Source organism: Ranitomeya imitator, chromosome 1 (genome assembly GCF_032444005.1).
Source record: "Ranitomeya imitator isolate aRanImi1 chromosome 1, aRanImi1.pri, whole genome shotgun sequence".
NCBI lineage: Eukaryota > Metazoa > Chordata > Amphibia > Anura > Dendrobatidae > Ranitomeya > Ranitomeya imitator.
Window position 1 is genome coordinate 398683800 of NC_091282.1, and position 144179 is coordinate 398827978.

The following is a 144179-nucleotide window of genomic DNA, read 5'->3' on the forward strand; positions in this document are numbered from 1 at the left end:
GCACTACCTAGACTCCAGAGGTCTCTAGTTCCTATAATGCAAGGTCAGTCTACAGTGTTGTCAACTTCTCCACCTGATCTGCTGGTTAAGTCATGGTGTGCTGACACCTCTGAAGAAAAGGAAGCAGTGGCGCCCTATCTGCATACCTTCAGTGAAAATACCAGTGACCAGTTCCCAGGAACATGAAAGTTTTTCTCTGAACTATGGGCAGAAGATGCTTCCTGTAAAGATGCCTTCGGATTCCATGTGGAAGGTGGATGAAGAAGTTGAAGCAGAAGCTCTTGTATCTCTGTTCTTCACCAATCCGGAGGAAGAGGTGGTCCGGTTTTGTCAGAGTAACAGGCTGGTGGGGCTGGAGCTTCCTAAATGTATGCATTCTGCTTCCAAGTGGGTACTTGGTGATAATACCAAGACAGAGACTTACTCATCTTCTAATCCAGAACAGGAGGTCCAGTTTTCTCAGGGTACCAGGCTGAAGATGCTTCCTGTATGTATGCCTCCAGCTTCCATGTGGCCATTGGTTGAAGATCCCAAGACAGAAATGGGCTCATCTCTACTTTCTGCCAGTCTAAAGGAGGAGGTTCAATTTTTCTGTGGTGGTGGTCTTAAGTTGGATCCAGTGAAGGTGTGTTCAGTTTCCAGAGGATCGGTTTATGTTGAGGTCAAAACAGAAGCTTCCAAGTCCCTGCTTTCTGTCAACCAGGTGAAAGAAGTCCTGGCCCTTGTATCTTCAGTGTGGGAAGCTGATCTTGCTGGACTCAAAGAGACTGGGCAACCTGAGATCTCTAATGTTACACCTTCCTCATCTTACCTGAGGAATATCATGATGGCTCTGACTATGTGTGCTCCTATCCTTCTTCTACAAGTAATTCTGACGGGCTTGAAGAAGAAGGACCATAAAGGGGGGGTACTGTAACAACTCTGCTGGCATCACTACATGGCCTCCCATCCCTCACACACCATCTTACTCACTGCTCCATGTCATGTTGTGTTCTGTCTGTTGCCAGCTCCATATTCTGTGCCTCTGCTCTCTGCATGCTTCCTGGCTGTGTGCATAGGGGGGCAGCGCCAGAACTCTCTGGTTCTTATGGAATCAGGGTGCACCTGTCTAATCTGTTCCTGACCAATTACCAAGAGGCCCCCAGTATTTAGGGCAGCTCCACCCAGTGGACTGGGCCTGTGCAATGTGTTAACTCAGTTAGTGTTTTGCTACTGAGCTGCCAGGCCTTGCCATGTGTCTTGCCTTCTTTGAAGGCTCTTCTCTTTGCTTTGCCTTGTACCTGTCTGTCTGCCCTCCAGGAGGCTGTATATCCTGGTCCCTGTGTCTTTTTTCCAGTACCTTGTCTCGTTCCATTACCTTGTCTCAACTCTGTCCTACCACTGTCTCCTTGTCTGTAATACTTTCCCTACTGTGTCCTTACTTGTGTTCACTCTGAACCACTTTTCTCCCTCTGCTCTGCACTCCTGCGATTCTGCTCCGTTCCACTCTACTGCTGCAGAATCTCTTGCTGCAGTTCCTCTCCGCGTACCTTGCGGTTCTGCTCTGCTCTTGCTGCTGCAGAATCTCTTGCTACAGCTCCTCTCTGCATACCTTGCGGTTTCGCTCTGCTCTTGCTGCTGCAGAATCTCTTGCTGCAGCTCCTCTCTGCATACCTTGTGGTTTCGCTCTGCTCTGCTCTTGCTGCTGCAGAATCTCTTGCTGCAGCTCCTCTCTGCATACATTGCGGTTTCGCTCTGCTCTTGCTGCTGCAGAATCTCTTGCTGCAGCTCCTCTCTGCATAACTTGCGGTTTCGCTCTGCTCTGCTCTTGCTGCTGCAGAATCTCTTGCTGCAGCTCCTCTCCGCATACCTTGCGGTTTGGTCTGCTCTTGCTGCAGCTCCTCTCTGCATACCTTACGGTTTCGCTCTGCTCTTGCTGCTGCAGAATCTCTTGCTGCAGCTCCTCTCTGCATACCTTGCGGTTTCGCTTTGCTCTTGCTGCTGCAGAATCTCTTGCTGCAGCTCCTCTCCGCATACCTTGCGGATCACCCCCTGTGTGAACAGGTCCCAACCTGTTCCTTCATACTCCTTTCCTTCCTGCTTGTTTCCTTACCTGCATCTCCTGTGTGAACAGGTCCCTACCTGTTTCTTCATACACCACACCAACCTGCCGTGTCTCTGCCGTTCCTGCCAGCCCTGTATCTCTGCCATTCCTGCCAGCCCTGAGTCTCTGCCGTTCCTGCCAGCCCTGTGTCTCTGTCGTTCCTGCCAGCCCTATGTCTCTGCCAGCCCTGTGTCCCTACCTGATCCTTCATACACCACACCAACCTGCTGTGTCTCTGCCGTTCCTGCCAGCCCTGTATCTCTGCCGTTCCTGTCAGCCCTGTGTCTTTGCCGTTCCTGCCAGCCCTGTGTCTCTGTCGTTCCTGCCAGCCCTGTGTCTCTGCCAGCCCTGTGTCTCAGCCATGCCAGCCTACTCATCTGAGTTTCATCTGTGGTCATCTGCCCGCACCTGTTCCAGTGTTTCTGTTCTCCAAGTGGGATCAGCAGCCACAGTCAGACACCACCCTGGAGGAGCACCTGGCAGCTGCCTGCCGCACAAGTCTGACCTCACCATCAGAGGCTCCAGAGAAGACCAGGGCAGCTGTCATTGTCACGCCGCTTCCAGGGTAGTTTGGTTCGTGGCACAGTGGGGCCACAAACTCCCTGGCTCATGCCCACCAATCACGGTGTGAATGTGACACATTATTCTGTGGTCTGTGGTACATTTATGTGATATCTAACACTCCAAAAAAGCATTTAAAAATGTGTTGGATTATATTTCTTACTCATACAATATTTGTGGTCTGGGATACATTTTTTAGGATATCTAACACCCCAAAAAAGCATTAAAATAATTGGCTGGATTACATTTCTCACCAATACACAATTAAAGGGAACCTGTCTGCAAGATTGTGCTGAGTAACCTGCAGACAGTGTCAGGTTAAGTCACAAAGTCAGAAGGACCAAGGTTCGGGGTAAAAAGAGATGGTGGGTGACGAAGACTTTGATCCAACCTGGGAAGCTGGCCTGCAGAGCGAGACCAGCAGCACTGAGGGGGAATGATCGGCAGCATCAAAACAGATGGGAAGAGGGAGCTGGGTGACCAGAGGGAGAAGGCAGAAACTGTTCCACACAGCACCAACACTTGTGAATTTTTCCATCAAAGAGTTAGGTGATCCTCAGGCACAAGTCATCTAAACACCCAACTTGGTGTGCTGAACACCTAGGTCCAAAATTCATGCAAGCAGGTGACAACACTGCCTCTTCCCCTATGGAACGTGATTCCCAATTCCCTGTCCATGACACTGGCACAGATGCCGCTCACTCTGCACCTGTCCGTGCACATTCTGAGGGACCATCATCAGACACTTTCAAATCCTTGTCCCAGCACAGCATTCAGCTGTCCCTACCCTGGGCCTTGGAATGAAAGAGAAAATTTTCAGCCAACCAGCCACAGGCCCAAAGGCTAAACGGACACATTTCCAGGCTGCTTGCCATAGAAATGTTGCTGTTTTGACTTGTTGACACGGAAGATTTCCACCAACAAGGCAGCAGTCTTCCATTATTACTCGGTCCCTAGCCGCAACTTTTTCTCTCACTGTGACATCCTTGTCTTGTACTAGCACGTGTCCAGGAACATCACTCACTTACTGGCATTGTCCACTTAACTACTGACACATGGATAAGAGCTTTTGGCCAGGGATGCTACATTTTCCTGATGGCACACTCGGTAAACATTGTGGAGGCAGGGTCCAAGTTCCACCCTGGCATGGCACATGTGTTTCCGATGCCAAGGATTGCTGGCCATACTTTGATCATGGTTTCTGCCACCTCCTACACAAGTTTCTGCAATCCCCCTGGCCCACCTCATCCTCTCTTTTTGTCCACATCAGCTGGAAGCCCTGCAGCAGTGCCTCAGCGAAGCAGTAACAGGTTCTGCTGAAAGTAATTTGTCTAGGAGACAAACTGAACACTGCTGCAGAGTTACTTAAAGGAATGACAAACCAGGCAAATCTGTAATTTTTGCCACTGTACCTCCAACGAAGCTTGGTCATGTGTAATAATGGGCGTAACCTGGTGGCGGCTGTGAAGCTTGGCAACCTCACACAAGTACAATGCTTGGCACATGTGCTCAAATTTGTAGTTCAGCAGTTTCTGAAAACCTAGACAGATTTATCAGAGTTTCTGGTCAAGACACGCCACGCCGGTGCCCATTTTGGAATTCTGCAGCATTGCCATTTTTGTCACTCTGGCAGTGCTGCAGCAGCGCATGCAAGTGCCATCTCATTGTCTGGTGTCCGAGGTGACAACGCACTGAAACTCCCCACTGCATAGGCTGGCAATGCTATTTGAGCAGCAGATGCCAGTTGTTTAGTAACAGCTCCAACATGTCCGTCTGTATTCTGGTCAGCCTCAGGACATAACAACTGAAGAATGCGCATGGATGTGTGATATTTGAGGACTCCACAAAGATGGTGAGCGGTGATGATGCCATAGTCTGCACAATGATCCCACTTCTGTGCCTACATAAACAGTCGCTGCTCACAATTAAATATTAAGCTTTGCATGCGTACTAGATGGAGATTGAGGAACACATAAGACAGAGAGATTCTACCCGGCACAACCTCATTTCTTCTGCTCAGCACAGATAGTACGTAAAACTTCAAAAAGAGTTAAAAAACTTGACTGGGTTAAATTTCTCACAAATACACTATTCCGTGATCTCGGGTAAAAAACTTCAAAAATGTATCTGGATTGAATTAGTCATCCATAGAGTGTAATGTGTTCTGGGCTACATTTTGTTGATATCTAAGTGTCCCAAAAATTATTTTAAAAAGTATTGGAATTATATTACTCATTTACATGGTATTACGTGTTTTTAGGTACATTTCTGTGGTATTTATTAGTGATGAGCGAATATACTCGTTACTCGAGGACCCGTGCTCGGGGGTCGTCCGAGTATTTTTTAGTGCTCGGAGATTTAGTTTTTCTTGCCGCAGCTGAATGATTTACATCTGTTAGCCAGCATAAGTACATATGGGGGTTGCATGGTTGCTAGGGAATCCCCACATGTACTTATGCTGGCTAACAGATGTAAATCATTCAACTGCGGGAAGAAAAACTAAATCTCTGAGCACTAAAAAATACTCGGAGGACCCCCGCGCATGCTTGAGAAATCTCGATTAACGAGTATATTCGCTCATCACTGGTATTCAACTCTCCAAAAATTTGTAAAATAAAATGTATTGGTATTATATTGATCATCCACACAGTGATCAGGTGTTCTTGGATACATTTTGGTGGTATATTGTATAAACTTCAAGAAAATTGTTGAAAAAAGTGTCGGTATTATTTTGCTCACCCATACGATATTACATCTTCTTGGGTACATTTTGTTGGTAAATAACCCTCAAAAAACTTGTTAGAAAATGTAGTGATATTATGTTGCTCTTCCGTAGAGTTTTACATAGTCTTGGGTAGATTTCAGTGGTAAATAGGCTTCAAAAAACTTGTTATAAAAATGTATCATAGTAACATAGTAACATAGTAACATAGTTAGTAAGGCCGAAAAAAGACATTTGTCCATCCAGTTCAGCCTATATTCCATCATAATAAATCCCCAGATCTACGTCCTTCTACAGAACCTAATTGTATGATACAATATTGTTCTGCTCCAGGAAGACATCCAGGCCTCTCTTGAACCCCTCGACTGAGTTCGCCATCACCACCTCCTCAGGCAAGCAATTCCAGATTCTCACTGCCCTAACAGTAAAGAATCCTCTTCTATGTTGGTGGAAAAACCTTCTCTCCTCCAGACGCAAAGAATGCCCCCTTGTGCCCGTCACCTTCCTTGGTATAAACAGATCCTCAGCGAGATATTTGTATTGTCCCCTTATATACTTATACATGGTTATTAGATCGCCCCTCAGTCGTCTTTTTTCTAGACTAAATAATCCTAATTTCGCTAATCTATCTGGGTATTGTAGTTCTCCCATCCCCTTTATTAATTTTGTTGCCCTCCTTTGTACTCTCTCTAGTTCCATTATATCCTTCCTGAGCACCGGTGCCCAAAACTGGACACAGTACTCCATGTGCGGTCTAACTAGGGATTTGTACAGAGCCAGTATAATGCTCTCATCATGTGTATCCAGACCTCTTTGAATGCACCCCATGATCCTGTTTGCCTTGGCAGCTGCTGCCTGGCACTGGCTGCTCCAGGTAAGTTTATCATTAACTAGGATCCCCAAGTCCTTCTCCCTGTCAGATTTACCCAGTGGTTTCCCATTCAGTGTGTAATGGTGATATTGATTCCTTCTTCCCATGTGTATAACCTTACATTTATCATTGTTAAACCTCATCTGCCACCGTTCAGCCCAAGTTTCCAACTTATCCAGATCCATCTGTAGCAGAATACTATCTACTCTTGTATTAACTGCTTTACATAGTTTTGTATCATCTGCAAATATCGATATTTTACTGTGTAAACCTTCTACCAGATCATTAACCCTCCGTCACATACAACTGATCTGACAGGCGCTTCTCTTTTACTTTCATTTCTCATTCCTCACCAGATTGTGAGGAAACCCCCTCCCTCCAGGTAGTCTCCTGTCTCTTGAAGGTCTGTGAAACCTGATATCACAGTTGGATTTCAGAGCTTCAGGGGAGAGGATATAGCTGCACAGATCTCTCAGGCTCATTGTATGTGCATACGTCACATTCAGTAAGGTTGGTATTTTATGTTTTTATTCATCACAATAGTTTATTTAGCTTGTTTTATGAATGTATAGCACAAAATGTGAGGATATTTCATAGAAATAAGGGAGATTTTATAAAAGAAAGTGTGCTGCTCAGGCATATACAGTAGTTCCCTAACATATTCCTTCTCTTGCTTCAGATTATCTGCTGAAATGGAGAGGAAAAGGTACAATTTATCCAAACAACTTGATGTTGAGGAAGTAACAAACATGCTGTTAGATGATAGAGACCTCACACTGAATGAGGATTTAGGAGAGGAAAGTGAGATTCATTCTCATGATGAGGTGGAAGAATGTGTCCTGGATTCTGAAACAGAGCAAGATGGTGACAGTGGTGAGGATGAAGAAGTTGGATCATATTATATTGGAAAAGATAAAAATACTAAATGGAACAAGAAGCCATTCCAGAAAAAACGTAGGGAACCTTTAAACATTATTACTCACCTTCCTGCAGTAATAGGAACTGCACGTAATGCAAAAACTGCAGTTGAATGCTGGAACAGTATATTTACAGATGACATTCTGGACTCTATTGTCACATATACCAACCAATATATAGACATTATAAAGGACAAGTACATCTGCAACAGAACCATCAAGCCCACAGATGAAATAGAACTGCGTGCTTTTTTGGGATTACTGTACGTTGCAGGAGCTTATAGGGCAAATAGACAAAGTTTGGAGGAACTTTCAGGTAAAGATGGGGATGGAGTTGAAAAATTTAGCCTTGTTATGTCCATAAACAGATTCAAGATTCTAATTCGTTGCCTTCGGTTTGACGACAGAACTACCCGAACCGAACGCAAAACACATGACCGACTTGCTCCAATTCGTGATATATTTCAAAGATGTGTTGTAAACTGTAAACAAAGTTATTACCCTGGAGAGAATCTCACTATTGACGAAATGCTCCCTGGTTTTCGTGGTAGATGTGCCTTTCGTCAATATATTCCATCAAAGCCAAACAAATATGGAATAAAAATTTATGCCCTTGTTGATGCCAGTAAGACCTACACTTACAACCTGGAAGTTTATGCAGGAAAACAACCAGAAGGTCCTTACTGTGTGAGCAACAAACCCATTGATGTTGTAAAAAGACTGGCTGAACCCTTATTTGGATCGGGTCGCAATATTACAGCTGACAATTGGTTTACAAGTTGTGATCTGATTGATTATCTGAAAATTCAGAAGCTGTCATATGTGGGAACTGTAAGAAAAAACAAAAGGGAATTGCCGCCACAGTTTGTAAGTGTGAAAGAGAGTCGAACTGGGGACTATTTGGCGGGAGTTTTGAAAAGTTTGTATTTCATAGTTACCGTATTAGTTTTATGTTAAGTAAATGGTTTTTTTTGCAACTGATTATGTGTAGTCTCTTTTATTACATCCCTATGAAGGTCACTGATCACTTTTAGAGCACTGAAATTGCAAACATTAGATATTATAGGTATTTTTCCAGCAGGCGCCTGACAGGCACATTGTATGTGAACTCGTTAGTCCGAATATTGTATGTGACGGAGGGTTAATGAATATGTTGAAGAGAACAGGTCCCAATACCGACCCCTGCGGTACCCCACTGGTCACAGCGACCCAGTTAGAGACTATACCATTTATAACCACCCTCTGCTTTCTATCACTAAGCCAGTTACTAACCCATTTACACACATTTTCCCCCAGACCAAGCATTCTCATTTTGTGTACCAACCTCTTGTGCGGCACGGTATCAAACGCTTTGGAAAAATCGAGATATACCACGTCCAATGACTCACCGTGGTCCAGCCTATAGCTTGCCTCTTCATAAAAACTGATTAGATTGGTTTGACAGGAGCGATTTCTCATAAACCCATGCTGATATGGAGTTAAACAGTTATTCTCATTGAGATAATCCAGAATAACATCCCTCAGAAACCCTTCAAATATTTTACCAACAATAGAGGTTAGACTTACTGGCCTATAATTTCCAGGTTCACTTTTAGAGCCCTTTTTGAATATTGGCACCACATTTGCTATGCGCCAATCCTGCGGAACAGACCCTGTCGCTATAGAGTCCCTAAAAATAAGAAATAATGGTTTATCTATTACATTACTTAGTTCTCTTAGTACTCGTGGGTGTATGCCATCCGGACCCGGAGATTTATCTATTTTAATCTTATTTAGCCGGTTTCGCACCTCTTCTTGGGTTAGATTGGTGACCCTTAATATAGGGTTTTCATTGTTTCTTGGGATTTCACCTAGCATTTCATTTTCCACCGTGAATACCGTGGAGAAGAAGTTGTTTAAAATGTTAGCTTTTTCCTCGTCATCTACAACCATTCTTTCCTCACTATTTTTTAAGGGGCCTACATTTTCAGTTTTTATACTTTTACTATTGATATAGTTGAAGAACAGTTTGGGATTAATTTTACTCTCCTTAGCAATGTGCTTCTCTGTTTCGTTTTTGGCAGCTTTAATTAGTTTTTTAGACAAAGTATTTTTCTCCCTATAGTTTTTTAGAGCTTCAATGGTGCCATCCTGCTTTAGTAGTGCAAATGCTTTCTTTTTACTGTTAATTGCCTGTCTTACTTCTTTGTTTAGACACATTGGGTTTTTCCTATTTCTAGCCCTTTTATTCCCACAAGGTATAAACCGCTTACACTGCCTATTTAGGATGTTCTTAAACATTTCCCATTTATTATCTGTATTCTTATTTCTGAGGATATTGTCCCAGTCTACCAGATTAAGGACATCTCTAAGCTGGTCAAACTTTGCCTTCCTAAAGTTCAGTGTTTTTGTGACTCCCTGACAAGTCCCCCTAGTGAAAGACAGGTGAAACTGTATAATATTGTGGTCGCTATTTCCTAGATGCCCAACCACCTGCAGATTTGTTATTCTGTCAGGTCTATTAGATAGTATTAGGTCTAAAAGTGCTGCTCCTCTGGTTGGATTCTGCACCAATTGTGAAATATATCAATATTATAATGCTCATCCATAGAGTTTTACATATTCATGAGAAGACTTCAATGGTAAAAAATCCATAAAAAACGTGTTAAAAAATGTATCGATATTATATTTCTCTTCTGTACAGTATAACGACTTCTTGGGTAAATTTCATTGCTATATAACCCTCAAAAGACTTGTTAAAAAATGTATCAGTATTATTTTGCTCAACCGTACGATACTACGTGTTCTTGGGTACATATCGCTGTTACATAACCATCAAAAAACTTGTTAAAAATGTATTGGTTTTATATTGCTCATCCATAGAGTTTCACATATTCTTGGGTAGATTTCGGAGGTAAATGGGCCTTAAAACACTTGTTAAAAATGTATTGGTTTAATATTGCTTATCCAGAGAGTTTTACATATTTTTAGGTAGATTTCGGTGGTATATAAGCCTCAAAAAGCTTGTTGAAAAATGTATCTCTATTTTATTGCTCATTCATACAGTATAATGCAGGGGTGTCAAACTGCATTCCTCGAGGGCTGCAAACAGGTCATGTTTTCAGGATTTCCTTGCATTGCACAGGTGATAATTTAATCACCTGCAGAGAATGATTCCAGCACCTTGTGCAATGCTAAGGAAATCCTGAAAACTTGACCTGTTTGCAGCCCTCGAGGAATGCAGTTTGACACCCCTGGTATAATGTGACCTTGCATACATTTCGTTGCTATTAATGATGAGCGAGCATGCTCGCCAATACTCGGTACTCGTCCGAGCATGTCACTGCTCAGAGCTCGCCGAGTATTTCCGGAGTTAATCAGCAGGAACTTGGGTCCCCACCCTGCATGTTTGGTGCTCTTTAAAGAGCCAATGAACATGCAGGGATTGTCTGCCACACACTGTAATGCAGCAGTCCTGGCACCGCCATGCTCGTCACAGTCTACTCCGTAATCAGGCAGTGTAGGGAGAGTTGCTGCTGAGCTAGGGAGAGATTTGCTTGTGACTTAGTTAGTGTAGGTATACCACAATATATTAGACACATATCCTTCTCAACTAACAGTCCTTCTGAGGACTAATCCAGCTGCATAGATATCAGTGCTGTGCAGGCAGGCAGTGTATGTGTATAAACGGAGAAGCAAGGAGTCATCAGATACGTTTAGATAAAAAGATAAATATTTCATTAAGAGTCCAATAATAGGAAAAAAGTCACCATGAAACAATAGTCATAAAAAATAACACATACACAGGAAAAGAGACACCGAAGCCCCAGGAACACCCATTGCAACCGCCCGATCATTAATGGTAATATGAAAGTGCTTGTGCAATAATATCACTTGTGGTAAGAAGGCCTCCTATATAAAATCAGGTAGGCAGGTAGCTAGATGCAATAATATAAACTCCTCCAGTATAGGGAGGACACTTACCATGGGCAGGAGAAAGAGTAGGAAGTCCCTGTGCGTGTGATAGATAACCCCGATGCGCGTTTCGCATGTTTAATCCGCTGCTTTATCAAGGAAAATGTGAAATAACAGCAGCAAGGACCTTTTATGGTTACATGGGGAGTCACATGGTGTGATGATGGCCAATCAGCGTGGTCAAAAGCGGTGCATGCGCAGCGCATCTCACAGGTCCTGGAAGGCATATCTCCGCGTCATTTATCACTGTGCAGGTGCGGGGAGAAAGAAGTCCCCGCTCCTGCGAGCAAGACAGGAGAGACGCGTCGACATCCACCAGGAGGCCGGAGCAGCGGTGCCATGCGCACTACCACTTCACCACCAATGTGAAAGGGAGTAACCGTTTCAGTGCCAGAGTGTTGCGGTCAAATAGTTCTAAGGGCAATATACATCATTCAGTTTATACAATTATAAGAGTATCGCAAGTCGCAACCATTTCACCACCAATAACATATATAGTAAATGTTACGGTACCAACATATTATAATTATATAGTACAGTTATACAGGCACTGGACATCAAATAAAATTGCAAGAGTATCTCTCCCATATATCCAAAGGGTGGATTGTAGCAACACATTCTATAGTTCACTTGTCCAAATGTGAAAGTATTATGAGCGCAATCGGCCAGTTGTAAAGATGGTATAAAAGATGATGTGTCCAAGAGCCATGCGAAGCACCACATCAGTCCTGCTGCAAACATACAAAGAAAAATAAGAAAAAGAAAAAAATTAAAAACAATTAAGATAAATAAAACCTAACTAACACCATACATAGGGGGTGTGGGAAGGCTAAATCTCAGGGTACTCAGGAGCATAGAGACGTATTGGGGGTTAGATCGCACAAAAGATCACAAAAATGAAGCGAATGATAGTGACTCATTTAGGCCCCTAGGGGTCATTGTATCCAATAGCACAATCCATTTTGCTTCCACCTGTGCAAGAGTTTTTTTGTAATCTCCCCCCTGATCCCTAAGTGAATGGCATCGATCCCCCTCACCTTAAATGAGGATGGATCGCTGTTGTGGAACTGCCTAAAGTGATGGGGGATCATCTTCAGGAGGGTAGTGTCGGTCACTGTCTTGGCCGCACAAATGTCCCACACATGCTCCCTTATCCGTACTCTCAGTTCTCTCGATGTAAGTCCGATATAAATTTTTGAGCAGCCACAAATGGCATAATAGATGACATTCATGCTACTGCATGATATTCGATGTCTAATCTCAAATTGTTTCTTACCGTTTGATGACCTGAACGTTGTGCAGCGCAGGACATTTGGGCAGGCAAGACAGCGACCGCATGATATGGAGCCAAGTATTGGGCCCCTAGAGCCGAATGTATGATTAGAGGTGACAGTATAGTGGCTCCTTACCAGGAGATCTTTAAGGTTTTTTGATCTCCTCGCAGTCATGGAGGGACACTCACTGAGAAATGTTCCCAGGGAGGGTTCAGTACTCAAGATCGGCCAGTGTTTTTTAAGAATCTGTCTCATATCCTCCCATTCATGGTTGAATGTGGATATAAACCTTATTGGCCAATTATTAGCTTGACGAGGTCTAGCTCCGGAGGATTTAAGAAGATCGCATCGTGGAGTAGCTTTGGCTCTCTGATATCCCTGCTTGATTCACCGGTTGGAGTAGCCACGTGCCGCAAAACGGGATCTTAGGTCAGAGGCCTGTCTTTCAAATTTGGCATCCGATGAGAAAATCCGCCTCACCCTGCACCACGTTCAGCTCATCAGACGGTAAGAAACAATTTGAGATTAGACATCGAATATCATGCAGTAGCATGAATGTCATCTATTATGCCACTTGTGGCTGCTCAAACATTTATATGGGACTTACATTGAGAGAACTGAGAGTACGGATAAGGGAGCATGTGCGGGACATTTGTGCGGCCAAGACAGCGACCTACACTACCCTCCTGAAGACGATCCCCCATCACTTTAGGCAGTACCACAACAGCGATCCATCCTCATTTAAGGTGAGGGGGATCGATGCCATTCACTTAGGGATCAGGGGGGAGATTACAAAAAAACTCTTGCACAGGTGGAAGTGAAATGGATCGTGCTATTGGATACAATGACCCCTAGGGGCCTAAATGAGTCACTATCATTTGCTTCATTTTTGTGATCTGTTGTGCTATCTAACCCCCAATACGTCTCTATGCTCCTGAGTACCCTGAGATTTATCCTTCCCACACCCCCTATGTATGGTGTTAGTTAGGTTTTATTTATCTTAATTGTTTTTAATTTTTTTTCTTTTTCTAATTTTTCTTTGTATGTTTGCAGCAGGACTGATGTGGTGCTTCTCATGGCTCTTGGACACATCATCTTTCATACCATCTTTACAACTGGCCGATTGCGCTCATAATACTTTCACACTTGGACAAGTGAACTATAGAATGTGTTGCTACAATCCACCCTTTGGATATATGGGAGAGCTATTCTTGCAATTTTATTTGATGTTCACTGCCTGCATAGCTGTACTATATAATTATAATATGTTGGTACCGTAACCTTTACTATATATGTTATTGGTGGTGAAATGGTTGCGATACTCTTATAAGTGTATAAACTGAATGATGTATATTGCCCTTAGAACTATTTGACCGCAACACTCTGACACTGAAACGGTTACTCCCTTTCACATTGGTGGTGAAGTGGTAGTGCGCATGGCACCGCTGCTCCGGCCTCCTGGTGGATGTTGATGCGTCTCTCCGGTCTTGCTCGCAGGAGCGGGGACTTCCTTCTCCTCGCGCCTGCGCAGTGATACATGACGCCGAGATATGCCTTCCAGGACCTGTGAGACGCGCTGCGCATGCCTGCCTACCTGATATTATATAGGAGGCCTTCTTACCACAAATAATATTTTTGCACAAGCACTTTCATATTACCCCTAATGATCGGGCGGTTGCAATGGGTGTTCCTGGGGCTTTGCTGTCTCTTTTCCTGTGTATGTGTTATTTTTTATGACTATTGTTTCATGGTGACTTTTTTCCTATTATTGGACTCTTAATAAAATATATATCTTTTTAGCTAAACGTATCTGATGACTCCTTGCTTCTCCGGTTATATTTATGCATTCTTGGAGTGGGTACCTACTTAATGGGTTATTCTTAGCCCAGGTGTTGGCATTAAAATGTCACTGAGGTTTTTGTGTTTGCAGGCAGTGTATGTGGCAGATTGCAGTGCAACTAGCAAGAGGGTCCATTCCAGTTCTGTCTACTGCTGTTTTTAAATATATTTCTAGACATAATTGCTCCAGGTATCTGGGGCCAGGAATATTTTTTTTAGCTTAATCCTGATTATTTGCTTAAAAAGCAAGCCAGAGAACACAGTTTTTCTGCTCCATTTGCTTGTTGGCACTGCAGCCAGTTCCTTTCCATATCACAGCGCTAAAAATCAATCTATTTAAAACTGTGGTTTGTCGATCACACGGATCACATAGTGCGCTCAAAATTCTGCTATCTCTGGCCTCCATTGAAATTTTGTTGCAGTGTGTAAGCAAAGTTATTGACACCAGTTTTCTGTTAAAAATAGTTACCTACAGGCCACCTATTTAAAACTGTGGTTTGTCCCTCACACGGATCACATATAAGTGCACTTAAATTCAGCCATTTGTAGTGAACATGGAAAATATTGTCCTCCATTTAAAATGGGCAAGGTGCGTGGCAAGGGACGGGGTACTGGATATGATGGTGATTAGTGATGAGCGAGCGAGCGTGCTCGCCACTACTCGTTACTCACCCAAGTATCACTATGCTCGGTGTACTCGGCGAGCACCGAGTTTTTCTGGGATTATTTGGCGGGAGCTCGGGTCTCCGCCCTGCAATTTTGGTCCTCTTTAGAGAGCCAATGACAATGCAGGGATTGTCAGCCATGTAATGCTGCAGCCATCTTTGTTGTGGTATTACAGTGGTTGGCTGACCGCACAGTGTCATCAGGTCTATAAGAGACCTGATGCCGCCCTGCTCAGCGCATTCTGCTCCGGACTTAGTGAGTGTAAGGAGAGCTGCTGCTGAGATAGGGTCAGAATCGCGCTTTTAGGAGTTAGTGTAGGTCTGCAACTGTTCAGTCCACAACTCCTGAGAAACCAACAATCCTTATTAGGGCTAATTCGGAGGTCCCGAGATTGCAGCACTTGGTAGGCAAGGGAGTCTATGTGCGCATATCCACATTAGTGCAAGGCCTGCATGCACTATAGGTAAGTACATAGATCTCACTGCATACCTCCAAAAGCTCCATTACTGTCTGCTGCTGCTGCTTATTTAATATATATATCTAGCTGCAGGGTTATTTTTTCTTCACCTGATACCTGCTCCTTTTATTTTAAAGCAATCCATAGCCCTTTATTTTAACATTTATTTGCTTGTTCATGCTGCCTACTACAGCCAGGTTATTGAAATCTAAGAACGTGCAACTCTCCCTTTTTTTTTTGTCCCAGACACCAGATGTGAGTGCGCCAAAAAGTTTTTTTTTGTGTGTCATAGTCAACTTGTTGACACAATTTAGTTGTGCCCAAAGAAATCAAGGCCACATTTACATCAGTCTGTTATGTCAGGCTGAGGCCTGTTGTACCTGTGGTGGAAAAATCATAGCTTCGCAGGCATAAGTTTCATAATTCTGTCTGCTAGCGTTGTTGTACTCAATTTTTATTTTTTGCCAAATTTCACATAGAAGAGAAAAAAAATTAGACAGTCTGTCATCTGTGGCTGCGGACTGATGTATCGGTGGTGGAAAAATCATAGCTTCACAGGCATAAGTTTCATTTTTCTGTCTGCTACCCTTCTTCCACTCTTTTTTTGTTATTGTAAAATTCTCCAAACCCCCCCCCAAAAAAATTATACAGCTCGTTATGTCAGGCTGAGGCCTGTATCTGCAGTGGAAAAATCTTAGTTTCGCAGGCATACGCATCATAGTTCTGTGTGCTAGACTTGATCTCCTTTTTTTTTTTTAATTCACCCAAAATATATATATTTTATACAGTCTTTTATGTCAGGCTGAGGCCTGGTGTATCTGGGGTGGAAAAATCGTAGCTTTAAAGGCACACTGATCAGATATAATTTTGCTCCAAATAAATACATTTGTGTTGAGCTTTTGAAATAGTTCAGTAGTCCATTTAAAATGGGCAAGGCAAGTGGCAAGGGACAGGGAAGTGGACGTGATGCTGATGGTGCATGCAAAAGAATGAGGCCGTGGCCAAGCTGAAAGTGGGTCACAACAAAGACCCACATCTTCTCGTTCGACCTTCCTGTCCCAGTTTCTAGGGGATTGCAGCACATCACTATTGAAGCCAGAGCAGTGTGAAATGGTTGTTGGTTGGATAGCGGATAATCCTTCCAGTCACTTAGCCACCACGACCACCACCACCATGTCTTCCACACGGTAAAGTCTGAGTAGCCGTGAGTGTGGACTGGATATTTCTCACCCTGATCCTTCTTCCTCCCACCATACCGAGTGCCCTGAGACAACTGATCCCACACTTGGACACTCTGAAGAGCTGTTCAGTTTTCCCTTTCAAGATTCCATACTCTCGGCCAGTCAACTTGAGGTGGGGCCAGATGAGATTGCATGTAGTGATGCCCAAAGCTTTGACCAGCCACGGTTACACAAATGTGATGGTGGGAAAGTGTCACAAGAAGTGGACGATGATGAGACACAATTGCCAGAAAGTCAGGAGGAGGAGCAGGGTGCGGATGTGGAAGACGAGGTGGTGGATGACAGTGACTGACCCAACCTGGCAGGAGGACATGCAGAGCGTGGAGAGCAGCACATATGGAGAAGAAGGCATATCACCCCAACAGGCAGGAAGAAGCAGTGTGGTGGCCACAGACAGAAGGCGTGTATCCATTCCCTGTAACACCAACATGAGTGAAGTTGCCATTCCACCTGTGAGATCTTCCCGAGTCTGGCTATTTTTTAAAGACTCTGCCGATAACCCCAAACAGGCAATTTGCAGCACCCGCCATGCCCGCATTAGCAGGTGTAGCAAAACTACCAGCCTGACCACCAACAGCATGATCATGATCATGGCAACAAAGCAACCAACTTTGTGGGCCGACCCCCAGGCTCCAGGAATGCTGTCTGCAGGGGACACCACTGCTTCTTCCACTGTTTTGCATATAAACCTATCACCAGTTCACCGTGCACGTGAAGATGCCTCTAGCATTGCACCTGTTGTTGCCCACAGTCAAGCAGCACCATCATCAAGCCCATCCACGTCTTTGTCCCAGCACAGCCTTCAGTTGTCTATACCGCAGTCAATGGAATGCAAGTGGAAATACCCAGCCAACGCCCCACCGGCCACTCTAACTTTTCTCTTCTGCTTGCGCTCAAAATGTTGACTTTTAGACTCGTTGAGACGGAAGCTTTTCGCAACCTGATGGCGGCGTCCATCCCAGGGTACTCGGTCCCCAGTCACCACTATTTCTCCCAGTGTGCCGTACCAGCATTACACCAGCATGTGTCCCACAACATTACCCGTGCCCTCAACAATACTGTTACTGGGAAAGTCCACCTAACCAAAGAGACATGGACAAGTGCTTGTGGGCAGAGACAGTGCATGTCACTGACGACACACTGGGTTAACATAGTGGAAGCCGCGACCCAGTCGGACCTTGGGATGGAACACATCCTCCCCACGCCGAGGATTGCTGGCCCTACGTCAATCAGGTTTGCCCCTACAGTCTACAGCTCCTGCACCTCCTCCTCCTCTTCTTCAGCCTCCATCTCTGAAATCAACACATCAGTCAGAAGCTGGAAGCACTGCAGCACTGCCTCAGCCAAGTGGCATCAGGCTGTGCTGAAACTAATCTGCATAGGTGACAAACCGCACAATGCAGAAGAGTTGTGGACAGCTCTGAAAGAGCAGTCAGATATTTGGATTACACCACTGAACCTACAGCCAGGCATGGTCATGTGTGACAATGGCCGGAACCTGGTGGCAGCTCTGAGGCAAGGTGAGCTCACACACGTACCTTGCTTGGCCCATGTGCTTAACCTTGTGGTCGAACGTTTTCTGAAAAGCTACCCGGAGCTGCCAGATCTGCTAGTGAAAGTACGCTGTCTGTCTGCCCATTTTAGAAAGTCAGCTACAACTTCAGTCACCCTTGCCGTGCTTCAGCAGTGTTTGCAGCTTCCGGCTCACTGACTGGTGTGTGATGTCCCCACGCACTGGAACTCTATGCTGCATATGTTGGAAAGGATTTGTGAGTAGAAGAGGACAGTTGTTGACTACTAACATCAGCAAGGCCATCGATATTCAGTTCAGACTCTACACATAAGACCTCAGGAGTGGATATTGATGTCAGACATATGTACTTCCTAATAATGTTTCTGCCATCACAAAAATGCTCGAGTTTCCCATAGACATATATTGGGCTCATTGCTCGGATCGAGCACCCAAGCATTTCAATCTGCTCTACCCAAGCAACGAGCACCTGAACATTTTAGTGCTCACCCATTACTACCAATGAACTGTTTAATGTCCTTTTTATAGCCCAGCTCTTGATACCTCTATATGTTTCTGCTTTCAAAAAATGTGCTCCTTTTGTCCTCTGGTTATTGACTCAGTCTACCTAAATCTGATTTTTACCTTCTATCTGCTGCTTCATCCATGGCTGTTAGAGGTAGATCCTGGCTTTGTCACAGCCATTATCTGCCAGGTATTGGGCAGGTTCACGTTTCGAGACCACTCTGTACACCAGCTCCTGACTTGTTATCAGGTTTTGCATCTTAATTTAGATGTGTATAATTTAATGTTTTAAAAATATTCTCCAAACAGTACTTTATACTTAAAACTTTATTTTCTCATGATTAATTATAATCATAACAGCACTGGAAACATAGAAACATGTAGGCACAGATGATTTCTGTATTTGTATACTGAGTAAAGTAGATGACGGTTCAACAAGAAATACAGCCTGAGTGCTACACTGTGTCATATAATAAATATCATGCTGTTGAGTTAAAATTAGCCATTCATCGTACATGTTCAATATATCCAATGTACAATTTGTTTTCATTTGCATACATAAAAAAAGAAAATGTATTAAAGCTGTTTATTATTTTATATATTCTACAATTTATTGTTTTTACTACTAAAATAAGCATTTTGTACCAATTATAGCATAACAATCATTGAAACCAGCATACGCTATGCAAAAAGTACTGAAAAAGTACAATACTCAAGGGCTAAGGGTTAAAAAATGTAAAAACAATTACTGGTTCAAATCTAATATTGCTTACTGGCCTTGCTTGAATTCATGCAAGACTCTAACATACATCATGGCTTTAATAATTTGGAGATTGTGAATTAATAAAAATGTAAAAAGAAAGAAATGACATTGTAAAATAATAAATAAATGTATAAAAATATAGAAAATCATTATGAGACTTTTTTGCTTGAATGCTTTGATGATTTTTTGCTTTTGAAGTTCTACTCTTCATCTTTTCTCATTTTTCTATTTACATATTCAGTGCTTTAAAGCATTAAAACTATGCAGATAATACATACAGTAATCATGTAAACGCTTTTTTTGTTATATGGAAACAATACTACAAGTCAACTGACAGTAAATGCTAATAGTTTTTCATCAAAACACAAAAATATCACAATAAATAGACAAGAAAATATATTTTCATGCCAGCCTATAATAAGATAACGTCAAGATAAATATAGTGAAATCATTGTGTTCTGCAATTGTTATATGTTCTGGGTGAAGTGCGTAAAAAAAATGTCAAAGTAAAATTGAGAAGTGGCATCAAGTATTTACAAATCAAATTCAAGGGCTCCACAACACTCATGGCTTGGTATTTTTACCAACTAATGACTACTAAAGTCATGATATTGGCATATGAAGATTAACCTATTATTGCATGCTAGACTGTCAAACAGGTGGCTTAACTGTAGGTTTAGCCGTCCAAAGCCATCTGTTTCCTTTGACTAAACTTCTTAAGATAATATCTGAGCTTTATTAATATATATATTCTATAAATACAGAATACCTCATGGATACAAAGCTATAATATGGTAGTGTTTTCAAAAAAGTGCTGATTATGGTACTCCAATGTGTTTTTTTCTTTGGTTGTGATCGAACAGAAATTGTAATTGTAATTATCAAATTTTTAACACCAGAAAACTATACACAATGCACCAATAGGTTCAGACTTGAAGCCACCTTTTGTGCTCTATAATACTGTGCCATAATTGCTCTTTAAAGTCACGACTTATGTAGCACTGTATTATCACATAGCTATACAGATATGGAACACAACAATTTTTGGGGCATTGTATTAAATATCCCAATTGTGCTTATCTATAATGTTGGATGTTTTTAATATTTGTAGTTGTTAGTATATTGTGCCATCAGTACCATCTATACAACCGTGTTCATGTTCAAAGACAAAGCTTGGATTTTCTTAACCCAAGGCAAAGAATTAAATGTATTGTCAACTACTTGGACTATACCTTCTAAAATGCTTAAGTTAAATGAGAAAAATAAGAAAACATGCACCTTCCACATTGGAGGTGAGTATAAGCTTTTATTTTAGTTATGAGACTTGGGCATTTAAGAAAATGTTCTACAAGTAGTGACCCGGTTGGACTTTCTACACAAAGTAATTCATGCACGCACCTTCCATGAAGGTGAGTATAAGCTTTTTTTTACTCGATGGACTCAGTCATTTAAGAAAGGGTTGCACAAGTAGCGACCTTGCTGGACTTTACACACAAAGTATTTCATACAAAATCTTGCAAGCTAAAATGTATCAAGGGTTTTTAGCTCAGAGAACTTCTACTACTGTTGGGTGGTTACACTTCACTTCTCACCTCGAATCCAAGTCAATTTACTGCCAAAAAATATTGTATGTCCATTACTTGTTAACACAAGTGCAAACCTTTGCACCACTTACAGCAACGGGTGTACTGAATATGTCTCTCTAGACTTTGGTGTTGTTCATCGTTTAAAAAAACATTTGGATTCTAGAACTATAGCACTAATAACTAATATTAATTATCAGTTCTTAAAAGCAGTTTAGATAGTAAGCACAGTATAATGTCATGCAATGCTAATTATAGAGATCAAGTCAATTAAAAAACATTTCAGATCTTAGAATTTAGGATCTCAGCTAAGGTTTAATTGTAAATATTGGCAGAATAATTACATCCCAATTATAATATGAGCAATTAATTTAATGGATCTGATTAGCGTTGCAGGAAAGGACGCTCTTGCATTTCTAACCAGTGAATAACAGTACATGACATCTAGTATCTTACAGTATATTCTTGTATGCACATATTGTGTTTTCAGACATGCAGTGATTAACAATGGTGCCTTTTATCTACCACAATCAGGCTCAATGGGCAGCTGCCACCTCGGTATACTGTGTCTGCATCTGAAATATTTATCATTCACATGGTGCTACTTTAAGTCAAGGAAAAGCAACTTTTATTGCTAGCTATTTGGAAACACAAAATATATAATGATGCCTTTAATGACAATTCCTTACCTATGTTTTATATTAAATCTCTACATATTAAGGAAAAAGTACTTACTTTACTGAATGACACATTTTATGAAACAGAAACACAATAAAGAGGGCGATTATTATTGTAGTTGGTGGTTTGTCAAAGGAATGTAATTCGCAAGCACAGCATCACAGGTAGTGGCATTAGCCCAATGTTCTTATGTGACCATAATAAAGTATTGTGACAAAGGAAGAAATAATATCACTGATATTTAGCTATGCTAGAAACAACCTGCCTAGATTTTATTTTGAACAGTATGTCCATATGATAGGCACAGGGCAATTTATGGTACTTAGCCTGCCAGCATCAGAATGGTTTAGGGCCGATAGGCAAGAACATAGTAACGCATAATAGGTCATTGTACAATAAAATGTTCATATTCACAAGAGTACAGTGAATATTGATATTGTAAAGGTATAATGAATACATGCAAAATAGATTTTTCCTCACCTAGTAGATATCTGAATGATCAAAATCTTCTTATATTGTAAAGATATGAATGATTCTTGTATCTAATTTCCTGCCAAAAATGAAGTAAAGAGAATGTCCATCTTGAATTACAAATATTTAGGAATATTTATAATAAAAAGATTTACAACATACTAATAGAGCTGAATTAAGAAAAGTACCCAGATCAAAAGATATCAGCACTGGTCCTGGGTGTCAAGAATTTCTCTTTTGTGTTGCGCTTGAAACAAAAGAGTTTCCTGTATCGACATATGACCAGTGAATGGCTGACTGGCAGAACCACCTTCCTGGACCTCCTATACTAGCATACAGTGGGGCAAAAAAAGTATTTAGTCAGTCAGCAATAGTGCAAGTTCCACCACTTAAAAAGATGAGAGGCGTCTGTAATTTACATCATAGGTAGACCTCAACTATGGGAGACAAACTGAGAAAAAAAAATCCAGAAAATCACATTGTCTGTTTAACAATTTGTTTGCATATTATGGTGGAAAATAAGTATTTGGTCAGAAACAAACAATCAAGATTTCTGGCTCTCACAGACCTGTAACTTCTTCTTTAAGAGTCTCCTCTTTCCTCCACTCATTACCTGTAGTAATGGCACCTGTTTAAACTTGTTATCAGTATAAAAAGACACCTGTGCACACCCTCAAACAGTCTGACTCCAAACTCCACTATGGTGAAGACCAAAGAGCTGTCAAAGGACACGAGAAACAAAATTGTAGCCCTGCACCAGGCTGGGAAAACTGAATCTGCAATAGCCAACCAGCTTGGAGTGAAGAAATCAACAGTGGGAGCAATAATTAGAAAATGGAAGACATACAAGACCACTGATAATCTCCCTCGATCTGGTGCTCCACGCAAAATCCCACCCCGTGGGGTCAGAATAATCACAAGAACGGTGAGCAAAAATCCCAGAACCACGCGGGGGGACCTAGTGAATGAACTGCAGAGAGCTGGGACCAATGTAACAAGGCCTACCATAAGTAACACACTACGCCACCATGGACTCAGATCCTGCAGTGCCAGACGTGTCCCACTGCTTAAGCCAGTACATGTCCGGGCCCGTCTGAAGTTTGCTAGAGAGCATTTGGATGATCCAGAGGAGTTTTGGGAGAATGTCCTATGGTCTGATGAAACCAAACTGGAACGGTTTGGTAGAAACACAACTTGTCGTGTTTGGAGGAAAAAGAATACTGAGTTACATCCATCAAACACCATACCTACTGTAAAGCATGGTGGTGGAAACATCATGCTTTGGGGCTGTTTCTCTGCAAAGGAGCCAGGACGACTGATCCGGGTACATGAAAGAATGAATGGGGCCATGTATCGTGAGATTTTGAGTGCAAACCTCCTTCCATCAGCAAGGGCACTGAAGATGAAACGTGGCTGGGTCTTTCAACATGACAATGATCCAAAGCACACCGCCAGGGCAACGAAGGAGTGGCTTCGTAAGAAGCATTTCAAGGTCCTGGAGTGGCCTAGCCAGTCTCCAGATCTCACCCTATAGAAAACCTTTGGAGGGAGTTGAAAGTCCGTGTTGCCAAGCGAAAAGCCAAAAACATCACTGCTCTAGAGGAGATCTGCATGGAGGAATGGGCCAACATACCAACAACAGTGTGTGGCAACCTTGTGAAGACTTACAGAAAACATTTGACCTCTGTCATTGCCAACAAAGGATATATTACAAAGTATTGAGATGAAATTTTGTTTCTGACCAAATACTTATTTTCCACCATAATATGCAAATAAATTGTTAAAAAAACAGACAATGTGATTTTCTGGATTTTTTTTTCTCAGTTTGTCTCCCATAGTTGAGGTCTACGTATGATGTAAATTACAGACGCCTCATCTTTTTAAGTGGTGGAACTTGCACTATTGCTGACTGACTAAATACTTTTTTGCCCCACTGTATGTCTTAAGCTACAATGATCATAGTAATAACAACAAACAAGTCAATAACAAATTAGATCAAACACATTGAATAAATCCTGAATCTGCCCCATAAAAAATGGGTTGTCCAGATATAAAAAAATAAACTTTAAATTTGCTTAAAAATAAAAACCTAATTCTCTGTTCATGCATCAGCCATGATGAAGAATGGGACTGGTTTATCCATTTTGATCAAATCTAAAGATTTAGTTTTAAGCTAGACAAACCCATTGTTCATGAAGCACATGCAGGATTTATTTAAACGCAACTTATCACCAGGTTTTTCCTATAAAAGCTAAACTCACCATCTTTAAAGGGAACCTGTCACCCACCCAGACCTCGTTTGTAACTAAAAGAGCCACCTTGTGCAGCACTAATGCTGCATTCTGTCAAGGTGGCTCTTTTATTTGGGGTTCCTTCCACCGCTGAAAGAATCATTTTTATAATTTGCCCTCCATACCTGTAGTTTATCAGGGGGTCATGTCTTTCCTCCCAGGACACAAATGCCTCTCAGCCATCAGTCATTTCCTCCTTTCCCCTGGGCGCCACCTCCTCAGCATTCAGTTATGTCCCAAGTGCCTGCGCTGTAATTTTTTTCTTGGGCATGCACAGTTAGCACTGCCCTTCCACTGACATCACATGATGTCTTCATTCTCGTGCGTGATGTCTTCATTCTCATGCCTGCGTGGACGCGCAGCCGAAGATTCCCAGCCCCGCAGTGTGAATAAATCAGAATTGACTGCGGGGCGGGATCTCAGGCCGCACATACATGCAGGCGCGAGAATGAAGACATCAAGTGATGTCAGTGGAAGGGCAGAGGTAACTGCGCATGCCCGAGAAAAAAAATTACAGCGCAGGCGCCGGGGACATAACTGAATGCAGAGGAGGCGGCGCACAGAGGAAAGGAGGAAATGACTGATGGCTGAGAGGCTTTTGTGTCCTGGGAGGAAAGACATGCCCCCCCTGACAAACTACAGGTATGGAGAGCAAATTATAAAAATGATTCTTTCGGCGGTAGAAGGGACCCCAAATAAAAGAGTCACCTTGACAGAATGCAGCATTAGTGCTGCAAAAGGAGGCTCTTTTAGTTACAAATGCCTGGGGGGGTGACAGGTTCCCTTTAAGTTGTCTTGAATGGCACTCCAGCAACCTGTTCCCCCTCTTATCTCAGAAAATACCTTCTATAATCCAACTGGACTATATGCTATTTGGTGAGGTCCGGTCAGTTAGGTATTGCAGGTTTGCACTCGTGCCTCCTTTGTCTCCGCAATCCATGGGCCCTTTGCCTTGATTGATGTGGCTGACCTCATCCACAGTCTGCTCAACTCTCGTATACGCACAGATGCACAGGTACAACAGACTCTGTGGATGACGCAGAAGATGTCAGCCACGTTAATTAAGGCAGGAGGGCCAGCGACTACGGCAGATAAAGGAGGCACCAACAACAGACCAGCAACACCTCTTGGACCAGAACTGATTAGCATACTACTTGGGAGGACAAAGAAAGGTATTTTCTGAGATATGTGGGGGATCTGATCAATTATAAGCAGGTTAGTACTGTTGAAGACAACTTGGTGGATTTAGCTTATATAGTAAAAATCTGGTGACAGGTTTGCTCTAATGTGTTTAATATATTATTGTTTGTATTACCATGATCATAGCAGTTTAACACAACTACAAATATAGAAGGTCCAGGAAGATAGCAAAACAACATTTTACTGTTCACGGTGAAAACATTTTCTACATTGGCTTTCTATGTTGTATGCCATTTCATGTCACAAACCTGTATTGTTTTGAAATACACAACTATACGTATGTGATTTTATTTAATTTTTCACTTTCAAGTCTCGGATTATCATTATATTTCAAAATACCATGTGAGCTACAACATACTCATCTTATTATTGATGACTAGTGTTTGAAGATGACTGCTAATGGCCTTTGTGTGCAGTAATAGGCAGAAGTTATTTTGGACAGCAGCCATCTACTTTGTTGAAATGTCTAAATTGGCACCTTCTAGTTTCACTTCAAACTTGAGATGTCAAACTAGATAGTAAGATTAATATTTGGGTCCCAGGATTGAATTGTTGGTGGGCTCAGTGTATTCATGTGAGTTTACAGTTGATGTGTGCACCAACTAATCCATCACATAAAATTAAATTACTTAATCTCACTTTCTTAATATTTAGGTTGACCTTTGAAGATCATTTTACGGTTGACATTTACATACACTATACATGTAATTTTGGAAGTACTTTACTTACCTTTTATGGATCCTGAGTTAAGACATCTCAGGCTGCATTTACAATTGTGCTGGCTTCCTCTTAGTTCTCACCTTATAAGTGTCCTCTTTTATCAATGTCTACACAGTGCTTGCTTTTCTCATTTCTATTCTGGGAAGTTTAGCCTTAGACCAGTATAGAATGAGAAAAATTAATAGCAAAGCTATCATACTAAAATAGCAATTGGGTCATGCAGCAAATTACTGATAACTTCAAAGTAGCAACCTGCTCTGCAAAATGATTTAACTATGAATCAAGAAAAAACAATAACATGATCTTCACAGATGAACGTACACTTAGATCTGATCAACGTGGAATGCATTAATTGTTGAAAATGCTGGTTTTACATCCAGACATTGTCCAGTCCCTTTAAAAAACAATTTGAAGGAGAAAAATTTCTTTAAGGCAATCAACAATAAGAAAAAAAAATACACAAATAAAATATGTCTGGCTATGTGTCATATATATTTTTTACAAAATATGCTCTAAAGTGAATACAGCAGTAGCATGGGTATGTCCGAACATGCAAGAAAGGTACATAGTCATTTGCTCTTAATATGTCATCAGTTATAAACCCCAAATAAACGTGTTGTGAAAGCCAAAATCCTGTGCTATTGCTATACACAGGAAAGTTTAATGCTATTTCATCCTATTATTATTATTTCTATATGCATGGTTATCACATGCAATTTTATATTTTCAGTCTCTATACATAGATAAAAAAAAAATCTAAATTTTCTTCTTAAGCATTTCTAGCAAATTGCATGCTCGAAATGACATCTTAGTCCTATTAAATGCTATTGAACAAGATGAAAATGACACTCAATTATTTTCAAGTCTAGCCATTTGTACCTCAATAATTATTTGAGGTAAAACAGGTAAAATATGTGCCATTTATTTCCAGATGATAAAATAGTGCATCGCCAAGTGTTGTGCATGCAGTTTCCCTATCATATCCAGCGCCGCAAGGCTAGAGGAGAACGAAATATGCTTTTACATGACAACACATTTGCCTTTCAGTTTTTCTTTTCTTTTCTGCTGCTTGCTCTTCTTTCCATCTATCTGAAGGCTCACAGTTCTGCGTTTCTCAAGGTTTAGAAGCTCTTGGAACAGCTCCTTGACATTGTGGTTCATCTTGGCTGATGTCTCCATAAAGGCACATTTCCATTTTTTTGCTATTGCTTCTCCATCCGAGTTTTCCAGTTCTCTGTTTTGGCTTTCATCACTTTTATTTCCAACCAACATAATTGGGATGCTCTCTACATCTCCTTTAATCTGGCAAATCTGTTCATAGATTGGCTTCAATTCTTCCAGGGACTGCCTACTGGTGACAGAGTAAACCAAAATGAAGGCATGTCCCTTTGATATAGACAGGCGCTGCATAGCTGGAAATTGGTGGCTTCCAGTGGTGTCAGTAATTTGCAAAGTGCATATACTTTTGTCACAGCTGATCACTTGTCTGTATGTGTCTTCAATAGTCGGTATATAACTTTCTCGAAATGTACCCTTTACAAAACGTAGAACTAGGGAACTTTTACCCACACCTCCAGCTCCAAACACTACTACTCTGTAATCATTACTTTGCTCGGGCATTTTCACAAACAGTTCAGATGCTTTTCTTCACGAAATACCTAAAGGAGATAAATATAACAAAAAACTTTATTAGGTGGTTGTTACTATCATCTCTAATCATCATAATTATATCACTAATTTAAAACTTAATTTAAAAGAATAAACTTAATATAACCTGAAAAATATAATCAAATCAAAGGAAACACATTTCAATAATGCCAAACTACTACACACTTGGGAAAAAAATTACCATTTACAAGCACTGAATTTATTCTAAGTGTACCGTAGATTCACTATAAAAAAAAGTCTTAATCTTCTTTAGATTAAGACCTTTTATAGACTTTGAAAAGTCACAGATTAAGACCTTTCATGGTCTATAAAAAAAGAGAAATACGTAATGTAACATTTTTCCAAATTTGCCGTTAAGCCATAGTTATAAAGTTCAATGTAAAAACAGTATGCAGTAAGCTTCTATGCTTCTTCGAGTGGCAGCTGTAGGGAGCCAGAATTTTATCTTTTAACTCTACGCCTTTGCAGGGGATTAAAGCTCTATTACAGAAACACTGAGCACCGGCCACTAGAAAGATATATTAAGAAATGAAATCATACAAAGTTCAGGATCTATTTGAACTAAGTAAAACTATTGTTTCCTCTTGTAGTTTTCTCTTAACCTCTTGGGTTTAAATTAAAAATCAGAATGGGTTTTATAGCAATGTGTAGGTAGACATTTATAATTGGGTGTCATGAGAATAATGACACTACTGAAAGCCAAATCTACTGATAGCTTGTCCATTTGGATCTGTGTAGGGACAATAAAGAAGAGAATCTAACACTAAACCCAACAGAATATGTTCGAAAAGTGCAGTCAGAAAAATATAAGAAAATGAGAGGAGATTCCTTAAAGGGAATCACTAGGTTTTTGCTTCCTAATCTGAGAGCAGCAATATGTAGAGAACTTAATTCCAACAATGTGACTGCTTTCTGTAGTTTTAATAAAATCAAAGTTTTGTCAGCATGAGATTATCAATAGAGGACTAGTTTATCCGTTGCCATGCAGTCCTCCATAATCATCAGCTGTGTAACCCGCCCCCACCACTGATCAGCAGATTGCTGCCTATGCACATTGTACCCAGAAAGCTGTTAATTAGTAGTGTGTTCCACAGAGCTCAGCATTCAGAGAACTGGTAGATCTGCAGCAAATGGAACAGAGATTTCAGAAAAAACTGCCGCAAGAACTTCAGATAGACAAATTTCCAACGACACAGATGATCTTGGTGCCATAAATTGGAACAATGTCCGGAGACATAAAAGTACACAAAGCAAATGGGACACTAGAATGCGTGACATCTGAAATATACATTTTCACATAACCCTGGCCTTTTAGGCCATTGTGCAAATCATATGAGGAACTCAAAGAAATAAACTTTTACAAGTTTATTTCAAAATTGCAAAGCAAGATATGAAAAAATGCACAACATTGTCATTATAACTGTTTGTAAAAAGTAAGCTACTGGGCCTTTTCCAGGTTACACATTCTAGGGCCTCCTGAATATAACATGTGTACAATATTTACCCTATGGGAATAAACAAGCTAGAAATAGGAGGAAACCACTATGGCTAAATAGAAGTGTAAGAGGCGCAATAAGTGACAAAATGAAAGTGTTTAGAGAATTAAAAAGGGTAATGGCGAGGTATTAAATGATAGAAAAAATAAATTATGTAAAAAATCAAATCAAGGCAGCAAAGATTCAGACAGAGAGACTCATTGCCAAAGAAAGCAAAATAATCCAAAGATATTCTTTAATTATATAAGAAACTGAAAAGTCAGTGTTGGTCCCCTCAAAAATATTTTGTGTGGAATGGTGGGAGAGGATGAGGGAAAGGTCAATCGGGCTCATCAAAAAAGACTAATACCTCTAAAAATTCTTTATTTGATATATTTTTAAAAAGCAAAAAAACTAAAAAAAAGGTGAAAAAAAACAAATGAGCAAACAAAAATCAAAACAATCAAAGAACAGTTGCTGATCTGTGACCTCCAGTTGGTGTACCTGTCGGGGTACTAATAGGCCTATATGACCCTAATTCACCCTGAGCCCCTGCCTGTCAGCGGAGGTTAGCAACCTCTTCAAACGCAAATGGCGCCCAAACTCAACGACGGCTTGCCCTAGATTCCTTGGAAATCCCTATAATAGGGAGAATCACTATAGACCAAATATCTCAATACCAATCTTAACCGCAAAAATATCTGTGCAATTATAACATTAATGGTATAATACAGGGAATGTAAACATGGGCCTAACCACCAATTAGCCACCGTACAAAAAACCCAAAGGATACCAAAACTTGAAGCCAAAACAAATATCTTATTAGTGATTCATTTTTAAATCCGCTTTTGGGTGACATAGTTAGTTGAAGTGCCATATATAGCCTATTTATAGACATTTGTTGATAAGTAACGTTGGTACTATTGTGTTAACAGATTGTCGCTATCATGGATTTAAAAGACAGGGAAACTGCCTGGCGTACTAAGGCGGTTAATATATTTAAATAAAGTGTCCCGACAGTTTCGCAGGATGTCCCATTGGAAACTAAGGATCTCATTTTTCAATATAGAAATGCGTTACAACGCAAAATAAGATTGTGGTGGAATCGAGCTACATTAGAAAATTACCATAGCCAGAAGATTGTACCTCGGGGTCTTCGGATTCAATTATATCCTACGTATGAATTGGGGGAGACAGAATTGGTAAAAAGGTGGATATTGGCAGCATCTACATGCTCATTAGAATTTATTCAGATACTGATTGACAATAATACCAACTCATTGAATGAGATTGATAAAAACTTGGAGGATCTTCAGAAATCTTTGGAAAAGGGGATGCAGAAGGATCAGTTTGATAAATGGATCAAAGAATTGGATGGTGATATTACGAAATGGGAGGAGCATGTGAGTAAGGAAAAACTGAAAAAATTTCAAAGAGATTTTGGGGATTATGATAATAAAATATTTAGATGGCAGAATCCCAGAAAAAGGTCCCAACCAACTATAAGAAAGCGGGACGAATCTACCGCTTCGAGCATATCGGATAGAGAAAGTAATGCCTCAACGAGTGTGAGTGAAGGCCCTAGGGATTTCCACCTACGTAGTGGTAACCAGAAAAAAAGATTTCCGGAGATGTTTAATAAAGCGCAAAAAGGGAGAAGGAATAAAGATAAATTTGAGGTAGTCAATTTGTCGGAACATGAATTATCACCAACACAGCTGAATGTGCTTGAACGTGGTTTAACTTTCTCTCCCTCCCGTAACCTAGATGCATTTACGTCCATAAAAGATACTCATCTCTTCGCAAGAAAACTAATCCTCAAAAAATTACATGCGAGAAGCAGAATGCTGGACCAATTCCCCACAAGAGAAGAGCAAGAAACCTTGGACATCTTAATATCATTGGAGGAAGAAAACATGACATCTGAGGTCAGTGCCATTCCGCCTAATTTGTTTTCCAAATCTACAAAATTTCCCCCATTGGGATTATGTCCAGCCATAGACATTTTTACTAAACTAGTTACAGAGGACATTGAAATGCTAGCCCAATCCCAGAAGGGATTTTCAAATCTCACAGTGTTGGAAAGACGGGCAATAGAAGAATTGAAATCCTGGGATGATATTCTGTATAAACCGGCAGATAAGGGTGGCAATTTAGTTATCTGGCCGGTAGAACTATATGAGAAACAAGCAAAGATTCTACTAGACAACGCAGAATGTTATCACAAATTGTTGCATAACCCTATATCTTTGTTCCAGGCACAGCTTATTGAGATCATGAAAAAAGCATTTGATCAAAATATATCCAAAAAACTTCTGGACAGAATCAAAGATTTCAAACCAAGACTCCCAACGTTTTATATAATACCAAAACTGCACAAAAATCCGGTGAACCCCCCAGGATGCCCTATCGTTGCAGGTAATGGGGGTCTATGTGAGATCATTTCGGATATTATCGACTACTTCTTGAGGCCTATTGTCAGTACACTCCCTTCATATATTAGGGACACCACGTCAGCACTACAACATTTGGATCAGCTGTCCCTTGAGGAAAATATGGTGATTGTTACTGCTGACGTGGAATCCTTGTACACGTCCATTAGACACAGTGATGGTCTACGAGCAGTCCGGCAGTTCCTCCTCTCTAGTAATTTGGATGGTCCCCTTGCTGAACTCATTTTGGTTTTGTTGGAGTTTTTATTACATCATAATGTTTTTATTTTTAACTCCCAAATTTTTCTTCAGTTACAAGGTACAGCAATGGGGGCCTCCTGTGCCCCGGCTTATGTTAATCTCTTTCTCGGGGCATCGGAAAGAGAGATTTTCCAAGATGGCCTCATCCAAGAAATGAACAATGTTCATTGTTGAACAATGTTCAATTTGATGAGGTACATCGATGACGTTCTATTTTTCTGGGAAGGTAACTTGGAAGGTCTTAATATGCTGATGCATAAGCTAAACGATAACAAACAAAATATTAAACTGACGTTTACTTCTGGCAGGAACATTGAATTTTTGGACATCAAAATTACGACTGACTTGGAAGGACATATCCAAACGGACATGTACAGAAAACCGACATCAACCAACTCCTTACTCAGAGCTGATTCATCGCATCTGAAATCCACTATTCGTGGCATCCCAATTGGTCAATTCTTGTGGGCTAAAAGGATCTGCTCTAAGGACTCTAATTTCGAAAAGCAAGCAGAAGATTTGACTGCAAGATTTATACAAAGAGGCTATAGTAAAAGAACCATCAAAAGGGATACCTCAGAGCAGCAAAGACATCACGTGACCAGCTGCTCTATGGCCCGTCTAACGCCGTGAGTCATCGAAAGGATGGAGAGCAGGTACGATTTATCTCTACCTTTAATAATAAATGGCAGGAGCTGACCATGATTGTTCGTAAACATTGGGATGTCCTTATGGTTGATCCGGTGCTTAAAAAGATCCTGCCTACACAACCATCCTTTGTGGCTAAAAGAGCAGCAAATCTCAAGGACATCCTAGTTCACAGTCATTTTGAACCTAGGAGGAGAGGGGGGAAAAGGATCTGCAAAGGGTGAACGTCTTGGATTCTTTCCGTGTGGACTCTGTAAAGGATGTTTAAACCACGTGAGGGCCACTTCCTTTTCGAATCATGACGGTACACGTTGTTATGAAATTCGAAAAAATCTCAACTGCACGTCAAAAGGAGTTGTATATCAAGCCACATGCACGTGTGGAAAAATATATGTGGGCCTCACGACCAGAGAGCTCAGAATAAGGACCCGTGAACATGTAAGGGACATAGAAAAGCTAAGACCATTGAAGATGTCAACACTTTAAAATCCCTCCCTAAGCATTTTAACCCCTTAATGACCGCCAATACGTCTTTTAACTGACCTGAGATATAAGAGAATAGCCTCCCCATACAGATGACAATCCAGCATCTGTTGGTTGTACACTATAGCTGACAACTTGCTGTATCAGCCACGATCAGTATTTGCGCCTTCTAAATCTGTTTAACCCCTTAGATGCTGCTGTCAATAGTGACTACATCATTATAAATGGTTAACAGAGTGTGGGGGCTTCTTCTTTATCCCAATTGGTGCCCTCAGATCATGATTTTGTTGTACTGATGTTTGCGATGGCAATTCATGACCAAATAGCGGCCTTAGAGTCTGCCGGCTATAGTAATCTGTTTAGAAGTTAGCAACATTTAGGTGGTAAAAATACACATTTTCATTTCTGTCATGCCATTTTGCATTAATTCCTGTAAAGCACCTGAAGGGTTAATAAACTACCTGACAGCAGTTTTCAATATGTTTAGGGGTGCTGTTTTTAAAATGGTATCACGTTTGGGGGTTTCCCAATATATAGGACCACTAAAGTCACTTTAAACATGGATAAGTCCCTAAAAAAATAAATGTGGTAAATTTCTGTGAAAAAATGAAAAATTGCTGCTACATTTTTAAACCTCCTAAAATGCTAACAAAATAAAATAACATTTTACAAATGGTGCTGATGTAAAGCCGACATGTGGGAAATGTTATTTATTAATGGTTCGCTGTTGTATGACTATCTGGATTAAAGGGATAATCATTCAAATTTAGAAAATTGCTAATTTTTTAACATTTTTCTCAAATTTTTTATATTTTTTATAAATAAACACAAAAAATGTTGAACTAAATTTACCATTATCATAAAGTATAATGTGTCACGAAAAAACAATCTCAAAATCACTGGGATTTGTTGAAGCGTTGCAGAGTTATTCCCACATAAAGTGACACTGGTCAGATTGAAAAAATTTGGCTCGGTCACTAAGGGGTTAAAATACATCATGGATGCTTGAGCAAAGATTTGGCTGTGAGAGGTATAGATCAGGTGAGTATGGGGATGAGAGGGGGTGATCTTAGTCAGGCTCTAGCTCAACTCGAGAGTAGGTGGATTTATCGCCTGGGAGCTATGAGTCCACAGGGCCTCAATGAAAGTTTTGGTTTTGTGGCATTTTTATAGATATATTATTTGGGATCCGTAGGTAGTCTGTTTCCATAGTGGACATCCTTTTTTAGTGTGGGTTTTAATATTTCATGTATGTTATTTGTTACTAATTTATTATTTTATTTTCTCAATAGATGATTCGGATAAGATGCGCGGTGCGATGACCATTCTCATTCTTTTATCCCCTTACAGCCTGAGGATATGTGCCCCCCTGATGAAGCATTATGGAGAAGATTGGCCAGCTTCTTATGAATAGGCACAGTGAAGAACTAAAGCTTCTAATGGGAATGGGGAGACCGTATATATTGATATATTTATAATATGTTTTTCGCTTGTATAATAGGAAAGAAGGTCTAAATGGGAGGGTCACCTCCAGTTTCGCTTCTGGGAGTAGTGCGTATATAATAGAGTATCTTTGGGAGCCATTGATTCCTTATTTACCCCATATGTTCTGATGGTATATGTGCAATAAGGTATAGACAGCGATCCATATTGGATTGCTTTATTTATTTAACACTACTAAAATATTTATATGGATTATGGAGATCTTAGTTTTGATGCTAATTTTGTCTATTTTAGGATAGCCTTGTACAATTTTCCTAAATGTATGGTAGGCACGATGGCACCTTATATGAGGTTCTCATGTACCCTAGGTGTACCCCTTTTTTAATAAAATATATATTTATATCACTCCCCTTGGCATCACTTAGTTATTATATTCACATCACTCTTCACTGTTTTCCTTCACTATGTATGTATTTGCTTTTCCCTTTGTGTGTTTTCACAGTATCTTGGTCATGATACTAATAGAGATTCTGTGTATCAACTCAATATGAGCTTTATGGCTTATATAGCCTGTTTCTTTCTACGTCACACCACACTAATTTGTCATTATACCAACTAATGTATCACTCTCTGGTCTTTTATAGTGAGCTTTAATGGCTCATATAATATTTCAGTCACTATTTCACGTGATTATCCCTCTTATTATAATAACATACACATGCACATGGTTTTTAAAGCATTTTATTTATGCGCATATCCACGTATTTTCTCCCTATTTATGCACAAATGGTTAATTTTAGCTGATCGCTGTTTGTAGGTCCCCGTATCCTCTGGTTGGAATATTCCTGTAGCGGCGCACAAGCACTTGGTGTTATAGCTCCGCATATTTCCGGGAGCTAAATGATGTAATGCCTCTCTTTGTTAGTGTGTAATGTCCCCTGGACAGTGCGCATGCGCTCCATGGCTGTGGCTCCGTGCATTCCGGGAGCGCTCTGATCTGGAGACGTTTGCGATCCAGCTTGCGTTCCAGTGAGCGCTGTCCCGGAAATGCTCTATTTCACATCCGGAGCAACCCAGGGCCGCATGCGCAGACATGTAAGGGGGACATCAGCGTCTTGTGGGAGGTCACACCCCTATTCTTCTTTCCGAATCGCTATTGGTGGTGGGTGGTTTAAAATGTCAGTCACGTCCTCACACTAATCACGCCCCCGGAAGAAGCTTGGGCGAAACGCGCATCGGGGCACATGGGGGAATTGAGGCACACCGCACCATCAGGTAATACTTCCACACCGCTGGCTTTGTGCTTGCTATATTAGTGATCAAAGGGAAGTCTGGTTATGTAGCATAGTATATGGTATGTGGACAAGGTTATTGCTTAAGCGTATGGGGGCATTAGGGCTCCCCCTTGTATTTTCCCATCCTGAACTATACCTTAGCCATTAGTATATTTTATAGCCTTCCCATCTTATGATATCTAGTGGCAGCCTTAGCAGTGGCTATATTCTTATATATGTATCTAGGATATTGATTGATTCTGTGACATATTTTGCGGCTAGTGCGGGATGTCTCTCCCCCCATAGGACACTTTGTTATTTGTATATCAGGTCTTGTCTTTTGTGTGTGTTTTTATATTGTATCATTAATAAAGATATGTTATTTTAACCCTTATGGATCTCTTTGTGTGGTGAATTGGATTTAAATCCGCTTTTGGGTGATAGAGCAGCAATATGTAGAGAACTTAATTCCAACAATGTGACTGCTTTCTGTAGTTTTAATAAAATCAAAGTTTTGTCAGCATGAGATTATCAATAGAGGACTAGTTTATCCGTTGCCATGCAGTCCTCCATATTCATCAGCTGTCTAACCCGCCCCCACCACTGATCAGCAGATTGCTGCCTATGCACATTGTACCCAGAAAGCTGTTAATTAGTAGTGTGTTACACAGAGCTCAGCATTCAGAGAACTGATAGATCTGCAGCAAATAGAACAGAGATTTCAGAAAAAACTGCCGCAAGAACTTCAGATAGACAAATTTCCAACGACACAGATGATCTTGGTGCCATAAATTGGAACAATGTCCGGAGACATAAAAGTACACAAAGCAAATGGGACACTAGAATGCGTGACATCTGAAATATACATTTTCACATAACCCTGGCCTTTTAGGCCATTGTGCAAATCATATGAGGAACTCAAAGAAATAAACTTTTACAAGTTTATTTCAAAATTGCAAAGCAAGATATGAAAAAATGCGCAACATTGTAATTATAACTGTTTGTAAAAAGTAAGCTACTGGGCCTAAAAGGCCCAGGTTACGCATTCTAGGGCCTCCTGAATATAACATGTGTACAATATTTACCCTATGGGAATAAACAAGCTAGAAATAGGAGGAAACCACTATGGCTAAATAGAAGTGTAAGAGGCGTAATAAGTGACAAAATGAAAGTGTTTAGAAAATTAAAAAGGGTAATGGTGAGGTATTAAATGATAGAAAAAATACATTATGTAAAAAATCAAATCAAGGCAGCAAAGATTCAGACAGAGAGACTCATTGCCAAAGAAAGCAAAATAATCCAAAGATATTCTTTAATTATATAAGAAACCTAAAAGTCAGTGTTGGTCCCCTCAAAAATATTTTGTGTGAAATGGTGGGAGAGGATGAGGGAAAGGTTAATCGGGCTCATCAAAAAAGACTAATACCTCTAAAAATTCTTTATTTGATATATTTTTAAAAAACAAAAAAACTAAAAAAAGGTGAAAAAAAACAAATGAGCAAACAAAAATCAAAACAATCAAAGAACAGTTGCTGATCTGTGACCTCCAGTTGGTGTACCTGTCGGGGTACTAATAGGCATATATGACCCTAATTCACCCTGAGCCCCTGCCTGTCAGCGGAGGTTAGCAACCTCTTCAAACGCAAATGGCGCCCAAACTCAACGACGGCTTGCCTTAGATTCCTTGGAAATCCCTATAATAGGGAGAATCACTATAGACCAAATATCTCAATACCAATCTTAACCGCAAAAATATCTGTGCAATTATAACATTAATGGTATAATACAGGGAATGTAAACATGGGCCTAACCACCAATTAGCCACCGTACAAAAAACCCAAAGGATACCAAAACTTGAAGCCAAAACAAATATCTTATTATTAGTGATTAATTTTTATGGGGGGGGGAGGGTATATTTACTAACCCTCCACAATCCCTATTTACAGAGTTCCCACCTGGCCGTGGATGTTGGCACCCTATATAATGCGCAATTTGGCGCCCCTGCTCAATGAAGACGCACCCTTTATTACCCTACAGCTCTCCCTTCATGTACTTCCCATAATTATGAAGTATGGAGACGGGGAAAATAATGGGTTAAAGTGAGTTTGCTCAGAATATATATCTCTTTCTGAGCTGTTTAAACAATAGCCCCTTATTATCATACGACATTATAACTTCATCTTTTACATAGGATATGGTCAAGTGCAGTAAAATTAGGTTGGATATGAACAAGCTATAGCACAATATTCATTACTCCTGCATTGCCATTCATAAATCGCAGGTAGCCAATAGCACAAAGTAATATCCTATGCACATCAAACTTCTATTGCACTATGCCCAAACAGATGAGCCGCAGTTAGCCTAATAACAAAGCATATCCTATACACATCAACCTTCTATTGCACTATGCTCAAACAGATCAGCAAACTGATAATTTTCAATATAAAACTTAGCTTGAACATGTTAGATCAGCATCACCTCGACGTGTTTCTTTCCCACGATAAGAGTTCCTCAGGAGGAGGTAGCTTTAGTGTTCATTCAGAACATCATGGATGACGCCTGGTTGCGTTGAGGCGATGCTGATCTAACATGTTCAAGCTAAGTTTGATGTATATAGGATATGCTTTGATATTAGGCTAACTGCGGCTGATCTGTTCGGGCAACGGGTCGTCGTGGAACAGTGCTTATCGGGATAGCTGATCTTGTAAGTTTACATATATTTTCACTTTACGTGACAGCTTACTAATGTTGCTTTGTGTGCTGGACAACTGCATTTGTTTATGAAGGGTGTTTGGGCTCTATTTGATTAAGCATTGTGCAGCTTTATACTATGCAGGAGTTCAGCAACACACATGCTATAATAGGTAATTTAGCATTTTATTTCTGGAACAAGCCGTGAGTAAAGATAATGAGACAAACTGGTTATGTATAAACATAGTTTAGGATGAAATTGATGGATCTTTCTATGGCTGCATGTACTTTGCATTACCCGATACTGTTTATTTACCGTTACCAACCATATGTACTGTGAGCTTTACCCTTGTTTTTGTAGTTTTGTGTATTTTATGATATGTATTGATTAAAACTGGTTTTAAAATTTTGAAAATTTAAATCTAGTCCATGCCTTTTTTTTCCCAAATATTATATAGGGTGCCAACATCCGCGGCCAGGTAGGGACTCTGTAAATAGGGACTGTGGAGGGTTAGTAATTATACCCTCCCCTCCCCCCTTAAAAATTAATCACTAATAAGATTGGTTTTGGCTTCAAGTTTTGGTTATCCTTTGAGTTTTTGTACGGCTGCTAATTGGTGGTTAAGCCCATGTTTACATTCCCTGTATTATACCATTAATGTTATAATTGCACATACATTTTTGTGGTTAAGATTGGTATTGAGATATTTGGTCTATAGTGATTCTCCCTATTATAGCGATTTCCAAGGAATCTAGGGCAAGCCGTCATTGAGTGGGTCGCCATTTGCGTTTTAAGAGGGTGTCAACCTTCGCTGACAGGCAGGGGCTCAGTTAGGGTGAATTAGGGTCAAATAGGCCTATTAGTACCCCAGCTGGTACACCAACAGGAGGTCACAGATCAGCAACTGTTGATTGTTTTGATTTTTGATTACTCGTTTGTTTGTTTTTCACATTTTTTGTGTTTTTTTTTGTTTTTTAAAAATATATCAAATAGAGAATTTTGGAGGTATTAGTCTTTTTTGATGAGACAATTTTGTAACTAATCCAAACAAATTTGGAATTATAATTTTTTGGAAAGGTCAATCTGCTAAACTCCTTTTTCTCTTCAGTATTTATACAAGAAAATCATATGACAGATGACGTGATTGGGGATACTAGAAACTTTCCACTAAATGACACTCGCTTAACCCAGCAGGAAGTACACCTCAAAAATCACTGGGCCTCAAAAGACAAATTTCTGGGCCCAGATGGCACACACCCCTGAGTACGGCAGGAATTAAATATAGTGATGGACAGACCATTATTTTTAATATTCACAGATTCCATAACAACAAGGATTCTACCACAGGACTCATGCAAAGCTAATGTACCAACATACAAAAAGGGGACACAATCAGCTTCTGCAAGGAGGTAAGTTCCAGACTGAACCAGGGAAATGCAGTGGTCAGTGGATATTGTCTACATGGAAAATATATGTGCCTTTCAAAATATGTATATTTTGAAAGGCATTGGTGCCAGACAAAATATGCAATGAGAAAAATGGGATCAGGGGAAAATTTATGTAACTGGGTTAACAACTGGCTCAGAAGTAGGATTGCTGCTTCCAACAGGTGGCGCTATAGAGTTCAATTCCTCTTTCTCTCTGAAAAGGCAATTTGCATATTAAATTTCCCAGAGGAGCATTGCACGGCGAATAAGCCTCCTTGCCTTGACATGCCAGAGCTGGTATGTCACTCTCCATAAAGAGAAACCTTACCCCTTAGACCCCAGTCCAGAGCCTCTCAGCTAGTCAAATCATTTCTCATATTTTGTACTGATGAGGGCCAATAGCCCAAAACACTGTGTCTGCAAATTGAGATTCTCATTTGGTTTTCATCCTAAGTCATATTGCAAGACTTGTTAAAGGGTTCAACAGGTGACGCTGGAGAGTTCAAGTCCCCATTCTCTCTGAAGAGGCAATTTGCACAGGAAAAGGGGTGTTTATTAATGGAACACACTAGAATTGGGTCACAATTAACAGTAGGGTACCATAGTGGTCAGTAATGGGCCTTCTTTTTAGTATATTTATTAATGACTTTGTCGGGGGGGTCATAGAAAGTAGGAATACAATATTTGCAGATGATACTCAACTCAGGATAATCAACACAGAGGAGGATAATTTAATATTATAGGATTTATGTAGGCTTGAGGCTTGGGCTGATAAATGGCAATTGAAATTTAATGTAGATAAATGTAAGCTTATGCATTTCGGAAGAGTAAACAAAATGTATAATTATTTATTACTAAATTGTATAACACTAAGTAAAACTGTCACTGAAAAAGCCTTGGATGTATGGGTGGATGGCAAATGCCACTCCAGTGATCAGTGTCAGGCAGCTGCAAGGCAAATAAATATTTGCGAGGAATTAAAAGAGGCATAGATGCTCATGAGGGGAACATAGTTTTGACTTTATACAAGTCCCTAGTGCGGCCTCACTTAGAATATTGTGTACAATTTCCAGTGTATATGAAGGACATAGCCAAACTAGAGTTGGAGCAGAGAAGGGCAACCCAGGTTTTTAAGGGAATGGGTGGACTGCAATATCAAGATAGGTTGATTGTTGGAAGACCATTGACTACCTCTTGAAGCTCATCAAGAGAATGCCAAGAGTGTGCAAAGCAGTCATCAAAGCAAAAGGTGGCTACTTTGAAAAACCTAGAATATAAGACATAATTTCAGTTGTTTCACAGTTTTTTGTGTATATAATTCCACATGGGTTAATTCATAGTTTTGATGCCTTCAGTGTGAATGTACAATTTTCATAGTCATGAAAATACAGAAAAATCTTTAAATGAGAAGGTGTGTCCAAACTTTTGGTCTGTACTGTACAAATCTAAAAAAAAGTTCAAAAATGTGTCTGGATTGAATTTGGTATACACTGAGTATTATGTGCTTTACGTTATATTTTGGTGGTACATAACACTTTAAAATAGCGTTCAAAAATTTTTCTGGATTCATCTAGTCATCCACAGGGTATTACATGGTTTGTGTTACATTTCAGTGGTACATAACATTCCAAAAATGAATTCAAACTTTTTTCTGGATTCAAATAGTCAGTGGTATTCAAAACTCCCAAAAAGAGTAACTTTTTTTCTGGATTGAACTTGGTATTATTATATAACACTTTAAAAAAAATTGGATTTAATAGTCATCCATAGAATATTAAGTGGCTGGAATTCCATTTAGGTTGTATATAACACTCCAAATAAGTGATCACATTTTTTCTGTTAATCATCCACAGAGTATTGTGTGCTTTGTGTTAAATTTCAGTGCTATGTAACACTCTTAAAAAGAATTAAAAACAATTTCTGGATTGAATTTCTTATCTATAGCATATTACCTGTCTTGTGTTACATTTCGGTGGTATATAACACTCAAAAAAGGGTTCCGACATTTTTCTGAATTCATTTAGTCATCCATAGAATATTATGTGCTTTGCTTTACATTTTGGTGGTATATAACACTCAAAAAAGCATTCAAACTTTTTTCTAGAATCAACCGTATTTTTCGGACTATAAGACGCACCGGACCACAAGACGCACCCCAAATTTGGGGTGAAAATTGCAGAAAAAAAGATTTTTTATAAGATGGGGGTCCGTCTTATTGTCCAAATTTACAGTATCTTACCTGAGGGCTGGCCGTGGCAGAGCAGTGTCCAGGAGGCATGGTGTCAGCAGAGGTGCAGTGATGCGGTGGGCGATATGGCATGCACCTGAGCAGGGTTCCTTCCTGTTTAGGTGGGCGACGCCATAGCCTGGTGTCCATGGGGGAGGGTTGCAGCAGTGCTGCGGCGGTGGCAGAGGTGCAGGGATGATGAGGCTCAGTGAGTGGTATGGCGTGAGCAGGGTCCCTTCCAAAGGTGAGGTGACACAGCAGCCCGGTATCCAAGGTAAGCAGCAGAGCTGGGTGAATCATGGCTTTATCGGTGGCGGCGGCCATCTTCCTGAGGCCGCGCGTGTGCAGATGAAATGCTCTGCTTCCCGGGGCTTCAGGAAAGTGGCCCGCGGGAGGCCACGCGTGCGTAGATGGAGACCGCGGCGGCCATTTTCCTGAAGCCGAATTTGCAGATTTAGATCTCAGCTTCAGGAAAATGGCTGCCGCGATCTCCATCTGCGCATGCGCGGCCTCCCGCGGCCATTTTCCTGAAGCCTCAGGAAGCAGAGCACTCCATCTGTGCACACGCGGCCTCAGGAAGATGGCTGCCGCCACCGATAAAGCCATGATTCACCCGGCTCTGCTGCTTACCTTGGATAGCGGGCAGCTGCATCACCTTACCTGTGGAAGGGACCCCGCTCACACCATACCGCTCACTGCGCCTCATCATCCCCGCACTTCTGCCACCGCCACACCACTGCCGGTAAGCCTGCTTTCCAACTATAAGACGCACCCCCCATTTTCCTCACATTTTTTGGGGGGGGAAAAGTGCGTTTTATAGTCCAAAAAATATGGTAGTCTTGCATAGAGTATTATGTGCTTTGAGTTACATTTCGAAGGAAATATAACACTCCAAAAAGTTATTAAAAAATGTATATGTATTGAATTTGTTATCCGTAGAGGATTACTTGCTTTGTGTTACATTTCGATATTATATAACACTCCATGAAAGAGTTAAAATTTTTTACTGGATTCTATTATTCATCCATAGAGTATTATGTGCTATATGTTACATTTTGGTGGTGTTTATGTTAGGAGTCGAGTTTCCTCTGCTGCACAGGGGGAATCTCGATCCGTGTCTGCTGCGGTCTCCCATTCTGCATCGGCCGCAGTGGAGCCTGCTCAGAGGAGACATTGCTCCCAGCGTCTCACTGAGACTGGTACTGTGCAAAGGGTTACTACTGCCTTTCCAGGCTCTGCTATGGTACCCTGCACTGATCTGCAGCGAGCAGGCTTTTCTGGGTCTAAGTCCTGCTTTGCACACACTGAGCATGCCCAGGGCAAGATCTCTCAGTGGAGATCTAGGGTCACATGCTCAGGTACTGCTGCAAATCCATTGGTCCTTCTTTGAAGGGTCCTGAACGTGCTGCAGCTATATAAGCTTCGCATGACCGCACAGCCATGCGCTAGTTATGTTATCGTGTGTGTGTTGATGAGTGCAAGTAATTCCTTAAAAAACCCATCCCATGACTGTTCGCGTAAGGTGTATGGCTGCAATCTAGCGCCCGGCTGAACTCACAGCCTTAACACATGAAGCAGCGTCTAACTGCTGTGACCGCCAGTGCAGCGCCGTGCGCTTACCTTACCCAAGTCTGGGTGGTTAGTGGCGTCCACTAGTGTGGCACAGCATACACTTCTGTGCATAATAGTTACCTCTGATACCCCTATTGTGGTGTCGATCACAAGAGGTCTACATTAACTCTAATCCTGTGTTCTGGGAAAGAGTACTGTGGTTCCTTGCTTGCGCTCTCTGTGCGGTACGGCGACCCTGTGACTTAACAGGGATCGCTTCCTTCACACAGGGTGAAGTTAACCCGTGTGTGTAATCACATTGTACCGCCATATAGTGCCGCCATTCACTTAGCAGCAGGTTCTTTCCTGCACGGTGGATCCCGGGTGGCGAACGCACCAATCTTACTTAACAAATATATTCGGTGCGTTCCGCCAACCCTAACATTATACTAGTGCCAGGATCTGGCTAAATAATGGCGGATAAACAGCGATTGCAGGGGTACATCCAGCTGCTGGAGGGCTGGTTGGCGTCTCTTGAGCGTGCAACCTCGGCGGTGGATGTTACCGCAATTGCTGTTCAGGCTGCTAGCGTGGCTGCAGCAGCTTTGCCCACTGCCACCCCTGTTCCGACTCTCTCTCACCTCCCTTTGCCTGAGAAATACTCTGGGGACAGTAAGTCCTGTAGGGGTTTCGTGAGCCAGTGTGGTATACACCTCGAGCTCCTGGCTGCACGTTTTCCCACAGAGCGGGCAAAGGTGGGATTCATAATATCTCTCTTGTCGGATAGGGCATTGGAGTGGGCTACGCCGCTGTGGGAGCGCAACGATCATGTGGTGTGGAGTGTTCCTCGTTTTCTGGTCACTCTGAAACAGGTCTTTGTAGGACCTCAAGTCACCCATTATACAGCGCTCCAACTGCTGGCTTTGACTCAGGGTTCAACCATGGTCAGCCATTTTGCTGTTCACTTCTGGACATTAGCGTCTGAGTTGGAATGGCCAGAAAAAACCCTCATTCCCGTATTTTGGAGGGGGCTGGCTGACCATGTGAAGGACGCTTTGGCCACTAGGGAGATTCCCACCACACTGGAGGAGCTCATAGCTGTATAAACTCGCATAGACCTTCGTTTTCACGAGTGAGGGTTGGAGCGAGCCCAGTGTAGGCAGAGGTTTCGGCTGGCTCCCACCTTCGCCAAACCTTTGGAATCCCCAGTCCAGGCGTCTGAGTCATATATGGTTTGTCATGCTTGCTGGCAGTCAGGACATCTTGCCTCCAAGTGTCCTCAGCGGTCGAGGAAACGTCAGCATCTTTGGCAGTAGGAGATGGTACACTAGACACGGCGACGTTTGCCTCAAAGTTGTCCTTCAAGGGGACAATTACCATAGGCCCATCCACTCTTATGGTAGAGCTATGCATGGATTCTGGGGCGGAGGGTAATTTTATGTCATCCGCTTTCAGCCAGCATCACGCAATACCCCTGGTGATGCTCACCAAGCCAGTAACCGTTTGAGTGGTAAATGGGTCGACACTACCCTCACAGATTACCCACCAAACCATTCCTATCACGCTTTCTGTGTCTCCATCACATCAGGAGATTATCTCCCTATTAGTCATTCCTGAGGGAATTGATGAGGTCCTGTTGGGGATACCATGGCTACGCTATCATTCTCCTCATATAGAGTGGTCCTCAGGGAGAATTTTGGGATGGAGTAAATCCTGCGAGGGTAGATGTCAGAGGGAGTGCGTTCAGGTTGCTACAACACAGGTACCCGCAGATCTTTCCTCTCTCCCCAAGCACTATTGGCCCTATGCAGACGTGTTCTCCAAAAAGGGCTGCAGAGACTCTTCCGCCTCACCGCTCCTATGACTGTCCTATTGACCTCTTGCCTGGTGCTGAGCCTCCCCGGGGTCGAGTTTATCCGTTATCTCTTCTGGTGACGGAGGCAATGTCTCAGTACATTCAAGAGAATCTGGCTATATGATTCATTAGGAAGTCAGTGTCACCTGCAGGGGCTGGGTTCTTCTTCGTACAGAAGAAGACTGGAGACTTATGTCCACGCATAGACTACAGGGGTCTTAACGCCATCACCGTTAAGAATAAGTACCCAATACCCCTGATATCTGAGCTTTTTGATAGGCTACGGGGGGCAAGGGTATTTACAAAATTAGATCTGCGGGGTGCCTACAACCTGATTCGCATCCGTGAGGGGGATGAATGGAAGACGGCTTTTAACACCAGGGATGGGCACTATGAATATCTGGTGATGCCCTTCGGGCTCTGTAATGCCCCAACCGTTTTCCAAGACTTTGTGAACGACATCTACCGGGATATGCTCACCACCTTGGTCGTAGTCTATCTGGATGATATTCTCGTCTACTCTCCAGATATTGACTCCCATCGGAGAGATGTTCGCAAAGTCTTCGACCTCTTACAGGCAAACTCCCTCTACGCCAAGTTGGAGAAGTGTGTGTTTGAGCAGGAGTCCTTGCCTTTCCTTGGTTATATCATCTCTGCCCAGGGTTTGGCTATGGATCCTGCCAAGCTACAGGCTGTGATGGACTGGAAGGAACCCCATTCTCTTAAAGCGGTGCAGCGCTTTATGGGGTTCATTAATTACTATCGCCAGTTCATTCCACACTTCTCAACTTTGGTGGCTCCTTTGGTTGCCCTCACCAAGAAGGGAGCAAATCCCAAGTTGTAGTCAGAGGAGGTCTCCAAAGCTTTTCTCTCGATTTAAGTCACACTTCGCTAGCGCTCCCATCCTACATCACCCCGATGTAGATAAACCATTTATCTTGGAGGTGGATGCCTCATCCGTTGGTGCTGGAGCAGTCCTTTTCCAAAAGGATGCTCAAGGTCGGAAGCATCCTTGCTTCTTCTTCTCCAAGACCTTCACACCAGCGGAGAGGAATTATTCCATCGGGGACAGGGAGTTGCTAGCCATGAAGTTGGCTTTTTCTGAGTGGAGACATCTCTTGGAGGGAGCGCGCTTTCCCTTCCAAGTGTTCACTGACCACAAGAACTTGGTATATATACAGACGGCCCAGCGGCTGAATTCTCGCCAGGCTAGATGGTCCCTATTCTTCTCCCGGTTCCATTTTACTCTCCATTTTCTCTCCGGGGAGAAGAACATTCGTGCCGACGCTCTCTCCCGCTCCGTAGTGTCATCTGAGGAGGAGGAGCCTCGGCTTATTGTCCCTTCTGAGAGCCTGAGAACTGTGGCTCCGGTTTCGCTTGTGTTCGTGCCCCTGGGCAAGACTTTTGTGCCAGCGAATTTGTGACCGGAGGTTCTCTCTTGGGCTCACTCGTCCAGAGTGGGTGGACATTTTGGGACCAAGAGGACATCTGAGCTTTTGGCGAGGACGTACTGGTGGCCGCATATGGCTCGTGACGTTGGGGACTATATTTGGGCATGTGTCTCCTGCGCCCAGAATCGGTCTCCTTGGCAATGGCCTGCTGGGTTGCTTTACCCCATGCCGGTGGCAGACGGGCCCTGGGAGATGGTCGGGATGGACTTCGTGGTGGGCTTACCCAAGTCTCGTAGCTGCACCATTATCTGGGTAGTCACCGATCATTTTTCTAAGATGGTGCATTTGGTGCCGCTTCCTCGGTTACCTTCTGCACGGGCCTTGGCGGTGTTGTTCATAAAACATATTTTCCGCTTACATGGAATGCCTGATAAAATTGTCAGCGACCGGGGTCCCCTGTTTACGTCTCGGTTTTGGAGAGAGCTCTGCCGTTTACACAGCATAGAGCTGAATCTCTCCTCTGCATATCATCCCGAGACGAATGGGTTGGTAGAGAGAACCAACCAGACTCTGGTGACATACTTGCGGCATTTTGTATCTGCTAGGCAGGATGACTGGGCATCTTTGCTACCTTGGGCGGAATTTGCATTGAACAACGCCGTAGCCAATTCCACTGGTCAGACTCCTTTTCTCCTTAATTACGGCCAGCATCCGCGTGTCCCTGTGCCCATGCCCGTGTCATCCACCGACTCTAGGGTGGCAGACTGGGCAGTGGAGGCATGTGACATCTGGGACCGCACACAGGATGCCATCCGGGCCTCCAAGGAGAGAATGAGGTTTTCGGCTGAAACACACCGGCACCCCGCTCCGGTCTTTGCTCCTAGCGACTTAGTGTGGCTCTCCGCCCGTAACATCAGGCTGCGAGTTGAGTCCACTAAGTTTGCGCCTCGCTACATTGGCCCGTTCAAGGTTCTGGAACAGGTCAACCCTGTGGTCTACCATTTGGCTATTCCTCCACGCCTTGGTATCAACGATACTTTTCACGTTTCCCTCTTAATGCCCGTTCATTTGTCCCAGTTTTCTGAGTCATCTGCCGGGACATCGGGTTCATCCACGGATGAGTTTGAGGTGAATGCTATCGTGGGGTGCAAGGTGGTATGTGGCAAGAAATTTTATCTGGTGGACTGGAAGGGTCACGGCCCAGAGGATAGAACCTGGGAGCATGTGGAGCACATTTGGGCTCGGCTGCGCATTGCAGCTTTTTAGCGTAGCGGGGCTCAAGGAGGGGGGCCCTAGGGGGGGGTAATGTTAGGAGTCGAGTTTCCTCTGCTGCACAGGGGGAATCTCGATCCGTGTCTGCTGCACTCTCCCATTCTGCATCGGCCGCAGTGGAGCCTGCTCAGCAGAGACGTCGCTCCCAGCATCTCACTGAGACTGGTACTGTGCAAAGGGTTACTACTGCCTCTCCAGGCTCTATGGTACCCTGCACTGATCTGCAGCGAGCAGGCTTTTCTGGGTCTAAGTCCTGCTTTGCACACACTGAGCATGCCCAGGGCAAGATCTCTCAGTGGAGATATAGGGTCACTTGCTCAGGAAGGTCCTGTAGGTGCTAGGACTTAAGGCCCCGTCACACTGGACGATATCGCTAGCGATCCGTGACGTTGCAGCATCCTCGCTAGCGATATCGTCCAGTGTGACAGGCAGCAGCGATCAGGCCCCTGCTGTGATATCGCTGGTCGGGGCAGAAAGGCCAGGACTTTATTTCGTCGCTGGCTTTCCCGCTGACATCGCTGAATCGGCGTGTGTGACGCCGATTCAGCGATGTCTTCGCTGGTAACCAGGGTAAACATCGGGTTACTAAGCGCAGGGCCGCGCTTAGTAACCCGATGTTTACCCTGGTTACCATCGTTAAAGTAAAAAAAACAACCACTACATACTTACCTACTGCTGTCTGTCCCCGGCGCTGTGCTTCTCTGCTCTGGCTGTGAGTGCCGGGCAGCCGGAAAGCAGAGCAGTGACGTCACCGCTCTGCTTTCCGGCCGCTGTGCTCACAGTGAGTACAGAGAAGCTGAGCGCCGGGGACAGACAGCGGTAGGCAAGTATGTAGCGTTTGTTTTTTTTACGTTTACGCTGGTAACCAGGGTAAACATCGGGTTACTAAGCGCGGCCCTGCGCTTAGTAACCTGATGTTTACCCTGGTTACCGTCATCGTTGGTCGCTGGAAAGCTGTCTGTGTGACAGCTCTCCAGCGACCAAACAGCGACGCTGCAGTGATCCGGATCGTTGTCGGTATCGCTGCAGTGTCGCTTAGTGTGACGGTACCTTTAGTCCTGCATTGCTCACACTGAGCATGCCCAGGGCAAGATCTCTCAATGGAGATCTAGGGTCACATGCTCAGGTACTGCTGCAAATCCATTGGTCCTTCTTTGAAGGGTCCTGAACGTGCTGCAGCTATATAAGCTTCGCATGACCGCACAGCCATGCGCTATTATACTATTGTTATCGTGTGTGTGTTGATGAGTGCAAGTCGTTCCTTAAAAAACCCATCCCTTGTGTATGACTGTTCGCATAAGGTGTATGGCTGCAATCTAGCGCCCGGCTGAACTCACAGCCTTAACACACGAAGCAGCGTCTAACTGCTGTGACCGCCAGTGCAGCGCCGTGCGCTATTAGTGCGCTTACCTTACCCAAGTCTGGGTATTTAGTGGCGTCCGCTAGTGTGGCACAGCATACACTTCTGTGCATAATAGTTACCTCTGATACCCCTATTGTGGTGTTGATGGCAAGAGGTCTACACTAACTCTAATCCTGTGTCCTGGGATAGAGTTCTGTGGTTCCTTGCTTGCGCTCTCTGTGCGGTACGGCGACCCTGTGACTTAACAGGGATCGCTTCCTTCACACAGGTGAAGTTAACCCGTGTGTGTAATCACATTGTACCGCCATATAGTGTCGCCATTCACTTAGCAGCAGGTTCTTTCCTGCACGGTGGATCCCGGGTGGCGAACGCACCAATCTTACTTAATAAATATATTCGGTGCTTTCCTCCAACCCTAACAGTATAACTCTTTAAATTAGGTTTCAATTAGACTTAGAAAACAGAAGGGTATATGGATACTGTTGAACTAGGCATACAATCTTCCTCATTTTGATCAAATAAAATGGTTTGAAAATAGAATAATGTTCCTAAGGCTGAGCTTACAACAGATGCCTATACCTTCGTGCCAAATCTCTGTTATCATAGTTACTGGTTGCTTTTTATAACTATATACATGCCTTTGTGTGAGGAAGCAAACTGTAAATATACTGTTGTCACAAATCTAGTGCAACATATGTTCACATTTTATAGCCAAGAGCTCATTTGCACTGTAACTAAGCAGCGAGACTGTAATTGACTGCAACTGCGTATCAAGTACTGTGTGTGGGTACATAGCATTACTGAATATGTAACTTTTATTAAATAATCAAAGTGTTTTTATTGACATGTGGTTCACAGAAGGTATAATGGGTTTAAAGGGAACCTGTCACCCCGAAAATCGCGGGTGAGGTAAGCCCACCGGCATCAGGGGCTTATCTACAGCATTTTGTAATGCTGTAGATAAGCCCCTGATGTTACCTGAAAGAGGAGAAAAAGAGGTTAGATTATACTCACCCAGGGGCGGTCCCGCTGCTGGTCAGGTCAGATGGGCGTCTCCGGTCCGCTGCGGCGCCTCCCATCTTCATTACAAGACGTCCTCTTCTGGTCTTCAGCCACGGCTCCTGTGCAGGCGTACTTTGCTCTGCCCTGTTGAGGGCAGAGGATAGTACAGCAGTGCGCAGGCGCCGGGCCTCTGACCTTTCCTCAAGAGGGCAGAGCAAAGTACGCCTGTGCCGGAGCCGTGGCTGAAGACCAGGAGAGGACGTCTTGTAATGAAGATGGGAGGTGCCGCAGCGGACCGGAGACGCCCATCCGACCTGACCAGCAGCGGGACCGCCCCTGGGTGAGTATAATCTAACGTCTTTTTCTCCTCTTTCAGGTAACATCGGGGGCTTATCTACAGCATTACAGAATGCTGTAGATAAGCCACTGATGCCGGTGGGCTTACCTCAACCGCGATTTTCGGGGTGACAGGTTCACTTTAAGAGGGCATTAAAGACAGAAACACATTACAATCTGCATACTATCCACCAATGTTATAAACCTCACCACCTCTTACATGCCTCAAATTATTACTTGGCTGAACAGAGTTTATAACAGAGAAATCAAGAAATAAAAAACAAGGCTCTCAATTAACCTCAACAATACACAAGTCAACATCTTAAAGGGAATCTGTGACAAGGATTTTGTCACCTAATCTGCGAGAAGCATAAAGTAGAGTTGATTAGATAGATAAATATTATTTATTACTTACAGCTCTGGCAAAAAATAAAAGAGACCACCGCAAAACGTTCAGTTTGTCTGACTTTTCTCTTTATAGGTATATTTTTGAGCAAAATGTAAATTGTTCTTTAAGGGTATGTGCACACATTCCAGATTATTCGCAGATTTTTCGTGTTTTTTGCGCATTTTTTCGGAGACTTTCCGCAGTAAAAATGTTTAAAAAACGCATAATTTCATCATTTTTAATGGTTTCCGCAATTTTTGTGCACATGTTGCATTTTTTTTCCGGAAAAAAAAAACGCATGCGGAAAAATACGCAGCATGTTCATTAATTTTGCGGATTTTATGTGGATTTCCCACTATATTATTGCACTACAGAAAAAAAACGCGAAAAATATGCACAAAACGCGCAAAATACGCGATAAAAACGCGTGCAGAATTCCTGCGGAAAACCTCAGGATTTTCTCAGGAAATTTCTGCATACTTTCCGGACGTGGGCACATAGCTTTAGTCTAAACACTACTGACAATATGTCTCCGAATTTCCAATCAATAAATTTAGTATTTTTTTTTTTTAAGGAGAATTGGTCAAAATTTAAAAACAAACAAACAGTGTTTTCAGACCTTAAATAATGCAAAGAAAACAAGTTCAGAATCATTTAGAAAAAAACAATACTAATGTTTTAACTCCGGAAGAGTTCACAGATAAATATTTTGTGGAATAACCATGATTTTTAATCACAGCTTTCAGGCGTCTTGGCATGCTTTCCACCAGTCTTTCACACCAGGCCGGACTGGCCATCGGGCAGTTCTGGCAAATGCCAGAAGGGCCGGTGCCAGTAGTGGGCCGCTGCACACCGACTCACCCTTCGCTCCCCCAGCGCCGCCGCCACATTCAACTATACTGACGTCCATGATGCTGGTACAGTTGAATGCAATGATGGGAGAGAGAGCATCACCTGACGCTCCCTCTCCCATCATTCTCCGCTCGGCCTCTGACACTGCATGTGCGCGCGCACTCACTGTGTGACAGGCAGTGCAGCGGCAGCCGCCGAGACAGAAGCAGGGAGCAATGGAGGCACGAGGAAAGGTGAGGAGCTTTTGTTTTTTTTTTTAGTGGACTCTGGGGCCATTCTAGGGGGGAGGAGAGATGTGGGCTCTGCTATGTGGGCTCTGCTGTATACTACTGGGTGGGCTCTGCTGTATACTACTGTGTGGGCAGTGCTGTATACTACTGTGTGGGCAGTGTTGTATACTACTTTGTGGGCAGTGCTGTATACTACTGTGTGGGCTGTGCTATAAACTAGTGTGTGGACTCTGCTGTATACTACTATGTGGGCTGTGCTATATACTACTGTGTGGGCTGTGTTGTATACTACTGTGTGGGCAGTGCTGTATACTGCTATGTGGGCAGTGCTGTATACTACTGTGTGGGCTGTGCTATATACTACTATGTGGGCTGTGCTGTATACTACTGTGTGGGCTGTGCTGTATACTACTGTGTGGGCTGTGCTGTATACTACTGTGTGGGCTGTGCTGTTTACTGCTAAGTGGGCTGTGCTGTATACTGCTACGTGGGCTGTGCTGTATACTGCTACGTGGGCTGTGTTATCTGCTATGCGGGTTGTGTTATATACTATTGTGGGGGTATATTATATTCTATGGGGGAGGTTGTGTTATATACATGGGGGCTGCATTATATTCTATGGGGCTACATTATATATTATGGGAAGGTGGGCTGTATTATATTCTATGGGGTGGCTGCATTATACTCTGGGGTGGCTGCATTATACTCTGGGGTGGCTGCACTATATTCTGTAGGGTGGTGGCTGCATTATACCATATGTGGGCTGCATTATACTGTATCGAGGACTATGGGGAATACGTTATACTATATGAAGAACTATGGGGTGCATTATACTATGGGAAGTGAATTGTACTACATGGATGACTATGGCTGTGCATTATACTAAATGGAGCACTATGAGGAGTGTATTATGCCAAATGGAGGACTATGAGAAGTGTATTATGCTTTATGGAGGACTGAGCAGTGTATTTTAATATATGGAGGACTATAGGGAGTGTATTATACTATGTGGAGGACTGTGGTGCACATTATAATATATGGAAGACTATGGGGTGTATTTTACTAAACAAGTAAAATGCTGCATATTCAGATTGTTTTTGCTGGAACAAAAATCATTGTTCTCAGCAGCACATTGCCGGTGTAAACTGTAGATGTGCTGCTGATAACATGATACTGTATGGTGATCTGTTGGTGATCATTCAGTCCCATCATTATTCCTCAGCTGGTGGAAAGAGGCCGGGAAACAAGTGTTGAACAACTTCAGTATTGTCGATCAAACTCATTTAGCGGCCTGAACTCAGTGCTTGTAAATACAACCGAAATGCTTTTGTGTAATGTGCAATATGTTAGCATTTGGGGCCCCATTTTAAACTTTGCCTAGGTGTAGGGCCCCACTTTGCCTAAAACCGGCCCTGCCTACAAGTGTACAAATATATTATACAGTCACCATGTGACAAGTGGGCCAGGACTGAATTTTAGTCCCAGTCCGGCCCTGTTTTCACACTGCTCCTTGCGCATAAATTTAAGCAGTTCTTCCTTGTTTGATGGCTTGTGAATATCCATCATCCCCTTGATTACATTCAAGAGGTTTTCAATGGGGTTCTGGAGATTGGGCTGCACATGACAGGGTTTTGATGTGGTGGTCTCTTAATTTTTGCCAGAGCTTTACATGGTGCCATCATATTGCGCAGTGATTTATATACATTATCATCACTGGCTCTATTGGGGCTCATAATCTGAATTCCCTATCATCACAGTATGTGTTTGAAGTGTAGGAATACACCGCAGCACCCAGAGAAATCCTTCGCGAACATAGGTAAAAGTAAACATACAAAACTCCTTGCAGATGTTATCCTTGGTGGGATTATTTCATTAATCAATAGTAAAAGGGAAAATGATCAACTTTGTAATAAATCTTATCAGAGCAATCTGCTTCTTTCTCTTCCAAGACTGATCTTTCACTTCAAAATTCTCAATACACAGTTAAAATCTGTATTCACTGAAGACAGGTTTTTACATAACTGAGGTAGGAGATGGCAGTTACCACTACCACTCTATACAAATAAGAGGGTGGAAGAGGAGACAGGAGCTCTGCTTCTAGTCCCTCCCTCCTAATACCCTTTACTGATAAGATTCTATTTTGGTAATTTAAAAATCCGTCTTCACTGAATACAGATCAGTCCAGGAGGAGAAATAAGCAGATTTATCTAATAAGACATTACAATGTTTCTTATTTTCCTGTCTAATGGCATAAAAATTAAAATGACGGTTACTCTTTAAAGTTTTATAATTTCTCAGATTTTACAGTTGTACTTGATACAATATTGCTGCAAGTTATTTAATGTGAAAGAAAATGTGTACCTTTTTGGAACTCTTGATAAAAAGTCTTCGTAATCCTTTACTCAGACAACAGCAAACCTTTTGTGAATCCCCAAAAAAGGGATTTTTTTTGCACTCTAAAGAAAGGGATAATTTTTTGACATTTTGTGGAAAAGCTTTTACTTCTTCATTTAGCAAAGAAAATTGCTCCTGATTCTCCCAAAACAAAGATAATTTTTGCACCATCCTATGCAAATAGCTATGGGTTCTTCATTTCCACAGCCTGTGCTTAAACACCAGCAAAGCAGGCAACTGCCTTAAAAAGGATATTTTTTTTTCTGTTTTTACAATTTAAGTAGCCTAAAAAGTCTGATACTGCAGTGTCTTGTTAAAGAAGCTGGTGGTTGCAAACAATTAGTATCCGTTTTTCTCTATTCAGAGAAGTTATGATCATTTAGACATCAGTAAGCTTATATTGGCCTTAAAGGGAATCTGGCACCCCATTTTTCGCCTATAAGCTGCAGACACCACCATCAGGGGCTTATCTACAGCATTCTGTAATGCTGTAGATAAGCCCCCCGATGTATCCTGAAAGATAAGAAAAAGAGGTTAGATTATACTCACCCAGGGGCGGTCCCGGTGCGATCTGGTCTCATGGGCGTCGCGACTCGGGTCAGGCACCTCCCATCTTCATATGATGTCGTCATCCTCCTTGCTTCGTGTCACTGCTCAGGCGCAGGCGTACTTTGTCTTCCTTGTTGAGGGCAGCGTAAAGTACTGCAGTGCGCAGGCGCTGGGCCTCTCTGACTTTTCCCAGTGCCTGTGCACTGCAGTACTTTGCTCTGCCCTCAACAGGACAGATAAAGTACACCTGCGCTGGAGCTGCGACACGAAGCAAGGAAGAGGATGTCATCGTATGAAGATGGGAGGCGCCGGATCCGTACCGCGACACCCATTGGCCCGGACCGCCCCTGGGTGAGTATAATCTAACCTCTTTTTCTCATCTTTCAGGTTACATCGGGGGCTTATCTACAGCATTACAGAATGCTGTAGATAAGCCCCTAATGGCGTTGGCCGCAGCTTATAGCGGTGAAATGAGGTGACAGAGTCCCTTTAAAGGGCTCAAAATGGGTTAAATATAGTTCTAGGAGACATCCAAGTATTATACACCAATACTCATAGCAATTAGCGGTTTTAAAGTATAATGACTCGCAGCTAATTTTTTAGAGCCAAGTCATTTTTTTTTTCAAAAGGTTCAATCTTCTCTCAGATTTAGAGATTCTGATTACAGTGATTCACCCTTTATAGGTTGTTTGCTACAGTTGTAATAAGATCAATGTTTTATTAGCAGGAGATTATCATTAGAGGTTATCAGAGGCATGGGTGGGGGTTGGTAGATTGTCAGTAGATAAAATTGTGATTTTGTCAAAGCATAAAATACAGCATAATTATGTAATCCATTATTGGGGCCAGGGTCTCCACTTCTGCACCATGCTACTCTTACGATGTGGTAGAAAAATCTTGTGATTGATTTCCTTTAAGATCAAATCCTTATTCTACACAAAAACAAATCCTATTAACGCCTACAATTTGTGAAACTGGGCACTGTTTATTGTGTGAACTGTATACTTTAATCGACAGCATACTGTATAGGAAATGGAAATTATAATAATAATTTATTGTTGTATATGCATGATTTCGCATGGCTAAATGTATGTTACGCCTTCTCACCAGCATAGTGGAGGTTTTAAGCTATCAGTTTTCCGCTGGTTTGACTGGTGTGCATAAGTTCTTTTTAATAACTTATGTTGCCTTGTTTTCTCATTTAAATTGAGTCTGTCACCGGGTTTTAGTCTGAGAGTAGCATAATGTAGAGACAGAGTCCCTAATTCTACCAATGTCTTAAAGTACCGTCACACAAAGCAACTTTTGAACGATAACGATAGCGATCCGTGACGTTGCAGCGTCCTGGATAGCGATCTCGTTGTGTTTGACACGCAGCAGCGATCAGGATCCTGCTGTGACATCGCTGGTCATAGCTAGAAGGCCAGAACTTTATTTTGTCGTCAGGTCACCCGCTGTCATCGTTGGATCGGCGTGTGTGACGCCGATCCAGTGATGAGTCCCCGGATAACCAGGGTAAACATCGGGTTACTAAGCGCAGGGCCGAGCTTAGTAACCCGATGTTTACCCTGGTTACCTTTGTAAAAGTAAAAAAAAAAACACTACTTACATTCCGGTGTCTGTCACATCCCCCACTGTCAGCTTCCCGCACTGACTGTGAGCGCCGGCCGTAAAGCACAGCGGTGACGTCACCGCTGTGCTCTGCTTTACGGCCGGCGCTCACACAGTCAGTGCGGGAAGCTGACAGTGGGGGATGTGACAGACACCGGAATGTAAGTATGTAGTGTTTTTTTTTTTTTTACTTTTACAAAGGTAACCAGGGTAAACATCGGGTTACTAAGCTCGGCCCTGCGCTTAGTAACCCGATGTTTACCCTGGTTACCCAGGGACTTCGGCATCGTTGGTTGCTGAGGAGCTGTCTGTGTGACAGCTCCCCAGCGACCACACAAGGACTTTCCAACGATCACGGCCAGGTCGTATCGCTGGTCGTGATCGTTGGAAAGTTGATCAGTGTGAAGGTACCGTTACTTACTGGACTGCATGTATTTGTTTTGATAAAATCACTGTTTTATCAGCAGGTGATTATCCATAGAAGACTAGTAAACCTGCTGCCAAGTAGTCCAATCACCCCCTTATGCCCTCATTACTGATTGACAACTTTCTGCATATGGACAGTGTATGTAGAAATCTGCCTATACAGAGGTCAGCATTTAGAGAACTGGTAGATCTAAATCAGATAAAGCAAAGATTTTATCAAATCTGCAGCAAGCAGCATCACTGAAATTATGGTTTCAGCTCCTTAATCATTTTCTCAGATAAGGTAGCAAAACCTTGTAACAGATTCCATTTAACTCAATGGGAAAAAGGCACAAAATACTTGTTAAAGTGAGTCTGACACCATGGTTTTGCAGTTCAACTGAAATCAACATAAAATAGGGGCAGAGATCCATATTCCAGAGGTGTATTACTTACAGAGCTTCTTAAAACATTGTTTTATCTGCTGCAGATTTGCTAGTACTCTCAAAAATGAACTCCTGCTATGTAATCCTCAGCATTCATGAGCTGTCGGTTAATATCACTATTGCCTGTTTACATCACTTTATGTAATCTACATTTATACTAACAGTATTGGTTATGCAGCTACTTCTCTGTCAGTCAAGAGAATGTGGAGCAGAGACATTCAATTATGATATGAGATTTCCTATTTAGACAGTGGTGCAAAGTAATGGCAGTCCTTACCTGGAGCATTACCTAGTGATGGCTTTATACTGAGGGCAAGTGAAATATTTCCGAGCAGAAACTTATAATTTCCTTTCCCTCAGAAGTATCGGGCACAGACTAATCTTTTTTTTTTTTGCTTTTAAGTAGACAAAGTCTAATTGTGTTACAGACACCAGCTGCTATGTTGTCCCGTGTGCAAATCATATTCATTACCTAGTGGTAATATATTCAGGACGTAACCATTGCAGACAAGTAGCTTAGAATCATTGCTCATGTACATTTTTTTATAGACCATATTCAAAAGGAATAGAATGAGTGCTGTAGCTATGCGATATATTAGCACAATGAATACATACTTATGCCAATAAAGTAAGATTAAGGTCAACATTTTCCAATATATAAAGGCAAACAAAAGAGAGCAGCAACAGCCTGCTTGCAAATAAAGGATAACCATATTGTGAAATGTCTCAGGTCATTATAGTTATTATATTCTTGGCAAAGTGGTGTGATAACATATGGATCTGGTTCATTGCCTAGAATCATTTTTTTTGCACTCTGTAGCACATGAGAGCTTCAGAAGGTAACACACCAGAGGGTGCAATAACGCTTTATCTATAAATACCTTGATTTTTATCTGCACCGACCTCTTTGAAAATAGCCTTAAGGCACGACTGACATATAGGATAACAATAGCACATACCATGCATCTAACAAATGTACACGTTACCCTAGTATTGGAAAGGGTTACTGTAAAGAACTATGATGAGCCATTACCACCAGCAGCTGCTAAGTAAAAAATATCTAACAGTTTTGAAATGAAAAAATTACACAATATAATTGTGTGATATAAGCTAAAACACCTCTTTTGTTCTTTCTTTCTTTAATATCTAATTTTGACTTTGGTGAAAATAGAAAGATGATATGTTCTCCACTAATTTGCCTATATCATACTATAATTAGGTTTCCGCCCCTACATTCGACAGAAACTGCACTCATCAAAGTGACCAATGACCTTCTGACAGCAAAACGTAATGGTGACCACTCTCTGCTCATTCTTCTCGATCTCTCTGCAGCTTTCGACACTGTTGACCACCCTCTCCTACTCTCTAGGCTCCAGTCACTTGGCATTAAGGACACTGCTCTCTCCTGGTTCTCCTCCTACCTTTCTGACCGCTCCTTCAGTGTTCTGTTCTCTGGCTCCACTTCATCTCCTCTTCCTCTCACTGTAGGGGTACCTCAGGGCTCAGTCCTTGGCCCCCTTCTGTTCTCTCTCTACACGGCCCCAATTGGACAGACCATCAGCAGATTTGGCTTTGAGTACCATCTTTATGCCGATGACACACAACTATATACGTCATCCCCTGACCTTACCCCCGCTGTACTACAGAACGCCACTGACTGTCTGTCCGCAGTCTCCAACATCATGTCCGCTCTCTATCTGAAACTCAACCTCTCCAAAACTGAACTTCTTCTGCTCCCACCATCTACTAACCTCCCTAAATCTGACATTTCCCTCTCCGTCGGTGGCACCATAATAACACCCCGGCAGCAGGCGCGCTGTCTGGGTGTTATGTTTGACTCCGATCTCTCCTTCACCTCCCATATACAATCTCTTGCCCGCTCGTGCCGCTTACACCTAATGAACATCTCCAGAATCCGCCCTTTTCTCACCATGGAGACAGCTAAAACCCTCACTGTCGCCCTGATCCACTCCCGCCTGGACTACTGTAACGCTCTATTAATTCGCCTCCCCCTCACTCGACTTTCCCCTCTCCAGTCCATCCTTAATGCAGCAGCCAGGGTCGTCCATCTGGCTAATCATTACTCGGACGCGTCCGCTCTTCGCCAGTCGTTACACTGGCTACCCATTCATTACAGGATACAATTCAAAGTACTTGTTCTCACCCACAAAGCTCTCCACAGTGCGGCACCCCCTTACATCTCCTCCCTCATTTCTGTCTATCAGTCTAACAGACCACTGCGCTCTGCACTAATCCGTACCTCCCACTCCCGACTCCAAGACTTCTCCCGTGCTGCGCCAATCCTCTGGAATGCTCTACCCCAAGATATTAGGACCATCCATAATTTGCATAGTTTTAGGCGCTCGCTCAAAACACATTTGTTCAGAGCGGCCTATCACGTTCACTAATCAAAGTTATGTTATGTTTGTGTGTGTGTGTGTAGCCCATTCACTATCCCCATCTATCCCCCACCCCCTGAAGATGGCTGGACCATGATTGTAAATACATCATTGTAAATACACACCTGTACTTTGCATCTCCCCCACCTCATTTTAGATTGTAAGCTCTCACGAGCAGGGTCGTCTTATTTTGCTTTAACCCCTTAATCCCATATGACGTACTATCCCGTCCAGGTGACCTGGGACTTAATTCCCAGTGACGGGATAGTACGTCATATGCGATCGGCCGGGTGTCAGCTGCCTATCGCAGCTGACATCCGGCACTATGTGCCAGGAGCGGTCACGGACCGCTCCCGGCACATTAACCCCCGGCACACCGCGATCAAAGATGATCGCGGTGTGCCGGCGGTGCAGGGAAGCATCGCGCAGGGAGGGGGCTCCCTGCGGGCTTCCCTGAGACGATCGGTACACGGTGATGTGCTCACCGTGTACCGAGCGTCTTCTCCCTGCAGTCCCCGGATCCAGAATGGCCGCCGGGCTGCATCCGGGTCCTGCAGGGAGCACTTCCGGGTCAGGATCAGGCTGCAGCTGCAGCTCTAATCCTGCCCGGCTGTATGTCAGATCACCGATCTAACAGAGTGCTGTGCACACTGTCAGATCGGTGATCTGTATTGTCCCCCCCTGGGACAAAGTGAAAAAGTAAAAAAAAAAAATCCTAAATAAAGCAGAAAAAAAAAAAATATTATTCCCATAAATACATTTCTTTACATAAAAAAAAAACAAAACAAAAAAAAAAGTACACATATTTAGTATCGCCGCGTCCGTAACGACCCGACCTATAAAACTGGCCCACTAGTTTACCCCTTCAGTGAACACCGTAAGAAAAAAAAAAAAAAACGAGCCAAAAAACAACGCTTTATTATCATAACGCTGAACAAAAAGTGGAATAACACGCGATTAAAAAGACGGATATAAATAACCATGGTACCTCTGAAAACGTCATCTTGTCCCGCAAAAAACGAGCCGCCATATAGCTTCATAACCAAAAAAATAAAAAAGTTATAGTCCTCAGAATAAAGCGATGCCAAAATAATTATTTTTTCTATAAAATAGCATTTATCGTATAAAAGCGCCAAAACATTAAAAAAAAATGATATAAATGAGGTATCGCTGAAATCGTACTGACCCGAAGAATAAAACTGCTTCATCAATTTTACCAAACGCGGAACGGTATAAACGCCTCCCCCAAAAGAAATTCATGAATAGCTGGTTTTTGGTCATTCTGCCTCACAAAAAAATCGGAATAAAAAGCGATCAAAAACTGTCACATGTCCGAAAATGTAACCGATAAAAACGTCAACTCGTCCCGCAAAAAACAAGAACTCACATGACTCTGTGGACCAAAATATGGAAAAATTATAGGTCTCAAAATGTGGAGACGCAAAAACTTTTTTGCTATAAAAAGCGTCTTTTAGTGTGTGACGGCTGCCAATCATAAAAATCCGATATAAAAAACGCTATAAAAGTAAATCAAACCCCCCTTCATCACCCCCTTAGTTAGGCTAGGTTCACATTGCGTTAATGGGTTAACGCTAACGGACAGCGTTGCATGGCGAAAATGTCACAATTAACGCCGTGCAACGGGTCCGTTAGCACAACCATTGACAGCAATGTGATTTTCGGGTGTAGCGCATCGCTAGAGCGTGCCATTTTCGGCTCGCGCTAGCAAGGTGCCATTCTTTTGTGGCGCGCCTCAGACGCTGCTTGCAGCGTCCGCGGCGCGCCCGAGGTCTGATCCCCGATCTTCCAGACCGGGGACGTTAACGCGACACCTAAAAACACATTGCGTTAGCGCAATCCGCTAGTGCTAAACGGATTTCCCTAACGCAATGTGAACCTAGCCTTTAAAATTTAAAAAAATGTATTTATTTCCATTTTCCCATTAGGGTTAGGGTTAGGGCTAGGGTTAGGGCTAGGGTTAGGGCTAGGGTTAGGGCTAGGGTTTGGATTACATTTACGGTTGGGATTAGGGTTGGGATTAGAATTAGGAGTGTGTCAGGGTTAGGTGTGTGGTTAGGGTTACAGTTGGGATTAGGGTTAGGGGTGCGTTTGGATTAGGGTTTCATTTATAATTGGGGGTTTCCACTGTTTAGACACATCAGGGGCTCTCCAAACGCGACATGGCGTCTGATCTCAATTCCAGCCAATTCTGCATTGAAAAAGTAAAACAGTGCTCCTTCACTTCCGAGCTCTCCCGTGCGCCCAAACAGGGGTTTACCCCAACATATGGGGTATCATCGTACTCGAGACAAATTGGACAACAACTTTTTGGGTCCAAGTTCTCTTGTTATCCTTGGGAAAATAAAAATTTGGGGGGCTAAAAATCATTTTTGTGGGAAAAAAAAGGATTTTTTATTTTCACGGCTCTGCGTTATAAACTGTAGTGAAACACTTAGGGGTTCAAAGTTCTCACAACACATCTAGATAAGTTCCTTGGGAGGTCTAGTTTCTAATATGGGGTCACTTGTGGGGGGTTTGTACTGTTTGGGTACATCAGGGGCTCTGCAAATGCAACGTGACTCCTGCAGACCAATCCATCTAAGTCTGCATTCCAAATGGCGCTCCTTCCCTTCCGAGCTCTGCCATGCGCCCAAACAGTGGTTCCCCCCCACATATGGGATATCAGCGTACTCAGGACAAATTGGAAAACAACTTTTGGGGTCCAATTTATTATGTTACCCTTGTGAAAATACAAAACTGGGGGCTAAAAAATAATTTTTGCGAAAAAAAATAAAAAATTATTTTTACGGCTATGCGTTATAAACTGTAGTGAAACACTTGGGGGTTCAAAGCTCTCAAAACACATCTAGATAAGTTCCTTAGGGGGTCTAGTTTCCAAAATGGTGTCACTTGTGGGGGGTTTTAATGTTTAGGCACATCAGGGGCTCTCCAAACCAACATGGCGTCCCATCTTAATTCCAGTCAATTTTGCATTGAAAAGTCAAATGGCGCTCCTTCCCTTCCGAGCTCTGCTATGCACCCAAAAAGTGGTTTACCCCCACATATGGGGTATCATCGCACTCAGGACAAATTGCACAACAACCTTTGTGGTCTAATTTCTTCTCTTACCCTTGGGAAAATAAAAAATTGGGGGCGAAAAGATCATTTTTGTGAAAAAATAAGATTTTTTATTTTTACGGCTCTGCATTATAAACTTCTGTGAAGCACTTGTTGGGTCAAAGTGCTCACCACACCTCTAGATAAGTTCCTTAAGGGGTCTACTTTCCAAAATGGTGTCACTTGTGGGGATTTCAATGTTTAGGCACATCACGGGCTCTCCAAACGCAACATGGCATCCCATCTCAATTCCAGTCAATTTTGCATTGAAAAGTAAAATGGCGCTCCTTCCCTTCCGAGCTCTGCCATACGCCCAAACAATGGTTTACACCCATATATGGGGTATCAGCGTACTCAGGACAAATTGGCCAACAATTTTTGAGGTCCAATTTCTTCTCTTACTCTTGGGAAAATAAAAAATTGGGGGCGAAAAGATCATTTTTGTGAAAAAATATGATTTTTTATTTTTACGGCTCTGCATTATAAACTTCTGTGAAGCAATTGGTGGGTCAAAGTGGTCACCACACATCTAGATAAGTTCCTTAGGGTGTCTACTTTCCAAAATGGTGTCACTTGTGGGGGGTTTCAATGTTTAGGCACATGAGGGGCTCTCCAAACGCAACATGGCGTCCCATCTCAATTCCTGTCAATTTTGCATTTAAAAGTCAAATGGCGCTCCTTTCCTTCCGAGCTCTGCCATGCGCCCAAACAGTGGTTTACCCCCACATATGGGGTATCAGCGTACTTAGTACAGATTGTACAACAATGTTTGGCATCCATTGTATCCTGTTACCCTTGGTAAAATAAAACAAATTGGAGCTGAAATAAATTTTGTGTGAAAAAAAGTTAAATATTCATTTTTATTTAAACATTCCAAAAATTCCTGTGAAACCCCTGAAGGGTTAATAAACTTCTTGAATGTGGTTTTGAGCACCTTGAGGGGTGCAGTTTTTAGAATGGTGTCACACTTGGGTATTTTCTATCATATAGACCCCTCAAAATGACATCAAATGAGATGTGGTCCCTAAAAAAAAAATGGTGTTGTAAAAATGAGAAATTGCTGGTCAACTTTTAACCCTTATAACTCCCTAACAAAAAAAAATTTTGGTTCCAAAATTGTGCTGATGTAAAGTAGACATGTGGGAAATGTTACTTATTAAGTATTTTGCGTGACATATCTCTGTGATTTAAGGGCATAAAAATTTAAAGTTGGAAAATTGCAAAATTTTCTAAATTTTCGCCAAATTTCCGTTTTTTTCACAAATAAACGCAAGTTATATCGAATAAATGTTACTACTAAAATGAAGTACAATATGTCACGAGAAAATAATGTCAGAATCGCCAAGATCCGTTGAAGCGTTCCAGAGTTATAACCTCATAAAGGGACAGTGGTCAGAATTGTAAAAATTGGCCCGGTCATTAACGTGCAAACCACCCTCGGGGCTTAAGGGGTTAATTATTGTATTGTTAACGTTGTTACTTATGACTTTTGTGTTTGAAACTGTTAAACTGTAAAGCGCTGCGGAATATGTTGGCGCTATATAAATAAAGATTATTATTATTATTATTATTATTATTATAGATAGAAAGATATGAGATAGATAGATAGATAGATAGATAGATAGATAGATAGATAGATAGATAGATAGATAGATAGATAGAAAGATATGAGATAGATAAATGAGATAGATAATAGATATGAGATAAGATAGATAATAAATAGATACATAGGAGCTACAGTAGGAGACAGGCGCAGGGCTGTCGTTAAGGTTAGGCAGACCAGGCAGCTGTCTAGGGCCCACGCTCTTCCAGGGACCCCTTGCCAGTGGCGTGCCACTAATAGCGGCACACCATTCAACTGCTATGGGGCCCTTGAGTAAGAGGGGTCTGACGCCGCCCTCCGCATCGCGCACTGCATTGAAAGCAGTGATGAAGGAGAGAGTCAAATGACACTCCTTCTCCCATCCCTCTGCTTCTGACTCAGCACGTGCCAGTAGTGGAGATGCTGAGACACTCTGCAGAAGCCAGAGCAGCAGGGAAAAAGGAGGAGAGGTAAGTATTGTATGTGTGTGCTGCACTATACTGTGTGTGGGTGGACTGCACTATACTGTGGATGTGGGGGCTACATTATACTGTGGGGGGCTACACTATACTGTGTGTTGGGGAAATGCACTATACTGTGTGTGCGCTATACTATACTGTGTGTGGGGGGCTGCATTATTCTGTGAGTGGGGGCTGGATTATACTGTGTGTGGGGGACTGCAATACACTGTGTATATAGGGGCTATGTTATACTGTGTGTGGTGGCTGCACTATACTATGTGTGGGCTGCATTATACTGTGAATGGGGGGCTGCATTATTCTGTGAGGAGGCTCCATTATACTGTATGTGGGGGACTGCACTATACTGTGTATGTGGGGGTGCTACATTATACTGTGTGTGGGGGCTGCACTATACTGTGTGTGGGGGTTGACCTATACTGTGTGTGGGAGGACTGCACTATACTGTGGGTGTGGACTTTATTATACTGTGACTGGGGGGCTGCATGGTACTATGTGTGGGGACCTGCATTATACTGTGAGGGGCTGCACTCTACTGTGTGTGAGGGGCTGCATTATAATGTGTGGGGGGCTGTATTATACTGTCTGTGTGGGAGGCTGCACTATACTGTGTGTGTGTTTGTGGGGAGGCTGAATTATACTGTATGTGGGAGGCTGCATTATACTCTAAGGGGGCTGCATTATACTGTGTGTGGGGCTATAATAATAATAATAATAATAATAATAATTTTTATTTATATAGCACCAACATATTCCGCAGCACTTTACAAATTATAGAGGGGACTTGTACAGACAATAGACATTACAGCATAACAGAAATACAGTTCAAAACAGATACCAGGAGGAATGAGGGCCCTGCTCGCAAGCTTACAAACTATGAGGAAAAGGGGAGACACGTGAGGTGGATGGTAACAATTGCTTTGGTTATTCGGACCGGCCATAGTGTAAGGCTCGGGTGTTCATGTAAAGCTGCATGAACCAGTTAACAGCCTAAGTATGTAGCAGTACAGACACAGAGGGCCATTAACTGCATAAAGTGAATGAGAACATGATGCGAGGAACCTGATTGGTTTTTTTTTTTTTTTTTTTAAATAGGCAATAGGTTTTTTTTTAAATAGGCCACACAGGGATCGTTAGGTTAATACATTGAGGCGGTAGGCCAGTCTGAACAAATGAGTTTTTAGGGTACGCTTAAAACTGTGGGGATTGGGGATTAATCGTATTAACCTAGGGCTACATTATACTTTGAGGGGGCTGCACTATACTCTGAAGGGGCTGCATTATACTGTGTGGGGCGGATGCACTATACTGTGTGTGGGGGGGCTGCATTTTATTTTGTGTATGGGCTGCATTATACGCTGAGGGGGCTGCATTATACTGTGTGTCTGGGTCTGCATTATACTCTGAGGGGGCTGCATTATACTCTGAGAGGGGCTGCATTAAGCTCTATGAAGGGATTACATTATACACTCTGATGGGGCTGCAGTATACTCTATGAGGGGGGCTGCAGCATATATGGGAAGAACATTCTATTATTTGGGGCCTGCATTATACTGTATCAAAGACTATCTGTACCCATCATTCTTCCTCATTCGGAGTAACGGTAGCACGGTCAGTAAATGGTGCACACTTGTACAGTATCCAACCCGCAGCGTCCAGATGTTACAGCATAGAGGATGGGATTTCTAGAAATCCCAAGTCCACTATGTGTTCACAGATGCTTGCGGCTCACCCGTGGAGACGGACATGCGGCGCATCTTTCCAGACTGCAGCATGTCTATTTATCCTGTGAGAAAGGGAGCCTCCACAAGATAAATTTCACCCGTACAATGTATTGGATGCAATGAATCTGCACAGTTCAATGAACACATGCGGAATCACCTGTGTTCAGCGCTTTGGATGCAGCGGAAATGTGCTGTGTCCAAAGTGCTGCTAAATACAGAAAGTGTGCACCTACCCTAAAGAGGCCGGGAAACAAGCATCAAACTACTATAATATTGTCAATCACGCTAATTTAACGGCCTGAACTCAGTGCTTGTAAAAACAACAGAAATGTTTCTGTGTGATGGTACAATATGTGAGCATTTGGGGCCCCACTTTAAACTTTTGTCCAGAGCCCCACTTTGTCTAAAACTGGCCCTGGATAGGAGATAGATCGATAGAGAGACAGATAGACAGATAGATAGATCAATCGATAGATATGGGACAGACAGATAGATAGATAGATAGATAGATAGATAGATAGATAGATAGATATGAGATAGATAGATAGATAGATAGATAGATAGATAATAAAATTATTAACCTCCAAGTAAAACATCCCTTTATTTCATATTATAAAGAGTTGCAGCAAGAGAATTGTGGGAGACTTCATGAGACCAAGAAATGTCCCACCATTCTCCCGCTGCAACATTTTATAATATAAAATAAAGGGATGTTTTACTTGGAGTGTGAGTGCCACCTATTTTCTCTTTCTAGAAAACGACCTTTTGCCTGCCTGGTTTTGGTGACCGGAGTTTTTATGCAGGCTGATGAGGTAAATTGCAGTGGCAAAAAACAAGGGATCCGTTGTCGGTATTTTCTTTTGTCTCGTGGTGTATAATATTATTAACCTCATTCCAAATTAGGGTTAATATTTACATTTACTTACTTTCTACTGTTCAATCAAGCAAACAATTTAAATGGCTCAACACAACTAATATCACAGGTGATTTCTCCAAATTCTTCACACTATGTCACTTGTAAGGACTACTGCTGTCTCAGTATTCCCTGAATAGAATCCATCATAAAAGCAGCCGTCCATCATCCCACCGGGCGCTGCCTCTTCTCTGTCTTGTGCAGTCACCCGCGCCTGCGCTCTGCAATTATCTCTCGGGCATGCGCCGTGCGCGCTGCCCTGGAACTTACATCAAGTAATGTAAGTAGATCGCGCCTGCACACAGTGCCAGATTCCCAGCCTCGCAGTGTGAATACATCATAACACACTGCGGGGCCGGATCTGGAGCCTCCGCTACACGCAGGTGCGATATCAGTACACAAGCTGATGTGAGTTCCAGGGCAGCGCGCACGGCGAATGCCCGAGAAATAATTGCAGAGCGCAGGAGCGGGTGACTGCACAAGACAGAAGTAGCGGTGCCAGGTGGGATGATGTTAGTCAACTGGATTTCATTCTTTATGAAAACGGCCATGAGCTAGTGTCTATATATTTATAACATTTGCATGATCACATCTGCTATGAGGCAAGTTCGGCATCTTGCCTCAGATGGCAGAATGCAGCAGCTTAGAAGGGGGCAGCTGTTAAAGTATTTCTTTCATCCCCCATCCTACCTCTGTGTCAGGAGAGGGAGGATGCCTGAGGATCAAGTCTGTAATATAGGCCGGGGTCACACTAGACCGCAATACGGACGAGTGCAATGCGATAAAAAAATCGCATAGCACTCGTCCCAATGTTAATCTATGGGGCAGCTCCCATCATCCGATATTTTCTCGGCCGTATTCAGGATCCGAGTGAAATCGCAGCATGCTGCGATTGTCAGCGTTTCTCGGCCGAGAATCGCCAATGAAAGTCTATGGAAGCCCCAAAAATACGGATCACACACGGACTAGCAGTGTGACTTGCGAGGAATACGCAGCGCTGTTAGAGAGAAAAGCCGGCAATTCAGTGCGGTGTACAGTAAAATCACACTGACAGCTTAGAATAGAATAGGTCGAATAAATGTGTACACATATAATAGGTATATATATATATATATATATATATATATATATATATATATATATATATATATATATATATATACATATATATTAATATTTCTTCCAGCGCTAGGCAGCTTTAAAGCCGGTAATTCAATTACCGGCTTCTGCTTTCTCCTTCCTAAAACCCGATATGATATGAGACATGGTTACATACAGTAAACCATGTCTTCTCCCCATTTTTTTTGCATATTCCACACTACTAATGTCAGTAGTGTGTCTATGCAAAATTTGGCCGTTCTAGCTATTAAATTAAGGGGTTAAGTTGCGGAAAAAATTGGCGTGGGCTCCCACACAATTTTCTCCGCCAGAGTAGTAAAGCCAGTGACTGAGGGCAGATATTAATAGCCTGGAGAGGGTCCATGGTTATTGGCCCCCCCCGGCTAAAAACATCTGCCCCCAGCCACCCCAGAAAAGGCACATCTGGAAGATGCGCCTATTCTGGCACTTGGCCACTCTCTTCCCATTCCCGTGTAGCGGTGGGATATGGGGTAATGAAGGGTTAATGCCACCTTGCTATTGTAAGGTGACATTAAGCCAAATTAATAATGGAGAGGCGTCAATTATGACACCTATCCATTATTAATCCAATACTAGTAAAGGGTTAAAAAAATACACAAACACATTGTTAAAAATTAATTTAATGAAATAAACACAAAGGTTGTTGTAGTAATTTATTCTACTCTCAATCCACTCACTGAAGACCCTCGATCTGTAAATCAAAAAAACATAATAAACCAACAATATACATACCTTCCGAGGATCTGGCACGTCTAACCCCTTCAGATGGATCTACATCGTTGGACGTGCCAGATCCTCGGAAGGTATGTATATTGTTGGTTTATTATGTTTTTTTGATTTACAGATCGAGGGTCTTCAGTGAGTGGATTGAGAGTAGAATAAATTACTACAACAACCTTTGTGTTTATTTCATTAAATTAATTTTTAATAATGTGTTTGTGTATTTTTTTAACCCTTTACTAGTATTGGATTAATAATGGATAGGTGTCATAATTGACGCCTCTCCATTATTAATTTGGCTTAATGTCACCTTACAATAGCAAGGTGGCATTAACCCTTCATTACCCCATATCCCACTGCTACACGGGAATGGGAAGAGAGTGGCCAAGTGCCAGAATAGGAGCATCTTCCAGATGTGCCTTTTCTGGGGTGGCTGGGGGCAGATGTTTTTAGCCGGGGGGGGCCAATAACCGTGGACCCTCTCCAGGCTATTAATATCTGCCCTCAGTCACTGGCTTTACTACTCTGGCGGAGAAAATTGCGCGGGAGCCCACGCCAATTTTTTCCGCAATTTAACCCCTTAATTTAATAGCTAGAACGGCCAAATTTTGCATAGACACACTACTGACATTAGTAGTGTGGAATATGCAAAAAAAAAATGGGGAGAAGACATGGTTTACTGTATGTAAACCATGTCTCAAATCATGTCGGGTTTTAGGAAGGAGAAAGCAGAAGCCGGTAATTGAATTACCGGCTTTCTGCTATATCGCGCTGGATGAAATATTAATATATATACATATATGTGTCTACTGACATATATATATATATATATATATATATATATATATATATATATATATATATATATATATATATATATATATATATATATATATATATATATATATATATATATATATACAGTATATATGTTTTTTTATTTTTGTCACATGGATCCCTTGTATTGCCGTATGTTGGTTTTGCAAGCCTGCGATAAAAACACGCAGTACGGATGCCATACGGATGTCACACGGATCATTTGATGCGAGAAAATCGCATCCTCGCACTGCACACGGATCAATGTTTTGGTAACATTTGTGCGATTCTCGTCCATCAAAAACGGTCCGTTTTTTTATACGTTGTGTGTGTCCCCGGCCATACTCAAACCCTCCTGCTAGTTTCTCCTCCTTGGACTCACACCTGCACAGTATGATAATGTTCCCTATACATTGCACAAAATGTAATATACTGAATGTATATGTGTATGTACAGCTCTGGCAAAAATTAAGAGACCACCACATCAAAACTCTGTCATGGGCAGCCCAATCTCCAGACCTGAACCCCATTGAGAACCTCTGGAAAGTAATCAAGAGGATGATGGATAGTCACAAGCCATCAAACAAAGAAGATCTGCTTACATTTTTGCACCAGGAGCAGTGTGAAAGACTGGTGGAAAGCATGCCAAGACACAGGAAAGCTGTGATTAAAAATCATGGTTATTCCACAAAATATTGATTTCTGAACTCTTCCTAAGTTAAATCGTTAGCATTGTTGTTTCTAAATGATTATGAACTTGTTTTCTTTGCATTATTTGAGGTCTGAAAGCACTGTTGTTGTTTTTTTTATTTTTACCATTTCTCCTTTTCAGAAAAAAAATACAAAATTTATTGCTTGGAAATACGGAGACATGTTGTCAGAAGTTCATAGAATAAATGAATAATTTACATTTTACTCAAAAATATACCTATAAAAAGAAAAATCAGACAAACTGAAAATTTTACAGTGGTCTCTTAACCCCTTACCGGCATCGGACGTACTATACCGTCCGATGCCGGCTCCCCTGCTTTGATGCAGGGCTCCGGCGGTGAGCCCGCATCAAAGCCGGGACATGTCAGCTGTTTTGAACAGCTGACATGTGCCCGTAATAGGTGCGGGCAGAATCGCGATCTGCCCGCACCTATTAACTAGTTAAATGCCGTTGTCAAACGCAGACAGCGGCATTTAACTACCGCTTCCGGCCGGGCGGCCGGAAATGACGTCATCGCCGACCCCCATCACATGATCAGGGGTCGGCGATGCTTGTATATTGTAACCATAGAGGTCCTTGAGACCTCTATGGTTACTGATTACCGGTGGCTGTGAGCGCCACCCTGTGGTCGGCGCTCACAGCACACCTCCATTTCTGCTACATAGCAGCGATCAGCAGATCGCTGCTATGTAGCAGAGCCGATCGAGTTGTGCCTGCTTCTAGCCTCCCATGGAGGCTATTGAAGCATGGCAAAAGTAAAAAAAAAAGTTTAAAAAAATGTGAAAAAAATAAAAAAAAACAAAAGTTTAAATCACCCCCCTTTCGCCCCAATCAAAATAAATCAATAAAAAAAATATCAAATCTACGCATATTTGGTATCGCCGCGCTCAGAATCGCCCGATCTATCAATTAAAAAAAAGTATTAACCTGATCGCTAAACAGCGTAGCGGGAAAAAAATTCGAAACGCCAGAATTACGTTTTTTTGGTCGCCGCGACATTGCATTAAAATGCAATAACGGGCGATCAAAAGAATGTATCTGCACTGAAATGCTATCATTAAAAACGTCATCTCGGCACGCAAAAAATAAGCCCTCAACCGACCCCAGATCATGAAAAATGGAGACGCTACGAGTATCGGAAAATGGCGCAATTTTTTTTTTTTTTTTTTTTTTTAGCAAAGTTTGGAATTTGTTTTCACCACTTAGATAAAAAATAACCTAGACATGTTTGGTGTCTATGAACTCGTACTGACCTGGAGAATCATAATGGCAGGTCATTTTTAGCATTTAGTGAACCTAGCAAAAAAGCCAAACAAAAAACCAATGTGGGATTGCACTTTTTTTGCAATTTCACCGCACTTGGAATTTTTTTCCCGTTTTCTAGTACACGACATGCTAAAACCAATGATGTCGTTCAAAAGTACAACTCGTCCCGCAAAAAATAAGCCCTCACATGGCCAAATTGACAGAAAAATAAAAAAGTTATGGCTCTGGGAAGGAGGGGAGCGAAACACGGAAAAACGAAAAATCCCCTGGTCATGAAGGGGTTAATTTTTGCCAGAGCTGTATATACAAGAGGTAAGGGGGCCCACTAGCACCTCCAAATCAGTACATACCTACTCACATATACAGGACTGTTGTACTGCAAAAGGCTGTTCTTGCACAAGGGCCTTTCTGGTTTGCCAACCATCAAGAAATTCAACAACAATCTATAAAGATAGGGCACTTTTTTGCCCTGTCCGTATAAAACATCTGAGGCATCCATGATTTTTTTTAAACTGAAGAAACTTGTACAGACTATTTTGGCTGTAATTATCATAATTTTACAGTTTACAGTAAATACTGCACTTATTTGGTAATAATTTTGTCTTATTACAAAAATTATGAGCTGTTTCTGTAAAAAATATTGTCTGATTTTTTTGATAAGCTGTCCAGAAAAAAATAAAACGTGAACTTTGGTAACCCTGGGTTCTTTCCTGCCTGTGTCTGTCACTGCATCAATGTACGGTACTCTCTTTTTACTCTCATCACAACCCCTTTAAGTTGAAGCTAGAGAAGGATAATTTTAGATTTTACTTTTGTGTGAATTTCTAACTTATGATTTTGTCTGGTGAGGGAGCACCATTTCTATTATTGCCTCAGGCAGCAGATAAGCTAATATCGACTCTATATAAGTGAAAGGTGTTCTATGAAATAATAAAGACGTTTGTCACGAACGAGTTGATTAATACTAAGACTGCAGAAGTCATAAAAAGTGACATTGTACTGTAAGTATAATTTGGTTGAGCTAGATGTGTTCAGATATTCAAATTGTTTTTGTTTGATTGGTTTATTGCCAATAGCAGAAAGCTTTTAAAGGGAATCTGTCACCACATTTGACTTATCTAAACTATTAATATGGGCATACAGGTATAGAATACTGAAAACAGTCCTCCCTGTGTGTCTCATATCAGCTGTGTTGTTGCTGAGAAATCCTCCTGTATCACTTTATATAAGTGACCTCTTCCAGGCTCCGGGAGGAAGGTGACTGGAAATAACTCTGCCTCCAGAACTTATCTATATATATATAATTGTCTAAGGGGTACTTCCGTCTTTTTGTCGGCAACTTCCGTAACGGAAATCCCATTTCGCTGATTGGTCTCTCCAGCTGCCTGTCATGGCTGCCGCGACCAATCAGCGACGGGCACAGTCCGATTAGTCCCTCCCCTACTCCCCTGCAGTCAGTGCCCGGGGCCCACTCCGTAATCCCCTCCAGTCACCGCTCACACAGGGTTAATGCCAGCGGTAACGGGCCGTGGGTACCGCACTCCGTTACCGCTGCTATTAAACCTGTGTGTCCGCAACTTTTTTACTATTGATGCTGCCTATGCAGCATCAATAGTAAAAAGATGTAATGTTAAAAATAATAAAAAAACAAAAAAACTGCTATTCTCACCTTCCGTCGTCCGACGATGCGCTCGCGCCGGCCGCCATCTTCCGTTCCCAGAGATGCATTGCAAAATTACCCAGAAGACTTAGCGGTCTCGCAAGACCGCTAAGTCATCTGGGTAATTTCGCAATGCATCCTAGGAACAGAAGATGGTTGCAGCCACGTGCGCATCGCCAGAGTTTCGCTGGATCCTAGGGGGTGAGTATATAACTATCTTTTATTTTAATTATTTTTTTAACAGGGATATGGTGCCCACACTGCTAAATACTGCGTGAGCTGTGTTATATACTGCGTGGCTGCTATATACTACATGGGCAGTGTTATATACTCCATGGACTGTGTGATATACTCCGTGGGCTGTGCTATATACTACATGCCCTGTGTTATATGTTATGTGGGCTGTTATATACACTGTCGCCTGTGTGATATACCGCGTGGCTGCTATATACTGCGTGGGCTGTGTTATATAGTACGTGGGCTGTGTTATATACTGCATCGCCTGTATTATATACTGTGTGGCTGCTATATACTGCATGGGCTGTTATATAGTATGTGGGCTGTGTTATATAGTATGTGGGCTGTTATATACTCCGTGGGCTGTGTGATATACTGTGTGGGCTGTGCTATATACTACGTGCCCTGTGTTATATACTGCGTGACCTGTGTTATATACTACGTCGCCTGTGTTATATACTGCGTGGCTGCTATATACTGCGTGGATTGTGTTATATAGTATGTGGGCTGTGTTATATACTGTTTGGGCTGTGTTATATACTGCGTGGCCACTGTTATATACTGCGTGGCCTGTATTAACGCATCGGGTATTCTACAATATGTATGTATTGTAAGATTGCTCTCACTAAGTGTATTGGGGGACACTCGCTTGGCATGGGATTAACGTAGTCAGGCACGATTTTTTCCTTAAACAGTCTATACGGTTTATTAATGTGTCATAAACCGGGTTGTGCACAGTTCACATTATACATTTCATCAAACACAACAGGCACCAACTGGTGATATTAACTTGCAGCTTTGTCTTCAACACTTCATTTACGGCTTTGTCTCACAGACACTAAACATGCTGGACCTCTTACTTTGCCCAGTTACCATGGGTGTCTGTACGCTGTACTCTTCACCAATGTCCCAAGTCACATACAGTGCATATGACACTGGGTCGCAGTTTCTAAACACGCCGAACCTCACTCCGTTCAGTCACCGTGGGAAACCACCCAGTTCATGGAACATCACAAGCACCAACAGTCTGTATAGGTAACTGACTAGAGCTCCTGCTCCACCTGCTGACTCCTTGTCAGTCCACTCCTCTGGGAAAGCTGCCTCACAGGGATCACCAACTTGCCTGGGCGGCATATCTTAGTCAGTCCAGACCCACCAAAGGACGGTAGCTTCCCCAACATAGACCATCCAGAACCACAGTCACTGTGCGCTATTCAGGGATCCGGTACTACTCCCAGAACCTCCCAACACCCCAGCATGTGCTCTTCAGGAAGCCTCCTCCCAGGTCTTTCAACACACGTTGCCCAGCATGCTATTCAGGATTCCTACTCCCAGAAAATCCAACACACTGGCATCTCCTCCTCACATGAACCGCACATGTGACCTGTCTAGGTGCTATTCAGGACCTCGTCCAACACCCCAGGCATATGACCTGTCCAGGTACTATTCAGGACCTCGTCCAACACCCCAGGCATATAACCTGTCCAGGTGCTATTCAAGATGACAGTCCAATACCCCAGCCATATGACCTGTCCAGGTGCTATTCAGGACGTAGTCCAACACCCCAGGCCACTAGCAAGTCCAAAGCCCCACCATGTGCTCTTCAGGACTCCTACTCCCAGGAAATCCAACACAGGTTGTTCAGTGTGCTATTCAGGGATCCGGTCCTACTCCCAGGGCCTCCCAACGCACAAGTATGTGACCTGTCCAGGTGCTATTCAGGACCTCTGTCCAATACCCCAGGCCACCAGGTCCAAAGCCACACCATGTACGCTTCAGGATTGCTACTCCCAGGAGATCCAACACATAGGCTCTCCAGGACCTTCCACTGGAACCATACAGGAACATGTGACCCACACCCTGGTCACATTATATACCCTTGACCACTCCCCTGGGTGGGAGTGTGGATGTGTGGCTAGTTTGTCCCGCCCATCTCACACAACTAGCCTAGTAAGTCTCCTTTACAACTACACCATACATATACACACTCTTGAGGGACTACAGGTCCCAGAACAACATTGCATCAGACTTACCACGCAGACTCCCTCTGCGACACATATCGGCCACTCACAATTCTGCCAATCACTGTTTCACCACCAATATAACAGAAATGCCTCCATGCACATCCCAAGGAGCACTCACAGCGCCCCCTAGCTGCCACAGGGGTCATTGCATCACAGTATGTATATAGCAGCCACATAGTATATAGCACAGGCCAAGTAGTATTTGCTATATACTACGTGGCCTCTGCTATATACTATGTGGCTGCTATATACATACATACATATTCTAGAATACCCAATGCGTCAGAATCGGGCCACCATCTAGTTTTAAATATAAGGGGGAGTTACCAGTGTGATGTGACATGGTTACCAGTGATACCAGTGTGATGTGATCCCTGGCTTCTGAATGTCTCTATATATTGCATTGATTTTCCATGGTATTCAGTAACTTTTCCCCAGCTCTCCCTGGCTTCTGAATGTCTCTATATATTGCATTGATTTTCCATGGTATGCTGTAACTTTTCCCCAGCACTCCCTGGCTTCTGAATGTCTCTATATATTGCATTGATTTTCCATGGTATGCAGTAACTTTTCCCCAGCTCTCCCTGGCTTCTGAATGTCTCTATATATTGCAATGATTTTCCATGGTATGCAGTAACTTTTCCCCAGCTCTCCCTGGCTTCTGAATGTCTCTATATATTGCATTGATTTTCCATGGTATGCAGTAACTTTTCCCCAGCTCTCCCTGGCTTCTGAATGTCTCTATATATTGCATTGATTTTCCATGGTATGCAGTAACTTTTCCCCAGCTCTCCCTGGCTTCTGAATGTCTCTATATATTGCATTGATTTTCCATGGTATGCAGTAACTTTTCCCCAGCTCTCCCTGGCTTCTGAATGTCTCTATATATTGCATTGATTTTCCATGGTATGCAGTAACTTTTCCCCAGCTCTCCCTGGCTTCTGAATGTCTCTATATATTGCAATGATTTTCCATGGTATGCAGTAACTTTTCCCCAGCTCTCCCTGGCTTCTGAATGTCTCTATATATTGCATTGATTTTCCATGGTATGCAGTAACTTTTCCCCAGCTCTCCCTGGCTTCTGAATGTCTCTATATATTGCATTGATTTTCCATGGTATGCAGTAACTTTTCCCCAGCTCTCCCTGGCTTCTGAATGTCTCTATATATTGCATTGATTTTCCATGGTATGCAGTAACTTTTCCCCAGCTCTCCCTGGCTTCTGAATGTCTCTGTATATTGCACTGACTTTTCTATGCTTCCCCTGGATCTGAGTGTCTTGGTGCAGCACATACAATCCTTTTAGTATGCTTTCTTACCTATCAGCTTGTTTTCCATGACCTGTTTTCATGTCTCTCATTGTGTGATCCTGGCATCTCTTTGAGTGGTCAGTCTTACCCCTCCCTCACTTTATGACCTTTGCTTAACTCTCTACATCTGGTCTCCCATACCCAGCCACCCCCTCATTCACACCTGATTGCCCTTAACTGGGGATATAGTCACATGCAGGAGTCTGCTATAGACTCAGTCTGCTGCAATTCATCTTTTAACTTCCATCTTTTTAATTATGATTTTGAATTAGACTGAATTGGATTGGAATTGACTGGAAGGTAACAGAACACCAACCACTACAATGTTTCGGTTTCTTTTCTCTTTCACACCCATACTACTTTCCTTCTTACAATCTCCTGCAATCCCTCCACCTAGTAAGGAACTAGTCATTTCTTCCTCCATCCTGGCCAGCCATCTCACCTTCTCCTCAGAACTGTTCCTCCACATACAATCCTTTTTCTCCAGACACACACGGCCACATCATGTCCTATCCTGCTCCCACCTTCTAATATTCTGTCTGCTACTCCTCATCGCTGGTGACATATCCCCAAATCCCGGCCCTTCCCAACTCATCCCCACACTCTTTTCTAACCCCCTGCCACGATCCTCCGCACGTTTTCCCAACCACGACAACCTCATACCCATTCATCCAGCCCCCACTCCCCCGCTCCCCCTACCTGGAGCACTATGGAACTCACGCTCCATCTGCAACAAACTGACATTTATCCATGACCTCTTCATCACCAACAAACTCTCCTTCCTCGGCCTCACTGAAACCTGGCTCACCCCCTCTGACTCTGCCTCTCCAGCTGCGCTCTCCTATGGCGGATTCCACCTTTCTCACACCCCTCGCCCCAGCAACAAACGTGGTGGAGGAGTTGGATTGCTCCTGTCCGACACCTGCTCCTTTACTCCAATCCCGCTACCACCCTCCGCTAATCTTCCCTCGTTTGAGGTGCACTCTGTCCGCATCTACTCCTCCTCCAACCTCCAGCTGGCTGTCATCTACCGCCCCCCAGAACTAGCCATCTCCACCTTTCTCGACCACTTCACCACCTGTCTACTTCATTTCCTCTCTGTCGACATCCCCACTATCATCATGGGTGATTTCAATATCCCCATTGACACTTCCACCTCAGCTGCCTCTAAACTTCTATCACTGACTGCCTCCTTTGGCCTCACTCAATGGTCCTCTGAGGCCACTCACAAAGATGGCCACACGCTGGACCTCATCTTCACCCGCCTCTGCTCCCTTACTAATCTCATTAACACACCCCTCCCCCTGTCAGACCACAACCTACTGACATTCTCTTTCCTCTCCTCTCCTAATGTGCAACCCCACTCCACAAACTCCCTTGCAGAAATCTCAAACATCTCAACTTACAATCACTCTCAGAGTCCCTTCTCCCTCTCACAGACATAGCCTCCCTTCATGACACAGATGCTGCTGCCACTTTTTATAACACCACAATAACTGCAACACTCGATTCGGTCGCCCCGCTCATGCATAGTAAAACTCGTACAATTAACAGGCAGCCCTGGCTGACCAGCCTGACCAAAGAATTAAGACGGGCTTCCAGGATTGCTGAGCGGAGATGGAAGCAATCCCGCTCTGCCGACCACTTCACTACATACAAGCAGTCCCTCGCCAGCTTCAAGTCTGCACTCACTGCCGCAAAACAAACTTACTTCTCATCTCTCATATCCTCCCTGTCTCACAACCTTAAACAGCTTTTCAACACTTTCAATTCTCTACTCCGTCCCCCAGCACCTCCTCCCTCCCCCCTCATTTCTGCTGAAGACTTTGCCTCTTTCTTTAAACAGAAGATCGATACGATCAGAGAAAGCTTTGGCCCACAGCGCCCACTTCCCCTCTTAGCTGCTCAACCCTGCTCCTCCAAAACCAGCTTCTCCACCATGACAGAAGATCAGCTCTCCACTCTCCTGTCAAGATCACACCTCACCACCTGCACACTTGACCCGCTCCCATCCCACCTCATCCCTAACCTTTCCATGGTCTTCATCCCAACCCTAACGCACCTCTTCAACCTCTCACTCACAACAGGTGTCTTCCCCTCATCCTTCAAGCATGCCAAGATCACACCCATCCTCAAAAAGCCCTCCCTCGACCCATCCTCTGTGTCTAGCTATCGCCCGATATCTCTTCCCTCTTTGATCGGTTACAATCAGGCTTCCGTTCCCATCACTCAACTGAAACTGCCCTAACTAAAGTCACCAATGACCTACTAACTGCCAGGAGCAAGCGACACTACTCTGTCCTCCTTATCCTGGACCTGTCTTCTGCCTTTGACACTGTGGACCACTCCCTTTTGCTACAAATTCTCTCATCTCTTGGCATCACAGACTTGGCCCTTTCCTGGATCTCGTCATATCTGACAGACCGAACATTCAGTGTCTCCCTCCCCTACACCACCTCCTCACTTCGCCCCTTGTCAGTCGGTGTTCCTCAAGGCTCTGTTCTAGGACCCCTACTCTTCTCCATCTACACTTTCGGCTTGGGACAGCTCATAGAATCCCACGGTATGCAGTACCATCTCTACGCTGATGACACGCAGATCTACCTATCCGGACCTGACCTCACCTCCTTACTTACCAAAATCCCGCACTGTCTGTCTGTAATTTCAGCCTTCTTTTCTGCTCGCTTTCTACAACTGAACATGGACAAAACAGAATTCATCATCTTTCCCCCATCTCACTCTACCCCTCCACCAGACCTATCCATCAATGTCAATGGCTGCTCACTTTCCCCAGTCCAACACGCCCGGTGCCTCTGGGTGATCCTCGACTCTGCCCTCTCCTTCAAGCCACATATCCAAGCCCTTACCTCCTCCTGCCATCTCAAACTCAAAAATATTTCCCGGATCCGTGCTTTTCTTGACCGCGACACCGCAAAAACGCTAGTGCATGCCCTTATCATCTCCCGCCTCGACTACTGCCACCTCCTACTCTCTGGACTCCCCTCTAGCACTCTGGCACCGCTCCAATCCATCCTACACTCTGCTGCCCGACTAATCTACCTGTCTCCCCGCTATTCCCCAGCGCCTCCTCTATGTCAAGCCCTTCACTGGCTTCCTATCGCCCAGAGACTCCAGTTCAAAACCCTCACAATGACATACAAAGCCATCCACAACCTTTCTCCTCCATACATCTGTGACATGGTCTCCCGGTACCTACCTACACGCAACCTCCGATCCTCTCAAGACCTCCTTCTCTACTCCCCTCTCATCTCTTCTTCCCACAACCGCATCCAAGACTTCTCCCGTGCTTGCCCCATACTCTGGAACTCTCTACCCCAACACATCAGACTCTCGCCTACCATAGAAACCTTCAAAAAGAACCTGAAGACCCACCTCTTCCGACAAGCCTACAGCCTGCAGTGATCCTGAAGTTACTGAACCGCCGCGCAACCTGCCCTACCCTCTCCTAGTGTTTCATCACCCCTCCCCTGCAGACTGTGAGCCCTCGCGTGCAGGGTCCTCCCTCCTTATGTACCCGTGTGCCTGTTATCTGCTCATGTTTAATGTATTTGTCTATATTTGCCTCGTATTCACATGTAAAGCGCCATGGAATAAATGGCGCTATAAAAAAAAAAAAAAAGTATAATGATAATGTGTAGAGGTTACCAGTGTTACCAGTATGATGTGTGATGTGTAATGGTTACCAGTGTGATGTGTGATGTGTAATGGTTACCAGTGTGATGTGTAATGGTTACCAGTGTGATGTGTGATGCGTAATGATTACCAGTGTGATGTGTGATGCGTAATGGTTACCAGTGTGAAGTGTGATGCGTAATGGTTACCAGTGTGATGTGTAATGGTTACCAGTGTTACCAGTGTGATGTGACATGGTTACCAGTGATAGCAGTGTGATGTGTAGAGGTTACCAGTGTGATGTGTGATGTATAATAGTTACCAGTGTGATGTGTAATGGTTACCAGGGTTACCAGTGTGATGTGTAATGGCTGCTCTCTGCTCTCCTGATAACTGACATATCTGCAGGTTCCTGTCTGCTCCAGCTTCTGGCTCACAGGCAGACAGGGCTGCAATATTGTTGCATTACATCCCAGCTGAGAGGTGTTTACAAGAAGACAAATTTCATTTCTCCTGTTCTGCATTTTAGTGAATAGTGCTCCAATAAAGTTTTTTGAGCAAGTCTGTTTTTAAATTCATTCCTTTAAATATTGGAAAGTTTAGTTTTAGTTTTGAGTCTAATTTTGCAGAATACATCTAGAAACCACTTTTAGAAAATCCAATCAAAATTGTAGTAGTCTTTTAGATATTATTAATAGGCTATAAGGTACTTGTAAATCCATCACAGAAAAATCTAGTCTAGAGTAAGGGTGGCCTTCTCCAAAAGTTGATTTTATAGGGCTGTGTAATTTGCATAACTACATTTCTACATTCACTTTGTGCACATTATCAGGATTCTGCTTTGCTGCCTGTTCAGGTGGTTGCCACTTAATCACAAGCATGGGATTGCATTCTTGCTGTCATTTGCCCACTAACTCCCCTACTGCTCTACTTAATGGAGCATTGAATCAGTAAAGATGGTAGTCAGCAAATGACAGCAGGATCCAAATTGCATAGTTGAGGACAGATGACATCCCCTCGAGCAGGCACCAGAGCAGAATCCAAGAAGTGTGCAAATAAAACGCTGTCAGGATTCATATTTAGAATTGAGAGTCCTCAGTGGTTGATAGTTGATACCTTTTAATGGCTAACTGTTAGCCATTAAAAGTTATCAACCACTGAGGACTCTCAATTCTAAATATTTTTCTATCCACTGGCTAACACGGTACCAAGATATATTTCTTTCCTGTGTCAGGATTCAGAAATCTGAAGTCATATAAAGTGACTAGAAAAATGTTACTGCAGCCTGGAAAACCCCTTAATACTTATTGAATTGGAAATATTTTGCTTAGCCCTGACTTCACATTTTCCATCACTTCCTTCTAGTTCAGAGTCTTTATAACACCATCTTGCTGTTTAAAACCACCCAGTATAATATAAGCTTTCAAATAAAATTATTTTCATAATCAGCAAAATTCCAATGAAATAAGATTCTAGTATAAAAGAGTTCCAGGCATTGACTCAATAAAACAATATTTGGGAAGATCAGATTTCTACAACACTATTTAAAGAAGCCCTTCCATTAACTTGTTTTCCTAAGTCTATGTAAATGTCAGTGATCGCTGCCTTCTCCAGTATCCAGTGTCATTCCAATCCTCTCCTGAATCACGTGACGGAAATTTTGACAGCAAGCCTAAAGCTCTATGTCAATGAGCGTCATTCGCAAAGTAAGTCTATGAAGCATCATTCTGGTGATCATTAGGTTTATATTGTAAAAGCTATTTCCATCTCCAATCTGTCCTGAATGCTGCAGCCAGGATCATATTCCTCACCAATCGTTATTCCGATGCCTCTACCTTGGGCCAGTCATTACACTGGTTACCCATCCACTCCAGAATCCAGTAAAAACTTATTATCCTCATCCACAAAGTGCTCCATGGCTCAGCACCACCCTACATCTCCTTCTTAGTCTCAGCCTACCATCCTACCTGTGCTCTCCGTTCTGCTGATGACCTGAGTTCAACATCCTCAATCAGAACCTCCACTCCCGTCCCCAAGACTTTTAACATGCTGCGCCAATTCTTTGGAATGCACTACCCAGGCTAATACAATTAATCCCCACAGTTTTAAGCATGCCCTAAAAACGCATTTGTTCAGACTGGCCTACCGCCTCAATGCATTAACCTAACTATCCCTGTGTGGCCCATTCAAAAAACGTAAACCATAATCAGGTTCCTCGCATCTTTTTCTCATATGCTTTATGCATTTAATTAGCCCTCTGTGTCTGTACTGTTACATACTAAGGCTGATAACCGGTTCATGCAGCATTACATGAACCCCCGATTCTTACACTATGGCTGGTCCGAACAACGAAAGCAATTGTTACCATCCACCTCTCGTGTCTCCACTTTTTCCTCATAGACTGTAAGCTTGTGAGCAGGGCCCTCATTCCTCTTGGTATCTATTTTGATCTGTGTTTATTGTTATGCTGTAATGTCTATTGTCTGTACAAGTCCCCTCTATAATGTAAAGTGCTGCGGAATAGGTTGGCGCTATATAAATAAAAATTATATATTATTTCCAGGTCTCAGTGTGATCCAGCAAGTTCTGTGGCTCAAAAGACAGAATGTCACTGGATACTGGAGAAGACAGCAATCGGTGAGTGTATTAACTCATTGATCCTACACTAAACTTACATTTACACAGATTTAGAGAAAAAAGTTAGTGTGAGTGTTTTTTAACATGTATATAGTATGTAGGTATAAACTGGACTGAATAGTCATGAACAGTTTGGTAAGAGCCCTCAGGTGGCCCTGTGTCATACATGTGGGAGAGCTCTCACTTAGTACATTTTGGAGGACCCTCCCTCGGGCCAAGTAGTTAGCAAGATAGTGGAATACATATTCCCCATCCCTTTACAATGCCATTTCAAACACGTCTATTTGAAGTTCGGGCTTTGTCCACCACCACCATGTCCATAAGAGGAGACTGAAACCCTGATGGAAGTTGGTGTGGGTAAGATGTGTGATGTCCCAGCCTCTGACTCTGTCCCAGATTCCACCAGGTAAATCCAGTGTGAAGTCAGGAAAATATATTTTCCCTGTCCACAAGAACTTGTCCACGTGTCTGTGGTTAGGTGGACCTTTCCTGTGACTGCGTTGGCCAGAGCGCGGCTGATATTGTGTAACACGTGCTTATGTAATGAAAGGACATCACACCGGGAAAAATAGTGTCGGCTGGGAATCAAGTACCGTGGGGCTGCCACCACCAAGAGGTTGTGGATTCAGTTCCCACAAATCAAAAAGGCAACATTTCCAGTGCTAGCAATCTGACAATGTTGGTGTTTAGTGTTTGGGATTGTGGGTGGATGACTGGATATTTCTGCTTTCAAGTAAATTTCTCGGGCAGGGACAACTGAACGCTGCGCTGGGACAATGAAGTGGTCGGGGTTGCTGAATGTTTTGTGTGTGCAACAGCTGGTTGTGGGCAGGAGGTATCAGTGCCTGCTTCATGGTCAGCAGTTTTGGAAGACCGTAACACAGGGGAAGTGGCAATGGTTTCACCCTTAGACACAGATTTGGTACCAGGTGTTTCGCCCACCTACTGGGGTGCTTGGCTGCCATGTGCTTTTGCATGCTGGTGGTGCTCAGGTTGGCAGTGTTCTAGCCTCTTTTTAGCTTGGTTTGGCAGATGATGCAAACTGCATTTGTTTTGTCTGAAGGAATTTCAGAAAAAAACTGCCATACAGGGGAACAATGCACCTTGGCCTGTTATCTAGCCAAGTGGAGGGGCTCTGTGAACAGTTGACCGAGTTCTACCTCTGGGCAAACCACTGCCTCTTCTTGCCTGTTTTCTTCCTACAGATCCATCCCTCTGTGCACTGCTGTACTCGCTAGGCGTGCTACTGTGCCAGGTTGGATCAGTGGCCTCATCATCTACACGTCTGCTTCTAATTCCTCAATCTGATCCTCATTCTGAGCTGCAATTTGAGTCTGACCCGGCAGTTACTGTGTCTCATGATTATCCTTCACCTCTTCAGACATCAATTGACCTTCACCAATGTGTCTTTGTCCTGGATGTGGGTGCTCAAATGTTTGGGCATCACTATACTCCAGCTCCTCATGACCCTCTTCAATGCTCCATGTTGAAGGCCTGACAAATCACAAGGGAACACAAACAGTTCCACAGAGTGGCCAGCATTGCGGTCATATGTCTCCTGAGACTTGATGGTGGGAGAAAGATGGACCAGGTTGAGGATTCATAGGCCCAGCCTCTTGGCTACTGAGATTGGACCGTGTGGAAGACATCATGGTGCTGCTTGTCAACACACTGGAGCCTTTGCCTGCCATCCAACCCACAACATCCTCGCACTTGTCTAGGTTATTTAGTGGTGTATCTTGAATGCGTTATGCTTATGAAAAAACTAAAAATACTGGCTTTATTTTTCACAAGTACCCTTACAAAGGTCTTATGTACAAATTCACTGTATCTAGTAATGTGTGGCTATTTTTTGGAGGAGATCGCAGCTTCATCATACTTGACAACAGCAGAATGATGTAAATTACAGGTAAATAGTCACATTTGCGTATCTCTGCAGGTTTTGCCCCAGTCGCACAACTGCTAGAGATATGCTATTTTTTAAACCAATAGAAAATTATAATTTTTTTCAATTGTCTTGCCTGACACACTCCAAATGAGGAGTAATGAAGATTATTGCCCCTGCTAAATTGTCACGTACGATTATCTCTACCCAGATTGGGCCAGTTGCACAACTGCTAGACAAATATTAGGTATTTTAAGCAAGGCAATGAATATTATTTTGCAATTTGATTTTAAAATGGATGTTACTATATGCTGCCACTGAGGAATATAATTTTGCGGGAAAAAAATTATAGGCAGCTACACAGGAATATTATGTAGCTCTCCAAAAATGGTTTTTATATGCAGGTACTACCTAATATTATTTCCCTCTACAAATAGCTGATTTTTATATTTTGGTAGTGGACAAAAACCCTCCCTATTTCACCCTAATCCCACAGACTGTTAATAATACTAACTAGTATACAACACAGTGGAAAGTAGCAGAGATCTGCAGCATGTATTTGCAATGATCAGAACACCCACCCAGATGCCTGCCTTTCACCCAACTTCCCTCCTATTAAATCTCTCACTATCGTGAAATCCCCACCTAACAAACAAGTTATCTAATCTCTTCACAATCTTCCGAACTTAAAAGAGCTTTCTGGAATGAATAACATTCACTATAAAGGTTGTTATGGACCTGGTGGTAAGGAGCACCCGGAACGACCTGATGGTTAAACTCACACAGGACAAGCTCTGGGAAGTGGGAGCTCTGCTGACCGCAACCCCTAATCCTATCACACAACTAGAAATAGCCGTGGAGCGTACCTAACACTACCTAGACGCCTCTTCACAGCCTAAGAGCTAACTAGCCCTAGAGATAGAAAATAAAGCCTACCTTGCCTCAGAGAAATTCCCCAAAGGAAAAGGCAGCCCCCCACATATATTGACTGTGAGTAAAGATGAAAGTCACAAACGCAGAAATGAAACAGGTTTCAGCAAAGGGAGGCCAGACTTACTAAACAGACAGAGGATAGGAAAGGTATCTTTGCGGTCAGCACAAAAAACTACAAAAAGACCACGCAAAGTGTGCAAAAAGACCTCCGCACCGACTCACGGTGCGGAGGTGCCACTCTGCATCCCAGAGCTTCCAGCTAGCAAGGCAAAATCATGATAGCAAGCTGGACAAGAAAACAATGAACAAATAATTAACTAGCAGGGACTTAGCTTCTGCTGGAGTAGACAGGTCACCAGAAAGATCCAAGAGCGAACTGAACCAGTACAAGAACATTGACAGCTGGCATGGAGTAACGATCTGAGTGGAGTTAAATAGAGCAGCCAGCCAAAGAATAAACTACGTCACCTGTGGAAGGAACCTCAGAAGCAGCAGCTTCACTCACAGCCACCAGAAGGAGTTCATGGACAGAACTCGCCGAAGTACCATTCATGACCACAGGAGGGAGTTCGATAACAGAATTCACAACAAAAGGTACCGTCACACTCAGCGACGCTGCAGCGATATAGACAACGAGCCGATCGCTGGAGCGTCGCTGTTTATGTCGCTGTAGAGAAGTCAAACACAGCAACTCCAGAACGATGCAGGAGCGATCCAGTGACGTAACGGCGACTCACTTATCGTTCTTGCTGGTTGTTAGCTCCATGTAAAACATTGCTGGCATCGTTGCTTTTGCTGTCAAACATGACGAATCACGCCGACCTGACGACGAAATAAAGTTCTGGACTTCTAGCTCCGACCAGCGATGGCACAGCGGGATCCAGATCGCTGCTGCGTGTCAAACACAACGAGATCGCTATTCGGGACACTGCAACGTCACAGATCGTTGTCGTTCTCGTTATAAAGTTGCTGAGTGTGAAGGTACCTTAAGCTCCTATCACTCTCCCTACTCTCCTTACGTGCAAACTACATTCTCCCTACGCTGTTTCTGGCTGCAGTGTGCGCAAGATGGCGCCGGCAGCCTTTAAATATCCCCTATGGTGCTGGAAGGTCAGCCAATCACAGTATTGCCACACCAAAGATGGTGGTGGTATTACTGTGATTGGCAAGCCAGCCCAGCATGTTCATTGGCTGCAAATAAAGTGCCAAACATGCTGGGCAGGTTACTCGAATATACCAAGGTGAATACTTAATTAATAACCGAGTAACAAATAGTCCAACCTATTTGTGCGAGTAACAAATAGTTCCGAATGTATTTGCTCATCACTAGTATTTATATATAAGAGAAACATAAACAGAAGGTTGCAAAATAATCGATCTATAGAATGCATACCCATGACTGTCATTTGATTTCATAATAGATAAAAGCAAGTTCAGTTTTCTGCACTCCACACTTATTGATGTTTCTAGACGGCACTGGAACAGTAAAGCCCTATGCATCTTTCAATTGTTCATCATCCTAGAGTGGCTTTTTGCAGAATTTTCATTTATCAACCACAGAGATCAAAGAGCTTTATAACTGGAACGCTTTGAACATTTGTTTTCTACAAAGAACAATGTGATTAGAGAGGAGTGCGTCTATATTTTCTATAACCTTTTAATAAATAACGTGCATACAGTACATTAAAGGAAATTGTCTCATAAAATCCTTTATGGCATATTAACTAGAGCATATCATAAAAATGAAATAGATGTAGGTCTGACAACCGACCTAAACTGAGAACTGGGGTGCATGGTCATTATTCCTGGAAAAATGTAACCAAAATGTTGCATTTACATTAACGGAGCCGCTTCTTACAAGGGAAATAGGCAGATCTGACTATATTTATGGACAAGAAAAATTTGATAAGTGTTACAGTAAAATATTTGAATTTTGTATTCTGCAGAAATGCCTTAAGGATTCCAGATAGGATTTTTATTCATTCCCTTTTCTCTGAATTATTATCAGATTGCTCTGATATGAAAATAAGCTATTAGTACTGTTCACAAATATCTGGTGCAAGTTGATCTAAAGTGAAGCTACACTTTAATGTAGGGTTTCATTTTACTTGATGGACCTGTATCAATCAACTACACATTAGTCACAGAACTCCTTAGCATTCAAAATCTCCAATTCAGCTATTAGCTTACTACTAAGTGCATATTTTATTGTCGAGAGGGTTGGGGGATTAAATCACGGTGAGTTTCTATCCCATTAGTAGAAAACATGTATTTTGGGAAGATTTTACAACAATGGAGACTCACGTCATGATGTCTTGTTTTGTTTGTTTTGTTTAAAGAAAAAAGATATATACTTTTTCATAAATGTTGCTTTTGAGCAGTATAAATCACACATAAATAAATCAAAAATCTTCAAAATGCTCATAACAAGTTTCTGCATAACAAGGCACCAATAATGGCATGTGGTTTTGTAATTATTTTTTTACGCAAAACAATAAAGGGGACATTTACTAGGATTGGTCTGTCTTGAGCAGCACTGCAATGGAGTAAGATAAAGCAAATTAATTAAGTCATGCATGCCTCTTAACAAACATCATGCCTCTTTGTCCAAAAAAAAAAATAAATACATGTACAGTACAGACCAAAGGTTTGGACACACCTTCTAATTTAAAGATTTTTCTGTATTCTCATGACTATGAAAAATGTCCACTCACACTGAAGGCATCAAAACTATGAATTAACACATGTGGAATTATATGCTTAACAAAAAAGTGTGAAACAACTGAAAATATGTCTTATATTCTAGGTTCTTCAAAGTAGCCACTTTTTGCTTTGATGACTGCTTTGCACACTCTTGGCATTCTCTTGATGAGCTTCAAGAGGTAGTCACCGGGAATGGTTTTCACTTCACAGGTGTGCTCTGTCAGGTTTAATAAGTGGGATTTCTTGCCTTATAAATGGGGTTGGGACCATCAGTTGTGTTGTGCAGAAGTCTGGTGGATATACAGCTGATAGTCCTACTGAATAGACTGTTAGAATTTGTATTATGGCAAGAAAAAAGCAGCTAAGTAAAGAAAAACGAGTGGCCATCATTACTTTAAGAAATGAAGGTCAGTCAGTCTGAAAAATTGGGAAAACTTTGAAAGTGTCCCCAAGTGCAGTGGCAAAAACCATCAAGCGCTACAAAGAAACTGGCTCACATGAGGACCGCCTCAGGAAAGGAAGACCAAGAGTCACCTCTGCTTCTGAGGATAAGTTTATCCGAGTCACCAGCTTCAGAAATTGCAGGTTAACAGCAGCTCAGATTAGAGACCAGGTCAATGCCACACAAAGTTCAAGCAGCAGACACATCTCTACAACAACTGTTAAGAGGAGACTTTGTGCAGCAGGCCTTCATGGTAAAATAGCTGCTAGGAAACCACTGCTAAGGACAGGCAAAAAGCAGAATAGACTTGTTTGGGCTAAAGAGCACAAGGAATAGACATTAGACCAGTGGAAATCTGTGCTTTGGTCGGATAAGTCCAAATTTGAGATCTTTGGTTCCAACCACTGTGTTTTTGTGCGACACAGAAGATGTGAACAGATGGACTCTACATGCCTGATTCCCACCGTGAAGCATGGAGGAGGAGGTGTGATGGTGTGGGGGTGCTTTGCTGGTGACACTGTTGGGGATTTATTCAAAATTGAAGGCATACTGAACAAGCATGGCTACCACAGCATCTTGCAGTGGCATGCTATTCCATCTGGTTTGCTTTTAGTTGGACCATCATTTATTTTTCAACAGGTCAATGACCCCAAACACACCTCCAAGCTGTATAAGGGCTATTTAACCAAGAAGGAGAGTGATGGGGTGCTACGCCAGATGACCTGGCCTTCACAGTCACCGGACCTGAACCCAACTGAGATGGTTTGGGGTGAGCTGGACAGCAGAGTGAAGGCAAAAGGGCCAACAAGTGCTAAGTATCTTTGGGAACTCCTTCAAGATTGTTGGAAGACCATTCCCGGTGACTACCTCTTGAAGCTCATCAAGAGAATGCCAAGAGTGTGCAAAGCAGTCATAAAAGCAAAAGGTGGCTACTTTGAAGAACCTAGAATATAAGACATAATTTCAGCTGTTTCACACTTTTTTGTTAAGTATATAATTCCACGTGTTAATTCATAGTTTTGATGCCTTCAGTGTGAATGTACAATTTTTATAGTCATGAAAATACAGAAAAATATTTAAAGGAGAAGGTATATGTATATAGGTTCTAGAATTTATGCAATTTTTTGAAATAATAGTAAATCTGTCCAGCTACGACTCATGGTGCTATGTTCCTAGAATGCTTCTTGGACAGCACTGTTAAGGTGCATGGGCATATCGATTTATAACACTAGTAAATGTATTGTACATTAGTATGTATTGCTTTTTCACATTTAAGTCAGATATAACTAAGCTTCTAGAATAATTTCATAGCCAACAACCATCGATTGCCATTAGGCTGGGGTCACACTTGGGAGTACGAGCCTCGCGCATCAATACCCGGTGTTACGGTTGCTGCTCACCGCTCTGCCCCTGGTCCTCGGCATGCTGCTTCCGCTCCCCTCGCTCGCTCTCCTTTCAGGTCCCGGCACGTTGTCCTCTCCTCCTCTCGGGCTGCGCCGTCTTCTCCCGTCATCGTTCGTCCCTGCGCTCCTGCTTCCGGTGTGCGGCGCGTTCCTCCTCCGTGTCCTGGGATGTCCGCTTCTGCGCAGGTGCGCAGGTTTCGGCGTTAGATGTACAGTTCAAAAAATTCCGGCACTCATGAAAGTATGCAAATAAGATTTATTCCAATGCAATCCACAATATATAACGTTTCGGTCTGAAACTTAGACCTTCATCAGACGGATTGCTGCAGCGTGGAAGGAATCAGGTGAAGTCAGCGCATAGAAAAGGATAAACTTCCTGTGAGAAATGGCGCCATTTCTCACAGGAAGTTTATCCTTTTCTATGCGCTGACTTCACCTGATTCCTTCCACGCTGCAGCAATCCGTCTGATGAAGGTCTAAGTTTCAGACCGAAACGTTATATATTGTGGATTGCATTGGAATAAATCTTATTTGCAGACTTTCATGAGTGCCGGAATTTTTTGAACTGTACTTATTAAGGGTGTGGTATCCCTTTCCGAGCACCTTCCAGTTACAGAGTGACGTGCTTTATATATTTTTATATCGGCATTAGATGTAGTCTCTCTGTTCCGGATCCCCTAGCACCGGATGTGGTGCTTCTGCAGCCAATCCCTGTGGAGCGCACGGTATATCAGGCCACCTCCCCTGCTAGGAGGTGCCTGAGTGTCTTTAGCGTTTGCTTTAGTCTCTGGCCATCTTCTTTCCGTACTCTGTACCTCCGTACTGGCTCTGCGCTTCTGTGCTCGTATTTACTGTGTTTGTTTTCTCTTTTCCTTGTTTAGTTCCGTCTCCGTCTCTGGTTTCCTTCAGCCGTTCCTGCCTTCCTTTTCCCGTGTCTTCTGCCTCTGGATTCTCCGCCCTTGATTCCGGTTCTCTGTTTGGTCCACTCTTCAGCTTTCCCTTTACTTGAGCCGTCCCTTCTGGTGTCCACTACCGTGGAAAGGTAACCTCTGGGCCTGCTCCTAAACAGTCCCTGTATAGGGGTTGGTTAACACCGGGTCTGCTCGCCCACGAGGGGGTCTTCCACGGTCCAGAGGGTCCACTCTCGTACCTACCTCTGTAACCATAACAGTACACTCAGGCCATGGACCCCGCGGGTGCCGCGTTCTCTGCTCAGAAGGAATTGGCGCACATGCGCAACAATCAGCAGCGCATTATGTCCTTCTTGAAAAATTTGGAGTCTCGTCTAACCTCTTTACAAACCGCCGATCCAGTTAATGCCAATCAAATTGCGGCTTTGCAGCAGGAACTCTCCCAACAGCGCGATACGCAGGCGCGTATGCTGTCCTATATGGCTTCCATTGACGACCGTTTATTTAATTTGCAGTCTCTCTCCACGGCTTCTGCTCAGGTTTCGCAGGATTCGACTCCCTCGTCCCATCCGCCCCCTCGCCTCGGCAAACCCCCCAGGTTTAGCGGGGATCCCAAGCTCTGTAGGGGATTCCTGAACCAGTGCCGTCTCCACTTTGAGCTCCTTCCCCAACAGTATCCTTCCGACCAGGCCAAGGTGGCTTTTATAGTATCTCATTTAGAGGGAGAGGCTTTGGCCTGGATTAATCCTCTGTGGGAGCGGGATGATCCTGTAGTCACCCAACAAACATCTTTCTTAGAGACCGGGTTTTTGATGAGCCCGGGCGCTTAGCTTCCACAACTGAGTCGCTTTTCAACCTCCAGCAAGGTTCTCTATCTGTTGGCCAATACGCCATACGCTTTTGTACTTTAGCCTCTGAGTTAGGGTGGAACAACGAGGCCCTGGTTGGCGCCTTCTGGCGAGGTCTGTCCAGTCGAATAAAGGATGAGTTGGCTGGACGGGATACCTCAACATCTTTAGATGACCTCATATCCCTGTCCACGCGCATAGACCTACGCTTTCAGGAGCGAACACGTGAGACCACTAGAGAAAGGAGGTCTGTTCGTTCTCTACCATCCATCCGCAGGTCAGGGAGTCTGCGGCCCTTGTCGTCTACTACGGCTTCCTTGCCTGAGCCTATGCAAGTAGATCGGGTCAAGTTGGCAGAGCAACGCCGTCGGGAGAGACGATCCCAGGGACTCTTTTACTGCGGTAGCGCCTCACATTTACTACGAGCATGTCCTGAGAGACCGGAAAACTCCTCCGCCTAGGACAGGTAAGAGAGGCCTCCCTAGGTGTTTCTGATTCCTCTCAACCCTTGTTTCTGTCTGTTTTGTTAGTTCTTAATCAGAAGCGTTTTTCTGAGGTCGCGTATGTGGATTCGGGCGCGGCGGGCAACTTTATCAGTCTTGAAGCGGTTCGGAGGCTTCGCGTTCCAGTTCTCTCTTTGGATTCTCCTCGTCAAATTGCTTCCGTGGATGGGAGGCCCTTGCAAGACGCCGTCACCTTGATTACGGAGGAGATAGACCTGTGTATTGGGGCTCTTCATCGTGAGAAGATAACTCTCTATGTTTTGCCTAATCTAACCCATGCTCTGCTTCTAGGTTTCCTTGGCATGAACCTACTCTGGACTGGCGTTCGGGTGACGTGCTCCGTTGGGGATCTACGTGTCAAAAACAATGTCTTCTGCCTGTTTGCCCTGTAGTTCCGCTTCCGACTGATTCCGTTCTTTCCGGACTACCTACTCCATATCGGTCCTACATTGATGTTTTTGATAAGAAAGAAGCAGAGAGTCTTCCTCCGTATCGAGTCTACGATTGCCCGATCGAACTTCTTCCCGGTTCCACTCCACCTAGAGGGAGGATTTACCCTCTATCTCCTGCTGAGACCAAAGCTATGTCTGAGTACGTCCAGGAGAATTTATCTAGAGGATTCATCCGAAAGTCTTCTTCCCCTGCCGGTGCGGGATTCTTCTTCGTCAAGAAACAAGACGGATCTCTTCGACCCTGCATTGATTACAGGGGTTTGAACAATATTACTATCAAGAACAAGTACCCTCTGCCTCTCATTCCTGAGCTCTTCGATCGACTAAGAGGGGCGCAAATCTTTACGAAGCTAGATCTTCGAGGTGCTTATAATCTTGTTCGAATCCGCGCCGGCGATGAATGGAAAACTGCTTTTAATACTCGGGACGGGCATTACGAATACCTGGTCATGCCGTTCGGTCTCTGCAATGATCCCGCAGTCTTCCAAAAGTTCGTCAATGACACTTTCCGAGACCTTCTTTACTCTTGTGTTGTGGTGTATCTAGACGACATTCTAATTTTTTCGGCTGACCTACCGTCTCACAGAAGAAGCGTCCGTTTGGTTTTGCAACGCCTGAGAGAGAATCGTCTTTATGCTAAGTTTGAGAAGTGTCTCTTCGAACAGACTTCACTGCCTTTTCTCGGATACATCATTTCGGATACCGGTCTCAAGATGGATCCTGAGAAGCTGAGAACCATTCTCAATTGGCCACGTCCCTATGGAACAAAAGCCATCCAGCGGTTTCTGGGGTTCGCCAACTACTACAGGCAATTTATTTCACATTTCTCCTCAGTAGTTCGGCCTCTTACTGCTCTCACTCATAAAAGTTCCAATCTGAAGACTTGGACCCCAGAGGCCGAAAAAGCCTTTGAGCTTCTGAAGCAATCCTTTTCCTCTGCTCCAGTATTACACCATCCAGAGATCAATCGACCATTCATTCTCGAGGTGGATGCCTCATCCACAGGTGCCGGGGCCGTGCTCTCTCAAAGATCTTCTATAGGTCGACTGGTTCCCTGTGGCTACTTTTCCAAGACGTTCTCGGCATCGGAACGTAATTATACCATTGGAGACCGAGAGCTCTTAGCCATAAAGCTGGCTCTAGGGGAGTGGAGGCATCTTCTGAAGGAGCCGTTCATCCTTTTGTAATTTTTTCTGACCACAAAAATTTGGCCTATCTTCAGACCGCGCACAGACTTAATCCACGGCAAGCTCGATGGTCCCTGTTTTTTGCCCGCTTCGACTTCGAGCTTCGTTTTCGGCCTGGTGACAAGAACGTCAAGGCAGATGCTCTGTCCAGACTATCGCAGCCTGAGGACTTCGATGAAGAACCAGCGCATATCGTGGATCCCGGTAAAATCGTTACTGTGGCTCCTTTAAGTATAATCTGTCCACCTCCGGGTAAGACTTTTGTCTCTGAGAAAGACAGAGAGACAGTGCTGCGTTGGGGACATTCCTCCAAATTGGCAGGCCACGCCGGGATTAGAAAAACCTCCCTTCTCATCTCTCGCTACTATTGGTGGCCTTCGTTACGTCATGATGTCGAAGAGTTTGTCGCCTCCTGTCCTTCCTGTGCCAAGTGCAAGGTGCCTAGACAGTTACCTCGTGGAGGGTTGCTTCCTCTTCCTGTGCCTTCTAGTCCATGGCAACACATCGCCATGGACTTCATTACCGATTTACCGAGATCCTCTGGTTGTACAGTCATCCTTATGGTAGTAGATCGGTTCTCCAAGATGGCCCATTTCGTTCCCTTGCCTGGACTTCCCTCAGCTCCAGAATTGGCGAAGATCTTTATTTCCAATATCTTCAAACTCCATGGTTTCCCTCAAAACATCGTGTCTGACCGAGGAGTCCAGTTTACGTCACGTTTTTGGAGAGCGTTATGCAAGCTTTTGAAGGTATCACTAGATTTTTCATCGGCTTATCACCCTCAGACTAATGGTCAAGCTGAACGAACGAATCAGATTGTGGCTGCCTATCTTCGTCATTTCACCAATTCCCACCAAGATGATTGGGTAAGCCTTCTGCCTTGGGCCGAATTCGCCTATAACAATCATTCTAATGAATCCTCAGCTAAGACTCTTTTTTTGTCGTCTTCGGGCAACATCGGAATATGCCTCTTCCAATTTCTTCCACTACTGGAGTTCCAGCAGCAGACTCTTTGACTTTAAATTTCTCTGCAATTTGGGGTGAGGTTAAAGAGGCTCTCGAGAAGACATCAGTTAAGATGAAGAGACATGCCGACAAGAGACGCTTAGATTCTTTCCCATTTTCACCAGGCGATAAAGTTTGGCTTGCCTCTCGTTACATTAGGCTCAAGATACCATCCTATAAACTTGGTCCTCGTTTCATCGGTCCCTTCGAGATTCTGAGTCGAGTCAACGAAGTTGCCTACAAGCTGAAGTTGCCCGCTTCGCTCCGGATTCCCAACACTTTTCATGTGTCTCTGCTCAAACCTGTTGTCCTTAATCGCTTCCATCCTTCTTCCTGTACCTCTCCTCAGCCTGTCCATGCCGATAATATCTTTGAGGTGAGGGATATTCTAGCCAAGAAGAGGGTTCGTGGGAGAGAGTTTTTTCTGGTGGATTGGAAGGGTTTTGGGCCTGAGGAGAGATCCTGGGAACCTCGAGAGAATATCAATGCACCTCGTCTACTTAGCAAATTCCTCTCTAGTCTTAGGAGGGGGGATTTTAAAGAGGGGGGTACTGTTACGGTTGCTGCTCACCGCTCTGCCCCTGGTCCTCGGCATGCTGCTTCCGCTCCCCTCGCTCGCTCTCCTTTCAGGTCCCGGCGCGTTGTCCTCTTCTCCTCTCGGGCTGCGCCGTCTTCTCCCGTCATCGCTCGTCCCTGCGCTCCTGCTTCCGGTGTGCGGCGCGTTCCTCCTCCGTGTCCTGGGATGTCCGCTTCTGCGCAGGCGCGCAGGTTTCGGCGTTAGATGTAGTCTCTCTGTTCTGGATCCCCTAGCACCGGATGTGGTGCTTCTGCAGCCAATCCTTGTGGAGCGCACGGTATATCAGGCCACCTCCCCTGCTAGGAGGTGCCTGAGTGTCTTTAGCGTTTGCTTTAGTCTCTGGCCGTCTTCTTTCCGTACTCTGTACCTCCGTACTGGCTCTGCGCTTCTGTGCTCGTATTTACTGTGTTTGTTTTCTCTTTTCCTTGTTTAGTTCCGTCTCCGTCTCTGGTTTCCTTCAGCCGTTCCTGCCTTCCTTTTCCCGTGTCTTCTGCCTCTGGATTCTCCGCCCTTGATTCCGGTTCTCTGTTTGGTCCACTCTTCAGCTTTCCCTTTACTTGAGCCGTCCCTTCTGGTGTCCGCTACCGTGGAAAGGTAACCTCTGAGCCTGCTCCTAAACAGTCCCTGTATAGGGGTTGGTTAACACCGGGTCTGCTCGCCCACGAGGGGGTCTTCCACGGTCCAGAGGGTCCACTCTCGTACCTACCTCTGTAACCATAACACCCGGTACTGCAGCCGGCACTTGGAACCGGAGTATGCAGCTGCATGTATTTATATGAAGTCGCACGCTCTGGTCCCGAGTGCCGGATATTGAGGCGCGAGACTCGCACTCGCAAGTGTGACCCCGGCCTTAGAGTTGGTCACTTATAAAACCGAGCTGGGGCTGCTAAGCATCAAGGGGTATTCCATCCCATAAAGTGATGGTGTGTGAAGTTATTTTGTGATTGGTCCTTATTGTTTTTCCCACCATGACCAAACTCCCAGTCACCCTCTAGTTGGTGCCCAGAGGTTGCTCTGAAGGAAAAAAAAAAAAACACAGAGACTACACTTTATCACATTCATTCTCAGGATCATGAGGTCTCCATACACAAAAGATAGTCTGAACGGCCAAAACCAGTAGATTCACCTGAATAAAAGTTAACCTCTCAAAAATCATAAATCATCATTCTACAAATATAGCAAAAAAAGAAACATTATTATATATTTCTGTCACAAATGTTTGTACAAAGATTGTGGCAATCTTAAGCTATGGGAACACAGAGCTTTCTGAAGAGATCCTCTACACAAGATCCTCCATAAAAAAAAGTACTTAAATGCTTGGGAAGCTCATCCTACTCATTTCTGTGGGAAATTCATATAGCTGTTCACTAGATGACAGTTTTTTTAGCTTTTTTTCTGAAAGGTTTTTTTTTTTTTTTTTTTTCAAAAGTGAATGTCATTTCTACGAAGCAGATCCAAATTGAATCTACATGAAGCTATGCAAAAAGCGCAAAAAAGTCCAACAAAAACTCCCCAAAAAGAGGATTTCCTGATTAAGTGTTTTCTTGAAAAACTCGTAGGTGTTTAACATCTCTAATAATGTAAGTGTGAACCATTCGATGTTATAACGTGGAATTTTTATAGAAATGACACATAAACTGAATAAATCTAAGCCTCTATGCCGTTAAACAGGATTTTAATAAATTATACAATTTTGCAGCTAAAGTAAAATGAAACATGGACATTGAACATTTAAAAATACTGCTCACTTTTACTTTTACTCTTTTTCAACTCATTGATTCACAAAGGTTTGCCAAGGGTTGGAGTGAAATTCAATGCTATTACGCACTGCATTGCTTGCATCTGTAGGAAGAGCACAACCATCAGGCACCATGCTACAGTCGAAATGAAACAGAAGGCAAGCTCTTATTAGGCAGTTTTTTCACACATTGAAAAAGTATTGCAAATTCTAATAATATTTAAAGGGATCTGCCAGCAGGGTTTTGCTATGTAATCTTACAGCACCATGTAGTAGGGACAGAGACCCTCATTTGAGGGATGTATCAGATCTAGCAGAGCACGGAATGCTGAGCCTTGTGTAACCCCCGCCCATACCACTGATTGGCAGCTTTCTGTGTATAATGTATTGTGACTGAAATTGCTAATCAGTGGTGGGAATGTGGCTAGACCAGGAGGCACAAGGTAGCTTGTCCTGTAATGATAATATCTTGCTGATAATACAATGATTGTGTTTAAACAGCAAAACACAGGCTGGTAAGTGACACATCGCTGGAATCATGGTCTTTGCCACTACACTAAGCTGCTCTCAGATTAGATATCAAAAACCTACTGACAAATTCCCTTTAACAAAACTGCCTTTTAACTTATAATTCTTCTAATCGTAGCAAGAGGCATGTAAACATTAATCACGGAGAGGCAGCAATAAATTGCTCATAACATGCCTTATCTGTATATATATAAGAAAGTTTTAGCCATCTAGAAAATGGCAGCTATTAAATAAAAAAAATTAAATAATTTTAGGTTTTTATAGCAGTGAACATAAAATTATAGAATAACCCATGACGCAATAGAATAACTATCTGGCTTGGTTTGTGAAATCTTGAAATATTCAATAAATGACACTGACATTGCTCTGCTACATACAAATCCTTTTTACCAGGGAATATGTGAGAAATATCAATATAAAAAACAAGTCTGTGGCTTTTTCTAGTGATTCATATCTTTCTTATTTGTCCCTTAATCCTGCAGCTTGTCTGAGACATTTGCATTTATGTCGTTTTTGTTCATTTTCTTTTGATTTCAAGTACAAAAAAAAAAATCACATGTTCTAACTCAAAACCAGTTACTGAGTTCAATGTTAAACACAGAGAGCTAAAGGAAGGAATTGGTGAATTCGAAGCTATGAACTTTTGATTTTTTTGAGCATCTTCAAACTAAAACCACATATACAGGTCCTTCTCAAAAAATTAGCATATAGTGTTAAATTTCATTATTTACCATAATGTAATGATTACAATTAAACTTTCATATATTATAGATTCATTATCCACCAACTGAAATTTGTCAGGTCTTTTATTGTTTTAATACTGATGATTTTGGCATACAACTCCTGATAACCCAAAAAACCTGTCTCAATAAATTAGCATATCAAGAAAAGGTTCTCTAAACGACCTATTACCCTAATCTTCTGAATCAACTAATTAACTCTAAACACATGCAAAAGATACCTGAGGCTTTTATAAACTCCCTGCCTGGTTCATTACTCAAAACCCCCATCATGGGTAAGACTAGCGACCTGACAGATGTCAAGAAGGCCATCATTGACACCCTCAAGCAAGAGGGTAAGACCCAGAAAGAAATTTCTCAACAAATAGGCTGTTCCCAGAGTGCTGTATCAAGGCACCTCAATGGTAAGTCTGTTGGAAGGAAACAATGTGGCAGAAAACGCTGTACAACGAGAAGAGGAGACCGGACCCTGAGGAAGATTGTGGAGAAGGACCGATTCCAGACCTTGAGGAACCTGAGGAAGCAGTGGACTGAGTCTGGTGTGGAAACATCCAGAGCCACCGTGCACAGGCGTGTGCAGGAAATGGGCTACAGGTGCCGTATTCCCCAGGTAAAGCCACTTTTGAACCATAAACAGCGGCAGAGGCGCCTGACCTGGGCTACAGAGAAGCAGCACTGGACTGTTGCTAAGTGGTCCCAAGTACTTTTTTCTGATGAAAGCAAATTTTGCATGTCATTCGGAAATCAAGGTGCCAGAGTCTGGAGGAAGACTGGGGAGAAGGAAATGCCAAAATGCCTGAAGTCCAGTGTCAAGTACCCACAGTCAGTGATGGTGTGGGGTGCCATGTCAGCTGCTGGTGTTGGTCCACTGTGTTTCATCAAGGGCAGGGTCAATGCAGCTAGCTATCAGGAGATTTTGGAGCACTTCATGCTTCCATTGGCTGAAATGCTTTATGCAGATGAAGATTTCATTTTTCAGCATGACCTGGCACCTGCTCACAGTGCCAAAACCACTGGTAAATGGTTTACTGACCATGGTATTACTGTGCTCAATTGGCCTGCCAACTCTCCTGACCTGAACCCCATAGAGAATCTGTGGGATATTGTGAAGAGAAAGTTGAGAGACGCAAGACCCAACACTCTGGATGAGCTTAAGGCCGCTATTGAAGCATCCTGGGCCTCCATAACATCTCAGCAGTGTCACAGGCTGATTGCCTCCATGCCACGCCGCATTGAAGCAGTCATTTCTGCCAAAGGATTCCCGACCAAGTATTGAGTGCATAACTGAACATTATTATTTGATGGTTTTTTTGTTTGTTATTAAAAAACACTTTTATTTGATTGGATGGGTGAAATATGCTAATTTATTGAGACAGGTTTTTTGGGTTATCAGGAGTTGTATGCCAAAATCATCAGTATTAAAACAATAAAAGACCTGACAAATTTCAGTTGGTGGATAATGAATCTATAATATATGAAAGTTTAATTGTAATCATTACATTATGGTAAATAATGAAATTTAACACTATATGCTAATTTTTTGAGAAGGACCTGTACAAGTGATCATTATAGGTGGAATATTCAGTGGTTTGTGCATCTTTCATAGACGTCAGTGTAACGTAGTCCATACAGTGTTTGCCTGGATAAAAAGGCCATGGGCTGAGTCAGGGTTCTTCTGTTGTTCAGAAAGGACATGTCCTATTGTTTATGTCTTAGATCAGAAATCCCCCTTAGGTGCAGACAAATTAGTTTTGAACTCTGGAACAAACTATTTCTTAGAGTTATGTAATATGTAAGTTCTCACTGATTATATTATTAAACCTAGGATTAAAGTGAACCTGTCACCAGGTTTGGCCGATACGAGTTACGGCCTTCCCCTTTCAGGGCTTATATACAGCATTCTATAATGCTACATATAAGCTCCCGATCCGACCTGAAAGAGGAGAAAAATAACTTTTATTATACTCACCTGCGGGGCGGTCAAGTCTGAGGGGTGTCGCTCTTCTTGGCCCGGCGCCTCCCATCTTCTTACGATCCCCGTCCTCCTGCTTGCTTCATGTGGGTGACACGTCCCTGCGCCATCCACACAGGCTCCCCAGAATCGCGCTCCTGTGTAGGCATACTTATCTGCCCTGTTGAGGGTAGAACAAAGTACTGCAGTGCGCAGGCACCGGGTAAGGTCAGAGAGGCCCAGGGCCGGACCAAGACCAGCTACACCCAGTGGACCGGACTGCCTTTCATCAGCTTTATAATCCCAATAGAATATTCTTGAAAATATAAGGTAACAGATAACTTTATGGCCCCAAAATACCGCTCTGGCACCGAGAAATGTTATTCGCAACAAATATGTTCATGAGACTGCAAGTGCGTTGGGGTGAGCCCCGTGAAAGGTCAGTGCATCAGTCTTCTTCATTACTCGATGGCCAGTGGCACCTTTCTCTCCTTGGTTGTCAGCTCTAAGGACAGCAGTCATAGAATAGTTATTCGGGGAGAGGAGTGTGGCGCCAGAAGGGGAAAGATAATGAAAGCTGATTGGTTCACCCCCAATGCAATTCCAGCCTAATTAGTATATGCATTCAAAATGGGATTCTGTATTCTGTTGGTGGGTACAAAGTATGTGATAGATTCCATTTAAGGATAGGATCACATGATAATTTTTTCTCCATCTGGGAAAAACAATCTGATTACGCTAATCAGAGTTTGATCAGAAGAGAATCCATTCTTCTCGGCAGTAAAGAGAAAAAAAATGTTTCTTCACCTTCACCAGTCAGTCCGTGAAAATCAAACTGAACCCGGATGTCATCCAAATGACGTCTGATGTTTTCCATGGACCCACAAACTTGGGTTGCCAATTTTGATCTAACACTCAGATCAAAGTCAGGCACGTCACCGATTTTTTTTTTTCCTTGGATCACTCGGAGGAGAAAATCGGGCATGTGCATAGCAATATAGCGATTCGATTTAAACAGTTGGGTTCACGACTCCTAAGTATGAAATAGATATTATGTTATTTCTGAGGGTAGTGGCAGGACTTCTTTCTACCTCTCCTGGCAGTTAATTCCTGAATATGTTATGCAAATTACTATGATAGCTATATATGCATCGCAAATGTCTGAATTAGGGTGATAATCCATATTTTATAGACCATAACAGACTCAGAAATGCTGGACAGGAAATGTATGTATTTAGTCTAAAAAGGGTGGCGGTGGCATGGGGGTTGGGGTCAGAACAGTTAATAATTTAAGAAATAGAAGTACAGAAAGGAACATAAAGTGCATGTATACTAATGCCAGAAGCCTCGCCAACAAAATGGACGAATTAGAACTAATGTTGTTGGAGCATAATTATGACATGGTGGGGATATCTGAAACGTGGCTGGATGAGAGCCATGACTGGGCTGTTAACTTGCAGGGCTACAGCCTGTTCAGAAATGACCGTACAGATAAGCGAGGGGGAGGGGTGTGTCTATATGTAAAATCATCCTTAAAACCCATCCTGCGCGATAATATAGGTGAATTTAATGAAAATGTAGAATCCCTGTGGGTGGAGATAAGGGGAGGGGGAAAAAATAATAAATTACTGATAGGGGTTTGTTATAAATCTCCAAAAATAATGGAAGCAATGGAGAATATCCTCGTAAAGCAAATAGATGAAGCTGCGACTCAAGGAGAAGTCATTATTATGGGGGACTTCAACTACCCTGAAATAGATTGGGGAATAGAAACCTGCAGTTCCAGCAAAGGTAATCAGTTTTTGACAATTATGAGAGACAATTACCTTTCACAACTGGTTCAGGACCCAACAAGAAGGGGGGCACTGCTAGACCTAATATTAACCAACAGGCCAGACCGCATATCAAATATAAGGGTTGGGGGTCACTTGGGAAATAGCGATCACAAAATAATAAGTTTTCAAGTATCCTTTAAAAAGATGTGTAGTAGAGGGGTTACAAGGACACTAAACTTCAGGAGGGCAAATTTCCAACGGATGAGAGAGGATCTTGGTGCAATTAACTGGGACGATATCCTGAGACACAAAAATACACAAAGAAAATGGGAGACGTTTATTAGCATCCTGGATAGGACCTGTGCACAGTATATACCGTATGGGAATAAACATACTAGAAATAGGAGGAAACCAATATGGCTAAATAGAGCTGTAAGGGGCGCAATAAGTGACAAAAAGAAAGCATTTAGAGAATTAAAGGAAGTAGGTAGTGAGGAGGCATTAAATAAATACAGAAAATTAAATAAATTCTGTAAAAAGCAAATCAAGGCAGCAAAGATTGAGACAGAGAGACTCATTGCCAGAGAGAGTAAAAATAATCCTAAAATATTCTTTAACTACATAAATAGTAAGAAACTAAAAAATGATAGTGTTGGCCCCCTTAAAAATAGTCTGGGTGAGATGGTGGATAAGGATGAGGAAAAAGCCAATATGCTAAATGACTTTTTTTCATCAGTATTTACACAAGAAAATCCCATGGCAGACAAAATGTCTAGTGATAAAAATTCCCAATTAAATGTCACCTGCTTAACCCAGCAGGAAGTGCGGCGGCGTCTAAAAATCACTAAAATTGACAAATCTCCGGGCCCGGATGGGATACACCCTCGAGTACTGCAGGAATTAAGTACAGTCATTGATAGACCATTATTTTTAATCTTTAAAGACTCCATAATAACAGGGTCTGTGCCACAGGACTGGCGTATAGCAAATGTGGTGCCAATATTCAAAAAGGGGACAAAAACTGAACTCGGAAATTATAGGCCAGTAAGCTTAACCTCTACTGTGGGTAAAATACTGGAGGGCATTCTAAGGGATGCTATACTGGAGTATCTGAAGAGGAATAACCTCATGACCCAGTATCAGCACGGGTTTACTAGGGACCGTTCATGTCAGACTAATTTGATCAGTTTCTATGAAGAGGTAAGTTCCAGATTGGACCAAGGGAACCCAGTGGATGTAGTGTATATGGACTTTTCAAAAGCTTTTGATACGGTGCCACACAAAAGGTTGATACATAAAATGAGAATAATGGGGATAGGGGAAAATATGTGCAAGTGGGTTGAGAGCTGGCTCAGGGATAGGAAACAAAGGGTGGTTATTAATGGAGCACACTCGGACTGGGTAGCGGTTAGCAGTGGGGTACCACAGGGGTCAGTATTGGGCCCTCTTCTTTTTAACATATTTATTAATGACCTTGTAGGGGGCATTCAGAGTAGAATTTCAATATTTACAGATGACACTAAACTCTGCAGGGTAATCAATACAGAGGAGGACAATTTTATATTACAGGATGATTTATGTAAACTAGAAGCTTGGGCTGATAAATGGCAAATGAGCTTTAATGGGGATAAATGTAAGGTCATGCACTTGGGTAGAAGTAATAAGATGTATAATTATGTGCTTAATTCTAAAACCGTCAATGAAAAAGACCTGGGTGTATGGGTGGATGACAAACTTAAATTCAGTGGCCAGTGTCAGGCAGCTGCTACAAAGGCAAATAAAATAATGGGATGCATTAAAAGAGGCATAGATGCTCATGAGGAGAACATAATTTTACCTCTATACAAGTCACTAGTTCGACCACACTTAGAATACTGTGCACAGTTCTGGTCTCCGGTGTTTAACCCCTTCAAGACCCAGCCTATTTTGACCTTAAAGACCTTGCCGTTTTTTGCAATTCTGACCAGTGTCCCTTTATGAGGTAATAACTCAGGAACGCTTCAACGGATCCTAGCGGTTCTGAGATTGTTTTTTCGTGACATATTGGGCTTCATGTTAGTGGTAAATTTAGGTCAATAAATTCTGCATTTATTTGTGATAAACACGGAAATTTGGCGAAAATTTTGAAAATTTCGCAATTTTCACATTTTGAATTTTTATTCTGTTAAACCAGAGAGATATGTGACACAAAATAGTTAATAAATAACATTTCCCACATGTTTACTTTACATCAGCACAATTTTGGAAACAAAATTTTTTTTTGTTAGGAAGTTATAAGGGTTAAAATTCGACCAGCGATTTGTCATTTTTACAACGAAATTTACAAAACCATTTTTTTTAGGGACCACCTCACATTTGAAGTCAGTTTGAGGGGTCTATATGGCTGAAAATACCCAAAAGTGACACCATTCTAAAAACTGCACCCCTCAAGGTACTCAAAACCACATTCAAGAAGTTTATTAACCCTTCAGGTGCTTCACAGCAGCAGAAGCAACATGGAAGGAAAAAATGAACATTTAACTTTTTAGTCACAAAAATTATCTTTTAGCAACAATTTTTTTATTTTCCCAATGGTAAAAGGAGAAACTGAACCACGAACGTTGTTGTCCAATTTGTCCTGAGTACGCTGATACCTCATATGTGGGGGTAAACCACTGTTTTGGCGCACGGCAGGGCTTGGAAGGGAAGGAGCGCCATTTGACTTTTTGAATCAAAAATTGGCTCCACTCTTTAGCGGACACCATGTCACGTTTGGAGAGCCCCCGTGTGCCTAAAAATTGGAGCTCCCCCACAAGTGACCCCATTTTGGAAACTAGACGCCCCAAGGAACTTATCTAGATGCATAGTGAGCACTTTGAACCCCCAGGTGCTTCACAAATTGATTCGTAAAAATGAAAAAGTACTTTTTTTTCACAAAAAAATTCTTTTAGCCTCAATTTTTTCATTTTCACATGGGCAACAGGATAAAATGGATCCTAAAATGTGTTGGGCAATTTCTCCTGAGTACACCAATACCTCACATGTGGAGGTAAACCACTGTTTGGGCACATGGTAAGGCTCGGAAGGGAAGGAGCGCCATTTGACTTTTTGAATGAAAAATTATTTCCATCGTTAGCGGACACCATGTCGCGTTTGGATAGCTCCTGTGTGCCTAAACATTGGCGCTCCCCCACAAGTGACCCCATTTTGGAAACTAGACCCCCCAAGGAACTAATTTAGATGCCTAGTGAGCACTTTAAACCCTCAGGTGCTTCACAAATTGATCTGTAAAAATGAAAAAGTAATTTTTTTTCACAAAAAAATTCTTTTCGCCTCAATTTTCTCATTTTCACATGGGCAGTAGGATAAAATGGATCATAAAATTTGTTGGGCAATTTCTCCCGAGTACGCCGATACCTCATATGTGGGGGTAAACCACTGTTTGGGCACTCGGCAGGGCTCGGAAGAGAAGGCGTGCCATTTGACTTTTTGAATGGAAAATTAGCTCCAATTGTTAGCGGACACCATGTCGCGTTTGGAGAGCCCCTGTGTGCCTAAACATTGGAGCTCCCCCACAAGTGACCCCATTTTGGAAACTAGACCCCCCAAGGAACTTATCTAGATGCATATTGAGCACTTTAAACCCCCAGGTGCTTCACAGAAGTTTATAACGCAGAGCCATGAAAATAAAAAATAATTTTTCTTTCCTCAAAAATGATTTTTTAGCCTGGAATTTCCTATTTTGCCAAGGATAATAGGAGAAATTGGACCCCAAATATTGTTGTCCAGTTTGTCCTGAGTACGCTGATACCCCATATGTGGGGGTAAACCACTGTTTGGGCGCACGGCAGGGCTCGGAAGGGATGGCACGCCATTTGGCTTTTTAAATGGAAAATTAGCTCCAATCATTAGCGGACACCATGTCACGTTTGGAGAGCCCCTGTGTGCCTAAACATTGGAGATCCCCCAGAAATGACACCATTTTAGAAACTAGACCCCCAAAGGAACTAATCTAGATGTGTGGTGAGGACTTTGAACCCCCAAGTGCTTCACAGAAGTTTATAACGCAGAGCCATGAAAATAAAAAAAAAAAATATTTTCTCAAAAATGATCTTTTAGCCTGCAATTTTTTATTTTCCCAAGGGTAACAGGAGAAATTTGACCCCAAAAGTTGTTGTCCAGTTTCTCCTGAGTACGCTGATACCCCATATGTGGGGGTAAACCACTGTTTGGGCACATGCCGGGGCTCGGAAGTGAAGTAGTGACGTTTTGAAATGCAGACTTTGATGGAATGCTCTGTGGGCGTCACGTTGCGTTTGCAGAGCCCCTGATGTGGCTTAACAGTAGAAACCCCCCACAAGTGACCCCATTTTGGAAACTAGACCCCCAAAGGAACTTATCTAGATGTGTGGTGAGCACTTTGAACCCCCAAGTGCTTCATAGAAGTTTATAATGCAGAGCCGTGAAAATAATAAATACGTTTTCTTTCCTCAAAAATAATTATTTAGCCCAGAATTTTTTAATTTTCCCAAGGGTAACAGGAGAAATTTGACCCCAATATTTGTTGTCCAGTTTCTCCTGAGTACGGTGATACCCCATATGTGGGGGTAAACTACTGTTTGGGCACATGCCGGGGCTTGGAATTGAAGTAGTGACGTTTTGAAATGCAGACTTTGATGGAATGCTCTGCGGGCGTCACGTTGCGTTTGCAGAGCCCCTGATGTGCCTAAACAGTAGAAACCCCCCACAAGTGACCCCATTTTGGAAACTAGACCCTGAAAGGAACTTATCTAGATGTGTGGTGAGCACTTTGAACCCCCAAGTGCTTCATAGAAGTTTATAATGCAGAGCCGTGAAAATAATAAATACGTTTTCTTTCCTCAAAAATAATTATTTAGCCCAGAATTTTTTAATTTTCCCAAGGGTAACAGGAGAAATTTGACCCCAATATTTGTTGTCCAGTTTCTCCTGAGTACGGTGATACCCCATATGTGGGGGTAAACTACTGTTTGGGCACATGCCGGGGCTTGGAATTGAAGTAGTGACGTTTTGAAATGCAGACTTTGATGGAATGCTCTGCGGGCGTCACGTTGCGTTTGCAGAGCCCCTGATGTGCCTAAACAGTAGAAACCCCCCACAAGTGACCCCATTTTGGAAACTAGACCCTGAAAGGAACTTATCTAGATGTGTGGTGAGCACTTTGAACCCCCAAGTGCTTCATAGAAGTTTATAATGCAGAGCCGTGAAAATAATAAATACGTTTTCTTTCCTCAAAAATAATTATTTAGCCCAGAATTTTTTATTTTCCCAAGGGTTACAGGAGAAATTGGACCCCAAAAGTTGTTGTCCAGTTTCTCCTGAGTACGCTGATACCCCATATGTGGGGGTAAACCACTGTTTGGGCACACGTCGGGGCTCAGAAGGGAAGTAGTGACTTTTGAAATGCAGACTTTGATGGAATGGTCTGCGGGTGTCACGTTGCGTTTGCAGAGCCCCTGGTGTGCCTAAACAGTAGAAACCCCCCACAAGTGACCCCATTTTAGAAACTAGACCCCCCAAGGAACTTATCTAGATATGTGGTGAGCACTTTGAACCCCCAAGTGCTTCACAGACGTTTACAACGCAGAGCCGTGAAAATAAAAAATCATTTTTCTTTCCTCAAAAATTATGTTTTAGCAAGCATTTTTTTAGATTCACAAGGGTAACAGGAGAAATTGGACCCCAGTAATTGTTGCGCAGTTTGTCCTGAGTATGCTGGTACCCCATATGTGGGGGTAAACCACTGTTTGGGCACACGTCAGGGCTCGGAAGTGAGGGAGCACCATTTGACTTTTTGAATACGAGATTGGCTGGAATCAATGGTGGCGCCATGTTGCGTTTGGAGACCCCTGATGTGCCTAAACAGTGGTAACCCCTCAATTCTACCTCCAACACTAACCCCAACACACCCCTAACCCTAATCCCAACTGTAGCCATAACCCTAATCACAGCCCTAACCGCAACACACCCCTAACCACAACCCTAACCCCAACACACCCCTAACCATAACCACAACCCTAATTCCAACCCTAACCCTAAGGCTATGTGCCCACGTTGCGGATTCGTGTGAGATATTTCCGCACCATTTTTGAAAAATCTGCAGGTAAAAGGCACTGTGTTTTACCTGCGGATTTTCCGCGGATTTCCAGTGTTTTTTGTGCGGATTTCACCTGCGGATTCCTATTGAGGAACAGGTGTAAAACGCTGCGGAATCCGCACAAAGAATTGACATGCTGCGGAAAATACAACGCAGCGTTCCCGCGCGGTATTTTCCGCACCATGGGCACAGCGGATTTGGTTTTTCATATGTTTACATGGTACTGTAAACCTGATGGAACACTGCTGCGAATCCGCAGCCAAATCCGCACCGTGTGCACATAGCCTAATTCTAAAGGTATGTGCACACGCTGCGGAAAACGCTGCGGATCCGCAGCAGTTTCCCATGAGTTTACAGTTCAATGTAAACCTATGGGAAACAAAAATCGCTGTACACATGCTGCGGAAAAACTGCACGGAAACGCAGCGGTTTACATTCCGCAGCATGTCACTTCTTTGTGCGGATTCCGCAGCGGTTTTACAACTGCTCCAATAGAAAATCGCAATTGTAAAACCGCAGTGAAATGCGCAGAAAAAAACGTGGTAAATCCGCCATAAATCCGCAGCGGTTTAGCACTGCGGATTTATCAAATCCGCAGCGGAAAAATCCGCAGAGGACCAGAATACGTGTGCACATTCCTAACCCTAGCCCTAACCCTAACCCTACCCCTAACCCTACCCCTAACCCTACCCCTAACCCTACCCCTAACCCTAACCCTACCCCTAACCCTAACCCTAACCCTAACCCTACCCCTAACCCTAACCCTACCCCTACCCCTAACCCTATTCTAACAGTGGAAAAAAAAAAATTTCTTTATTTTTTTATTGTCCCTACCTATGGGGGTGACAAAGGGGGGGGGTCATTTATTATTTTTTTTATTTTGATCACTGAGATAGATTATATCTCAGTGATCAAAATGCACTTTGGAACGAATCTGCCGGCCGGCAGATTCGGCGGGCGCACTGCGCATGCGCCCGCCATTTTGGAAGATGGCGGCGCCCGGGAGAAGAAGGACGGGACCACGGCTGGATCGGTAAGTATGATAGGGTGGGGGGGGACCACGGGGGGGGGGATCGGAGCACGGGGGGGGGAATCGGAGCGCGGGAGGGGTGGAACGGAGCGCGGGGGGCGTGGAACGGAGCACGGGGGGGCTGGAATGGAGCACGGGGGGGTGGAACGGAGCACGGGGGGGGGTGGATCGGAGTGCAGGGGGGGTGATTGGAGCACGGGGGGGTGATTGGAGCACGGGGGGAGCGGGCACGAGCACGGGGGGGGAGCGGAGCACAGGACGGAGGGGAGCCGGAGCAGTGTACCGGCCAGATCGGGGGGGTGGGGGGGCGATCGGAGGGGTGGGGTGGGGGCACACTAGTATTTCCAGCCATGGCCGATGATATTTCAGCATCGGCCATGGCTGGATTGTAATATTTCACCCGTTATAATGGGTGAAATATTACAAATCGCTCTGATTGGCAGTTTCACTTTCAACAGCCAATCAGAGCGATCGTAGCCACGAGGGGGTGAAGCCACCCCCCCTGGGCTAAACTACCACTCCCCCTGTCCCTGCAGATCGGGTGAAATGGGAGTTAACCCTTTCACCCGATCTGCAGGGACGCGATCTTTCCATGACGCCGCATAGGCGTCATGGGTCGGAATGGCACCGACTTTCATGACGCCTACGTGGCGTCATGGGTCGGGAAGGGGTTAAGAAAGACATAGCTGAACTGGAGCGGGTGCAGAGAAGAGCGACCAAGGTTATTAGAGGACTGGGGGGTCTGCAATACCAAGATAGGTTATTACACTTGGGGCTATTTAGTTTGGAAAAACGAAGACTAAGGGGTGATCTTATTTTAATGTATAAATATATGAGGGGACAGTACAAAGACCTTTCTGATGATCTTTTTAATCATAGACCTGAAACAGGGACAAGGGGGCATCCTCTGCGGTTGGAGGAAAAAAGGTTTAAGCATAATAACAGGCGCGGATTCTTTACTGTAAGAGCAGTGAGACTATGGAACTCTCTGCCGTATGATGTTGTAATGAGTGATTCATTACTTAAATTTAAGAGGGGACTGGATACCTTTCTGGAAAAGTATAATGTTACAGGGTATATACACTAGATTCCTTGATAGGGCGTTGATCCAGGGAACTAGTCTGATTGCCGTATGTGGAGTCGGGAAGGAATTTTTTTCCCCAATATGGAGCTTACTCTTTGCACATGGGGTTTTTTTGCCTTCCTCTGGATCAACATGTTAGGTTAGGCTATGGGTTGAACTAGATGGACATATAGTCTTCCTTCAACCTTAATAACTATGTAACTATGTAACTATGTAACTATGAAATGACATGTACATACGTGGCTTATGTATAGAAATGAGATCATTTCTGCATGGTACATCCTTCTGGATGCCTACATGTCAGGCAGTAATTACATTATTGTATAGAGTAGGTGAAATTGAATTACAATTACATTTTATGGGTTGCTACACATTTGCTCTTTACTATATTCAGGTTTTTCTTCATTTGGTGTTATTGGCGATCTAGTTTGCTATTTATGTAACAGATGCCGGGTGATCTGTGTAATGTATGGTATGATTTGTATCATTTCATGTCTGGGCTGTTTAGACATCTACAGACTTACTGATAGGGTTCATATTATTTCCTTAATAATGATCATTTTATTTCTATAGCGCCAACATATTCCGCAGCACTTTACAATTCAGAGGGGGACTTGTACGAATTCTACAAGACTTTACACAGCAATACATTATTCAACAATTTACACAAGAGGAGTGAGGTTCCTGCACAAAAGCCTACAATCTATTAGGAAACAGGGTGACACAAAAGGTAAAAAAAAGTGCTTGTCATGTATGGTCCAGCCTTGATTATAATAAATAAATAGGGGCATTCAAATAAAACTGCATGACCCGGTCATCAGCCAGCATCTATGTATGTCCAGATACAGACTGTTATCCAGACGATAGAAGGGACCAGATTCTGAGAAAAAGTTAGGAATGTAGAACAGGGAGATTAGTGAATTGATAGGAAAGTCTAAAGGTACCTTCACACATAACGATATTGTTAACGATATCGTTGCTATTTATGACGTAGCAACGATATCGTTAATGAAATCGTTATGTGTGACAGCGACCAACGATCAGGCCCCTGCTGGGAGATCGTTGGTCGCTGAATAAAGTCCAGAACTTTATTTCGTCGCTGGACTCCCTGGAGACATCGCTGGATCGGCGTGTGTGACACCGATCCAGCGATGTCTTCACTGGTAACCAGGGTAAACATCGGGTAACTAAGCGCAGGGCCGCGCTTAGTAACCCGATGTTTACCCTGGTTACCATGCTAAAAGTAAAAAAAAAACAAACACTAGATACTTACCTACCGCTGTCTGTCCTCCAGCGCTGCGCTCTGCACTCCTCCTGTACTGGCTGTGAGCCGGAAAGCAGAGCGGTGACGTCACCGCTCTGCTTTCCGGCTCCCAGACAGTACAGGAGGAGAGCAGAGAAGCAGAGCGCAGCGCTGGAGGACAGACAGCGGTAGGTAAGTATCTAGTGTTTGTTTTTTTTTACTTTTAGGATGGTAACCAGGGTAAATATCGGGTTACTAAGCGCGGCCCTGCGCTTAGTTACCCGATGTTTACCCTGGTTACCGGCATCGTTGGTCGCTGGAGAGCGGTCTGTGTGACAGCTCTCCAGCGACCAAACAGCGACGCTGCAGCGATCCGGATCGTTGTCGGTATCGCTGCAGCGTCGCTTAATGTGAAGGGGCCTTTATGAAATGAGTTTTTAGAACACGCTTAAAACTGTGCATACTGGGAATTAACCAGATTGTCTGGGGTAGTGCATTCCAGAGAATTGGGGCAGCATGAGAGAAGTCTTCGAGATGTGTTTGTGAGGTTTGAGGCTCTTAAGGTACCTTCACACTGAACAACTTAACAACGATAACGATAGCGATCCGTGACGTTGCAGCGTCCTGGATAGCGATATTGTTGTGTGACACGCAGCAGCGATCAGGATCCTGCTGTGACATCGCTGGTCGGAGCTAGAAGGCCAGCACTTTATTTCGTCGCTGGATCACCCGCTGACATCGCTGAATCGGCGTGTGTGACGCCGATCCAGCGATGTCTTCACTTGTAACCAGGGTAAACATCGGGTTACTAAGCACAGGGCGGCGCTTAGTAACCCGATATTTACCCTGGTTACCATTGTAAATGTGAAAAAAACAAAAACACTACATACTTACATTCCGGTGTCTGTCGCGTCCCCCGGCGTCAGCTTCCCTGCACTGTGTCAGCGCCGGCTGTAAAGCACAGCACAGCGGTGACGTCACCGCTCTGCTTTACGGCCGGCGCTTACACAGTGCAGGGAAGCTGACGCCGGGGGACGCGACAGACACCGGAATGTAAGTATGTAGTGTTTTTTTTTTTTTTACATTTACAATGGTAACCAGGGTCGCTGTTTAGTCGTTGTGTGGTCGCTAGAGAGCTGTCACACAGACAGCTCTCCAGCGATCAACGATGCCGAAGTCCCCGGGCAACCAGGCTAAACATCGGGTTACTAAGCGCAGGGCCGCGCTTAGTAACCCGATGTTTACCCTGGTTACCAGCGTAAAAGTAAAAAAAAGAAAAAACACTACATACTTACCTTCCGCTGTCTGTCAGCGGCCGGAAAGCACAGCGGTGATGTCACCGCTCTGCTTTCCGCCCGCTGTGCTTACACAGGGCAGAGAAGCAGAGCGCCGAGGGACAGACAGCGGAAGGTAAGTATGTAGTGTTTGTTTTTTTTTTTACTTTTATGCTGGTAACCAGGGTAAACATCGGGTTACTAAGCGTGGCCCTGCGCTTAGTAACCCGATGTTTACCCTGGTTACCAGCGAAGACATCGCTGAATCGGCGTCACACACGCCGATTCAGCGATGTCAGCAGGAAGTCCAGCGACGAAATAAAGTGCTGGACTTTCTGCAGCGACCAACAGCAGACACAGCAGGATTCTGATCGCTGCTGTGTGTCAAACTGAACGATATCGCTAGCCAGGACGCTGCAACGTCACGGATCGCTAGCAATATCGTTCAGTGTGATGGTACCTTTAGATGCAAAACTGTAGATTTCCTTCTATAACAGTAATAAAACTTAGCTGGTATTTAAGGGTATTTTTCGTCAGCAAAAATATTGACAAACTAGTTCTAACTATATGAAAAGAATTGTAATGTATTTAGCCAATCATTTTCTGTGGTGGTGACGCCAAAGTGAAATTACTACTTAAGGAAGAGACTGGCTTACATGGTGATATCATGGCAAGGGATCTTAGTGGGGCGGCACGGTGGCGCAGTGGTTAGCACAGCAGCCTTGCAGCGCTGGGGACCCAGGACAACATCTGCAAAGAGTTTGTATGTTCTCTCCGTGCTTGCGTGGGTTTCCTCCGGGCACTCCGGTTTCCTCCCACATTCCAAAGACATACTGATAGGGAATTTAGATTGTGAGCCCCATTGGGGACAGCGATGATAATGTGTGCAAAACTGTAAAGCGCTGCAGAATATGTTAGCGCTATATAAAAATAAAGATTATTATTATAAGAAATTCATTTTTAAATTCACTCTGTTGCACTTTTGTATAAAGCCTACTGGAATGATTGGAAGTTAGTTTGGTCCTTCAGATCTTTGGTGACAACCATTAATACCAATTAGTGCAGTGTACTTAGGAGCTGTCACCCAGTTTTTTAAGAAAAACTGAAATCTGATTGTTCCTACAAGTTTTATGTAAAATATGTAAAATTGGGGTGAAAACTCATTGCATTTAAAGACACCTGAGGGCTTTCTACACCCAAACACACACACATTCATTAACACACACACAGACATTCATTAACACACAATCACACACATTCATTAATCTTCAGTTGCAAATCTAATGCCTGTGGAAACCAACTGATTGACTGTGCATTATAGCATATACGCATCCGAGATGATCTGATTATCTAACTTTAGATGGCAGCCAAAGCAACATCATATGGGTGGAAAAATCAGAGCAGGGTACACTTACTGCAAATCAGCCGTAAAAACAGGTGCCAGAGGATAGATGATAATTTAACAGATGTGGCAGAACTGAATATATCAATTCTTAAGGACCCCATTTTGCACTTTAAGTTTAATGTGGTGGGCTTCCTGGGGTCGTAAATTACACACTGTGATACAGTAATTCAGCATGGCACATAAAAAACTCAACTCTGCCACATTGGTATGCACATAATTACCGCAACTCACACCATTTATATTCTGCATGTAAGAATCATTTTTACATCCTGTTTCATAAGAAGAGAATATTCAACTGATGGGAAAAAAAAGTTATAATTTATTAAATATATTACTCTGCAAATCAGTATGTTGATAAATATGCAATGCTGCAGAGTCTGACTGTTTAGTTTATTTCCTGATGGATTATTGAAATAATAAAAAAAAATCATTTGAAAAAAATGCAACAAAAAATCTCTAAATATGTAACGTTGTGTTTCAATGTAATATAAATTGCGTCCGGGAACCTCGCTGACCCCTCTTTTTAATCTGTGTTTTTTCTGCTACCATTCCCTGCCTTTTGCTGAGATTGAGGGAGCTAAGCTGATTTAAAGGCTGTTGTGTTCCAGAAGCACTTGGGGGGGGAAGAAAATCAATGCTTCTGTTTAACGGGCGTCCCACCATCAAATGCCAGATTTCCTCCCCCCAACATCCCATGTTGCTGTTCTGTAAAGTTGAGGAAACAGAACAGGGATGTCTAATTGATTCCCTTGTGCAAAGTATTGATTCTAAATCAGGATTATAGAACATTAACTGGAAATATCCCCCACACAGCTGACAAGGATTTGCCTTTACATTTTGCTGCCGAGCATGTCCATACAGTAACATGGGCAGAACCAGTGCTCCAATGCCCAGATATGCCAGGGAAATCTCCTTCATCCTAGGTAGAAGCATCAGAAGAACATAGTCCTTGTATAATCAGGAGGAAATAGTGGCATTATATAAGATTATTATATCATAGTGGAGCTACACTGTGCAGGTGATGTGGATGCTGCTGACCTGGATTCTAGCATCCAGCAATGCACAATGTTCTGTGCCATCAGTGGGCTCCTCAGCCATTACATGTAGGTAAAAAGCAGGATAAATACCTGATGATGAAGAATAGACAGGGAAGATCTTCAGAGTTTAGCTGTCATAATATAGACAGAGCTGGTGGGAAGAAGGAGCTTTTGGAAGTGCTCAGTGATTGCTGCCTTGTGCTGCTGCTGCCTGCTCCTTGCTGTCCTCCTCTCTGGTTGTGTCTCCCTCCCCTTCTGTCTCTTTCTGCCTTGGCCTGGGCTGATGCTTTTGCCTCAGTACCTTGGCTACAGAGCCTTGTGCAGCTCAGGGATGGACTGGCTCCAGCTCCTACTCCTGTTCCTCTAATGGCGACTGCAAAGTGGAAGGAGCCTTTTAGGTGCCACCTACTGAACGTTCATGTGAACACTCCTTTCTTCTTCCTGATGCCTTGCCCATTTCTAGATATCAGGTCACAAAAATATAACTATTGTAAAAAAAATCGCCGAAACTATGATGTGAAATAAAAAATAATTACGATTCTAAATAATACACAAATATACAATTATATGCAATTCCCTATTATTATAAAAACATAACCTCATGGTTCAGTGGGATGTTACTTCCAATGGGCTTTTACTTTGCACTTGAATCCATTATTGTATTTTCCTCTTTGCACTATAACATTTCAATAAAATAAAGTAACAAATATATAAATAAATGATCCTGCATCAATGTGTTTTAGTGTGCAGAAAATTACACATGTATCAGAAATGATGGTACTTGTATACAGTTCATCTTTAACTATTAACCTATTTCACCACTGTCTACGTAAAAGTGGAAGGAACGCCTGTCCCTCTTTTTCGGCATCTTTGAAAGGAACCTGTCACCCCCAAAATTGAGGGTGAGGTAAGCTCACCGGCATCAGGGGCTAATCTACAGCATTCTGAAATGCTGTAAATAAGCCCCCGATGTATCCTAAAAGATGAGAAAAAGAGGTTAGATTATACTCACCTGGGTGGGCGGTCCGATCCGGTGGGCATCGCGGTCCGGCGCCTCCCATCTTCATGGGATGACGTCCTCTTTTGGTCTTCATGCTGCAGCTCGGCGCAGGCATACTTTGTCTGCCCTGTTGAGGGCAGAGGAAAGTACTGCAGTGCGCAGGCGCCGGGAAAGGTCAGAGAGGCCCGGCGCCTACGCACTGCAGTACTTTGCTCTGCCCTCAACAGGGCAGACAAAGTACGCCAGAGCCACAGCATAAAGACCAGAGAGGATGTCTGTTGTGAATTCTGTGGCAGAGCTCCCTCCTGTGGTCACAAGTGGTACTGCGGCATCTGAGTTTCCTTCCTCAGGTGATGTGGTGAAGTCGTTAGGTGCTGCTCTATTTAACTCCATCTAGTGCTTTGCTACTGGCCTCCAGTCAATGTTCTAGTATTGGTCTTGCTTCCTCCTGGATCGTTCCTGTGGCCTGTCTGCTCTGCATAAGCTAAGTTTTGCTTGTGTTATTTTTGTTTGCTATTTTTTTCTGTCCAGCTTGCTTAATTGGTTTTTCTGGCTTGCTGGAAGCTCTGGGACGCAGAGGGAGCACCTCCGTACCGTTAGTCGGTGCGGAGGGTCTTTTTTCCCCTCTGCGTGTTTGTTTGTAGGGTTTTGTGTTGACCGCAAAGTTATCTTTCCTATCTTCGGTCTGTTCAGTAAGTTGGGCCTCACTTTGCTAAATCTATTTCATCTCTGCGTTTGTATTTTCATCTCTACTCACAGTCATTATATGTGGGGGGCTGCCTTTTCCTTTGGGGTATTTCTCTGAGGCAAGGTAGGCTTATTTTTCTATCTTAGGCCTAGCTAGTTTCTCAGGCTGTGCCGAGTTGCATAGGGAGCGTTAGGCGCAATCCACGGCTGCCTCTAGTGTGGTTGGATAGGATTAGGGATTGCGGTCAGCATAGTTCCCACGTCTCAGAGCTCGTCCTATGTCTTTTGGTTATTGTCAGGTCACTTTGTGTGCTCTGAACTTCAAGGTCCATTGTGGTTCTGAATTACCTAATCATAACAGACGTCATCTGATGAAGATGGGAGGCGCCTGACCGGACTGCCCCTGGGTGAGTATAATCTAACCTCTTTTTCTTATCTTTTAGGATACATCGGGGGCTTATCTACAGCATTCCAGAATGCTGTAGATAAGCCCCTGATGCTGGTGGGCTTAGCTCACCCTCAATTTTGGGGGTGACAGGTTCCCTTTACGAATGCAATTCTGTGTATTCAATCTAGAGATGTATTCCAGATGTATTCCATACTTTGGCCTACAGGAAAAAAGAACTTCCCTTTAATATTTCCTAACCCCTTTGAGACTAAGCCTGTTTTCACCTTCCTGACCAGGCCAATTTTTACAATTCTGACCACTGTCATTTTATGAGGTAATAACTCTTCAATGGATCCCGGTGATTCTGACATTGTTTACTCATGACATATTGTACTTTATGATAGTGGTAAAATTTCTTCGATATGACTTGCATTTATTTGTGAAAAAAAACTAATTTGGCGGAAATGTAGAAAATTTTGCAATTTTCAAATTAAAATTTTTATGCTCTTAAATCAAAGAGACATATCGTACAAAATAGTTAATAAATAACATTTCCTACAAGTCTACTTTACATCAGCACAATTTTGGGACCAAATTTTTTTTTTGTTAGGGAGTTATAAGGGTTAAAAATTGACCAGCGATATTTTATTTTTTCAATACATTTTACAAAACCATTTTTTTGGGGACCACATCACATTTGAAGTCACTTTGAGGGGTCTATATGAAAGAAAATATCCAAAAGTGACACCATTCTAAAAACTGCACCCCTAAAGGTACACAAAATCCCATTCACGAAGTTTATTAACCCTTCAGGTGCTTCACAGGAAATTTTGGAATGTGGAAGGAAAAAATAAACATTTACTTTTCTTTCACAAAAATGTTTCTTTAGACTTAATTTTGTTTACTTTTGCAAGGGTAAGTGGAGCGCCTGCTAGGACCGTGGGGTACTCAGAACTGGGCCGGTTCTTAAAGGGATGTGTCATAGTAGCAGTGACTTGGTCCGTGGCCCTGGGCGTCCAATAAAAGGGGATTGATGAACGTGGAAACAAAGTCTAATGTAGTAATGTTCATGACACCACCTGTGGTACTTGGCCAGGAATGGCAGACGCTGCTTAAAGAGGTCCTCTGGGGATGGAGGTATTACAGCGGAGATGGTATAGTCCCCACAGGTAGAACTTTAGTCCCCAGGGCTCCCGGTGTAGTTGATACAGATGAAAGATGAAGTTCAGGAAAGAATTGGAGGATACAAGGTAGCAGTCTCTTTACCTTTTACTGGTGCAGTTCAGGTACAAATATTACAGGTGGTCTTTGGAATCCGGGCAGCCTGGAAGCGATTCGGAATCCCCCTAGCCAGGTGGGGTTGGAAGCCTTCCTTACTGCGCTGTATTTTAAGTTCCTTGCTGTCTGAAACTTCACACAAGGCCCTCTCATTATCTCTGTCCCTTTCAGGTGGACACAACCCGCATGGCAGGCAACTCGAGCCTTTTTACAGGTGTCTCTTCTCGTGGTAACTCTGGGCTCTATCTGCTGCTGTGCCTTCAGGTATAATGGTCGCCAGGAGACTTGGAATCTCCTGCCCGCCGGCTTTTACTGTGGGGCATACAGTTACCACCACAACCTTGGAATTCCTGCCTCCGATTTCTTGCGCTTGAACCTGGAGGGAGCCCAGTCGCAACTCCACTCCAGTTTCTCTCTCCTCCTTTGCTCCTTCTCCCCTCACTGTCTCTTACAGACTGCTCTGTCAGGAGCTACAGAAACAGCTGTCTGCCCATCTCCAGCTCTCCTCTTGACTGACTAGCTAACTCCTCCTCCAGCCAGAATATATCTAGGGAAGCTACCCTGAAACCGTGTTTAGAGCTCCCTCATCTGGACTCGAGTCAGAACAGTGTTGTATGTACATGATACCTGTAAGGGGTCCTCTTTGCTTCCAGGCATGGCATTACCCTCCCAGTGAGGAAGGCAATACCACTGTAATAACTGGCTTCCTGGGGTGTTACATAACAGGATAAAGTGGACAATACCTTTTGTTGTGCAATTTCTCCTGAGCATGCCGATACCACATATGTGGGGGAAATCGACTGTTTGAGCACACGGCAGGGCTTGGAAGGGAAGGAGCACCTTTTGACTTTTTGAATGTAAAATATGCTGGAATAAGTAGCGGTTGCGTTTGAAAATTTTTACAAGGATAACAGAAAAAATGGACCTCGAAATTTGTTGTGCAATTTCTCCTAAGCATAGCAATTCCCCATATGTGGGAGAAATCCACTATTTGGGGGCATGGATTAGAAGGGAAGGAGCACCATTTGACTTTTCAAATGCAAAATTTGCTGGAATAAATAGCGTATGCCATGTCGCATTTGGAGAGCCCCTAATGTGCCTAAACAGTGGCAACCCCCTACAAGTGACACTTTGAACCCCTTATGGAACTTATAGAGATGTGTATTGAGCACCTTGAACCCACAGGTGCTTCACAGAAGTTTATAACATTAAGCCGTGAAAATAAAAAACAAAAACATTTTCCCACAAAAAACTTTTTAGCTACAAATTTTGTAATTTTACAAGGGCAAAAGGAGAAAATGGACCCTAAAATTTGTTGTGCAATTTCTCCTGAGTTCACCAATACCCCATATGTGGTTGAAAACTACTTTTGAGGCACAGTGCAAAGCCCAGAAGGGGAGTAGCGCCATATTACAGTGCAGATTTTGCTGTACTTGTTTGAGGGTGCAATGTTACTAAAGCGATGGACGGGGGACCACCATGGTGCAGGAAGACTACTGTACACAAGATGAGGTGCAAACAACAAAGGATAGATTTATTGGGAGACAGGGAATGGAAGGGGCAACGAAGGTGCAAACAGGGGTTTACAATAGCAAAAGATAATGCACATGAGTTATCTTGTCTGTAAAATAGCACAGTGGTTCAACAATTACAAACTCAGAATCTGTCTCACAAGCAACTTTACACAATAAATCAAATAGCGATGCTACTCTGCATATAGCCTCCCTGGCCTTTACTACGCAGGCCACACGGCTACCGTGCTCTAACTACTGAAGCCTGCACTAGGCCCTCACTAGTGCACCATACAGAAACAAACTCACGGTGATGTTGGGGGACACAGGTACAGTCCCAGGGGGCCCCCGAAGTCCAAAACGGTGGTGCGCACGGATTCCTGTCAGCTCTGCAAAGCGTGGTCTTCTCCTTGCTTCTGGATCCTAGGGATGCTCCTGGAAACTGTAAGTCCCCTTCTCAGTATCTTCGTGGCTTCACAAACTAGCACAGAACAGCCACCCTTTGCTGTAACCGGGAAAGTCTATTTAACAAACGCAGTTCGTCTCAAGCTGTGTAATCTTACTTGCAGCCAACAACTCTTCCTTGCAGCCAGAACAGCACAAAGTTCTCTCAGATTTCTCTGAAACTTTCCCTCCACACGCTGCTTCAGCTCCACCCCTGCACACAGCACCGACCAGTTCATAACAAACATAAGAGCAGGGGAGAAAAGCAGAACATACCATCACACCAAACAAGGGGATGCAGCCTCTTAAAGTGACAGCGTGTTTCTTATTGTCCATAACAGCACCACCCTCTTACCCCACCCTCGTCCTCGGCCATCATAGCATCAGGGTAAAAGTGTAATGGAGGAGGCAACAAAGGTGTAAAAACAGACAGAGCACACTGTTCTACATATCGGAGTGGTGGAACCCCTGCATTAGACCTCTGGGATCTCCGAAGCTCTTGGCTGAAAGGCAAGGCTTGACTATCTTCCAGAGGAACACTTGTAGCAGGGGACATTGTGCGCTCTTGTCTGGTCTCATCCTTGCATGGTGGTACTGGTACATCCATGGGATTACCGTCTCTGGGCGGCTGAGGACCCCCTACTGTGTCAGGGACGGTCCACCACTCATCATCGATTTGGTCATCAGGCATGACAGATTCAGGAAGTGGAGTGGCGCCTTCAGGCGACAATGGCATAGAACAGACCTCAGACCGGCAAGGCCGCAGCATATTTCTGTGAAGTACTCTAGGGTCGGATGCCCCATCTTCAATCTGTACCTTGTAGACAGGGCCGTTAGCATACACTCGCTCAATAACCTTGTACGGCTGTACTTCCCATCTCTCACTTAGTTTTCCCTTAGGGCGTTTCTCTCTAACCAATACCCGGTCTCCAGGTTGGAGCGGTAACTCTTGAGTCGGTTTGTGAGCCGTATGTTCTTTTTCTTGCAGTTGCTGACCTGCCAACCGCCGTATCGTTTGCATACGTTGCCGATACTCTTTCACCCATGAGGTGACAGTTCGCTCCATCAGCTCCTCTGGCTGTTCCAAATTCAGCTCAATGATCTCTCGTCCAGCTCTTCCAAACAACAGTTGATAGGGGGTATAATCCGTGGCGGAGTGGACCCGATTGTTGTAGGTCCAGACCAATTCTGGCAGATAGTCTGGCCAACACACCTTCTTATCCTCCTCCAATGTTCTCAGCATCTGAAGCAAGGTTCTGTTGAAGCGTTCACAAGCTCCATTGCCTTGAGGATGGTAAGGGTGGTCCGGGACCGCTCGATGCCATACATGCGATACAATTCTTCCATCACCTTGCCTTGGAAATATGCGCCTTGGTCGGAGTGGATGCGCTTTGGGCACCCATACACCCGGATGAAGTCTTGACAGATGGCTCGCGCCGCCGATTCCGCAGTCTGGTCTCTAGTCGAAGTGAAAACTGCAAACTTAGAGAAATGATCGGTCATCACCAAACAGTATTGCAGCCCCCGGGCCGAGTGTCCCACAAGGAGATAGTCGATCATCAAGACTTCCAACGGTTCCTTAGTTTGTATGGTCTTGATGGGTGCCCTCTGTTCAGTACTCTTAATGAGGTCACATACTCGACACTGCTGGCAAACCTCTTCCACCACAAGCTCCAACCGCTGCAACCATTGGTAGGTCTTTGTGGGGCCGAAGTGCTCTCCGAATTCGTGGGCTTCTTTAGCTATTTCTTGAGCCATTCTTCCTGGGATGACCACTTGCCACCTTACTTCCATATCTTTTGGCTGTTGCCTCTTACGATATAGTACTGACTCTCGCACTTCCAGTCTATCCCACTGGTGCAACACACTCCTCATTTCAGAGTCCAGATTATCTCTCTCTTGTTTGCCAGGCTTCCGCTTTTGCATTACCCACCATTTCATCTGTCTCAGCCCTTCGTCTTCATCCTGAACGTGTCCCCATTCCTCATTGGTTCTCCCCAGGGACCGGGGTAATGCGCAGGCCTCCCTTCTTGACTGGGCCACAACCATTGGGGGCTTGAACTTATTGAAGTCTGGGGTTTCTTCCTCTTCAAGTTGCTCATCAAGATCCCCCACTGGAGTCTCCACAGGCACTCTTGACAGCCCATCCGCATTTGCGTTTTCGGCAGCAGAGCAATAACGGATGGTAAAGTCGAACTTGGCCAGGCGAGCCATCCACCGTTGTTCTAAGGCCCCCAGTTTAGCATTCTCAAGGTGGGCCAGGGGGTTATTGTCTGTTCGAACCTGAATTTTGGTACCTGTCAGGAAGCCTGCAAACTTTTCTGTCATGGCCCACACCAGGGCCAGGAGCTCTAACCGGAAGGAGCTGTAATTGTGAGAGTTTCTTTCACTGTCTCGCAGGGACCTGCTAGCATACCCAATAACTCTCTCATGTCCATCCTGTATCTGAGAAAGTACTGCACCGAGTCCATGAAGGCTACCATCGGTGTACAACAGGAACGGTTGATCGAAGTCTGCGTAGGCCAAAATCGGGGCCGAAGTAAGGGCATGCTTTATAGCCTGGAAGGCCTCGTGTTGTCCCTGTGCCCAGGGGATGCGCTGGGTCTTCGGCACTCCAGTGGTCGCCCTCAGCAACTCATTGAGAGGACCTGCCACCTTTGCGAAGTCTTTAACAAACCGGCGGTAGTACCCCGCGAGTCCCATGAAGGCCTGGAGTTCTCTCACTGTTTGAGGGACTGACCACTTCTGGATAGCAGCCACTTTTTCTGGCGAGGGTAGAACTCCATCTTGTGACACTATGTGACCTAGGTACTCGATCTCCCTCTTGAAGAGGTGGCATTTTTTCAGCTTCAACTTCAGGTTATGAGCCCGCAGTTTTCCGAGTACCTGTCCAAGCCGGGCAAGGTGGTCTTCGAATGAGGATGAATGAGGATGAAATCACAATGATGTCATCCAGATAGATCAGGGTAGCCTCGAAATTTAAATCTCCCAAACACTTTTCCATCCGCCGTTGAAAGGTGCCTGGAGCATTGGAGAGCCCGAAGGGCATCCGATTAAACTCGAACAGTCCCATAGGGAGAATGAAGGCGGTTTTCTCTCTGTCTTTCTCTGCCATGGCTACTTGCCAGTATCCGCTTGCTAGGTCCAGGGTGGAGAAGTACTTGGCTTTCCCCAACGCTGTCATGGATTCCTCGATGCGGGGCAACGGATACAAGTCTCGAACAGTGCAGGCATTGAGTTTCCTGTAATCTACACAGAACCGGATGGTCCCATCCTTTTTCTTGACGAGCACCACCGGGGCTGCCCAGGGGCTCTGACTACTCTGCACCACTCCTGAATCCAGCATCTGCCTCAGTAATGTTTTCACCTCTTGTTACATCTTGGGCGGGATCTGCCGGTATCATTCTCGAATTGGACGAGCTTCCCCAGTCGGGATCTCATGCGTGATGGCTTCTGTACAGCCGAAATCTTCGGCGTGACGGGCGAATGCAGCCTGATTTTCCCACAGCATAGTTTCTATTGCTTGCACACGCTCAGGGCCCATAGCCTTTGCATCCACTTCCATTTGCTCAAGGATGACCCGTCCACTCCACTCCGGGGATGGTGTATCTTCGTCTCCCGCAGCAACTGCTAGGGTCCACCCCACACCTTCTTTCGGTGATAAAGACATCTCCTTCTGACTCACCACTTCACCCTTATGTAGGTACACAAGGGCCAGATCTGTCCCTCGTGGCAAGGTGACCTCCCTGGGGCTCACATTCAAAGCTCTTATGGGGACATGTCCTCGCTGGACCACAGCTATCGTATGAGCTATCATGACTTCTTGATCCACTCCTCCGCCTACCACAGGCTGAAAAACCACTTCCAACCCATCAAGGTTGCGGTGAGTCCCCACTGGAAGGTATACTATAGTTTCTCGCTCGGGAGGTAGGATTACAGGTTCTTTACAAGGAGACCGGATGACCCCTACCATCTGATAAGATGGCACACTCTTCTGCATCCCACAGACGCAGATCAGTCGTTGAAGGGCTTCTTGAGTAGGCTTATGTGGAGTAGTCTTCTTCCAATATCCAGGTCCCCATTTGGTAAACATAATCTGATCGAGTTCATGTAGGATATTCATTCCCAGTACTACAGGCACATCTTCCTTGACAGGCTCAGGGACTAGCAGGATCCCTTTTCTTCCAACTTCTTGCCCACAGATTCGAATATTCATTCACACGACCCCTGTGACCGGAATCGGTTGTTGGTTGGCAGCAAACAAGCGAATCAATGTCTCTTCTTCTGGCTTGGCCAGGTTCTGGAAATGCTGCTAGAAGTACGCTTCTGGCATCGTTGTCACTTGTGACCCGGTATCTACCAGGCAATCCACCAGAACTCCTTCAAATTCAGCACGTAGGATGGGGCTCCCAGCGATCAAGTGTTCATTATTATATGGAACGGCCTCTCTTCTCGCCTCCCCCACAGAGTGCCGCACTACTGCGGGGGTTGGTAGTTTAACGGCGGCTTCCACTGGCCTTGAGTATAGTTCCGACAGTCTCTGGCAAGGTGCCCCCATCCTCCACACTCCCAGCATTGAATGCCTCCTCCTCGCCGAGGGGTACTTCGAGCATGTCCTCGTGCCGCCGATGCCTGACGGGAGGGGGCTTGTTCCCACTGATCCCTTATCGATCGGGCTGAAGAATGGTTGCATGAGTATGGTGGGTCAGTCTCTTGTAGTTCCCCCACTCTTCGCTCCATCTGGGTCAGTTTCTCTTGCATGTTAACAAGGGACCGCTGCAAGTCTTGCACTACCTGGACCAACACCTCTTGATGGTTTGGGTCCCCTCTGGAATTGGCACCCTGGACACACATCACTCCAGACGCATAGCTTTCTTCTTTACTTCGGGCCACTGTTTCCGCCAGAACTTGACGAAACGTAAGGGCTGGATCTGCCCAGACCCGTTCTGACAGTGCTCGCCTCAAGGATGTGCTGTGTAGTCCCAGAATGAATTGCTCCCGGAGTATCCGGTATTTAGAGCCGATGCCGCCAAATCCATCTGCCTCCTTTCTCTGCACCTCTTCGAACACTTCTTGCAGTGCTGTTGCATACTGAGAAATTCCTTCTTCCCACTGCAGCCTAGAGAAAAATTTGGCGCGAAGATGTCCCGCGCTAGCAGTCTCGCCGTAGTTCTCTACCAGGAACTTCACTAGCTCCTTCAGGGTACTGCGGGTGAGTTCTGGTTGTAGGCAGACGTTTCTGTGGGCTTCCCCCTCTAGGGCAGTTAAAGCAATGTCCGCTTCAAGGTCTGGGCTGCTGTTATAAATCTTCAGGGTGCATTGCAGCTGGGACACCCAGTCGGACAGTGGCATATTCTTGCCGTCAAACTTTGGGAGCACACTAAATATGGTGCCCATAGGAAGTGTCCTTGCAGGGGTTCCACCAATGCCCACAGCATCCCCATTAATGTTAGCATTCCCGCCATTGCTGTCTGCTGCCTCCATCTTGGTAACAGCACCCTGCTCGCAGCGCCACTTGAAGCGATGGACGGGGGACCACCACGGTGCAGGAAGACTACTGTACACAAGATGATGTGCAAACAACAAAGGATAGATTTATTGGGAGACAGGGAATGGAAGGGACAAGGAAGGTGCAAACAGGGGTTTATGGAGCGCCCCCAGACACAGGGCCACGAGTTCTCGGTACCGGGACTCTCTGGTTCGGTTCTGAGGCTGTCACGGTGGCTAGACCCGGTCCGTGACCCTGCTAAGGGGCGTCCAATAAAGGTGGTGCAGTCTGTCAGGGGTTCGTGACGCCACCTGTGGTGTTCGGTCAGGGTGACCGACGCTGCTGTGGGGTCCGCTGGGGTGATGGAATGGCAGCTGGATGGTATACCTTCCCACAGGTGAAGTATGTCCCCAGGGCTTCCCAGTAAGGTGGATGGTAATGGTGTAGGGTGCAGTCAATAACGAGGACACAGGGTTGCAGTCTCTTTACCTCTTTACTGAAAACTTCAGGATCCTCAATCCAGAGCACGCTTAATAGGGCTATCTGAGACTGGCCGGTCCGATGGGCACATCCAGAGTTTCCTTCGCAGATGGAAATCATTGCCTTCCACTAGCGCCTGTGTGTTGTATTCCTACCCTGCTGAGCATTCGGAATAGTCCTCACATCTGCTGTTCTCGTTCGTTCGTTCTCTACAGCTCTCTCTCTCTTTGGTTCCAGATGTTTCTAGTTCAACGTCCCCCAGGTATGTTATGGCTAGGACGCACCCGTATGACGGGAAGGCCTGGAGGTCTTCCGGGACCCTAGAGATGCCCCTCTCCCACTGTTGCCCCCTATGTCTTCGTAGGTGTAGTAAGGTAGACAACCAACCTATGATTAACTGTCCTGCGGAGTTTGAAGTAAGGCCTAGAGTCAGTTACTCCCGCGGTGTTCCGGCCACCGGCTACCCGCCTCAGTAGGATGTTGCCTCAATCTCACGGCACGACTCCTACTGGTACTCCTTTGTGCTTGATCTCGTTTACACTGTTCCACAATATCCTTCCCTTCGTGTCTCTCTCTTGGATACCGCCGCGGGGTGTGCAGGCGCGGTTCCGTTACGTTCTGCTCTGTTCGCTAGGCACCTGCCAGGTTCCCACACCTGACAGGGACCCCCCTGTGTCTTCTCCCTGCAACACCCCCTGCCACGGGATGTTGCCTGATTCCAACCCAGTCAGCTTCTGACAAACTTCCTCCCCAACCCCTAGTTTTACCAGTGTGAGGAGTGGCCCAATAAATAAAGCCTTTTTCTCCCCCTAGTGGCCGGAGTGTGAAGTGTAATGTGTTCTGGTGATACCTGGTCAGGAGAAATCCTTTCGTGCCATCAGACGTACCATTACTCCCCTTAGTGGCAGAGCGTCATACTGCAACGACCAGGTCTCTGGGGCGCTGCACTCCCCCCCGGTTAAATCCAGTACTCCTGGACTGGGAAGAAGAACAACAATACATTGCAGCAAAAGACATTCAAAATTTTGAAATGCTTAAAACAGGTAATTAGAATAATGCTTCCCTTTATGGGAGGTGAGTACACTTGAACATTACAAACAAAAACAAGGTTAAATATTTTTAAATAACATTCTGACTATAAATAACTCTCAGTACCCAGCCGGGTATTCTACCAAGTGCAAACTCTGAACAATAATTTAACTTTTCCTTTAAGGGCGTATAAGCTGAACCCACTAAAGGCCTACTATAAAATACTATATAAATAACTCAACTTTTCCTTCCGTTCTAGCTTCACCAATGCAGGACCGCCTAGCTCCTTGGCTGGGCCTACTGTCATTGTACCGACCATCATTCTACGGTTCTCAGGAGGACTCTCTCTCTAACCCCTACGGGTTCACTTCAAGCTTTCCTGTCCTCAATCTTTATTAACATTATTAAACTTTACTAACTTTCAACATTATTAACGTTTCGATCTTTTCCAAAGCAACATATCAACATTCCCTTTAAGAGGGAACCAAGTTGTCTCTAGGAAGTAATGCAGATTTTCTCTGTCTGCAAGTCCACTGAAAGCAAGACCTTCTGCGTCATGTCCAGAAGCATTATCTTCGCAATGTCTTCTTTCGCTTGTAAAACCAGTAGGGAGCACCTTTAAGAAGGTGCAAACTATATACAAAACAGTTTTGAATCATTCACTATTCATGATCCGGCAATCTTTGGAAACAATGATAAACAAACAAAAAGAAGAGGGATCCCGGGTAAACAAAGGGATCCCTAGGAGTTAACCCTGGACGGGTTTAAAGCAGCAAACAGGAAACAGTTAACTATGTACAATTGCGGGCTTCTGAGGTTTATTTCCTCGGCGTTAGTGGTCGTGACAACTCCACCGGCATCAATGGGCGGGGCCACCCCGCCGGGTACTCGCGGGCACTCAGTGTGGTCACAGGAGATCCCGGGCTCCAGTCAGGAGTCTGTGTAGCAATGGTTCGGAACCTCCCAGCGACCGAGGTGCCACCCATCCCTGAGGCTGGGCTATCGACCACCACTGTAGTGGCAGTGTCCATGGTGCAGGTAGTGGTCTTCACTATGGTGCAGGTGGGGGTCACTACTGTGGTCTTGGTTATGGTCGTGGTCCGGTCACAAGGGGGCACCCTCGCTATGGGGGGCGGCTTCTCCGACGCCCTGTCTGGTGATGTCATGGGGACTGGCCGCTTGCGTACGTTCAGGGCGAACCACCCCCTCTCTCCAAAGTGCCGGGTGTAGGTGACCTCGTCCCCCGGGTAGAGATCCCGTTCCGGGTGGCCTTCCCGGAGAGGGGACTCCACATCCCTCCGGTTAACAAAAACCTCGGAATACAGGTCCGGCTCTTTGATGAAGCCCCATCCCCCACGGAGCTTGAAATCCACAACGGTGCCCTGCCTGCGCGAGGCCTGGTGGGTGGTGCGGTACTTGGGGGCCCGATCCTTTATCTCAAGGTCCCGCAGGTAGTGGGCTTCTCGCTGGGCCTGGTGCTGTCTCTCCTGCTCCTCCCACTGCCGGTCTAGCTGGGCCTGGTAGGCTTCCCAGCTGAGGGCCTCCACCATCTCCCCTTCTCGTGTCTTCACCCCAGGGAAACCATGAAGTCGGATCCCAGGTTCACCCAGCGGCACACCGTGCGCTCCGCATAGACCTCGCCTGGCATGGTGAGCGGCGAGATCGGGGCCTTTAAGAAGTGCTCCATGCCCGTGGCCTGATCCCATTGCGGAAGGCATTGGAATTTATGGGTCCCCGGGGAAGGGGGCGCTGCGACCGGGCCTATCAGCAAGTCTTCCACTGGCAGGGTGGGGTCGGCGGACTCACCGGTCGGTGCTGCCTGCTCCGTTGCAGCCGACTCCAAGGATGGTACAGGATTTGAGGTCGGGAGTTCCTCCGCTGGCGCCTCCTGGCACGAGGCCTTGGTCTCAAGCCTCCACTGGAGAAGCTGCTCCATAAGGCCCTCCATCTCACCCTGCAGGAGACCGGTCCCGGATGTGAGGCTCTGGCTGTTGTACTCGTCCGGGTAGCTGGGGGAGCCCTCTGCTTCAACCCCGCTGTCTGGGTCTGAGCGGCCGGCTATAAAGGCACAGATGATTGGCCTCGGGGAGACCAAAACATCCAACACTGCGGAGACACCATCACGTGTTTCTCAACGCAGTGATTCCAGAACACTGCCCCCATCCCTTATGGGAAATATGCAAATGCAAGTAGAGAAGCTGCGGAGACACCATCACGTGTTTCTCGACGCAAGCAGTGAATAGCCAGGCCTTTCCCCGGGAAGGAACAACCACGGGAAGGGCAGCATCCTATGAAGGAAAGCCACCTATGCCAAGCATGGTATCCATCCACAGACAGCTGTTTCGGGGTTTTTGCCCCTCATCAGTGTGGAGTAGGAATCTGGCTATTAGGAGCAGTGCCTAGTAAAAAGACTATAAAGGCACAGATGATTGGCCTCGGGGAGACCAAAACATCCAACACTGCGGAGACACCATCACGTGTTTCTCAACGCAGTGATTCCAGAACACTGCCCCCATCCCTTATGGGAAATATGCAAATGCAAGTAGAGAAGCTGCGGAGACACCATCACGTGTTTCTCGACGCAAGCAGTGAATAGCCAGGCCTTTCCCCGGGAAGGAACAACCACGGGAAGGGCAGCATCCTATGAAGGAAAGCCACCTATGCCAAGCATGGTATCCATCCACAGACAGCTGTTTCGGGGTTTTTGCCCCTCATCAGTGTGGAGTAGGAATCTGGCTATTAGGAGCAGTGCCTAGTAAAAAGACTATAAAGGCACAGATGATTGGCCTCGGGGAGACCAAAACATCCAACACTGCGGAGACACCATCACGTGTTTCTCAACGCAGTGATTCCAGAACACTGCCCCCATCCCTTATGGGAAATATGCAAATGCAAGTAGAGAAGCTGCGGAGACACCATCACGTGTTTCTCGACGCAAGCAGTGAATAGCCAGGCCTTTCCCCGGGAAGGAACAACCACGGGAAGGGCAGCATCCTATGAAGGAAAGCCACCTATGCCAAGCATGGTATCCATCCACAGACAGCTGTTTCGGGGTTTTTGCCCCTCATCAGTGTGGAGTAGGAATCTGGCTATTAGGAGCAGTGCCTAGTAAAAAGACTATAAAGGCACAGATGATTGGCCTCGGGGAGACCAAAACATCCAACACTGCGGAGACACCATCACGTGTTTCTCAACGCAGTGATTCCAGAACACTGCCCCCATCCCTTATGGGAAATATGCAAATGCAAGTAGAGAAGCTGCGGAGACACCATCACGTGTTTCTCGACGCAAGCAGTGAATAGCCAGGCCTTTCCCCGGGAAGGAACAACCACGGGAAGGGCAGCATCCTATGAAGGAAAGCCACCTATGCCAAGCATGGTATCCATCCACAGACAGCTGTTTCGGGGTTTTTGCCCCTCATCAGTGTGGAGTAGGAATCTGGCTATTAGGAGCAGTGCCTAGTAAAAAGACTATAAAGGCACAGATGATTGGCCTCGGGGAGACCAAAACATCCAACACTGCGGAGACACCATCACGTGTTTCTCAACGCAGTGATTCCAGAACACTGCCCCCATCCCTTATGGGAAATATGCAAATGCAAGTAGAGAAGCTGCGGAGACACCATCACGTGTTTCTCGACGCAAGCAGTGAATAGCCAGGCCTTTCCCCGGGAAGGAACAACCACGGGAAGGGCAGCATCCTATGAAGGAAAGCCACCTATGCCAAGCATGGTATCCATCCACAGACAGCTGTTTCGGGGTTTTTGCCCCTCATCAGTGTGGAGTAGGAATCTGGCTATTAGGAGCAGTGCCTAGTAAAAAGACTATAAAGGCACAGATGATTGGCCTCGGGGAGACCAAAACATCCAACACTGCGGAGACACCATCACGTGTTTCTCAACGCAGTGATTCCAGAACACTGCCCCCATCCCTTATGGGAAATATGCAAATGCAAGTAGAGAAGCTGCGGAGACACCATCACGTGTTTCTCGACGCAAGCAGTGAATAGCCAGGCCTTTCCCCGGGAAGGAACAACCACGGGAAGGGCAGCATCCTATGAAGGAAAGCCACCTATGCCAAGCATGGTATCCATCCACAGACAGCTGTTTCGGGGTTTTTGCCCCTCATCAGTGTGGAGTAGGAATCTGGCTATTAGGAGCAGTGCCTAGTAAAAAGACTATAAAGGCACAGATGATTGGCCTCGGGGAGACCAAAACATCCAACACTGCGGAGACACCATCACGTGTTTCTCAACGCAGTGATTCCAGAACACTGCCCCCATCCCTTATGGGAAATATGCAAATGCAAGTAGAGAAGCTGCGGAGACACCATCACGTGTTTCTCGACGCAAGCAGTGAATAGCCAGGCCTTTCCCCGGGAAGGAACAACCACGGGAAGGGCAGCATCCTATGAAGGAAAGCCACCTATGCCAAGCATGGTATCCATCCACAGACAGCTGTTTCGGGGTTTTTGCCCCTCATCAGTGTGGAGTAGGAATCTGGCTATTAGGAGCAGTGCCTAGTAAAAAGACTATAAAGGCACAGATGATTGGCCTCGGGGAGACCAAAACATCCAACACTGCGGAGACACCATCACGTGTTTCTCAACGCAGTGATTCCAGAACACTGCCCCCATCCCTTATGGGAAATATGCAAATGCAAGTAGAGAAGCTGCGGAGACACCATCACGTGTTTCTCGACGCAAGCAGTGAATAGCCAGGCCTTTCCCCGGGAAGGAACAACCACGGGAAGGGCAGCATCCTATGAAGGAAAGCCACCTATGCCAAGCATGGTATCCATCCACAGACAGCTGTTTCGGGGTTTTTGCCCCTCATCAGTGTGGAGTAGGAATCTGGCTATTAGGAGCAGTGCCTAGTAAAAAGACTATAAAGGCACAGATGATTGGCCTCGGGGAGACCAAAACATCCAACACTGCGGAGACACCATCACGTGTTTCTCAACGCAGTGATTCCAGAACACTGCCCCCATCCCTTATGGGAAATATGCAAATGCAAGTAGAGAAGCTGCGGAGACACCATCACGTGTTTCTCGACGCAAGCAGTGAATAGCCAGGCCTTTCCCCGGGAAGGAACAACCACGGGAAGGGCAGCATCCTATGAAGGAAAGCCACCTATGCCAAGCATGGTATCCATCCACTGACAGCTGTTTCGGGGTTTTTGCCCCTCATCAGTGTGGAGTAGGAATCTGGCTATTAGGAGCAGTGCCTAGTAAAAAGACTATAAAGGCACAGATGATTGGCCTCGGGGAGACCAAAACATCCAACACTGCGGAGACACCATCACGTGTTTCTCAACGCAGTGATTCCAGAACACTGCCCCCATCCCTTATGGGAAATATGCAAATGCAAGTAGAGAAGCTGCGGAGACACCATCACGTGTTTCTCGACGCAAGCAGTGAATAGCCAGGCCTTTCCCCGGGAAGGAACAACCACGGGAAGGGCAGCATCTTATGAAGGAAAGCCACCTATGCCAAGCATGGTATCCATCCACAGACAGCTGTTTCGGGGTTTTTGCCCCTCATCAGTGTGGAGTAGGAATCTGGCTATTAGGAGCAGTGCCTAGTAAAAAGACTATAAAGGCACAGATGATTGGCCTCGGGGAGACCAAAACATCCAACACTGCGGAGACACCATCACGTGTTTCTCAACGCAGTGATTCCAGAACACTGCCCCCATCCCTTATGGGAAATATGCAAATGCAAGTAGAGAAGCTGCGGAGACACCATCACGTGTTTCTCGACGCAAGCAGTGAATAGCCAGGCCTTTCCCCGGGAAGGAACAACCACGGGAAGGGCAGCATCCTATGAAGGAAAGCCACCTATGCCAAGCATGGTATCCATCCACAGACAGCTGTTTCGGGGTTTTTGCCCCTCATCAGTGTGGAGTAGGAATCTGGCTATTAGGAGCAGTGCCTAGTAAAAAGACTATAAAGGCACAGATGATTGGCCTCGGGGAGACCAAAACATCCAACACTGCGGAGACACCATCACGTGTTTCTCAACGCAGTGATTCCAGAACACTGCCCCCATCCCTTATGGGAAATATGCAAATGCAAGTAGAGAAGCTGCGGAGACACCATCACGTGTTTCTCGACGCAAGCAGTGAATAGCCAGGCCTTTCCCCGGGAAGGAACAACCACGGGAAGGGCAGCATCCTATGAAGGAAAGCCACCTATGCCAAGCATGGTATCCATCCACAGACAGCTGTTTCGGGGTTTTTGCCCCTCATCAGTGTGGAGTAGGAATCTGGCTATTAGGAGCAGTGCCTAGTAAAAAGACTATAAAGGCACAGATGATTGGCCTCGGGGAGACCAAAACATCCAACACTGCGGAGACACCATCACGTGTTTCTCAACGCAGTGATTCCAGAACACTGCCCCCATCCCTTATGGGAAATATGCAAATGCAAGTAGAGAAGCTGCGGAGACACCATCACGTGTTTCTCGACGCAAGCAGTGAATAGCCAGGCCTTTCCCCGGGAAGGAACAACCACGGGAAGGGCAGCATCCTATGAAGGAAAGCCACCTATGCCAAGCATGGTATCCATCCACAGACAGCTGTTTCGGGGTTTTTGCCCCTCATCAGTGTGGAGTAGGAATCTGGCTATTAGGAGCAGTGCCTAGTAAAAAGACTATAAAGGCACAGATGATTGGCCTCGGGGAGACCAAAACATCCAACACTGCGGAGACACCATCACGTGTTTCTCAACGCAGTGATTCCAGAACACTGCCCCCATCCCTTATGGGAAATATGCAAATGCAAGTAGAGAAGCTGCGGAGACACCATCACGTGTTTCTCGACGCAAGCAGTGAATAGCCAGGCCTTTCCCCGGGAAGGAACAACCACGGGAAGGGCAGCATCCTATGAAGGAAAGCCACCTATGCCAAGCATGGTATCCATCCGCATAGACCTCGCCTGGCATGGTGAGCGGCGAGATCGGGGCCTTTAAGAAGTGCTCCATGCCCGTGGCCTGATCCCATTGCGGAAGGCATTGGAATTTATGGGTCCCCGGGGAAGGGGGCGCTGCGACCGGGCCTATCAGCAAGTCTTCCACTGGCAGGGTGGGGTCGGCGGACTCACCGGTCGGTGCTGCCTGCTCCGTTGCAGCCGACTCCAAGGATGGTACAGGATTTGAGGTCGGGAGTTCCTCCGCTGGCGCCTCCTGGCACGAGGCCTTGGTCTCAAGCCTCCACTGGAGAAGCTGCTCCATAAGGCCCTCCATCTCACCCTGCAGGAGACCGGTCCCGGATGTGAGGCTCTGGCTGTTGTACTCGTCCGGGTAGCTGGGGGAGCCCTCTGCTTCAACCCCGCTGTCTGGGTCTGAGCGGCCGGCTATGGCGTCCTCCACATGGATCACTTCCTGGTCTCTTTCCCGCTCTCTTCTTCGTGGGCGGTTTCGTTTCTTGTTCCTCCGCCCCCATTGAGGATCAAGAGGCGGATCTCAGCTGCTGACGGGCACGTCCTCAAGGTATAGAAATATTTAGACTGGGCGGCCAATATCTTTCGCGCTCTCCAGCTTACTCACGCCCACTTCCATGCCCTTCTTCTTCTCTTGCGCTCCTCGTGGCGCTATAATGGCGGCAGTTTTGGCGGGAATCTTGCGGCAGATAGCAATACACAATCCTTGCAATAAATCACAGTCCAACACGTTTCAGTCACAGTTCCAAGGCACACATGACCTGCTTCTCAGGCTTTAGTAGTATCCTGTTCGTGACGCCAACTTGGAGCGCCCCCAGACACAGGGCCACGAGTTCTCGGTACCAGGCCTCTCTGGTTCGGTTTTGAGGCTGTCACGGTGGCTAGACCCGGTCCGTGACCCTGCTAAGGGGCGTCCAATAAAGGTGGTGCAATCTGTCAGGGGTTCGTGACGCCACCTGTGGTGTTCGGTCAGGGTGACCGACGCTGCTGTGGGGTCCGCTGGGGTGATGGAATGGCAGCTGGATGGTATACCTTCCCACAGGTGAAGTATGTCCCCAGGGCTTCCCAGTAAGGTGGATGGTAATGCTGTAGGGTGCAGTCAATAACAAGGACACAGGGTTGCAGTCTCTTTACCTCTTTACTGAAGACTTCAGGATCCTCAATCCAGAGCACGCTTAACAGGGCTATCTGAGACCGGCCGGTCCGATGGGCACATCCAGAGTTTCCTTCGCAGATGGAAATCGTTGCCTACCACTAGCGCCTGTGTGTTGTATTCCTACCCTGCTGAGCATTCGGAATAGTCTTCACATCTGCTGTTCTCGTTCGTTCGTTCTCTACAGCTCTCTCTCTCTTTGGTTCCAGTTTCTAGTTCAACGTCCCCCAGGTATGTTATGGCCAGGACGCACCCATTTGATGGGAAGGCCTGGAGGTCTTCCAGGACCCTAGAGATGCCCCTCTCCCACTGTTGTCCCCTATGTCTTCGTAGGTGTAGTAAGGTAGACAGCCAACCTATGATTAACTGTCCTGCGGAGTTCGAAGTAAGGCCTAGAGTCAGTTACTCCCGCGGTGTTCCGGCCACCGGCTACGTGCCTCAGTAGGATGTTGCCTCGGTCTCACGGCACGACTCCTACTGGTACTCCTTTGTGCTTGATCTTGTTTACACTGTTCCACAATATCCTTCCCTTCGTGTCTCTCTCTTGGATACCGCCGCGGGGTGTGCAGGCGCGGTTCTGTTACGTTCTGCTCTGTTCGCTAGGCGCCTGCCAGGTTCCCACGCCTGACAGGGACCCCCCTGTGTTTCCTCCCTGCAACACCCCCTGCCACGGGATGTTGCCTGAATCCAACCCAGTCAGCTTCTGACAAACTTCCTCCCCAACCCCTAGTTTTACCAGTGTGAGGAATGGCCCAATAAATAAAGCCTTTTTCTCCCCCTAGTGGCCGGAGTGTGAAGTGTAATGTGTTCTGGTGATACCTGGTCAGGAGAACTCCTTTAGTGCCATCAGACGTATCATCACTCCCCTTAGTGGCAGAGCGTCATACTGCAACGACCAGGTCTCTGGGGCGCTGCACTTACAATAGCAAAAGATAATGCACATGAGTTATCTTGTCCGTAAAATAGCACAGTGCTTCAACAATTACAAACTCAGAATCTGTTCACAAGCAACTTTACACAATAAAACAAATAGCGATGCTACTCTGCATATAACCTCCCTGGCCTTTACTACGCAGGCCACACGGCTACGATGCTCTAACTACTGAAGCCTGCACTAGGCCCTCACTTGTGCACCATACAGGAACAAACTCACGGTGATGTTGGGGACACAGGTACAGTCCCAGGGGGCCCCCGAAGTCCAAAACAGTGGTGCGCACGGATTCCTGTAAGCTCTGCAAAGCGTGGTCTTCTCCTTGCTTCTGGATCCTAGGGATGCTCCTGGAAACTGTAAGTCCCCTTCTCAGTATCTTCGTGGCTTCACAAACTAGCACAGAACAGCCACCCTTTGCTGTAACCGGGAAAGTCTATTTAACAAACGCAGTTCGTCTCAAGCTGTGTAATCTTTCTTGCAGCCAACAACTCTTTCCTGCAGCCAGAACAGCACAAAGTTCTCTCAGATCTCTCTGAAACTTTCCCTCCACACGCTGCTTCAGCTCCACCCCTGCACACAGCACCGACCAGTTCATAACAAACATAAGAGCAGGGGAGAAAAGCAGAACATACCATCACACCAAACAAGGGGATGCAGCCTCTTAAAGTGACAGTGTTTTTCTTATTGTCCATAACAGCACCACCCTCTTACATTACCATGACAGAGCCCCTCAGGTGCCAGAACAGCAGAACCCCCCAATAACCCCATTTTGGAAATTATAACCCTTTGGCAATTTATCTACGGATATAGTGACGATTTTGACTCCATGGGTGTTTTCCAGAAACAGGCAGCAAACTGCAATTGCAGTCACCAGTAGTGATGAACGAGTATACTCCTTACTCGAGATTTCCCAAGAATGCTCGTGTGGTCTTCGAGTATTTCGGCGTGCTCGGAGATTTCTTTTTTGTATCGACACAGCTGCATGATTTGTGACTCCTAGATAGCTTGAATACATGTTGGGGTTGCTTAACAAACAGGCAATGCCTGCATGTATTCAAGCTGTCTAGCAGTCACAAATTATGCAGCTGTGCTGACAAAAAATAAATATACATAAATATTCGGAGACCACCTGAGCGTGCTCGGGAAATCTCAAGTAACGAGTACACTCGCTCATCACTAGTCATCAGTACATTATGGACATCTCATGGTTCCGGAGACATGCACCTGTAAATTAGGCAGGCTCTCAATCACAATAGAAATGCCAAACATGTGGACGCTATATGTGGTTTAGGCACACTGGGGCTCAGAAGGGAGGGGGACATTTGGATTTGGGTACTATGAATTTGCTGAATTTCTTTTGGTGGTTGAGGAGCCATTTCACTTTTCCAGAGCCTTTATGCTGTCAGTAACGTAGAAGCCCCCTATATTTCCGTTACCAGATGACAGATCTGAGTGGGGTCTTGCTTTTTTTGTGGATTGAGTTGAAGCTTTTATTGGGAACATTTTACATGACAGTTGGGATCACATTTATTCGGAGTGCTACAATGACCACTTTGGGGTTTCCATCTAAATCTCTGAGTGACGTGATTCAGATGAAACCCCCAATGGATCCATTCACAATAGTGATGCAGTAAAGTTACTCTGGACTCCATCAGGCCTCTGTTCCGCAGTGTCCTTCATTTCAGTAGTGCACAAAACTGTGGCCAACGGCCCTTTTATGCAATCCTAAAAAGACAGACACCGCTGGATCACAGGTCAGACAGCGTCCACAGTGCCTCCATCTGCCTCATTATAGGGAATCTTCAGCCAGAGGTTCTATCTGAATCACGTATTTCAGAGATTTACACGGAAACCCCGATGTAAGCGCTCAGCGCAGAGCACAGGATATATATGCGCCGAGCCTTACTGCGATCTTTGGGAGGGAGAATTAAAAAATCAACTGCATGTGAAGAATTAGTTTTATATATTTTTTATGCCGTTCCTTGTGTGGTATAAGTGATTAGGCAACTTTTTTCTTCGGGTCGGTACGATTACACACTGTCACACACTAAAAGACACTTTTTAGAGCGAAAACTAGTATTTGCGCTACCATATTTGTAGAGCTATAATTTTTTCGTATTTTAGTCGTGACGGGCTGATGTTTCTATTGGTACCATTTTTGGGCACATGACATTTTTTGATCGCTATAATTTTTGGGAAACAGAATGAACAAAAACCAGCAATTCATGAATTGTTTTTTCTGTTTTTTTTTACTGTTCTGCATGTGGTAAAATTGTTAAGGCAGCTTTATTCTTCGGGTCAGTATGATTACGATACCTCATTTATATTTTTTTTAATGTTTTGGTGTTTTTACACAATAAAAACTATATTATAGAAAAAATTATTTTTGCATTGCTTTAGTCTGTGAGCTATATCGTTTTTATTTTTCTGCTGATGGAGCTGTATGGTGGCTTTTTTTTGCAGGACAAGATGTCGTTTTCAGCAGTACCATTTTTATTTCCATCCATCTTTATGATCGCGTTTTATTGCACTTTTTGTTCGGCGGTTTGATGATAAAGCATTTTTTTTGCCTCATTTTTTATTTTTTTACGGTGTTTACTGAAGGGGTTCACTACTGTAAAATTTTTATAGAGCAGGTCGTTACGGACGCGACTATACCAAAAATATGTACTTTTATTGTTTTTTTTATTTACATAAATAAATGTACTTATTGGAAAAATATTTATTTCTTTTTTTTTTTCTTAATTTAGGGATTTAAAAAAAATATATTTTTACACTTTATAATATATATTTTTTTCCTTTTTATATTGTTCCAGTATGGGACATCACTATATAATGTCAGATCCCTGATCTGACTCTCTGCACTACAGAGTATCACATCAGCGATCTGACAGGTAGGGAAGGAGGCATGCCAGTGCCTGATCTCAGCAGGCATTCACAAATCACCTCCCTGCAGGACCCGGAGGACCCGGCGGGCATTTTGGTGCCGGGGTCTCCATGAAGGCCATCAGAACAACTTGATTGTATCAGGTTGTTCTGAGGGAAGCCCGCAGGAAGGGGGCTTCTCTGTGCCGCTGTCACCACTGACAGCGGCATCAGAGGGGTTAAATGCCACCGATTGTGGGCATTGCTGCAGGGTGCCAGCTGTGAGGCTGCGGTGAACGCGGCGTAGTACTAGTACTGCTATGGGCACAAATGCACCTCCCGCAGAGCAGTACTATTACGGCAAAGGGGTAGCCATTAAGTTGCCCTAAGGGTTGGGGTCTGATGAAGGTTGGTGGAAGACCGTGGGTAAAATTATAGCTAGTGCCTCATTACCAGTTTGTGTTAATACACTAAGATGGTCATATTGTATATTTGATGGCAGATCCCACCCAAATCAACAGAATCCCCAGAGAAATCTTCATGTATGGATACATTTTGACTGTACCATGTATGCCAAGAAATGGGCATTTTGTATGGAAGATGCTTCTCACTACCGTAATAAATACATTCAAAACTGGGTATCTTAAAGAATATTTAACAGTGCAGAAAAATGGGAAAAAAATATGAGTTCTGTCACCTGTGGTTTTTAAGTAGAAAATGAAGGGACTGTTAGGTGTAAGTCCCTAGGAGGTGATGGAATCTGAACGACTGCACCTTCTGTCCTCTGTATAATCGGTACTTTCTATGGATTATTAATAATAATAATAATAATAATAATAATAATAATAATAATAATAATTCTCAGCACTTTATAATTGGGGAAGTGATTAAAAAGTTAAATTGCAAGTATCGGTAATTAAAGCAAGGTAACAAAGAGACAAGAAGACGGGGTTCATGCCCATAACAGTACGTATGGATATGAATGGGGATTCAGGGCCTTAAATACACATATATAATATTTTAACTGTTGAAAAAATATATAATGTGAGTCAATTTTATTCATTCATTGCAGACGTACTGTAGCTGTTTATTGTTTATTAATAGCAATACGTCAGAAAGCAGGGCTAATATTAATAAAAAATAATAAAGTAGTCAGAAAGCAGGACTTTACTGTATGCCACTATGACTATGACTGCGATAGGCCATGCCTTACTGTATGTTAGTTTCCCTAGCTGCTAACTAGTCAGGCACTGGCAAAAAACTGCAAGTGTACGATTTTGGCTGTGATTTCAGAAAATGAGATCTGTTTCACAGACGGTGAATGTCCACTATACCTTTGTGCCTAGTAATGCAATATGTTTTGGGACTAGATTTTTACAGGCTGTCATAGTGTGATATTGGTTCCCTCAGGGCAGTACTGTCAGATAGAGACTCGTACCATTGCTAAATCACACAAAGGATAAGTATAATGGAAGCATAGCGATAGCGATAGAAGCCACAAATGTGAGCTTATAGAAACTGCCATGAATATTGTCAAGGACATGGGCTAGTGAGTCATAATAAAAGCATGAATACATGTTATGTCACTAAAGGACTGATCACGTCATATTGATGATGGGTATGGGTGTTGCCCAGAGTGGGAGCATAAGAGATAATGAAATTTCAAGAAAAAAAAGCCCTGTTAAGTGAATTGAGTACTAAGTCCTATAGTTACTGGACAGACAAAATATATTCCTTTTAATATGCTATAGCACATTCTGAAGCTATCATGATATGACAAATGTTAACATCACTGCTGATTACAACATTAATAGGGATTGTTCTGTCTTCTTACACATTCTCACGGTGTGCAATCTGACATACGGCATAAACCTTCTCTGTCTTCCAAAATAAGCAGACCGTTCTCTGTAGTCTAACCTGATTATTGGTCAACAGGTAGATGTATATGAATCAAAATATATGTGGATGTGGTAAAACTACAAGAATATAAATAACAGGTATATGAATTGAGCTTAGACTATCACATAAGTACAGTACAGACCAAAAGTTTGGACACACCTTCTCATTTAAAGATTTTTCTGTATTATATACTTAACAAAAAAGTGTGAAACAACTGAAATTATGTCTTATATTCTACGGTAAGTTCTAGGTTCCACCTCTTGAAGCTCATCAAGAGAATGCCAAGAGTGTGCAAAGCAGTCATCAAAGCAAAAGGTGGCTCCTTTGAAGAACCTAGACTATAAGACATAATTTAAGTTGTTTCACACTTTTTTGTTAAGTATATAATTCCACATGTGTTAATTCATAGTTCTGATGCCTTCAGTGTGAATGTACAATTTTTCATAGTCATGAAAATACAGAAAAATCTTTAAATGAGAAGGTGTGTCCAAACTTTTGGTCTGTACTGTATGACATTTACAATTAAGAGTGAAAGCACATATCAAGACGGAGATTGTGTATGTGTTACGAGTGTGTCACATCAACCTGGGAGATCTGGGAGTAGAATCACTGTGTATTCTGAATCACTGATCTTCCAGTTAGACTGTGTGTTTGGATCCCATATTAAATGAATCTGGTTTCCTTTGGTGCTGAAGAGATTAACAACTCTTTCTATGTCAGAAACATGCAGCTTCATTTCAGCTGCTTCTTATCTGTTCGTTAACTCTTCCTATAAAACCTGGCCAGACCTCTCTGTCTTGCCAGTGAAAGCTCTGCTTCCTTGCTCTTTGGAGACACTGTGCTGAGTAGGAGTTTGTTGTTGCTACTGGAGATTGTTGCCTGGAATTTTGTGTGTATGCTTTCCTGTTTTTTCCTATTTCCGTTTGATTTGTACAGTGCTATCCTTCTATGTAC

General features: G+C 44.1%; 1 protein-coding gene across 1 annotated transcript; it reads right to left on the reverse strand.

The window, feature by feature from the left end:
• Window positions 1-25163: 25163 nt before the first annotated feature.
• Window positions 25164-117509, reverse strand: DIRAS2 (DIRAS family GTPase 2). The gene is made up of 2 exons (XM_069762295.1): window positions 117229-117509; window positions 25164-27984 (listed from the first exon to the last, which is right to left on the reverse strand). The coding sequence occupies exon 2, from the start codon at window positions 27944-27946 to the stop codon at window positions 27347-27349; it is 600 nt and encodes a 199-aa protein (XP_069618396.1). The 5' UTR covers window positions 27947-27984; window positions 117229-117509; the 3' UTR covers window positions 25164-27346.
• Between the last annotated feature and the right edge of the window lie 26670 nt (window positions 117510-144179).

Excerpts from the sequence above, each read along its gene's own strand:
- DIRAS2 (XM_069762295.1), bottom strand. The coding sequence starts at position 27,946 with ATGCCCGAGCAAAGTAATGATTACAGAGTAGTAGTGTTTGGAGCTGGA.